Below are 144,179 nucleotides of genomic sequence, written 5' to 3'. Positions count from 1 at the left end.
ATAATGTGACCGCAGAAATGCCATCACTTGGGCACCTGGATGGCTCAGTGGGTTGAGCCTCTGCCTTCTGCTCAGGTCGTGATCCTGGAGTCCTGGGATCGAGCCCCGCATCGGGATCTCTGCTCAGCAGGAGCCTGCTTTCCCTTCTCTCTCTGCCTGCCTCTCTGCCTACTTGTGATCTCTCTCTCTTTCAAATAAATAAATAAAATCTTTAAAAAAAAAAAAAAAGAAATGCCATCACCTTTGCCATATTCTCTTGGTTGGAAACAAGTCACAGACCCCATCCTCACTCAAAGGGAAGGCGGTTTCATGAGGGTCTGAATACCAGGGGGAAGGGCTTATTGGGAGCCATTCCAGAGTCTATTTGCGATAAGGAGAAATGGATGAAGTGTATTTTTGAGTACAAGGAAGGGAAACTGAGGAGGCTAAAACAAAAGAGAGGGTCCCCCTCCTAGTGAAAAAAAGAGGTGATGCCACCCCTCGACAGAAAAAAGGACAAAAATGGGGAAAAAAGGAGGGGGATGTATGTGACAAGCAAGCGAAGGGAGTCTGTAGGTTGAGTAGGTGAATCCCGAACAGAGCCGTGGGGCCAGCTGGATTAGAAAGTGTGGATTTGCTGTGGGGCCCATTGGCTGTTAAGTGATTTGCTCTAGCGATAGATGGTGCCCTGTTTTCAGCCTGAAAACTAATGGATTGACCCAGGGCTGGGTGTGTCAGAAAGTCAGGGTCAAGAGTCTCTTTGGTGCTGGTGAGGAAAAAGCTCAAGTCACTCAGAGTCATTTTTCTATTTCCGACTTCCACATTTCTACTTCACCAACTGTTCCAAAGTAAGTCTGGAGGTGCCCAGGCTGGCCTGGCTCTGTGAAGGCCAGTAGTCCGCCATGATGCAGCAGTTTACCATGATGCACGGTCAGGTTGCCACAGGGCTTCCCAGCAGCCTCACTGGGGTCACTGCAGTGTGGAAGGTTCTCTGTGGAGCCAGGATCTCCCTTGGAGGCCCTGAAGTCCCTGCCCTACCTCCAAGAACCTCCCGCTGCTTCATCAGATGCACCAAGGTCTCCATCAGCCCTTCCTCAGGAGCCAAGACCTCGCCCACCTGCACTCTCCGCTTCCTCATCCTCTACCTCAGCCAGGGTTCGTCATGCTTCTTTTGGTGGTTAGCCCCATTCCGGGCAGTGTAAAGTGAGTTCTTGCCTGTCAATGCCCTGACCTTAAATTCACGACTATCCAAGAGGTTAAAACGCTGAAGTAAGGAAAAGATATTCTGATTAGTTTGGTAAGAAATTTCATTCTCCATTCCCTGAGTTGACTTTGAACAAGGATGGTAGCAGAAAGAATAATTCTGTGTGGGAAGGCTCCAGGAGGAGAACATAAGCCTTGGCTCCATGTAACTGATGATTGAGAAGTGTTTTATTTAAGGCTTGGACTCAGCGTAAAAGTTTTCTTGCTTTAGAAAAGTCTTAGAGAAAAGATAACCACTTCCCACATGAAAAGAGCTATGTTGGGTCTCATTCATCCTGGTACCCCCAACACCCAGCCCATCGCAAGCCCTAAATACTCCCTCAAGAAGCATCTGTTGAGCTGAAATGAGTGCTCTATGTGTGAGACAGTAGCAAATCTGAGTTATTCCTGAATGATGTCAAATAAGTGAAAACGAAAAGAAATTCTGGGGCTTCTTATATTTAATATTAGTGCTTGGTGAGTTGCTGCTATGTGGTTTCCTTTACTGTCTTCTGGCTTTAAAAAGACACTGCATTTAGTTATTTATATATTTATCATCTATTTGCTTATTTATTTATAAATTTATTTTGAAGTGGGCTACATGCCCAGCGGGGAGCCCAATACGGGGCTTGAACTCTTGATAATGACATCAAGACCTGCGCTGAAATCTAGAGTCAGATACCTAACAACCGAGCCATGCAGGTGCCTCCCCAAAGACCTGGCTTTTTAAAGACACAGAGGCAGGCTCTATTTTTAAGAGAAAACCCTGGAATGAAATTTTTTAAGGGCATGCAGATATAGAGAAGAAAATCACAAGGACCTACCTCCTTGCCAGGCAAAATTAAGTACTATTAACATTTGGGCATATTTGCTTCCAGCCTTTACACCCAGTACTCTGTTTTTAAAACCAATGTTAGTGCACTGATGCGCTGAAAAATATGAAGTGTGTCAGTTGTGTGCCCATGTGTGTGCGCACGCACGGGCACAGTGTGAACTCACAAATTTGTTCTCGCACATTTGTGGCATTTTGCTTGCTCCTTCCCAGAGTTTCTGAGCTGGAAAGGGCTCTGCCACCAACTACTGTGGCAATCATGGAACGATGAAGCCATGATTTAACACGCCAATGTAGGGCGCACTGTCCAAACAACATATTTTTAAAGCATGAAAACTCTAAGTAATCTGTACACGCTAGAAAAAAAAAATGTAACGTGACCCTTTTGGCCTTTAGTTTTTCAGTTTTTCTTTTCAGAGGCAACCGGGATTACCAGTTCCTGGTGAATGTCTCCAGCGAGATAATTTGCGTATACAAACATATATTTCCTAGTTCTCTATGCAGCTGGTAGCGTCCCATGTATAGTGTTTTATGCAGAAGCATAGTATTTTGAAATTTGGGGAAGTATTTCTTAACAGTAAGGCGTTTTATCTTTTATTTTTTCTTTCTTTAAAGATTTTATTTATTTTAGAAAGCGAGTGCACGTGCGCATGAGCAGGGGGAGGGGCAGAGGGAGAGGCTCGCAAGCAGATTCCCTGCATCTGCGGTGCAGGGAGCCCTACGTGGTGCTGCTTCCCAGCAGCCCAAGATCAAGACCGGAGCCGAAACCAAGAGAGGGACGTTCCACCGAGTGAGCCATCCAGGTGCCCTTACAGTAAGCGTTTGTTTTTGTCTTTTTTTTTTTTTAATTCAGTTTATTGAGGTGTTTAAAAAATTTCACTTTATTGTATTGACATACAAAAAGTAAGTTTTGGGGCTGTGTAAATTTGACACCCTGGCCTTCCTGCGTCCTTAGTCTTACCTCGGGGGTTCAGAGAAGGTCCTCCGCGGGCTGGACAGGCCCCCCAAAACCACAGATTCCCATGTCAGCCCTAGACAGTTTGCTCTTACTCTCTCTGGTTGAACTCACAGGCCCACAAGGAAACCCTTTGTAATTCTGGTAACTAAACCTAAATCCTGTAGAACACAACAAAGCCAAACAGAGGGAAATTTGGGGCTCAGCTTAAAATACAGCTGGCCAAGCCCACACTCAGTTGCTGGAATAACAGCCAGCTGGGAAGGCTAAATTTAGCTTGGAGCCTTAAATATGGTCAGCTCTAGAGTGGCCACGGCCCCTCTGCAGACGACTGGTCCCCCTCTCTAGAGCCGGTCGTCAGAAAGGAACAACGTTTGTCCAAAGCGCTGACTTTGTGAAACCTGCCTAGTCGATCTGGTGTGATTTAATAGGCTATAAAATATTTGATTTACAGCCAATCAATAGGCAAACAGTATGATTTGTTGTTGGGGGAATACAGAGCACCGGGACCAGGAAGATGCCAAACAGTAGGAAAGGTTAATTAACATCGTAGAGTTCATTTTAAAGTCTGATTTTAAAAAAGAAGACTAGACTGGAACAGGAAGCGGGTCCTCTGGCCTGGAGGGAACTAGAAGGTGAGCAGAATGGGCTCCTCTACGTGGTCCTCCTGGGAGGCCCCCCGACTCACGCTCTGTCCCAAAGGACAGGGAGCCCCCAAACAGGGCCTCAAGTCTTGACATTACAACTTGGTTAGCCTCAGTTTCCCCCTTTTTCCATGCTAGAGGGCTGGAGATGAACCCTGAGCCTCCAAACCTCGAGGTTTGGGATTCTTGGTGCTTTTGCCTGCTACGACTAACTGCCTCCCCACCTCAAGTTGCTCTATACCTTCTACCCTCGCCCTCTGGAATCCCAAGTGTAGTAAGCACAGGGGCCTCAGTGCCTCAAGGTGAGACCTTGTTTTGCAAATCTAACTTGGTAAGGAGGGAACACAAGGACCCTGAGAGAGCCGGGCATCCACCCCGATCCTGCAGACGGCTCCAAAGAAGGCCTGACAACTCACGGCACACCCCAGATGTCGGCTGGGCCTCCTCTAGGAGAGGAATGTGACACAGTTTATGGAAGATAAACAGGACGAGGTTGCCAAGTATGGCCTGAGTGGTACCCAGGGAACAATTGCAAAGACTTGTGATTTACTTCCTACACTCAACACGTGCAGAGAAGACGTCTGTCTTGGTCCTCCCGAGGCCCCTACCCACAGGATGGTGGTAAAGAGAAGGCAGATGGAGCCTGACTGGCTGAAGACCAAGATGCAGTGATTTAAATATTGTCTTTAGGGTTACTTCACCTCCGTGGTTCAGTGGCTCAGTTTTCTAGGCTTCTCTGACGCTGCCACCCCCTTCTGCTCCTCTCTTAGAGGGTGTCTAGTGGAGGGAGTGGCAGAAAAGGCTCTGCAGGCTGTCATGGCCATTGAGGGGTGGAGAGGGTGCTCTGGTCTCATGCCGTTCTGCATGTGCGAACATTCTCCATGGCCCCCAAGCTATGGCTGGGTTGGGTTGGCGTCCTCTTGGTCTCAGTGGCCTATGAGCTCCTGGTGCATTCTTTCTCAGCCTATTTGGGGGCCCACTTTCCCTCCCCATGGATCTGGGCTCCCCTCGCCTCTTTTTGTCATCACAGACCACCTCTGAGACCCTATCAGCTCCTCCTTCTGGACCCTGGCCAGGCTGCCCTCCAGGGCCTTGGCAGCAGAGTGACTTTGCCTCCAGCCCTCTCAGGGCCCTGATGCAAATTACTCTTCTCCACCTGTGAGCTAAACATCTTGGGAGGGGTGGGGTGCAGGGGGTGGGTGTCCTCCCAAAGGTGGCGGTGCTGCTTCAGCACCTGGGGGAACAGCAGAAGTCCTGGGGGCGAGCACTGTGGCCAGGAGCCTGAGTTCCACAGTCTCACGGGCCCGGCTTCCTCTCCATTGTACTTGGCACTGGTATAGCTTCAGACCAGGGCCTTGACCACTGGCTAACCGGAACAATACACGAGGTCATGGTCAAGGAGACTTGTGTTCAAGCAAGCAGCTCCCCTGCTGGGTGAGGCAGGACAGCTGGGGTGGAGAGGAAAGAGGCATCCGTTGCTGGTGAAGCCAGGGGAGGCCACGGGCTCCCTAAGAGTCTCATCCCAACCCTGCCTGTCCCCACGCAGCACCCTGAATTGCCATGTGCCCGACTTCTGCTTTCTGTTACCTGTTTATTAAGGACTCAGTGACTGAAATGCCACTCTCTGATTGGCCAATAAGCCATTTTTTAAAATAGCAAATTTTATGCTACCTCAATTACCACATCTCCTGGGGACGAAGTCAATTTATACAGCGACTGGTCGATATTGCAATAAAAAGGGGCCACTTCCTCTCAAGGGCCCAGAGGCAGCTTGCAGAGATGCGGCTGACCGCACCAAGAAGCTTCGAGACGCCCACAGGCACGGGATTGGTTAGGGTGCCTCTCTCAGGAAAATCATCAAGAAAATGGAAGTCAGTTTGTGCCCCAAGGACACTTGCTCCTTCTGATTTTGATTTTGGCAAAATCAAAAATGAAGAGACGAGGTTCCTGCATGAAACAGCGGCCAGGGGTGCCCTGACCTATGTCCCCCATTCTGCCAACCCAGTGAAGCCTGCCATCAGGGGGCTGATGAGTGAATGGGAACCAGACAACTCCCCCATTGGGGACATGGCTATCACAAATGGGTGAATTTATGGAACCAAGGGAAGGGAGGTCATGTGATCCGGCATTGCCTTCCTTGGGCCAATCCCAGGCACAGCGTGTTCTGTGTTGGGTCCACTGAAGGTCACAGGGTGACTCCCCAGAGTCTGGATGCCTTCCAGGTCCCTCTTTGGAAGTAGACTCTTCCCTTTCCAAATGCTCCCTCCTCTCTGTAGGTAGTCCAAGCCCAGGCGAGTCTCCAGTCCCCTACTGCCACCTTTGGCTAGAGGGGAGGATAAGGTACCCACTTACTCATCAGAAGTTTTAACCCTGGGCCGCCTGGGTGGCTCATTTGGTTAAGCATCAGCCTTCTGCTCAGGTCTTGATCCCAGGGTCCTGGGGTCGAGCCCTGCATTGGGCTCCTAGCTCAGCAGGAAGCCTGCCTCTCCCTCTGCCTCTGTCCCTTCCCCTGTTCATGCTCTGTCTCTCTCTCTCGCTCGCTCTCAAGCAAATAAAATCTTAAAAACAAACAAAATAAGAAGTGTTAACCCGGTAGGATTTTCATTTTTAGCCTTCTAGCAATTGAAATGAAAGGCTTTTTCTCTCCTGAATGGGGTTTTAGGTCTTGGTAGGGGAGGAGATGTTCCATTTTATGGGCAATGGCCCCGGGTCAGTAAGTGCTCCTGGAATTGGCCCAGGCCTGGGTGGTGATTGGTTGACCCTTTGGGAACCCAGCGTAGGGAGCCAGAGCCTAACGGTCCTCTGCTTCCTCCAACCAGGGTGGCCCAGGCAGCGTCAGGCTTGGTCCCAAAGGAGCCAATGAGAGGAGAACACTCACACTCACTTCTCGGCCTAAAGGCAGACCCACCTCTTTCCTGTGTCCTCACACAGGTCCCTGCCTTGATTCCAGGGCTTCCATCTTTGATTCCAAGGTTTCGAGATACAGACATTATCATACAAGGAACAGCATTTTATTTTATTTTATTTTATTTTGAAAGATTTTATTTATTTATAAATAAATAAAGAGAGGCAGGCAGAGAGAGAGGAGGAAGCAGGCTCCCTGCTGAGCAGAGAGCCCGATGTGATGCGAGGCTTGATCCCAGGACCCTGAGATCATGACCTGAGCTGAAGACAGCGGCTTAACCCACTGAGCCACCCAGGCGCCCCAAGTGACAGCATTTTAGATCACATTTAATGATTTCTTTGTACCAAACCTCCTAGCCTTATTCCCTCTCCTCTACCTCTATGTTAATGTTCCCTCTACTAATAAAATGCCTGTGAGGGGAATGTCCCTGAAATCATCCTTTTTGTTAGTAGAGGTATTATTTTATAGAAAAGCCATGGAGGCATTCAGGGGACCTGCAATGCCACATCAATCATATAACTAGAGCAGAAGGGCTGACTAGAGAATGAGAACCCATAAGAGAAATTAGAAACATACTGTCCGCTCAACTTTAGGGGCTGGAGAAAGGAAGGTGGCAATTTAATTTAAGAGCTACTCCTGACAGGGAATTCAGTCATGTCAAGAGAGCTGCAAGTCAGAGGAAGAATTCTGTAAAATCAAAGGAGGCTTGTCGGGTAACAATGCTGAAAATGTCAGCCCTCCTCTTGGAGGTGAACGGACGCGGTCCAGAGGAAGGCGGGTGGGTTAAAATGTCACGCTGCTTCGCTAAGGGGACCTGCCCTCCCAAACACGCTATTTGACTTCTGGATCCTTCTGTCCATGATTCAGGTTATTTATATACCGTGTACAATGAAAACAAGGCCATGACGGCTCAAGAATAAATTGGTTCATTATCGGTTTGTAGAAGCGTCCATTGGGACTTACGCTTTCCATTCCTCTTCTTTTCTTTCCTTTTTTTTTTTTTTTAAATAGTTTTATGGTTTTGACATAAGCTACCACAAAACCTAATCTGGAAGTGTGTGGTGCAAATAAAATTAAATAAAAATTTCTTTGCTGTCAAACACACAGTTCTCCCATTGCAAATTCTTTTGTGTCCGTTCCCCCCAGCACTGACTGCAAAATTGAGAGTGAATGCCTCCACCGTACATTCAGGAATCACTACGGCAGGCCTCAGTGGGCCTCGCTGCTTCGTCCTCTGTGTTCCCCAAGTGGAAATATCAAATCTTCTTCCATGAAGCCAGTGCTTGTGCCAGCTCCCAAACCAGAACCTCTCTTCCAAGTTCACAAATGCTTGTCCTCCTTCTTCGTATGCTCATTCTGAGTTTATCTTGTAATATACGTATTTACTTATTTTTATGTCTCTCTCTCCACCTCTACCATCTTGCAATCCCTACGTTGTAGGCTCTTGGAGGGCAAGAACTGAAGTAACCTATCTGCAATTCCTTGGAAGCAGAGAATAATATCGTGAACATAGCTCCCTCCTGATAAGTGTATGTTGACTGACGGTGGGTCAAATTTTTTATAAGGACATTATCAAGAAAGGGACACCTCAGCCATTCATGGAAATGGTCTGTGCTCACTGTAAGGCATAAGGGATAGGAATTCCACAAACCTACCAGAGAAGACCACTTTTTAATCACTTTTCAAGAAAGCTTTTATTATTTTGGCAACTGGAGTACAATGTTTCTGCAGTTTTTCTTATTTTCTCTAATTTTAACTTTCATAAAGTTAGAGAGAAGCTAGTTGACCCTTTATAAACTTGGAGCATGATATTAAATCAGACTTTTCCAAAAGCTAGTAGAGCAATTTGGTCTGAATAGGAAGGAATCAAAAAACCCAAAGGTGACTGGGCTCTGAGGTGGGCAGGAGGCCACAGGGCACATTGAAAAATTGTTTTCTTATTTAAAAGCAAGGCTTACTCCGTAACTCATTTGACAAAGCATACCAAAATCTCCAGTTCTTTGTGCCAAATAGCAATGCATACTCGGGCTATTAAACAATCTAAAGAGACCTTATTTATTTCCCCTACCTTACTCCCCAAAGGATCAGAGTTGGCTTTATATAAATATACACAATACAGCAAACAAAAATGAACAAACAGAGATAGGTCAAAAGAAAAATAAAGAAAGAATAGTAAAATAAAGGTGAGGATAAAGTTAGCATGCTGACACACATGTTAAAAATTCTTGACTTTCTCAGGGTGCCTGGGTGGCTCAGTTGATTAAACATCACACTCTTGTTGATCTCCACTCAAGTCTTGATTTCAGGGTTGTGAGTTCAAGCCCGGTGTTGGGCTCCACACTTACATGGAGCCTGCTTACAAAGGGCTGGGGTTCTCAGTTGGTTAAGCAACCCATTCTTGGTTTGGGTTCAGGTCATGATCTCAGGGTCATGGGGTTGAGCGCCATGTTGGCCTTGGTGTGAGTCTGCCTGTCCTTCTCCTTCTGCCCCTCCTCCTGCTCTCTCTTTCTCCTAAATAAATAAAATCTTCAAAAAAGAAATTCTTGAACTTCCCAGTTTGGATCTGAGTTTCCTGGGGACCAAAGCAAGGAAGGGACAGAATTTCACAGTGTGTTTAAAAATCAAACCTAGTTCTTTGTGTTTGCATGCTGGACACTGCACCCCACTTCTCAGTGGTTTTCTGCATTTAGGACTGGTTAATCTGGTGCCTGCCATGGTGAATAAATGTGTCTGGAACTGTAGGATAGAGGGGAGCCCTCGGTGTCACCTGTGGCGCCGCTCTGTCAAGCATAACGCCCGTTGTTGTCATGAGTTGACCCAATGATGCCCGTTTTGTAAGAAAGGTCAGAAAGAGAAGTGACTCCTTCTCCGTGGCAGTGCCACAGGGAGGACTGTCAGCCGTGGTCCTAGCAGTGAGGGTTACCCCCCAGAGAAACCCTAGAAAAGTCAAAAGGGGCAAAAGAGTCTTTAACATATTCTTGACAGTTGACAACTCTCCTCTTTCTGTCTTCCAGAAACAAGGAGATTCTCTGGCGCTGAAAACCCCGGTCTGCTTCTCTCAAGTTCCTCCACCAGGTGCCCCCTTCTCCAGAGGAGGAAAAAGATGACACATTCTCCCTCAGAGAGCTGTGAGGAGGAAAGCCATGTACGCAAAATAATGAATATAATGATGTGCTGGACGGACAGCTACGCCTCCCAGGAATAGATTTTATTTTTTAAGAGTGGCTTTTGAACCCACTTAAAACTCTCATTACCTCACTTGAGGGTTGGTTGATGACTAGATGGTGAGTTTGTAGAGCAGAGTTAGAGATTTTACAACAATGACACCTTCTCTGTATCTCTTGCACATTTTAGTGACCGCTTTGTCACCCATCAAAGACAAAGGATGCCGCGACTTGACCTCCGGCTTCTAAAACTTCACAACTGTGGCCCTAGTGGTACAGGAGACGTACTGGAGTCACTTGAGTCGGTTACCTCACTCAGATCTGATGTTAGTTTATAAAGAGGAATAACCATAGAAGTCATTTTAGGAAATTTGGACATGAAAGCAATAGGAATACTTCCTCTTCCCTCTTTTCCTGTCACTCGTCCCGCTCCCTCTTCCCTTTGTCAGAGGCAAACCTGATTAACGACTGGGTTGATGCTTGAAATTGGATGTCCTTAAAAGCACTTTTCTTTCCACCATTCCCAACGCTGCTTTGCTTCTGGACAGTCTACAGTGTCTGCTCATGTATCACTCCGCTGTCCTATTTCCACAGAAATCGTTCCGTTTGCTACTGTATCATAGTTAAGGCCAAGTCCCAAGGTCAGTTTACTCAAGCCAAGGGCTTAGATGTGGGGTACTCACTGCTCACCACTCAAGGGGGCCCATACCCCTTTCCCCAGTCTCCTTTGTTCTATTGCACCTGCAATGGAATTGTCAGCAGCAATTATCGAGGGACAGCATCTTGGGATACATATATCCCGTGCAATTTTTTCTTTTTGGTATCAAGGCTCCAATTTTGTTTTAGTTTGTCCTATAGATAGCTGGGTTCCAAATATGAGCATCTGGCTAACTTCAGACTTCTCAATACACAATTCCCAGTGTTTTGAACATATTTTATTTATGTATTATTTTTAAATTCCAGTATAATCAAGGTGCAAAGTTATATTTCTTTTAGGTTTCGCTACAGTGATTTGACAATTCTATCCATGACTCAGAGCTCATCATAGTAAGTTTACTCTTAATCCTCTTCACCTATTTCACCCATTTCCCCCCACCCCCAGCTGCCCCCTAGTAACCACCAGTTTGTTCTCTATGTTTAAGTGTCTGGTTTTTTGTTCGTCTCTTTTTTCTTTTGTTCATTTGTTTTATTTCTTAAATTCCACAAAGAAGTGAGATCATATGATATTTGTCTTTCTCTGACTTATTCCACTTAGCACTAAACCCTCTATGTCCATCCATGTTCTTGCAAATAACAAGATGTCATTCTTTTTTATGGTGAGTAATATTCCATTGTATCTACATATGGTGTATGTACAAACCATATCTTCTTTATCCATTCATCTGTTGATGGACACTTGGGGGGTTTCCATAATTTGGCTATTGTAAATAATGCTGCTATAAACATAGGAGTGCATGTATCCTTTCAAATTAGGATTTTCATATACTTTGGGTTAAATACCCAATAGTGGAATTACTAGATCATATGATAATTCTATTTTTAATTATTTGAAGAACCTCCATACTGTCTTCCACAGTAGCTGTACCATTTTGTATTCCCACCAACAGTGCACAAGTGTTCCTTTTTCTCCACATCCTTGCCAATACTGGTTGTTTCTTTTTTTTTTTTCTTTTTTTTTTTTTTTTTTGCCATTCTGACAGGTATGAGGTATATCTCATGGTGGTTTTGATTTACATTTCCTTGATGGTTAGTGATATGGAGTATCTTTTCATGTGTGTATTGGCCATCTGGATGTCTTCTTTGTGGAATTGTCTGTTCATGTCTTCTGCTAATTTTTAATTGGATTATTTGTTTTGTAGTGTGCTGAGTTATATAAGCTCTTTATATATTTTGGATACTAGCCACTTATTGGATATGTCATTTCCAAATATCTTCTCTCATTTACTAGGTTGTCTAAATTTTAGTTTTGTTGATTGTTTCCTTTGCTATGCAGAAAAAGCTTTTAATTTTGATGTAGTCTTTATGATTTATTTTTGTTTTTGTTTCCCTTGCCTTAGGAGACATATGTAGAAATGCTCTGGCTGGTGTCAGAAAAATAACATCCTGTGCACTCTTCTAGGATTTTTATAGCTTCGGTTCTAACAAATTTGATCTCTAATCCATTTTTTAGCTGATCTTTGTGTCTGGTGTAAGAAAGTGGTCCAGTTTCATCTTTTGCATGTAGCTGTCCAGTTTTCCCAGTGCAGTTTGCTGAAGAGAGTGTCTTTTTTCCACTGCATATTCTTGCCTTCTTTGTTGAAGATTGACTATATAAGTGTGAATTTAGTTCTGGGCTCTCTATTCTGTTTCATTGATCTATGCATCTATTTTTGTGCCAGTGCCATACTGTTTTAATTACTACAGCTTTGTAGTATATCTTGAGTCTGGGATTGTGATACCTCCATTTTGTTCTTTTTATTTTGAACATATTTTTAAAAGATTTTATTTAATTATTTGAGAGAGAGCGAGCACAGAGGGAGAGTGAGGCCGTGAAGCAGATTCCCTACTGAACAGAGAGTCTAACTGGGGGGGGAGGGAGGACTCAATCCCAACACCCCGAGATCATGACCAGTGCTGAAGGCATATAGTTAACTAACTAAGCCACCCAGGCACCTCTTATTTTGAACATATTTAAAAATAATAGCCATTAGTGACAGAGTACATTGGTTAGACAAGACTTCCCAAATACTAGTGAGATCTGGGAGAAATTTTTTAATATTAATGACTATTAGAAAGCACTGAAGAACCAAAGCTGAGAGAAACTAGACAAGAATCTATCCTCATGAGATTCTCTCTTTGCAGCAGCTTTTTTTTTTTTTAAGACTATTTATTTGAGAGAATGAGAGAGAGAGAGAGCATGAGCAAGAGAGGAAGGGCAGAGGGAGAGAGAGAAGCAGGCTCCCCACTGAGCAGGGAGGCCCACTACAGGGTTCAATCCCAGGACCCTGGGATCATGACCCAAGCCAAAGTTTGATGCTTAACCAACAGTCATCCAGGCACCCCATCAGCAGTTTTTTGTTTTGAGATAACTTTTCAATCTGTATATAGCTTTCTTCCAGGGACAGCAGAAATCTAGTCTCACTGGGTTGTGGAGTCACATGGCAGGGTTTAGAGGAGAAGAAAGATTTAGGAAGGGAAGGAGACCCAGAGACAGTGAATACAAAATCTGTTAAAAAAAAAAAAAAAAAAAAAAAAAAAGAGGAGTCGGGACGCCTGGGTTGGCTCAGTTGGTTAAGCAGCTGCCTTCAGCTCAGGTCATGATCCCAGCGTCCTGGGATCGAGTCCCACATCGGGCTCCTTGCTCCGCAGGGAGCCTGCTTCTCCCTCTGCCTCTGCCTGCCATTCTGTCTGCCTGTGCTCGCTCTCTCCCCCCCCCCTCTCTGATAAATAAATAAAATCTTAAAAAAAAAAAAAAAGAGGAAAATCTTGGGCTGACCAATAGATGATCCACTTGTGAAGAGATCCCAGGCCCTTAATGGAAAACAGTAGCTAGAAACAAAATTAGCAAGCTATGTTTCAGCCACTTCCCATTATAGGGAACGTAAAGTTTGAAGTTTGAGTTCAATAATGTTAACTATTTGCTAAGACAAAAATTACTCTTTAGAGTAACATAACAGAATCCAGAGTTCTCACACCGAATCATTTACAATGTCCCTATGCATTTTTAAAAAGTCACTAGATAAGACAGAAACAGGAAAATATGACCCATACTCAAGAAGAAAAGTTAGTGAATTCTAATGCTGAGAAGTTGCAATAGTGGACAAGGGTGCTATTGTAACTTTGTTCAAGGAGTGAAAGAAAACAGTACATGATAAATGAACAGATGGGGGAAACTCAGCAGAGAAATAAGCTGCACAAATAAAACACATGGAAATTCTAAAGCAGAAATGTGTACAATTAAAATAATAAATTCACTCAAAGTTTTTAATACTGGATTGGAATTGGCAGAAAAATGAGTCAATGACTTGAGGCAATTCAATAACAATTCCCTCAAAAGATGAGAGAGTAAAAGCTGAAGAAAAATAAGAGTCCTAGACTTGTAGGATAATATCAAATGGTTAACATACCATTAGAGTCCAAGAAGGAAAAGAGAGAGGATGAAGAAGAAAGTACCTGAAGAAGTAAAAGTCAAACACTTCCCAATTTAGTTAAAGATATGAATTTACAGATCCAGGAAGCTTAATAAAGCCTTAGGGGAATAAATATATACTTAGTGGGATAGACAACCATATCTAGGCACATTATTCAAAAACTCATGCAATCCAAAGATAACGTTTTAAAAGTTTCCAGAGTAAAACAACACATTTCATTCAGGGAAACAATAATACGAATTACATTCTCCTGTACTAAGAAATAAGAGAAGCTAAAAGACAGTGGAATACAATCTTTAAAGAACTGGTGGAAGAAATAAGATAATCCACTGGTGAATTCTATCAAATATTTAGTGAAGTAATAATATCAGCTTCATACAAAATCCTTTAGAAAATAAGGGCAAAAAATACTTTTTTATAAGGCCAGCATAATGCTGATACCAAAAATCTGACAAAGGCATCAATAGAAAAGAAAATTAAAGATCAATATATCTCATAAATTTTAAACACAAGAATTTTTTTTTTTTTTTTGAGAGAGAGAGAGAGGAAGGGAAAGGAGGGCAGAGGGAGAGAGAGGGTCTTGAGTAGGCTCCACACCTCGCGTAGAGCCCAGTGCGGGGCCTGATCTTACACCCTTTAGATCATGCCCTGACTTGAAAACAAGCCTTGGACTCTTAACTAACTGAGCCACCCAGGTGCCCCAAGACACACAAAAAATTTTCTTAAAGATTTTATTTGACAGAGAGAGAGAGAGAGAGAGAGAGAGAGCACATGAGTGGGGGAAGGGGTAGAAAGAAAAAGAGAGGGAGAGGCAGACTCCCCAGTGAACATGGAGCCAAATGAGGAGCTTGATCCTAGACCCAAGGATCATGACTTGAGCTAGAGGCAGATGCTTAACTGACTGATCTACCCAGAAATGTGAGATTAAATTTGTGTTTTAAGCCACTAAATTTGTGGTAATCTGTGACAGCAACCTTAGAAACCAACATAGCTGCTATAAAAGACATACATTATAAAGCTACTGTAATAAAGACAGTGTGATACTAGTGTAGAGATAATCATAACAAGTAATGAAACAAAACAGAATCTAGAAATAGAGCCCCACATATACAGTCTATTGATTTTTTTTCAGAAAGGTGCCAAAGTCATTTAATGGGAACAGGATAGTGTTTTCAAAATGGTGCTAGAACAACTGGATATGCACATTTGAAAAGTGAACCTTTATCTCACATAATACACAATAATTATCTTGAGATGGACTAGAGATATAAATATAAAAGCTAAAACCAAAAAGCGTGTGCAGGAAAACCCAAGGTAATATTTTTATATCCTTGGATTTGGCAAAAATTGCTCAGATAAGACACAGAAAGTAATAACCATAAAAGAAAATAATTTAACAAATTAGTCTTCCTCAAAATTAAAATATTCTGCTTATCAAAGACATTTTTTTTTAAAGATTTATTTATTTGACAGAGAGAAATCACAAGTAGACAGAGAGGCAGCCAGAGAGAGAGAGAGAGGGAAGCAAGCTCCCTGCCGAGCAGAGAGCTCGATGCGGGACCCGATCCCAGGACCCTGAGATCATGACCTGAGCCGAAGGCAGCGGCTTAATCCACTGAGCCACCCAGGCGCCCCTCAAAGACATTTTTAATAAAGTGAATTGACAAAGCACAGACTAGAAAATATTCATAAACATGTTGTGACAAAGGTCTTGCATCAGAATATATAAAAGAATCTCTAGGGGTGCCTGGGTGGCTCAGTGGGTTAAAGTCTCTGCCTTCAGCTCCGATCATGATCTCAGGGTCCTGGGATCGAGCCCTGCATTGGGCTTTCTGCTCAGTAGGGAGCCTGCTTCCTCCTCTCTCTCTCTCTCTCTCTGCCTGCCTCTCTGCCTACTTGTGATCTCTGTCTGTCAAATAAATAAATAAAATCTTTAAAAGAATCTCTACAACTCCATAATTTAAAAAATGAGCAACCCAATTTATTAAAAAAGGAAAAAACTACTTGAACAGACATTTCACAAATGAAGACACACAACTAACCAATAGCATATGAAAAAGTGCTTAACCTCATTAGTCATCAGGGAAATGGAAATTAAAACCACAATGAGGTACTACCCTATATCCATGAGAATGGCTAAAATTTAAAAGATGGATATAGCTAAATGTTAGCAAGGCTGTGGAGTAACTGAAATTTTCACATGGCTGACCTAGAAGGTTGGATGTATGTGTTGGACTATAAAATGGTACAACCACTTGCAAAATGGCTTGGCAGGGTCGTACAATTAACACAGAACTGCACTTTTACTCAGGAGTTCCATTCCTGGGTATTTATTTATTCGAGAGAAATGAAAACTTACATACATGTACACACACACACATGCACACACACACACAATTTGTACAAGAATGTTCATAGCAGCCTTCTTCACAATAGCCAAAAGCTAGAAGCAAGTCAGTGTCCTCCATCAGATAGTAGGAACCTTCCTACAAGGGTTCTTCCACCATAAAAACCAGTGTTCTCACAGTGGACTACTGCTCAACAATAATAAAAAAGGAATGAGTCAAAAATATGGATGAACCTCACAAAAATTATGTTGAACGAAAGAAGGCAGAGTCACAGGAGTATGGTTTCATTTATGTGAAGTTCTAGACCAGACAAAAATAACCAAAAGTGAAAAATCAGACTGGTGGCTGTCTCTGAATAACTCGGAGGAGACATGAGGGAACTTTCTGGGGAGATGAAAGTGTTCTACATTGTGACAGGCGTGTGGGTTATGTGAGAGTATCCATTTGTCAAAATTACACTGTTGACATTCGTGTACATTAGTGTAGAGGTTACCTAAAAGAACCAACAGCAAAAATTATAATAACTTGGTGTCTTTGGCAGGGCGGGATGGGGGGTTGTTTGAAGAAACAGATGAAACCATAATGGCAGAATATTAGCAATTGTTGAAGCTGGGGCTTGGGTGCATGGGGGTTCATGATACTGTTCTGTTTGCTTTGTATACATTGGACATTTACCATAATAAAGTTTTAAAAATATAATAATTGATATATAATTCCTTTCAAGTATAGCAAGATCCACTGAACATGATCTAGTATATTTGATTAGCTGGAGGTTAAAAATGAGAAATTAAGTGGCTTTCATCAGGAATGTTTTTCTTTATTTCTTGGATCATCTTCATTTTTTCAATGTTCAGAAATAGAAACAAGGCTGTCACTTGAGGGCCAGAACCCTGAAAGAAAATGTATTGAGCTTATAACTAACATTGTGTCAGAGAACAGATTCAAGAATCTGATTTTATTAGAAAATTCACAGGTCTTCAAACTATACGAGAATATATTTTATAAACCCCAAACATTAAATTGTCTAATTTTTACCAAAAAAAATGCCACTAAACTGTACAATGAAAAATGACTAGGATGTTAAATTTTATGTTAAGTGTATTTTACCACTATTTAAAAATGATTATGTAGGGCGCCTGGGTGGCTCAGTGGGTTAAAGCCTCTGCCTTTGGCTCAGGTCATGACCCCAGGGTCCTGAGATTGAGGCCTGCATTGGGCTCTCTGCTTGGCAGGGAGCCTGCTTCCCCCTCTCTCTCTGCCTGCCTCTCTGCCTACTTGTGATCTCTGTCTGTCAAATAAGTGAAATCTTAAAAAAAAAAAAAAAAAAAAAAAAAGATTATGTAAGTAAAAAGTTCCAAATGAAGAAATGAAATGTTTTTTTTTCTTTTTCCTCCACATACTCAATATTTATTCTGTTGCCCTCATGTGTCCCATGGTACTCATTAGAGTTCCTGGAATTAAATACTTTTAAAAATATTCAAGTAATTGTCAAGTCCCCAACAAGCAAAAATCTGGGATGCCAATATTCTCTGAAATTTGTAAACATAAATGTTTCATGAACAGTTGATTCGTCTACAAAAACTTCTAGATGAATTTAAGTTTAGCAGCCTGTTTTGTACCAGCCTTTTAATGTCATAATTTAAAAACCCTCAATTTGGGGGTGAGGGTAAGAAGAAGAAATGGATAGATTCCATGTATAAAGAATATTTCCATAAAAATTCACTGAAGCAATCCTTAGAGAAAGAGGTGCAGTTGTAGGACTGACTTTTCACAAGGTTCTAATTTAGATTTTCTTCAAGTGTGGGAGCTTTCGCACTGGAATGTCTCTGGCCAGGCTACCGGGAGTTTTGAAATCTCTGTTCCCTGGGAACATGGTGGTTTTAGAAACAGAACAGATCTTCCTCCAGGGCAACTTCGGGCAACCAGGCGTCCAGAACAACTCAGCTGACCTGGCCAGGTAGTAGGGCTAAAGTGGGAGTTTTCTGGAATACATGAACACTCACTGCTATCTTCTGTCCTCAAGTCACTTGGTTGGAGATGTAAAGTCTTGAGGGAAAGAGTGTAATGGACTGAGCTTAGGTTTTGAGCTTGCTGCTGGCTGTACGGGGGGAGCGGGGAGTGACGGGAAGTTTCTGCCAGAAAGAACTCCCAAAAACTCCTTCAGCCTTCTCAGTGGTAAGGCAGGTTGTTTTCAATTACTGAACATGATGGAGGAAATGAAATGCCACAAGAGGAAATAGAGTGCTGTTGCAGAAGGGGTGTAGAGACTGGGTCCACTTCTGAGAGGGCAAGCTGTTTAGAAGGGACTCTGAATATGGCCCCATGTTACCCATCCACTTCATTTTCACTAATTTAACTCAGGCTCCTTCAGCCCCCAAAGATGGTCATGCCTGTGTTCCTGTTTATCTCAGTCATCCTTGCAACACCAGACTGAGTGGGTAGATCAGGGCCCTGTGGGCTGCAAAGAAAACTTCAATTCCATTGACTTAAATAATCCAGAAAAGTATTATTTTCACGTAACAAGATAAGATGGGTGGGTTGAGTCAGTAGCTAAGTAATGCTGTCAAGAATTTAGATTAATTCCATCTTCCTGCCTTGCCATTTTAATCGTGTCGGTTGCTAGATGCCTACGGCAGCTCCAGGCTTCAAACCCCCACACACCACTATCCAGAGGCAGAACAAGGGGATTATTGTGCCCTTGCGTCTCTTTTTAAGAGCTGAGAAATGTTGCTCAGAAGTCCCTCAGCAGATGTCTCTTCATGCCTTGTTGGTCAGAATTGGGTCACATGCCTTTTTTGCATCAAGGAAAATGGAATTTCCATTAACTGGCGTAATCAAATTTTTTTTTTTTTTGGTCCACCTGGTCAAAGTTGGGTAATGTTTTGTGGGCATTTGTCATATTTGAGGTTCCCTGTATTCGAGAAATTTCCCACATTATGAGTCCTGGAGAGCCAGGATGGAAGCAAAACTCAGCAGTCAGCGGGTATGTTTGGGTGCAGGTGTGATGCCTGGACGCCACAAATTAGACATACCTGTGCAAGACTTCAATTTAGAAGAGAGGGAAGAAAGGAGTTAGATGGCAGGCAGAATCCCTTTTCCAGGGAAAGTGGAGGATCACCACAGAAAGACAGTGTGGTTTTCGGAGACAACTGTGTGGTGACATTCTGCGCCCGGCAGCCATGGTACAGGTGGCAATGGCCCCGCATCTCCACTGGAGCAGTCTGGTGGTGTAATTTGGGTACTGTCCCAGATTATGTAACTTTCAAGCTTGATATTCTAGTCCTCCTTGGGATCCTGTGAGCATCATCTGTCCCTGATCAACTCCTTTCTGGCTTAAACTAGCTCGAGTTGGATCTGTTATTTATTACCGGGAACTCTGCAAGGAAGAAGTAGAGAATGCTGATGGCAGGTGAAAGCCCCTCTCCTCCATGAGGGGTTCAGCAGGTACTGGGTGTTATAAAGTACCACTGGACTGTATTCTGTTGGGTGCACCCCACTTACAGAGAAGACAATGTGAATGATGCCCCAGAAGTGGTACCAAGAATTCCTTGAATTGTTGCCCAGCCCGGCTTCCTTCAGGATGAATCTATTCTTCCTAGTGCTCTCCTTAAGCATTTTCCAATGAATGCCTTCATGCCCTAAGAATTTTTCCCCTTGGCCTCATGGTTAGGTGTCACTCAGTAGTGTGTGGAAGACATCACAGACCAGTCTAGCCAAGTCAAGCTATGCATAGATAAAAAGGTTGAAAAAAATGAGATACTATATACCCTTCGTTTTGTGTCCTCTTACAAATAACTAAAAGGAAATGAACCTTGCCTGCAATTTTTTATAAACAATTATTTTATAATTTATTTTTAGAAATAAGAATAAAAATTTTTATTAAGCAAAAAAAAAAAAAAAAAAAGAAAAGCATGGAGACATTAATGCAACTTCCAATAACAAGGAACTGGGTTTACAATTCTGTCCCTCCCCCCATGACAGATCTGCTTGTGCCTCATAACACTGCATTATTTGCATATCTCAGCTGGGCCTGTATATTCATTAAGTCGGTATGATATATTTTCCCTAACCACCAATCACCCCTCCTAGATATTAGGAGCCTGCCAGCTTATAAACACTCTTATATTAGTTTTGTATTAAACAATTGTAAAACATTGTCCTCCTTTTGGAAGATGCAAATCATTGAATCCTCTGAAAATTTGGAATAGATTTGCCTGGAATTGCTGTTTTGCATTGCCAACAGCAATGTATGTGTGGACCAGATTTACCACACCACCTCTAGCAATGAGTGTGTTTTAAGTATTTTATTAATTTAATAGAAGCAAATGGAACCTTATTACTCTTTTATTTTGTCTATTTCAACTGCTAGTGAGATTTTCCTATGATTCTGAAGGTAAACACTCCCTCAATTAGTATTGTCATAGAATGTTCCCAGAGTCAACACCCGGCTCATGGATTGCAAATGTAATAAAGACGTGCACATTATCAAGAATGTTTCAGACAGTGCCATGTGGTTTTTTTCAGGAGCTGGTTTTAGGCAGAATTAATCCTTTTAGAGGGTTATTATATTGGATTGTCCCAGTTATGTCAAGGGATGGCCTGGGGGAGGGGTTTTCTTCATTTGTCGGAACATTGCTGTACATTTAATTCCAAATTTTCTGCTTCGTGCATAATGAAAAACATTCACCAAAGTTGCAGCAGCAAATGTAAACTGTATTTTTGACGTTTGAAAAATTTAAAATAGATTCATATTACAGAACTACATAGGTTCTCTCTGAAATCCCTTCCCCAAAATAAAACCGCTATTTTTCAGATAAATTACTCCTCCCTTTTCCTTTTTTCTCTGCTAGAGACATAAGCAGTCACTTAAAAAAAAAAAAAAATAGCCATTGAAAGAAATTTACATTCTGGCAAATGTGGCTTAATTTTGAATGCTGGTATAGAATTTCTCACAGAAAGCCGGGGTCCTGGAAACAGAATGTTCTTTTTTGAACCACATTTTGAAAAGGGAAATTAATTGTAACTCTTGCTTTTTTCAAGCTGTGCCATCCTGGGGGAGGACAGGCAAAAAGTAACTAAAATAGTTTTTGGCTCCAAGGGCCCACCAATGGAAATATTGAAATTCCTGTCCTCAAAATCCTTTCTTCTCACAGAGGCCCCTCTGGATAAAAACTGCACAGAGCGGAGGCTCTTTCACGGGCTCCGCTATGCTACCCTCCCGGGCTCCGAGCCCACCCCTCCTCCCCCCCACCCTGCCCCACCCCGCTGCCACCTTGCACAACCTTCCACGCCTTTGACCTTGTTGCCGCCCCAAAGCCACCTGTTCCCTGTGGCTACCCCCACCCTCAGCTGCAGGTGTCCGCCCAGCTGTTCTGACTGAGTGACGAGCAGGCTTTGTTTCCGCCTGTGCATTATGGCAAGCACCCTGGGGGCACTCTCTCATAAGCTCACACCCTGAGGATCTTATCCTGAAACACTCTATTCTGGTTCTCCCCTCCCAGCTGGGAGGACAGGAACACTGCAGACAGAAGGACAGAAGGACGTGTTCCCATTACCAGCACTCTGTCTAAGAATTAACTCCAAACGGCTTGAAGCCCGTAAGAGCTAAAACTATAAAACTCCTAAAAGAAAACAGGAGAATAGCTTCATGACCTTGGATTTGGCAATGGATTCTTAGATACGACAACCCAAAGCATAAACAATAAAAGGAAAAAAATCTGCAGTGTGGCCAGCCATCCTGTATGACCACAAAAAGAGCCACATCTGCTCTCCCACCTGCCGAGCTCCTGGAACCTGAGGGGTGAACCTACCTTACGAGGCGTCTATTACCTCTGCACTTGCTGCATGAGTCGCCCCTAGAGCTTCTGGGTGGGCTGTTTCCTCCCTATGCCCACCCAGAGGAACACTCCCTCCCATGCCTTTCCTGGCTAACGGCTCATTTCCCACCACTAGGTTTCCTTCCTGTGCTTCTTGTACTTGTCTTCCCTTCTCTCTCATAAATCTTGTGGCACCATAGACTGCTAAAACCTATTTTATTTTGCAGACCCAGAAACGGAGGCCATGGAGCTCCCGTGATTTCGCTCACATTACAAAGCTGTTGAGAGAAAGGTGTGAGGCTTGACCTTGGACCCCAGGCCCTGAGCCCAGGGCTTTTTTGATAGGACTGTGAGATCTGGGAAGCTGGTGACCCCCACAGGTATCCATTTGCGGAGGTTGATTTGCAGGAGCACCTTTGGCTCTGGCTGATGGGAAAGGAAGGCATTTGTTGGCGTGGAGAGGGAAAATATAGAGTGACAGGGAGTGAGAGAGATGCAGGAGACTGACCCTTAGCCAGGCCATGTGACAGGTTTTGAGCCTCAGGGCACTGAGACAGGTGTCACAGAATCGGGGAGCCTGCCTCACCTCAGAGTGGCACCAGTGGGGAGGATGGCCAAACCATACTCTCCCGAAGGAAGGGCTCCCGCAGCTGAGGCAGCAAGGGTCTTTTGAGACGGTGGGAGCGGGGGAGCATGAGTGGGCCCCGTCCTAAGCACAGGGGGATGGCAGAGCCGGGGCGGGGGGCACACCCAGAAATAACGGGCAGGAGCCTGGGGCTGACTGTCTATGGAAAGGCCTCCTGGATCCTAAGCGTTCCACACTGTGATCTCGGGACTGCAAGTATCACGTTCTCAAGCCTACATTCCTCTGTTTACTTATTCAACAAATACTTCTTGGGCATCTCCATGTTCCAGCTACCGTGCTGGTATTGAAGACACCCAAAGGTGAGCAAGAGGGACAAGAGCTCTGTTCTCAGGGGCTTATCATTCCATTGAGCTGAGCATTCCCATTCTCTTCCCCGGGTTCTCCTCTCTGTGACCCAAATAAACAAAAAGTATAATACATGGTGGAAAAAAAAAGTGATCAGGGCGCCTGGGTGGCTCAGTGAGTTAAGCCTCTGCCTTCGGCTCAGGTCATGATCTTGGGGTCCCGGGGATCGAGCCCCACATCCGGCTCTCTGCTCAGCAGGGAGCCTGCTTCCTCCTCTCTGCTTGCCTCTCTGCCTGCTTGTGATCTCTGTCTGTCAAATAAATAAATAAAATCTTTAGGAAAAAAGAAAAATAAAAAAAGGAGACACTTTGGAGCATCTTCTAGATCTTCCCATAGAGCAATAACCTTTCTTGTAAAGTCATTGAAAGTAAGGACTGCGTGTTGGTGTAGGACTCCTGTACCAAGTGCTTGGGGACATGAAATGATGCTCTTCCCTTTGGGATGAGCTTTCCTTGAAACTCCTCAGGGTGGGTTCTGGCTGGGGACCTGCCAGGCCCTCTGTCAGGAGCTGTTCTGGGAGACCAGCTGGTACAGGCTGCGGTCACGTGGCTTCTTAAGCCCTTAAGCCACTTAGTGCAAAGCCTGGCAGAGCCTTAATGTGGGAGCTAGGCAGAAATAGGAGGTGGTGCGTGGTGTGGTCAGTCACAGTTGGCTGGGGACTTGGTCCCTGCAGCTTAAAGGGCGCGGGAGACAGGAACAGTGTGCAGCCTCGAGCAGCAGCAGGAGGTGGGGGAGGGGGCGGGCGGGAGTCAGGGGGTCTCCAATCCTGATGGAAAACGAGCTGCTTCGAACACCGCTGTCTATGCCAAAAATTCCTCCTCTTAATTTGAGTTTAAACTCCCATCATCAAACATAGTTTAAAAATGGAAAAGTTTCAGGGTGCCTGGGTGGCTCAGTTGTTTAAGCATCTGCTTTTGACTCAGGTCCTGATCTGGAGTCCCAGGATCAAATCCTGCATCCGGCTCCCTGCCTAGTCTGCTTCTCCCTCTGCCCCTTCCCCTGCTTGTGCGCTCTCTCTCTCCCTCTCTCTCTAATAAATAAGGAAAATCCTTTAAAAAATTGAAAGGTTTCAATATAAACTGTGGCACTGAAATGTTTAAAAAAATTATAAGTCATTTGTACCTCAAGGAAGCTGAAATTTTTAAGAATAAAATGTTAAGAAAACTGTGATTGACACATTGTTCATTTTAACAGTCTCTGGCTGTGAATTTAGAAAACGCCAGGAAAGAATGATTTCACCGAGACTTTCAGGGCTGAAATCCACTTTTTTTGGTCAGTTAAGGCCGGTCCACTGGTTCCCGGGTCTAAACAGAAATTGTTTTCTCCAGAGTGCAACGTGAAATAATCATCCTGTTTATTTCTCGTCTCATATTTCTTCTATGTTTGCATTGAGGAGCTGTGCAGAAATGAAATAGGAAATGAGAGAGTGAAGTGGTTTATTTTAAACTTTTTATTTTGAGAGCACTGTAGATTCATATGCAGTTGTAAGAAATAATATAGAGAGTGGGGCCCCTGGGTGGCTCAGTTGGTTAAGCGGCTGCCTTTGGCTCAGGTCACCATCCCAGAGTCCTGGGATTGAGCCCTGAGTGGACTCCCTGCTCTGTGGGGAGCCTGTTTCTCCCTCTGCCTACTCCTCCTACTTCTTGTGCTCTCAATCTCTCTCTCTCTTTCTCACTGTCAAATAAGTAAATAAATAAAATCTTGAAAATAAAAAAGAAATAATATAGAGAGGTTCTGAGAAGTCCCACTCACCCTTTGCCCTGATCCCCCAATGGTGACATCGTGCAGAACTAGAACACGATTCCACAGCCGTGATAATGACATTGATAGTCCCTTGCTATATTTGGATTTCCTCGGTTTCACATGTACATGTGCATGTGTGTGTGTTGGTGTGTGTTTAGTGCTGTGAAACATGTTTTGAGCTCTGATGAAGGAAAGTGCTTTGCGAGTGCACAAGTGATTATCATGAGGCTTTAATTTTTTGTGTGGTTATTACTTTTGCATCATTGGTAAATAATATGGTGTATACCCTGTTTATGTAATCCCTTTTGTCTGAATAGCATTAAGAATTCTATGACCATTTTCCCATCCCAATGAGATATGTTTAACATCTTTAGCTCTTAAAGATATTGCTATTAGAAGCCCAAATACATTCAGTTAGATTTGGGACCTGCTAGGATTCCTTCTGTCTGAATATTTAAACCTGAAGCTAGATGGTATTTCCTGGATCATCTGAATTCCAACAGTTAAATGACACTCTTCTCTATTTACATTTCCTTCTTGTTTATATTGCCAAGATAATATATTTTTGGGCTGATAATTCAATAGTGCATAAGTAGATTGTTTAAAAAAAATAAGCTGAATTTAAGAACCCCAAGAAGTGGCCAAGTCAGTATCCTGGGTGACCCTCTCTAAGCCCACAGGTTCTCTAACTAGTTAGGGGGTTCCTTTTCTAACTGACAGTTGCCCTGACAGCAACTGAGAAGCAGGAGGCCTAGCTCTCCTAGAGCCTCAGGCCCTGGGGACTGGTAGCTTTTTCTGGGGCTGCAGGTTCTGTGGGGGAGGGTTGAACTAGTCAGCAGGTGTTAACACAGTATAAGGTCTTGAGGAACAAACTACTGACAGGTGGGGTTCTTCTGTCTGTTCACGCTCTGTCGGTGCCCCCCCCCATCACCCTGACCTTCTCCAGGACAGCAGTCTGCCAGGCCACACCTTGGACCCCATTATCTGGCTGTTACAACTGAGTCACCCCTAAAATCTCTTAACTCTCAGCCCCCTCTGATCAACCCACCTCATCTGCTCTGGGAGGGTGTGACCTCCTTTCTCTCCCAGGCCTCCCACACCAGCACTCTCTCCTCTCCCTCTACTTCCCCATGCAGCCCAGGCCTGCAGCCTGCCCCTTCCGACTGTACTCCCCCTGCTCTCGCCAGTCCTAGGCACTGCTCTTCTTCCTGGGCTGTGGGGCACTGTAGAGAAAGCCATAGAAGCATCTCAACTAGATCCACCATGAACTTGACCAGTGGAAAACGGGAGGCAAGAGGGAACAGGCAGATATATTCCAACTTCTTTGTCTCTCCTGTGGACGACCCCAAGGCAAGTGACTCCTTGCAATTCTTCCAGGGTTCCAGAAACATCGTTGCCGAGTGCCCAGGCTTTCTGAGGGAGAGGCACCAACCAAAGGGAAGGCACAGAGGTGGGGAGATGCAAGGAGAGTCCTGGCAATTGCAGTAGTTGGTTTGGCTGAGCACATGGTACATGTAAGTCTGTGGCCTCCGCAGACTAGCTGGGCTTACCTCCTAGAGCCGCCATTTTTACCACCTGTGTGACTTGAGGATCTGAAGCCTCAATTTCCTTGCACATAAAGGGAGGATAATAGTTGTGCTTTATTGTTGAAAGATTTACTGATTTAAAGTCATCAAAACACTTAACCCTGGGGTCTGTTGGAACCCTCGAATAAATCCTGGTTATTATAATGAGGGAGCAGTACAGGCAGTGGGACAGACAGCGAAGGATCTAGGATTTAATTTGGTCAACAGGCAGACTTCGTGAGCAGAGACAGGCATGTCTGGGAATGTGGTCTAGGACAGTTCCTTTGGTTGAGTGTAGCGTGGCCTCGGAGCAGGGGAGAATGGAGTGGGATCTGAGGGGCCAGTTGGAGAGTAAATATAAAAAGTCCCCAAGATGGCATGAGAACAGTTGGGTGGCATGTCAAGGACAGCACAAGAGTCTGTGAGACCCTTTTTTCCCATCTCTGGGTCATGCAGAGTTCTATTCCTTCTGCTCTGAAAGCCAAGGATTCTTTGTATTGCTCTGCTTCCTGTTGGGTCCTGGCTGAGGCCCTCTGGCAGGAGATCCTGGCCTTCACTAGGGCTGCTCTATATACTGGCTGCTGCCCAGCACAGGGCCCCCCACAGCTCTAGAAACCACGAAACCCATTTCCCTGCTCGCTCCTCCCCTGCAAGGGAATCAGAACACCTGGGCACTGGGCAGAGATGGCTCCCTGTGTGAGATGAAATCCTCCGCCCAAGCCCCAGGGAATGAGCCCTGATTGATATAAGTCGATCATAGTAATAGTAATCCATTCATCTCCGGCTGGGGCTGGCATGTGGGCACGTGACACAGTTCTGAACAGTGATGTGTGGCTTCTGGGAAATTTCCCCTTTCCCCGTAAAGAGGTATACGTGGAGAGGGTTCAGCCCCTCCTCTCTCTTCCCTGCTTTGAGACATCTCATGTGCCCGTGCAAACGTCTTGTGACCATCACTGACACTTCCTAACGCCAGCCCTGAGTTGCAGGACCAACCCTGAAGCAGCCCGCTTTGAGGCTGCTTGTTAAAATAATCAATGTCCTTGGTATTGAAGCTACTGTCGATGGGGCATTCTGTCATTTGCAGCCCCAAGCTCCCAGACTAGCTCTCTTAGTAAGGTGTCACAGGTGAGGCTGGCAAAAAAGGAAAAAAAAAAAAAAAGCCGGTTTCTGATCGTCTTAGCAGGCTCTTCCAACATAGAAGAGGGACTTTGTAGTTGTTGAAATGAAGCAATTCAGAGTTAAGACTGCTATTGACTCAGTCCCTGAAAACTAGAACCCTCTCCCCTCTGATGAAATACCAAGTAGAGACTCTATAATAAACTGGTAATTAAATGAACCCTCATTTATTAGCATCCCTAGCAACAATTTGACTTGACTGCTCTTAACAGTGTGCCCTGGGGTCCTGGAACTTCTGTGCTGGGGATAATGTGCTTAAAGGCAAAGTAATACTTCAGATGCACAGGTGAAGCCTGAGCCCCATTAAATAGAGAATCTTCATGTAATTCTTTTCAGCTGATAAGTTTTAGGACTATTCTACAGTCTCGTATCTATGCAGTTCCATGAAGTTAGTTAATTTTCATTGCATTGTAAATTTCCACCAAGTTGCATTTTAATGTATTTGTACCTTGAAATTTGTATGCAGATACTGCATAGGCTATCAATTTGATGAACTCCTCACAGACATTATGTGATAAATATAATTAAAGCACCGAGATTCCATATTGACAAAAGCAGAAAGTGTCTTGAAGCGAATGTTAGAATTCTAAATTGGTGATTTTTATTCCATGCCAGAAGCAATTTTTTTTTCCCCTCTGTGAGTCCATCTCTGTTAATGTTGTAAAAATCATTGAGGGAATTGTGAGCATTATTTATTCAACATACATCTTTTCAAAAATATATCTAATATATAAACCCAGATAAGCTTATAGATATTAAACATGAGATGTATGTGATGTGCACTGTAATATAAACTATAAAATCCACTGGTAGTAGGTGAATAAAATTATCTAGGAGTTCAACATTTTATTGCATTTTTCCACCTTAGAGTGTGTAATTCTCATCTTAATTCAAAATCCAAAAGTCCAGCAGGCACTTTCAAGTTGAATGTAAAGATTCCCAAGTTCCCCCGATCTCTGTAGCCCCACACAGGAAGTACTCTGAGATAAGTGAAAAGAGAAAATGCAGGGCATATTGTAACAGTTTCAGCAGCCTAGGAAGTGCCTCTCAATGCTGTGAATGAGAGGCTTCAGCCTAAAAAAATTGTATTTACCCCCTGCACAATGGCAAGTGGCACTTGGGACTTGGGCATTGAAAACACCAGGTCTCACATCGCTTTACCAGCTCTGTGACTGTGTGGCAGATCACTTACCCTCCGTGAACCTCAATTTTGTCCACTTTCAAATTGGGATAATAATCCCTGAACTAGTCACCTCTCAGGCTAGCTGTAAACTCCAAATAAAACAATGAAAATGAAATGCTCCATATGGAAGCAAATTGGAAATTATAAAGTGCTTTATAAATGTCAGATGCTTACAATTAATATTTTATTTTCCTCTTTAATCTTTCTAAGGTATAAAAAAGATAGCAATTTTGTTTCTAAAATAATTTCACTTACAAATTTCATTATATCAAATTCTGTTAAATAGCCATCAGGTAGGCGTGGAGGAATAGCCAGGTCAGTATAACAGGCCATTGCTATGATAGCCTCAATGTTTTCTTGTGTCGTGTCATTCATTGAGGTAAGCTGGGCAGCTTTATTTCTTTAAATAATTGCGTCCTATAATTCTGCCCTTGTCACTCTTCCCTAATTGTTCTAATTTGCCTGGCAGGCATTTTCTGGCCAACTGAGTTGGCTAGCTTCTCGTTCCAGTAGTGAGCTTTCTTGTCAATTTTAGACCAAGACCCTAGGTGCAAGACGATAGTTGGTAATTGGCTCCACAACAGCTTTTTAAACTGTGGTTTCAGCTGAGATGATAAGTGAATAATCACCAGTTCCAAAGTGAAGGCGAGGCAAAGTCTCCTTAGGGCAAGTTATAAAGAAATATATAGACTCCCTGGACCAAAGGGTCTGGGCTGAGGCTAGAAATGAGAAATCAGAGAATACAGGGGCAGGATGGGTGAGGAAGTTTCTTTGGAGATGAGTGGGGGGGCACCCCCTTCATCTCAAACCCAGTGAGAAGCCTTCCCAGAGGAGCCTGCCAGGGACTGAAGTTAGGTAGATCAGAGGACTGGAGTCTGACTCACTCCGGGAAAGCTAAAGCTCCATCCCGAGATAGCATGGGGGTGGGGGGAGCGGGAAGGGGGTGACAGGTGGGGAGTGCTGCCCTGGGATGGGCCTGCATTCTCAGAGTTATGAAAGAAAGAGATGTATGTGGTTGGTTTTTGTTTTGTTTTGTTTTTTGTTTTTTTTGGACTAGGTATGGTACCATCTTGGGACCCATCTAAAGGGGTTGGGGTAAAATCTGGATTTCTAGGGTCAGAGAATGGGTTGTAAACAAGCAGTGGGATAGCTCAGCAACCACCTGAAGAGTTCCCTGGAACGATGTCTTCATTAATAAGAAATGCTGATGAACCCAGGAGGGCTCCACATGGGGTGCTTTAACTCTAGCCCAGATACAGCAACCTCCAAGCTATTCAAATGGGGGTGGGGGGAAGTGCTCCCTCTCTTGGCTTCTTTTCTCCCTACTTCCTGCCCACCTCCACCCAGGTTGCGTCCTAAAGTGGCCTCTAATGAATGGGGGAGTGCTGAGCCTAAGCCCACTGCATCTCTGCTGGGAAAGGCATCTGGAGACCTGAGACAGGAGAGGGGGATGAAGTCTTATTTTCAAGTAAAGTTTGATGCATTTGTTTATGTCTTGTATCCAACATTATAATTTTGGAATGAAGCTGTGATTGAGATTTAGTTACAGTAGGACCATCGGTTATCTCCAAATGAGCAAAAAATACATGAGCATTACCCACTTTCCATCTAGGGGCAGGGGAAGACAACCAACACTGAATGTATCTTAAAACAGCTGTGAGAGATAAAAAGAAAGTTGCATTTTAAAAGACTTTTTTTTTTAAGATTTTATTTATTTATTTGACAGACAGAGATCACAAGTAGGCAGAGAAGCAGGCAGAGAGAGAGGAGGAAGCAGGCTCTCCGCCAAGCAGAGAGCCTGATGTGGGGCTCCATCCCAGGACCCTGAAATCATGACTTGAGCTGAAGGCAGAGACTTAATCCACTGAGCCACCCAGGCGCCCCAGAAAGTTGCATTTTAGTCACATCTCCCAAGTTGTGAATTCAAAATATTAGTTATGTTTTTATATTAAATGGCAAAGTTCCCTTGGTATAATGGAGTCCAGTGGCCAGTGGGACTTGATGATGTGATGACATGTTGACTCACTTGGAAAATTAAAACCTGGAAGACACAAATACTTTGTTTCAGGCCTTAAAATTACCCAACCCACTAATAAGTTTTTCTCTTGGATCCTTTGAAGAATACTTACATTCCTTTAGTTTAGGCTAGTATCATTTCCTACCTAGCATGATGGCTTACACATAATATGTGCTCAAAAATATTTTCAATTTAATTATTCTTTACAAGATACTTAGCACCAAGGCATGTGGCATTTTTTAAGTTGACAACAACACTTCAGCTGAAAAATCCCCATATTTATAAAACGTGGTGTCAACTTGAATGGAGTGTGATTATGGTCTCACTTGTATTTCACACTGTAAAGTGTTGCTGAATGGTCTAATAGGAGAGAACGGAATTTAAACCGGAAACATATAAACGGGATTCTTTTTGCCAATCAGCTGTGATGGTGCAGTAAGTACAGAAAAAATGTTTGCTCACAGGGAGGCTAGATTTGAATCTACCACTGTCATTCGCTACACTTCGGACTGATGTTTTGTCCCCTGTGAATGGGGATGCCAGGCTTGCTTGCTACCTCAGAGTGGTAGGGACACTCAAAAAGAAAATATACAATAAAATATGCTTTGCAAACTCTAAAGTGCTTCCCCCATGCAATTGCTTAAAAACAGCCAAACGTTTAACTTTCATTCATTGCCGTATGCATAGCGCTTTATATCTATTTTCTCATTCAGTCTTCGCCACAACCACAACCAGTAGTACCTAGTAGCTAGGTACTACTAATTCTCTCCATTTTACAAATGAGGAAACTGAGAGAGGAAACCAACTAGTTCGAGGCTATACGGGGCTGTAACTTCAATCCAGTAAAGCCTGACTTTGAACCCTAAGCACTAAGCTGTCGTGCTGCTTTTTGTTGTTATTAATATAAGTGCTGAGATCTCATAGGGTCTCAACAAATTTGGTTCGGTAAGCTGTTAATTTATAAGGAACTCCTCCCCACACCTGTCTTCCAAGCGGTTCCCTCGCACTCCCCCTCTCCAGCCCTGGGCGAGACCTTCCCTTCGCTCCGCCAGCTTCCCCCCACCACCACCCGCCCGTGGCCTTAGCCTTCCTACGCATGCGCCGGGGGACCGCGCAGGCCCAGTGGCCAGGCGGCGCCGGGAAACCTCCCAGTCTCCTCTCCCGGCCCCGCCCCACTCCGCCCCGCCCCGCCCCGCCCTGCTGCTCCTTCGCCGCTGCTGGCTGCCTCTGGAAACCTAAAGGATGAGCTGAAGCTCCGCAGCTGTTACTGTTACCAGCGCTAATCACAGGGGCTTTACGTTTGGCCGGAAGCCCCTTTCCCTGCGCCGGGTCCCACTCATTTCCTGTCCGGCTCCGCACGTCCAGCAGCGACCTGGCTCTGCAGGCAGGCGGCCCAGGCGCCCGGGGTAGGTAGTTTGTATACGGTTACCATGGAGACGCCGGCCGGCCTGGCAGAGCGGGCGAGCTAGGGGGCTGGCAGGAGGGTGGGCTGGCAGGCAGTGACCGCGCTGCTGTGTTGTGTCCTGGCCTGAACCCGGGGAGGAGGGGACATTGCCGGGAACGGGGAAGCCTCTGTCCGTACGGGAGGTGAGGCGTCTCCCGCCTAGTCACCCGGGACCTTTCCTGCTGTCGCCTGCCTTTCTGCCCCCAGAAGGGTGTATGCTCTCCGCGTCGGTTCGGGGCTGTCCTTATTTCTGTACACCGACTGTGTAGTCCACTGTGTGGAGCTTCACAGAAGCTTGGAGATATTTACTGAATGAAAGTGGTAAACCAAGGGGTTTTGTCTAGGTAGACAGCGACCTCGCCACGGTCACACAAATTGTACCTGGGCTCTTAGGCAACAGATAGGGAGGCGCCCAATAAAAAAATAATGTAACAGTATACATTAAAATACGTCATGTGTACATATAATGCCTTTGATCGTCCGTTCCCATGACTGTCACAGCGGCTCTTCCATCTCACTCTAATTTAGAATTATTTTAAATTGGTAGAAAAGCAAGAAGCACTCGATTTGCATCCTATTTTGTGAGCCTATAAAATTCTGATTAGCTATTGATTTGGCATACCTGATATTCAATAAAATACTTCATAAAAATTCTTTTTCACAATGAAACCCTGCATTTAAATTTTAATTTACAAAAATGTATGGAAACACTTAACAAACCTCATTCCCTTTCATTTGCAATTTCTTTCATTAAATGCAGTTTTTATTCATGGGAGAATTTTTATTATATCCGCCTGGGTCGTAGTTAACTTTTTCTTAAGGGCTAGGCACCACGCTAAAGCACTTTACAAGAATTAGGTTGTTTAATTATCAGAACAATCCTATAAGGCAATTATGGACATCCCTGTTTTACAGATGAGGAAACTGAAGCTTAGAGGCATTACCGTCTTTGCCAATGTCACATAGCTGTGAATTGCCAAGAGAATATTTGAACCCCTTATCCAGCAATGCACTTAACCACTGCCTCTTTGGGTGCTCATGTTAACAGAAAGGTATTTCAGAATCATGGAAAGGGTCTTGAGTGCAGATGGCCTCGACTCACCATGGTTCAGCTGAAAATTTTCAACTTTACTGTTGGTGTGGCAACAATTTTTAATGCAGTAGAAACCATACTTTGAATTTTTATCTTTTCCCGCTCTGGGGATGGGCTCTGTCATACTCTCTGGGGATGCTGGGTAGTTGCAGCCACTCACTGTTACACACTCGCAACCATACTGTATCTATACAGCCATCTGGTTTTTTAAAATTTCTTTTTAATTTAAAGATTTTATTCATTTATTTGAGACCCTGCAAGCAGGTGCTGAGTGGAGGAAGGGCAGAGGGGGAAGCTGACTCCCTGCTGAGCAGAGATTTTTTTTTTCCCCAGGGTAAGGGGGCTCCATCCCAGGACCCCAGCATCAGGACAACAGAAAGCAGCCACTTAACCAACTGAGCCACCCAGGACCCCCACCCCCCGAACCTCCCGCAAGCCATTCTGGTTTTTATTTTAGGCACAGTATTCCATAAATGACGTGAGCTACTCAACACTCATTATAAAATAGGCTTTGTGTTAGCTGATTTTGCCCAACTGTGGGCTAATGTAAGTATTCTGGGTATGTTTAAGTTAGGCTGTGTTATACTATGATGTTCAGTAGGTTGGATGTATTGAATGCATTTTCGACTTAATATTTTCAGTTTAGGATGGGTTTTTCAGGGTGTAACCCTATCACAAATTGAAGATCTGTATTTGATTTGCAGGGAACAGAGAGTGGAGGGGATCAGCCTTTCTCTGGTTGCAGAATATCTTGATAGAGTAATGCTGCACTTAGCAAGGTGACTGGTTTAGGTAACTCTTAGTGGCAGAGAGAAAGATGGGTCCTGATAATTAGGTACGAATTTTCACAAATGAGGACTCCGAAATTTTCCCCCAATGAGTAAGAAATATTTTGTTAAAAATGAAGATCCCAGTTTCAGATTTCCTACCACTGGCTGTGGTCATCTCCTAGAGGTCCTGCGGACATCATCAACTCAGGACAGTGATGTAAGGCAGCTCATAGCCTTTTCCTTCTTTCCCTTCAAAGTCTACTTCTCTTGTTTTCTTTTAAAAGGCCTCTTGGTCCTCTGACCTCAGTGCCCCTCCAGGTTTGCATAAAGTGTCACGTCTGGCTTCTTCCTGTCCTCTCAGCTGCTAAATCCTGTTGGTTCTTCTGCTCTTGTTTTCCCTCACTTGTTCTCATCTCTCTTCTTACCTCTGTTTCACCTTTTCTCCTTCATCTCAGGCTTTCAGTACCTCATTCACGGATCACACTGTTTATCAGGTCTTACTCCCTGCCAGGCAACTTGCAGTAAAGGCAAGAAAGGAAAAGGGGGCTGAATTTGCTCTCATATTACCACTTGGCATCAAGAATCAAATGCCATTTGACAGGGTGCCCTGCTGGCTCAGTCAGTAGAGCATGAGATGCTTGATCTCAGAGTCATGAGTTCAAGCCCCACTCTGGGCATGGAGCCTACTTAAAAAAAAAAAAAAAGAATCAGATGTCAGATGCCATTGAAATCAAGTCCCATATGCCTTCCTAATCCACTGTAACAGATGTCTCCAATGAAAGAAGCCATATTGCCTTCAGCTTGATATTGCTTGACTCAGATCTGTATTGGAAAATGGAGTTCAGGGACGCCTGGGTGACTCTTGATTTCAGCTTAGGTCATGATCTCAGGGCTGTGAGATGGAGCTCCAAGTAATCTCTGAGCTCAGCGGGGAGTCTGCTTGAGATTCTCTCTCTCCCTCTCCCTCTGCCCCTTCCCCTTCTCAGGGGTGCTCTCTCTCGCTCGAAAAATAAGTAAGTCTTAAAAAGAGAGAGAGAAGAGAAAATGGAGTTCGGCGATTCAACAAATGTTGACCTTCAACCGTGCCTCACAAAAGGAACTGTGGCTCAGAGTCTGGTGAGACAGCATAGGGACACAGTGGGAAGGTGTACTGACAGAGGCCAGCTGCTGACTTGTAGAGTATGGAGGAGAAACACCTAACAGGCTAGAGGACAGGGAAAGCCATATCCAAGGATGCTTCCTTGAAGACCTCTAAGAATTAGTTGGCTCATTACATCAGAACTACCTTCTTCTCATCCTGCCCTCTCCTGCCAGATCACATCATGTCTCCAAATCTATTAATTTACTCACCAGCTTTTTTTTTTTTTTAATTTCTTGACCTGCTATTCAGTTCTCTCTCTGGTCCAACTCCAATCTGTATTTCCAGAGCTCATTCTTCTCCAACACACATCCCATATGTTCTTGGCACTCTGCCTTGGCTCACTCATTGACTTTGCTGGAAATTCCTTCTCTACTCTAGACCTAATGTCTGCCATTGCCACATGCTTCAAATTCAGCCCATTTTCCAGAACCGAGCTCAAGCATCACCTCCTCCGGGAAGCCTCCCTGACACTTCCTCCCAATCAGAAATCCTTTTTTTTTTTTTTTTTTTTTTTTTGCAATCACATGGGAGTTATTTCAGTTTTTTTCATTGCCCCTACAAGTTTCCACCTTGTATTAAAATCATTTGGGTACAAGCAGAGTTGACATTGTGCTGGTACACTCCAAGAAAGCTGCTCCAGTTCTGGAATATCAGCCTGTCTCTATATTGGTACAGACATAGCCGCAGCCCCAAGGCCTCCGGTGGCCCTGCCTCTTTCCACCCCATCTCATGAGTATAGTTTCAGTATCATCTCTGGACATATATCGTAGCTTCTGTGCTTTGTCTAAAACCTCATCCTTCACAAAACTGTTGTAGGGATTCAGTGAGATGATGTCCTCGAGACTGATTAGCACAATGCTTGGTAGTAAGGCAAATATTTAACTAGCATTAGTGGCCTTCTTGGCTGAGAGTTGAGACAGTATTCATTCCTGTGTTCCCAGAGATCCGAGCAGAGGGCTTTGTACATAGGAAACAGTTAATCCATACTAGCCGAATGGATTTGTTCCAGTTGTCAAGAGAATTTTTGTAGAGTGAAAATTTCTGTGATACTATTGTTTTATGGTTCAGGTGTCCTTTACTATAACAGACAAGCTTTCAAACTCTGAGTGATTGTTTAAGTTGGCAAAAATCCTCTATAATAAGAATTTATAATCTAACAAAAAAATCCTTCCCTCTCCCCTAAAAACATGCTTCTAACTCAGTTCATTTCGTGTCCCTGAAAATTCAGTCTCGAGGACATCATCTCAATGAATCCTTACAACAGTTTTGTGAAGGATGAGGTTTTAGACAAAGCACAGAAGCTAAGCTATGTCCAAATATGGACATATGTCCATATTTGATTTAGTTCATAATATATAACACGAATAATAATAGTAGATTAACTGTGCAGATCTTACATTATTGAAACTGCTTCTCACAATGTAACCATTAAGGTTTGGGAGAAAGAGAAAGGAAGAGGGAGAGAGAAAGTTGTTTTAGAATTTGTGGTAAAAAAATTTCTGAACAAAATGATTTTTTTTTTAAAGATTTTATTTATTTATTTGTCAGAGAGAGAGAGAGGGAGAGAGAGCGAGTACAGGCAGACAGAATGGTAGGCAGAGGGAGAAGTAGGCTCCCTGCCGAGCAAGGAGCCCGATGCGGGACTCGATCCCAGGACGCTGGGATCATGACCTGAGCCGAAGGCAGCTGCTTAACCAACTGAGCCACCCAGGCGTCCCGAACAAAATGATTTTTAAGCCCACTGTTCTACATTATTTCCACCAATATTTGATCAATCTAAATTCCTGTATGCCCAAATAAAGTACAGGACTGTTAGCACTCATCCTGAGTGAATGTCCCTGCTTCATGACTTTATGGAAGAGTGTAGTTTTCCACAAACTGAAATACAGGGTCTCGATCAGGAGCGCTACGCCATAGTGTTCATCCAGAGCACTTCCTCTAATATTTATTAGGTTTGCCAGATCACCTTCGACATTGCTAGACTTATTAGAGCTATGCGGGGCCAAAGGAATCACAAACCTGATTTGGGCTCAGGGAGAAACCTGTTCATTGCACAGGAACTTCCTCTCTCTACGTGGTGTACTTTCCTACTGCACTCGGCCTTTTATTTTTTATTTTTTTTAATTTTTTTAAAGATTTTATTTATTTATTTGACAGAGATCACAAGTAGGCAGAGAGGCAGGCAGATGAGGGGCAGGGGGAGCAGGCTCCCCGCTGAGCAGAGAGCCCGATGTGGGGCTCGATCCTAGAACCCTGGGATCATGACCTGAGCCAAAGGCAGAGGCTTAACCTACTGAGCCACCCAGGTGCCCCCATGGGCCTTTTAAAAACAAACAAGCAAAGGAAACTGGTATGGCCGCTTGAGTTAGATGTAATGGGACTGAATTTACATTACCATGCATCCAAAAATAATACAGGTATCCCCTGCTTTCTGACGCTTCCTGCTATGTCACTTTGCTTTTATGCAAGACTTACAATAACACCGTCTTACAAAAGCGAATATCCTCTTCAGATTTCTTCTGGTGAGTGAAAACAGGTGTTAATGCAGGTATTTTGTAAAAACAAAGTGACAGAAAGCAGTGGCACGGTCTTCTTCACACTGTTTTGGCTAACCAGAGTTTTCATAGGAATGCACTCTTTTAGATGGCAGGGGAAACATGTATATATGGCTATACAAAAAATACTATACATATTTTTAATAATCAGCCTTGAATATTTTAAAAATAAATAGCTAATCACATCAGAAGAATTAGAAGTAAAATGTATTTGGCCTGTCGTAGTTTTTTGTTTGTTGTATTAATGTGCATGATTTTTGGAGACCTTGCTTAAATTCCAAATCCTATAACAGAAATTCCTAGAAAGAAAACACCTAGAATAGGACGGCTTATCTAGGATTTTTTTTTTTACTGTTTTACCTCACCTGGCCTTTCCATATGAAAGGAATAGCATAAAAATCTGCAAGTGTTTTTGGTTTTAACACTGAAAAAATGTTGAATTAAAAAATAAAAAATGTCCCCAAAGGCTAGTTTTTTTAAAGTGTTAGTGTTTCTCTGTAAATATTTATCTGTGCTGGCCAATCAGGTATTATGGCTGACTAAAAATAATCATGTATGTGACCAGTTTTCAAAAGTAATAAAGTACATTTAATATTTAAAAAAGAAAAGAAAGGAATGGCATATTGTTTGTAGTTTTCATCATGCTCTTTACCTCAAAAACTCTTAGGGTAGGGTCTGGATAGAACTAAACAAATGTTCTTGTTGTCTGTTGTTACATAACAACTTAATGTATAGAATCACAATATAGTAAATCCTCTTTACTTGTCTAAGGAATCATCTGTTGATTCCACTTATGGAAATGAAGTCTTTTTAGTTTCCATGGGCATATGTCACCAAAAAATGTTTCTTTTTTGCAAAAGTTATTCTAAAATTGGGCACTGAAATATAGGAAAAAATTTCCAGGCCTCTTTCTCCTTAGAGATTTTCAGGGATCTGGGTTGTTGTTGTTGTTTTAATGAACACCTAATACCAAATAGTAATTAGAATTATGTTTTTTAAATCTCGGCTGTTCCCAAGTTTAGAGCTCCATAGGTGTCCTGCCAAGTTATCCAGGCCTCCCTGGGGACATGCCAACATTTAAGAAGGATCTACATTCTCATGGACCTTGTGCATGACTTTAACTGAGAAAACTAGCCTGGGAAAGAATATTTGATGTTGATAATTTGATATTTATTCCTCTAGGACACTATCTCACATGGACGGTGATTTGAATCCGTTCATTCAAATACATCATGGTAAATGTGGGGCTGAACCTTTCCCTGAATTTACAAACTACATTTATAAAAGCAAATAGAGCTTGGAAATAGGCCCCATCTGTCTAAATCTAACCTTATACTTGCAGTTTGCGTGGAGGACAGCAGAGGGAAAAAAGGAAAATTTAGTTAAAATTTTAACAGAACCCCCCAGTGTTGTTTTTTTTATAGATTGGAGAATACGAGATAATTTTTTCTTGCTCGTCTGTCCTCTTTCACGATTTCTCCTCTTTGTCTCCAGGTTTAGCTTTCATCCTGGCTCTCTTCCCTGCACACCATTTTCCCGGAGTGCATATATTCCCATAGACATAACTATGCACATCAACCTATATTTTTGAAAGCTTTTCTTCCACCTTGATCTTCTAACTGTAACTGCCTGGTAGCTTTTTAATTAAAAATTGTTTGTGACGGCATACCGGGGTGGCTCAGTCAGTTAAGCCATAGGCTCTTGATTTTGGCTCAGGTCATGAGCTCAGTATCTTGAGGTCGAGCCCCACATTGGGTCCCACACTCAGTGCAGAGTTTGCTTGGGATTCTCTCTCTTTTCCTTTCCCTCTGCTCCTCCCCACTCCCCTCCCCCATCACAGGCTCTTTCTCTGTCAATAATAAATTAAAAATCTTCTTAAAAAATTGTTTGTGACTTTTTCTAGTTTAATATCGAGGAATGGTTTAAACATATGGGTTTAAGCACTCTTTTCTAAACACCTGGATGAAAACAGTTCATATATTGTATCATATATTTGCAGCCTGTGGTGTCTACCTGAAGAACATTTTACTTTAAAAGGAAAAGATGCTATCTCCAAATGATAAAAAGTTAGAAAAGCTGGATCCATTTTATCGACCTTCTATGTCCAAGCAGAAGACCAGCGCAGAAATCATAAGTGAAGCACGAAATGCATTAAGAACAGTTGGGACACAAAGACCATTTACACCACGGGAAGACCAAAGAAAACTCTTTGGTCCTGCATCTTCCAGAACACCAGAAAACAGACCTCCTTCTTCCTTCAGGTAATGACGTTTCTCTTGCTTATACACTTGGCTCTGTAAGCCACCAGAAACGTTTTCCCTTAATTCTAGGTATGAATAGTTGCTTTTTAAGTTTGATGTCTGCTAATTACACCTCTTGTATCTATTCAGAGATTCCTAAAGGGAAGTCCAGACCTTGGGTCCAACAAGTTGCTTTGGTTTGAAATGGTGAATGGTGGTTGTCATACCAACTCTATAAAATGATATGAACAAAACTTTTTTTAAAAAAATCACCATATGCATTTCTTCTTTTCATTATTCAGTATTTTTTTAATTCCCCTACAAGCAATGAACAACCTTATTAATAAAATGTTCTAAGAACTATGATTTTTTAAAAGATTTTATTTATTTATTTGACAGAGAGAGATCACAAGTAGGCAGAAAGAGAGAGGAGGAAGCAGGCTCCCTGCTGAGCAGAGAGCCTGATGCGGGACTCGATCCCAGCACCCTGAGATCAAGACCTGAGCCGAAGGCAGTGGCTTAACCCACTGAGCCACCCAGGCGCCCCAAAGAACTATGATTTTTTAAAAATTGCTTCTTCCTCAAGGCTTATGCATTAAATGCTTTTACTTGTTTGGGGACTAGAGTTAACTAACATACACTAGAAATAAATGATTCTTCACAAACTAATATTTCTGTTCCATCTCCTGTGCTAGCCTTCATGCATCCAGTTTTGAGTCATCTGAGTCCAGGCCCATCTCTGGTGCTCGTCTCAGTCCACTAGATTTTGTGAGTACCTTATATTACCATCAGTGCTGTGAAATGGAATTGGCCCAAAATACTTGAATCAGTACTTGTATATGCTAAGAAAAGGACCACATAGACTTAAGTATACTAATAATTTAATATGAAAACAATTTCATTTATATTTTTTCAAATGTTTCGAATCTTGATGACATACTTCTGTTATTTTCCTATAATTTATTTATTTTTATTTTATTTTATTTTTAAAATATATTTTATTTATTTATTTGACAGAGAGCAATGATGTGAGAGAGAACCACCCCCCCCCAGGGGAGGGGCAGAGGGAGAAGCAGGCTTCCTGCAGAGCAGGGAGCCCAACATGGGGCTGGATCCCAGGACCTTGGGGCCATGACCTGAGCTGAGCCACCCAGGAGCCCCTGTTTTCCTATAATTTAATAATAAGAACATCAGAAATACATAGTAACTTGACAAACAGAATGTTTTACAATATTTTTTGTTTTTCACAATTTGTTTTGTTTTTTTCTTAAAGTTATACGTATTTTATTTTTTAATTGAAACATATACAAATAAATTATATATATATGTCTACATAAAGGGTCAAAGGTTTGTTACCCAAAACACTCCAGGGGCCTCCTGTCCCCTTATTCTTCATTCTACTCTTAACCAGTGACTCTCACTTTAAACTCTTTTGGCATGTTCTTTTGGTATTTACATCCAGAATTTTAAATAACAGTGTCTTGTTCCTCTCTGACTTGTGAGTTTGAAGAATTATCTAATGACTTCTCACTAAGGAAGGTGAAAATTTAACTCTTGTCTGTCCGCCCACACATCCACACAACAGTCATCCTTTTTGGCCCCAGTGCTATTCCCAGTATAGATATATCATCACTTTGGTTAGATCCCTTTTTCTATGATTATATAAATCCTGTTTACAACTGAGTCTGGAACTAATGATGATTACTTTCCCTTCCCCGTACCACTTTTTGTTTTCCCTGGTGTTAATTGTTGCCTTGCTTTTTTGTTCTGTATTACTGCCATCTCAACCCCAAACTCTTCTCCAGGGTTCTAAATCTACTTCACGTATTCAGGCACATGAAGTATTCTATTGATTCATCTTTTTGGAGAACTTTCCCCACTTTCTCCCAGACCATTTACCCTTGGTACCTGGCACACAGCTTGCTTCTCCTTCTTGTGATGGCTTACCTATCTCCTGTATCCCAGGATTTACTTTTGGAGTACTTCATCTGGTAGATTCTAGAGAAAGGGTTTATGGGAAGTACATTATTTGAGACCTTGATTGCTGTTTTTTCTCTCTAGAAGTTTGTAGGATATTTCTCTTTGTTTCCAGTGTTCTAAAATTTCATGATAATGGACCTTTGTGTTAGTTTATTTTCATCCATTGTGCTGGGCACCTCATGCCCTTCAATTCTGGGAAATGTCCTTGAATTATTTTGGTGTATCTTCCCCTCTTTTTTGTTCTGTTTGCTCTTTCTGGAATTTATTATCCCAATATGTAGGAGTCGCTGGACTGGTACTTCAGTTTTCTTTCCTTTTTTAAATTTTTATTTCCCATATTTTTTTTGGAAGAAACTTTATCTTCTAATCCTTTTATTGAGTTCATTTCTGCCATCGTTTTTTTTTTTTTTAAGATTTTATTTATTTATTTGACACAGAGAGAGAGATCACAAGTAGGCAGAGAGGCAGGCAGAGAGAGAGGGGGAGCAGGCTCCCTGCTCAGAAGAGAGCCCGATGTGGGGCTCAATCCCAGGACCCTGAGATCATGACCTGAGCCGAGGGCAGAGGCCTAACCCACTGAGCCACCCAGGCGCTTCTCTGCCGTCGTATTTTTAAATTATTTAATTATTTTTAATTTCCTAAAAGCTTTTTCCCTGCTCTAAGTCATCTTTTCTTATGTATAGTATTCTTGTGTTTCATGGTTGTGACATATTGAATGAGTATATTAATGATAATTTTGATTTTTGAATTATTTCCTTTTTCCTTTAAAATCTCTGTTGTGCCGTGTGTGTGTATGTGTGTGTGTGTGTGTGTGTGTGTGTGTTTGTGTGTGTGTGTCTTAAACAACAGAAATTTATTTTCTCACAGTTCTGAAGTAGAAGTCGAAGATCAAGAGGGCAATAGGGTTTGTTTCTACTGAGGCCTTTCTCCTTGGCTTGTAGATGGCCATCTTCTCCCTGTGTCTTTACATGGTCCTCCCTCTGTGTCTGTTGCATTTTAATGTTTGCTTTGGTTTCTCTTCTTCATGTCAGAGGCTCTCCTCTGATAGCTCATGCTGCTTGTTTGGCTGCTCTTATTTGAAAGTAGAAGCATGTGGAATAGACAGGTCGACCCATAGGTAATACCTAACCCCATCAGGGAGGACTGGCTGGGCTGTGTTGCTTATGAAACCCCCAGCAGCAGTATCTTCACGGATTAGCAGTATCTTTAGGGATTTCCTTGTGGCAAGGTAATTCTCTGTCGAAGTAGATTCTAAGCTCTTGCCTAGAGGATAAAGGCTGGTTGCTATCTTCCAAGAACCAGCTGGAGGAAGAAGGTAGGAATACCTAGCATTCAGTAGGTAAATATTCAGTTAATTTCTATTTTTTAATAAGTACCCTGACACTTAACTCTGTATAGTTAGCCTGATTCAGACACCTCTGTTTTACCCTCTCTATGGAGCAAATCTCCTGATGCTGTAGCGTAGCTACATGGAGCTGGGAGGGAAGGAGTTACACAGACTTTCAGCCAATCCTCCTTATTTAGGTCTTTTCCCCTTTTAGCTCTGCTGCCATAAGTACCTAGTGATACTAGTTCCTTAGACTGTCATGGAATCGGGGTGGTATTCAAGCTGCTTCTTGATTTTTTTTTTTTTAAGATTTTATCTGTTGATTTGACATAGACAGAGATCACAAGTAGGCAGAAAGGCAGGCAGAGAGAGGGGAGGGGGAGAAGCAGGCTCCATGCTGAGCAGAGAGCCCAATGTGGGGCCTCGATCCCAGGACCCTGGGATCATGACCTGAACCGAAGGCAGAGGCTTTAACCCACTGAGCCATGCAGGCACCCCTGCTTCTTGATTTTTATTACCGCATATATGTGTGCTTATTTGCATGTGTATATGTGTTTGTTTTTGATGAACTATTTGTAAGTAAGTTGCAGATCTTTTAAGACTTCATCCATAAAAATTTAAGTGTGCATCTCATATGAACAAGGAGACTCTCCTACATCACTACAGTATTATCATCAGATCTCAGAAAATTAACATTATTCAGTAATATCATCTAATGTACAGTCCATGTTCAGATGACCCCAGTTATCTCCAAATGTATCTCATATTCTTGAACTACTCATCAAAATGCTTCCATGAGGAAGATTATGCTTGTTCTTACATTGTAGATGGTAAAAATAAGGTTCTAATATAGTAAGCATGAACCAATGTGCAATAAACACTTTGTTAGCCATTGTTGACATGTAGTTTCTTACACTTACAGTCTTGGAAACCTCTTGGATTTTGAGCCAGCCACAAGAAGCCCCCTGGTTTGGAAGCCCAATGTGTTTACCTTGTTGTAGAGTCATTCTCTGTGTTCTGATTCTGTGATTTGACTCCCATGAATTGTTTTTAGTATTCTATAGTTTTTGGAGGTTCACTCAGTTTGGGCCTATTCTATCCTAAGAATCTCTAGTTCTAGAGTTAACCTAGTCCAATCCAGCCCTTGTCAAACTGGTACAGTCTTTGGACTGCAGGATTAGGTAGTAGGCAAGGATAATATTGGCCTTTGCTTCTGTTTAGGATCATTATAATTATATTTCTTTACTGCAGAATGGTTAGGTGCTATGTGCAAAGTAACAATAGACTCAGAAATCCCCATGTTGAGTAAAATAACTCCTTTAGTTTGAACTCTTTTTGTTATAGTAGATTATGTAAGGGTCTTAAGTATATATTTCATTTTAAACTGTAATATATATATAATATTAATTAATTAATTAAATATACTGTTATATATATTACATATATATTATATATATTAAATATACTGTTATATATATATAATATATATAATATTAATTAATTAATTAAATATACTGTTATATATATTACATATATATATTATATATATATTAAATATATAAATATATATTATATATATTAAATATACTGTTATATATATATTACAGTTTAAAATGAAATATATACTTAAGACCCTTACATAATCTACTATAACAAAAGGAGTTCAAACTAAAGGAGTTATTTTACTCAACATGGGGAAAGTTTGGAGCCCCCAGTCCAAACATTCTGAAAGTGAACTTATCCTAACCTGCCGTTCCACCTTCTGTCCTTTTCCTTTCCCCTCTGAGAGAACTGTGTGACTCCGAGAACCTCTTTCCTGCCAGAGGAGGGAGATGAGGGGAGGAGGAGTGCGGGAGGAGGGCGCGGGAACAAGGAGACCGCTGGGGAGGCCGGGACAGGGCGGTCTCCTAGTTCCCCGGCCCACTAGCTGAAAGGATTTGCGAAGACCTAAGTGACCGACCTTCAGCCCTTTCTGGCTCTAGGTGACTTTCTTAGGCTAATTTGCCTTTTAATAATTCCTCAGCTAGCAGTCAATCAAGGAAGAGGGACCAAGAAAGCACCCCATTCCAGCTGCTACGTTGAACAAATCAGCCTGTAGGTTTTCCCCGTATCCCTGTTTTGACTCCCGCCACCACCCCACCCCGGGGTCTGGCCCGTGCTCCTCCCCAACCCCCACACCCTCTAGCAAGTGGTGGGCTGCCTCCACTCAGCGGTGCCCTGGCCCCTGACCACTCGGGCCTTGGCTGCCTGGCCTGACTGGGTGAAGTTCCCATTAGGATCTGTAATCAGATCAGACAGGAGGGAAACATGTATACCTATTTGCTGTATCAGTATGAGCGGTACCTCTGTTTTCTTCTGTAGCAGCCCCCCACCTTCCCTTGACAGCTCTGAGGCATGGAGCTGTTGGGTAGTAGCAGTTATTTCTGTTTTCATTCTGCTACCCTGGTTAACTGGTGTTCAGATTTATATACACAGGAACTGCTGTAGGAAAAGAGATGTGACCCTGTGAATGAATAGGAGATTTTTGTCTTTCATTGTGTGTATATGTGTGTGTTTTTTTTTTTAAGAAACAGATTTATTGGCTCTGTGAGATTCTTTTTTTTTTAATTTCTTATTTTTTTAATTAACATATAATGTATTACTAGTCCCAGGGGTACAGGTCTGTGGATTGCCAGGTTTTTTCATCATTATTTTTGTCAAAACAACTCTTCCTGTGTTTCCTAAACCTACAAAGTCTAGTTGGTTTAAGCCTCATATATTTTTATTAAACTTTTTATTGACATGCAGAAAAGACACAGATCGTAAGAGTGCAGCTTCGTAAATTCACACAGACTCACCCCACTCTGTGATCAGCGTTCAAAAAGAAAAAAAATAGGTCATTACCAGCACCCCAGAAACTGCCTCCCCAGGGCAACTACTGTCTTGATTCCTCACAGCATAGATTAGGAGTTTTTTAAATTGTATTTATTTATTTTAGAGATCATGAGTGAGCAGGGGGAGGAGCCTCCCGAGGGAGAGGGACAAGCAGACTCCATGCTGAGTTCAGAGCCTGACAGAGCATTTGATCCCAGGACCCTGAGATCCTGACCTGAGGTGAAATTAAGAGTCAGAGGCTTAACCAACTGAATCACCCAGGCGCCCCAAGCATAGATTAGTTTGAGTCCTTTTTTTCCCCACGTTTTACAGGAACCAAGTTCCAAGTATTTGACAAGTTAGATAATATAATATATTTTTAAAAGAAAGGGATTTGGAATTCCCTATGTACCTTGGGGATAGGGGAAATCCAGGTTAAGAGAAAGCAGAATGCGAATGTCAAAGCAGTGTTTTTCTCTGTCACTTTTTCTGAATGGGAACATTACAGCAGCGAGTCACATGCTGGGAGTGACAGAGGAGCCCAGCACACCTGTGGACAAAAATCATAGTGATAGAGGCGCACATACAATTGCCACATCCAAAGGTTATGTGCTGGTAGGAAAAAAAATTTTTTTTTTTTTAAAGATTTTATTTATTTATTTGACAGAGAGAAATCACAAGTAGATGGAGAGGCAGGCAGAGAGAGAGGAAGGGAAGCAGGCTCCCCACTGAGCAGAGAGCCCAATGCGGGGCTCGATCCCATGGCCCTGAGATCACGACCTGAGCCGAAGGCAGCGGCTTAACCCACTGAGCCACCCAGGTGCCCCTAGGAAAAAATTTTTTAACAGCTTTACTAAGGTGTAATTGATATACAATTGTATGACTCAGCATTTCCAGAAAATAAGAACCAGTAGTCAGATAGATAGATAGACAGAAAATAAGAACCAGTAGTCAGATAGATAGGTAGACGCATACATACATACAAACATACAGATACATAGAGATTTGTTTTGAAGGATTGCCTCACGTAGTTGGGGGGTTGTTGAGAAGTCCCTCGGTCTACTGGCTGCAAGCTGGAGGCCCAAGCAAGCCAGTGGTATCTTTCCAGTCCAGGCCTGAAAGCCTGAAAAGCTGTGGGGGACAAGGTAGCCGGTGGCTGGTGGTGTGATTCCCCGTCTGAATGTGAAGGCTCGAGAACCGGAAGCACCAGTGTTCAAGGGGGAAAGATGGATGTTCTGGCTGAAGCAGAGAGGACAAAAATACCCTTCCTCACTTGCAAGAGTTTTTGATATTTGCTTTCTAACTTCCAGGAGGTCTTTTAGTGTGTGTGTGAGTGTTTGTGTGTGTGTGTGTGTGTGTGTGTGTGTGTGTGTGTTCTGTTGCTCTACAAATTAAATCCTAGCAACTTTCTGAGGTGGGATGTGGCAGACCCCCCTTCCTGTATAGTAGGGAGGACCCTGCCTTTCCATCTGGTGATCCAGAGAGGCCATGTCCAAAACTGGTCAAGGCCCGCCATGCTTGGGTGAGAGTCAAGACCAGGCACATTCTTTAAATGTTCTAGGAATTTTGTCTCATTTGATTGGGTTGTTCTATGAGAACAGTCTCATTCTTCAATAGACATTTTATCAGCAGGAACAAATCCTACCATCTGACTTTCCCAGTGTCCTTGATTATACTCGAGTCACTGGAGTGTCATGGTACACAGCAGCAGGGAGGTGAGGTCCTCAAGTTCTCTGTGTTCGCAAATGAAGTGAATCTTCTAACGAAACAGTTTTTACTGTTTTGCTCCATAAAAGCCAATTTGCTCCACAAAGGGGAAGGGTGTGTTGTAGAAGCTGGCAGGATGGAAATTGATAGCCTGTTTAGTAGTTTTCCCTCAAAGAACTAAAAATGCTTACATGTATTACTTTATACTTTACGTAGTCAAGTGAGATACACGTTTAAATGGAATAAATAATTTTCATTGAGGACAGGAGTCACATGGGACTAATTTTTCATTCTACAAACAGTGACGGATTTTGCACTAGGAAAATAATGTCTTTTATCAAGAAGCAGTTAAAGGGTTTTATCTTGCCATCCAGAGATCATGGAGTTATTTTCTTTTGGGTAAAAATTAGCTTTGTACATGTTCCCTTTATATAAGACCTTTTACTTTGTACCCAAAACATTTAAAACAGGGCATCTGTAAAAGAAACCATTTACTTTATTCACATTATTATTATTTGGCAGACTTTTCAATCTTTGTTTCAAGATTCAAGGTACCTGCAGAGTACAGGCTTTCTGAAATAAGAAAATCTCACATCTACATTTAATACTGACATTATCCATATATATTTAATCTTTCTTAACTATAACTAAAGCACTTATTTTCCTGTTTATACTCTTAACATTTTTGTTACTATTAGCTTCATGGGCCAAATCACATTCTTTTGAATATTTTGCAACAAGTTAGGGAGACTAGAAGTAAAGGGACTATTAAGTAAATATAGCATAATTTATGCAGACAGGTGAGTGTTGTCTCCCTTGGAAGGGACCCCTCTGAATTCAAAATCTTTTCCACAGCAAGGTTGTGTCAGAGGCTAGGGTCTTGGCTTTTTTTTTTTCTTCCCTTTTTTGAGATTTTATTTATTTATTTGAGAGAGAGGAAGCAGGAGTGGTGGGGGGTGGGGCACGAAGGGGCAGAGGGAGAGCAGGAAGCAGGCTCCCTGCTGAGCAAGGAGCCAATGCAGGACTCCATCCCAGAGCCCTGGGAACATAACCTGAGCTGAAGGCAGAGGTTCAACTGACTGAGCCACCCAGACGCCTTTAAAGGGCTTGGCCTTTTTGAAGCTTGGAAGAAAATCTGGCAAATATAGTGTTCAGGGGAGCTAGCCTTTCTCCAGCCTCTGTAACTGAAGTTGTTGGTATGTCAATGTCCCTGCTAGATGGTGCCAGTCTCCACTTGAGAGCAGGGCAAGTTCAGAGAAGTAAATGGCCTGGCCACAGTCACATAACTAGGAAATGGATTATACTCCAGTGTGGTTTGATCTCAGGGTGATTTACTCTTTCCCTGTATTAGACTGATTATTTTATTTTCCCTTTTTCTGTGTTTAGAAAAAAATGTGTCTCTAAAGTCATGAAGCTAATTTTTTTCCTGCCTGGTTGATGGATTGATTCTGGATGTAAATGAACAAGAGGATACAAAAAATATTTTGAAAACTATTATCATTATTGAAGTAAACAACTTCTTGGAAGGAGAACTCTAATATGTTCTAAGTTCTATTAATGTATTGAGAAATTGAGTGTTTGAAATTGAGTGTCATATACAATACATAACCTCACCCATTTTTCCAGAGCATCTGGCTTCAGTTTCAATCAGATTTCTAAAAAGTACACTGATTCACCTATTAGAATGACAGTCACTCTGTTCATATATTACATAAGTAACTTTAGGAACTTCAAGTCGATTGTTTTGGGCTAGAGAGCTAAAAGCACCTGCTGCCATAACACTACTCTTTCATAAACAGATAATCATGTTAAAGTTAGAGGGTGGAAGGGTGGATCACTAAGCAACCTCCAAAGTGGGAGTTTAGGTCCCTGCGAGGTTCTGGCCCTGGGTTAGAGGCTACCGCCATCTGGAAGTGAGACTACTAGATGCTCTGGTGGCAAAATGCCCAGTGTTTTGGTGCGGTATTTTTTAAAGTCTTTAAGGAATTGGAATATTTGCCAGTAATGTTCCTTTTCTAAGGGTATCAGCCTGGAATTCTTGAGATGTGGAAAATAAAACGTTTTTAAAAAGGTTTTATTTATTTGAGAGAGAGAAAGAGAGCACAAACAGGGTTGAGGGGCACAGGGAGAGGGAGAGGGAGAAGCAGATTCCCTGCTGAGCAGGGGGCCCGACGTGGGACTTGATCCCAGGACCCTGGGATCTTGACCTGAGCTGAAGGCAGACACTCAACCAACTAAGCCACCCAGGTGCCCCAAAACATTTTTTAAAGATTTTATTTATTCATTTGAGAGAGTGAGAGAGAGCACATGCACATGAGTGGGGGAAGGGGCAGAGAGAGTGGGAGAGAGACAGGCAGACTGGGCACGGAGTAGAACATAGGGCTTCACACAGGGCTCCACACGGGGTTCAATCCCAGGACCCTGGGATCAAGACCTGAGCTGAAGTCAGGCCCTTAACCAACTGAGCCACCCAGGTGCCCCGAAAATAAAACATTTTTGTATTGTAAGTCCAAAACATCTTCTTGTTCTTTTTTTTTATTATTAAGATTTTATTTATTTATTTGAGGGAGAATAAGTGAGAGAGAGCATGCAAGAGAAGGTCAGAGGGAGAAGCAGACTCCCCAAAGAGCTGGGAGCCTGATGTGGGACTCCATCCTGGAAGTCTGGGATCATTACCTGAGCCGAAGGCCCTTGTTCAACCAACTGAGCCACCCAGGCACCCCGGCTTCTTGTTCTTATGTTTTAGACTTTATAATCTAAATTATTCAAGAATTTTTATATTCTTGAAAAAGTAGTTTTGCAGAGTACAAAATATGTAACGATAGTACTTGGTATACATAGGTGTTCAGTAACTGCTTTCTGAGCTGGCAAGAACACAAAAATTTACAAACCATTTTGATCATATTGTATCAAATGTTACAGTCTCGTACAGATATCTGTTTCCGAGCATGGGTAAGTTGTTTTTTCAAACATCCTAAGCATGGTAATAGAGTATTTAAAATAGAATATTTAAAATAATGTTTTTATATTTGACAAAAACTATATATACTATATTAAATACGAATATGACAGAAACTATATATAATATATAACATATACATAATGTGATATATATGTGTGTGTGTATATATGTATACCACATGTCACATTAAGTCAAATGGGCCAGGGAGGTGTAGAATTGGGTGGCCAGAACGAGGCCAAGCGAAGCAGTGAGCCCTGTGCTCATCCAGAAGTATCAACACCAGCGCCGGGGGGGGGGGGGGGGGGGTGAGTCTTCTTTGAGACACGGAAATGCTCGCCAATCATTTGAAAAATCTCTTTCCAGAAACCGAAAGCTCCGGCATCTCCCACCACGGAGGAGGATCCTTGCCTTGCCTTTCCCAAGCCCCCAGTGGACCCAGCGAAGATCAGAAGACTAAGCAGTGCCCGAGCTCGCTTATTCAGGGCGGCCTCCCAGGGGGCCCTGCTACCCGACAGAACCCTGCCTCCTGCTGAGTGTAAGGCTGGGTCACTTCCTTTGAAATCTGGAGGGCGGGCATGTTTTTTTGAATGGGCACACAAAAGCTATTTTTACATGATTTTTTTTTTTTCAAACCCTACAGGATTTTTACATTAATGAACCCTTAGAGAATATTGTTATTCACCAGGTTATTCACCAATATTGTTATTCACCAGGTTATTCACCAATATTGTTATTCACCAGGTTATTGTTATAACCTGGTTAAGAAACAGGGTTCATATATTTTTCCGGGCATTTAAGAAGAATACCTAAATGGCCAGTTTTGTTTTGTTTTAAAAAGTTACTTGGTAGGAAAAGAATATTAGGGTAAGTGTTTAATAACGAGGAGGTTCACCTGAGTTGGAAATAAATGATTTTTAAATCAGAGTTCAAACAGTTGTTAATTTCATTAGGCACATTTAAGATTCATTCGATGTGCACTGAGCTGAGGTCTTTGAAAATACCTTTCCAATCCCATGGGACGGTGAAGCTAAAGTTGGATGGGGCCTGCCTAGTTCTTTTCCACAGAATGGCTAGTAGATTTCTAAACCTGGAAACAAAGAAGCTACAAACCTCAAGTTCTAAGGTGTGCCCCAACCTTTGGAATCACCCCTGCCAGAGTATACTAAGAGTTTTTCAAATTCTGCGGGAAATGACCCATTAGTGAGATGGCAATCAATTTAGTGGCTCACCAGCATTTAAAAAAAAATGAAGTAGAATAGAATGGAGAACATCAGGGCAAATCGCAGACCATAAGCTAAGTATTGCTTCAAGGAGGCCTACTGTAGTCGTGTACTTGCGTACTCAGGGTCGCATTACAAATTTGTTACATATTTATATTTAACTATATTGTGACTTTATTATTATTCTATGTAGTCATAACGTTGGAAAACCGCTTTACCAGGGGCTGACCACCCCTGCTCTCCTTCACTCAATAAGGCTTGAGGAAGAAGGCTAGGTTTACAGATGTAGAGAGGAGATTATCTGAAGACGGATCCCAAGAGTTCCAAGTCACTGCCCAAGGATCCTACTTGCTTGACATAAAAGCATTTTCCTTTAATTAGTCACTAACGTTTAAATGTAGAAGACCTCATGGAAGAATCCAGATTCACAACCTCTTCTGGGAAACTGGAAGACCTGGCAACACTGGGCCCCCGTTCCGGGGAGCACCCACCCCCGTTAGCCCAGAGTACAAGCCGCGGCTCCCCATGTCTCCTCAGCCCGCTTTCCTCATTTCCTGACCCCTCCGATCCCTCGTGAACCCTGACATCGCCGAGGATGTAGAATCAAGAAGGAAGGAAGAGACAAAGAGGCAAGACAGGGTGTGCAGATCACGCCATTACGGTGCTGTCGGTGCTGTCGCAGGATGTGTGATCAGGCAACTTGCTTTACCCCAGGTGTCCCGGTGTGTTTCTTTTCTGTCAGGCAATCAGATATTAACTGAGCCCCTTCTAAGTGCCAGACGGCACCCTCGGCCCCCAGGGCCCTGCTCTCAAACAGCTTGTGAGGTTTGTAAACAGTAAGTAGGAAAACAAGGAAATAAGATAATTTGGGTTCCGATAAGGCCGGTGAAGAAGATAAGTGAGATAATGCGCTGGAGAATGTCCCCGCAGGAGTACTGCACGTGAGATCCCGTGGCACTAGAATGTGTCCTTGAGGAGGTGGCCCTGAGTTGAAATGTGACCAGTGAGAAGAAGGCGGTCATGGTGAAAGCTGAGGACAACGAGCCCAGGCTGGAGGGACCTGGAGGCTCAGAGACAGGAGGAGGGTCACTCAGGTGGTGGAGGACCCGAGGCCATTGTGGCTGGAAGATGGTTTACCCTGGGGACATGGAGGGAGCCACCGCCCCAATGGGCCAGGCAGGGGCAAATGGCCCACACTCTGTGCTGCTTGCCCTGAAAAGCCAGCGCAGGGTTTAAGGAAGGGACAGACCTCCTCTACTTTAGTTTCTCAGCTCTAGCTGCACTTAGAATCCCCTGAGGAGCTTTTCAAATGGGCCCTCCCTGGGGACCCGTCAGACTGAAGACATCAGAGAGGAGTGGGGATTACAGGACCAAAGTCCTTGTCATTATGAGGGGCACAGGATCTGGAGCCCGGGGTTGGGAGTGAGGTCAGACCTCGCTAGGAACGCCTTAGAAACGGGGTTGGCAGGGCTGGTGTGAGGGTAGTGTCGCTCACTAGATGTTTTGCTTCTGAGCCTGGATGCCGCCTAGGCATTTTGTGCATTTAACTCTTGGTAGCTCTCAGGTGAGCGCCCTGAGGCTCACTGAGCTGTTCAGGTGTCTGTGCGGGTGACTGAGGGATTGAGGCTTCCCCCACCATCCTCACCGTCTCTGCTTCCCTCGGGGCTTTGCGCCTCCCCTTCTGTGCCCCCACTCCCTGGCTGTTGTCTGCACACCCACTGTGGCTGCCATTTCCCAGCGCTGAGACCGTCCTCTTGCTCCCTGAAGGGCCAGAAGCATGTCTTTGTTGCCATTCTTGTTGCCCTGTTCGCAGGTGTCCAGGGCTCCTCATCCCCGAGGTCCAGGTCGAAGTTGGGGTCAGCACTCATGGGACAATGACAGTAAAAAGTCATTGTCATTTTAAAAGCACACATTGCCCCATTAAAAACAATATACTCAGGGTGCCTGGGGGTGGCTCCCTGGGTTAAGCCTCTGCCTTCGGCTCAGGTCATGATCTCAGGGTCCTTGGATCGAGCCCCACATCGGGCTCTCTGCTCAGCAGGGAGCCTGCTTCCTCCTCTCTCTGCCTGCCTCTCTGCCTACTTGTGATCTCAGTCTGTCAAATAAATAAATAAAATCTTAAAATATGTATATATATATATTCTAAGACTCCAGCCTCAGCACCATTGTCATTCGTGCAGGGGCCTCCTGGGCTTGGTATTGGAGTCTGTGCTGTCTAGCAAAGACGCCTTTCGGTGGGGGACTGAGGCTCTCAAGGCAGGTGAGCGGGGAGACAGAGGGTGTGTGCCTGCCTTTCGCATGAAGTCATTTGTAGCTGACTCTGGCACAGGCAGGGAGAGGGGTGTGGTGGCAGGTTGGGAATTTCTGACTGAAGAAAAGGAAAGGGAAAGGGACGCGTGTGGCCGCCTTCGTAGGCCCCGCAGTGTAATTGCTGTGTGTTCACATGGGCCTCTTGGCTGGAGGTGGCAGTGTGACTAACCCCGCCCAGTTGCTCGAGCCGGACAGAGGCCACAGGGCCGTCTCCCCCTTCTCACCATCCCTGTCCTCTTGGCCTTCGCCAAGCCCTCAACAGGCTCCCGAAATGGGCTTCCGAAGTGTCTCCTGGCTCTGCACGTTCTTTGGCCACCATTGCCGCACCGCTGTCAGCCCCCCTCACCGTGCCTGGTCTCCTGGCGTCCCTGTCTTGCTCCGCCCTCCGCGCACCGAGGACCATGCTCCCTTGGAGCAGCCAGAAGAGCCTGGAGAAACCAAGCTGCCAACCGCACACGGCTGTGAGCAGCAGCCTCATCCCTTCTTCCCAGTGGACCGTGAAAAACGATTATTGCGCGCCATATGGGACAAGGGGGCAGGAGGCAAATAAAAATCAGATTGCATCATCCTCTTGCTGAAAACCCTTTGGAGGGCTCCCTGTGTCTGAAGGAGTGTTTGCCGAACTGAGTCCCAGCTGTCCCTTGGACGAGGGGTCCAGTGCTCAGATCGGTCTGCCTGCTTCCTCCCTCTCGTGGAGAGCCCCAGAGCACATGGGCCTAGCTGAGGGTTGGTAAAGATGCCCATTTCATCTTACTTCAACCCAGCATTTTATTTATTCATTCATTCATTTATTCATTTATTTATTTCCATGTAAATATTTACTATGCAGTGGCTAAGGGTGGGCAATGTGGTCAGTATTTTTTTTAATTTAAATTTATTTTTTCAGTGTTCCAAGATTCACTGTTTATGCACCACACCCAGGGCTCCACGCAATATGTGCCCTCCTTAATACCCACCACCAGGCTCACCCAACCCCTCACTTCCCTCCCCTTGAAAACCCTCATTTGTTTCTGAGAGTCCACAGTCTCTCCTGGTTCGTCTCCCCCTCCGATTTCCTCCAATGCACTTTTCCTTTCCTTCTCCTAATGTCCTCCATGTTATTCCTTACGCTCCACAAGTAAGTGAAGCCATATGATAATTGACTCTCTCTGCTTGACTTATTTCACTCAGCATAATCTCCTCCAGTCCTGTCCACGTGGATACAAAAGTCGGGTATTCATCCTTTCTGATGGAGGTATACCATTGCATTGTATATATGGACCATATCTTCTTTATCCAGGAAAAAAGACAGTCTTTTTAATATATGGTGCTGGGAAAATTGGACAGCTATGTATGGAAGAATGAAACTCGACCATTCTCTTACACCATACACAAAGAGAAAGTCGAAATGGATAAAAGACCTCAACATGAGGCAGGAATCTGTCAAAGTCTAGAGGAGAACATAAGCAGTAACCTCTTCGACATCGGCCACAGCAACTTTTTTCAAAACATGTCTCCAAAGGCAAAGGAAACCAAAGCAAAAATGAACTTTTGGGACTTCATCAAGATCAAAAGCTTCTGCACAGCAAAAAGAATAGTCAACAAAACAAAGAGGCAACCCACGGAATGGGAGAAGATATTCGCACATGACACTCCAGACAAAAGGCTGATATCCAAGATCTATAAAGAACTCAAGCTCAACACACAAAAAATAGATAATCACATCAAAAAATGGTCAGAAGACTTGAAAAGACACTTCTCTAAAGAAGACATACAAATGGCTAATAGACAATGAAAAAATGTTCATCATCATTAGCCATCAGGGAGATTCAAATCAAAACCACATTATACCTGTTAGAATGGCCAAAATGAACAAGACAGTAAACAACAAGTGTTGGAGAGGATGTGGAGAAAGGGGAACCCTCTTACACTGTTGGTGGGAATGCAAGTTGGTGCAGCCACTTTGGAAAACAGTGGGAAATTCCTCAAAAAGTTAAAAATAGAGCTTCCCTATGACTCTGCAATTGCGCTACTGGGTATTTACCCCCAAGATACAGATGTAGTGAAAAGAAGGGCCATCTGTACCCCAATGTTAATAGCAGCAATGGCCATAGTCGCCAAACTGTGGAAAGAGCCACGATACCCTTCAAACCTAGCATTTTACAAATGTACTTGATGGGGGAATCTGTGTTTTGAAGAATGCAGTTTGGGAAATACTAACCTAGCAGAAGAGCTGGCACACTTTTTCTGTGAAGAGCCAAAGAGTAAATATTTCAGACCAAATGGGCCAGATAGTCTCTGTTCAACCTATTCAACTGTCCTACAACTCTGTTGTAGTGGGAAAGCAAGATAGACCGATTGATAGGCCCCAAAACTTGAAGTTCTTCTCAGTTTCACATGTTTTAGAATAGTGTTCTCCTTTGAGTTCTTCCCAGCCATTGAAATATGTAAAAACCATTCCTAACTCGCAGGCTATACAAAAACAAGGGGCAGGCTAGATTCAGTGGATGGTTTGCTGACTCCTGCTGGAGGGGATGAAGTCCCTACTCCTCTGCATGCACAGCTCTCTGGCAATCTGGCCCCAGACTAACATTCCAGGCCCTTCTCTTGACTCTCCTTTGCCTCCCGCCCACAGCCTGTGCACCAGCAGTATGGACCTCCTTGCAGTTCCCCGGACCTATCCTGCTACTTCAAGCCTCTTGCAAAATCGGCTCTATCATTTGCTGGACCCAGTGCAAAATGAGAATACAGAGCTCTTTGTTCAAAAATTATTGAGAATTCCAAGATGGCAACAGCAAAGCATTCAACCAAATGCAGGGCCCTTCTAAGTAAGGGACCCAGCTTGACTGTACAGCTTATATACACACGAAGCTAGCTCTGACTCCAGACTTTTGTTCCTTTTTCTCAGAACTCCTTTTGGCCTCCTGTTAATCCTTCAGAATACTTCTCAGGCTCTGCCTCCTCTATGAATCCTTCCCTGACCAGTCCCAACCCTTCGGGCTCTCTTGTTCTCTCTACTGCCCTTACCTGGCCCTGGGCCATACTGTACGACATTTCTCTCTTTAACACTTCTGCCTCTCTGTCTCCCCTATTAGACTCAGCAACTTCAATAGGAAAAAAGGATTTCTTTTACTGGTAGCCTGAGAACCTAAAACGGGGACTGATATATGGTCGGTGCCAAAGCAGTATCTGTGAAATGGAACTGTTTCCGCATGGTAGCCCTGCTTGTTGTAGACTTTTGAAGTTTAACCCATGATCCATTATGAAATTAGTACAGTGTGCTACGGACATTTACCAGGAACACAAAGGGCATTGGTACTCATGCTCAGTTTTATTGTGGACCTCCATCGGGGGAGTCAGAGGGAGCCCAGGGCAGCTCCTCACTGCAGTAATAACTGACAAGCTCCCTCCAGTAGACTGTGAAGTCAGAGGGGCAGCAGCAACTCCGCCCCTGAGTATGGGTCCACTTACCCCCTACAGCAGCAGCTCTGCATGGCTGGGATTCCCTGCTTCTCCCCCACTGTTAGACTGCTAGCCCCCAGAACAGCACCCAACACAGGGCAGCGAGTACCTAATAACTATTCCTGGAGTAAACGAATGAAGGAAAACACTGCTAAAATGTAGGAATAGGCTAAAACTGCATTACTTAAGACAAAATCTGGGCTTTGTAATTCAGTAGTCAAGGTATTTAAGGCAGCGTGGTGCCACAGAGAGAGCCCTGAACCAGAATTTGGGATTCTTGGGTTTCCTTAGTAATACTGACAATAACTTCTATGTTTGTAATAAATCACTTTACTAGACCATATCAGTTCATTCTTAGCACATCCCTAAGAGGTGGGAACCACTGAGGAAGGTGAGAGAAAAGTTGAGTGACCTGCCCGCTTCACTCAGCCAGAACTTGACCCTAAATCTGATGGAATGCAAAGCCCATGCTCTTCAAGCTGTACGGTCCCAGCCCGCCCTGAACTTGCTCTGTGAACTTAGACTGGTCACGTAACACTCAGGTTTTCAGTTTTCTCATCTGAAAAATTAAGTTTAGACTAGGCCATCTTGAAGGTTCCTTTCAGCTTTAAAACTCATTGTTTCGAAAGCAGGGAGCTTAGTCGGAGTGGACTAAGTGGTTTTGTTGGTTTTTATTGGTTTGTTCAAGTGCAAAAAAGGAAACTTTGAGTTGCTCTGGAGAAGCTTGCAAAGCAGTATTTTCTATATGAACCTCATCCCTACATTCCCCCTTGAAAAAAAATTTTTTTTAAAAGATTTTATTTATTCATTTGAGAGAGAGAGAACAAGCAGAGGGAGGGACAGTGGCAGAAGGAGAAGCAAGCTCTCTGCTGAGCGGGGAGCCCGAGGTGGGGCTTCATCCCAGGACCCCAGGATCATGACCTGAGCGGAAGGCAGATGCATAACTGACTGTGCCACTCAGGCACCCCTGAAAAAAAAACATTTTATCAGAGACTCAAGTGTGCTAGCAGCATCACAAATGAGCTATTCCTAATGGCCACTGGCTGATAAAGAAAGAGTGTTGTATCATAGGTCTAAGAATCTGCAGTCATACACACAATAGTTGTTTAGTTTAGAGACTGGACTTCTGTTTGCAACTATTATCCTCTTCGTCCTCTTCAGAAAGACTTCAAAGCCAATGCCTTCCTCTTCCTACCAGCTGGCAGTGGTGTCTAGGTCCTCCCCGATCTGGGTGCTGTCTCTCTGATCAGCTCTCTTCCTCTTCTCCCTCACGTACTCCGCTCCTGTTGCGTCTTGAGCTTGCCAGGCGCACTCCTGCCTTAAGAGTGCCCTTCCCTCTGCAGGGAATTCTGTCCCTTGTCAACCAGTGGCTAGATGCCTCACCTCCACTGCTTACCATGTCCAGCCTCTTCAAAACTGCTGTCTACCCCCATCCCCAACCCTCTTTAATTTTCTCCATTTTTCTACTTTTGCTTTATTTCCATAGTACTTATTATATTATATCTTGGACCTCATTTATTGTGGTATATTATTTATTATCTGTTTATGCCTATTAGGATATAAGCCTACAAAGTCAGGGATCTTTGTTTCATCAATGATACCTCCTAAGTATCTAGACCAGTGTCTAGTCACTCAGTACTTTTTTTTTTTTTAAGATTTTATTTATTTATTTTAGAGAGGTGGAGGGAGGGAGAGAGAGACAATCCCAAGCAGGCTCTACACCCAGCATGGAACCCCCGATGTGGAACTTGAGCCCATGACCCACCACCTGAGCCGAAAGCAAGCGTCAGACACTTAACCGACTGAGTCACCAGATGCCGTAGCACTCAGTATTTTTTGAATGAAAAGTTGTTAACATGATCAAATTCAGGAAAAGGAGTCATTGTTCTGGGACGCAGAAGTATTTCTGTGGACTGGGTTAGTCATAAACCTCCATTCAAGTTCATGTAGACTCTGAGAGAGCAGAGAGAAGATCCCATTCATCTTAATGAATCGATGCTGCCAAGCCTGAAGTAGTGGGAAGGTCTTGTAGATTTTGGCAACACAATTCCAGACTAGATTATAAGTAATATAAAAAATTTTAAATTGTATAAATTCTTAGATTGAGAAAAATATTGAAAGAATGATTCCAAAAATCAGAAACACTTTGACCAAACATCTCCTTGATTCTACAGCAAAGACGGCGGTGGAACCCGAGGAAACAGGTGTGATGGGGGACCCTATGGTGAAAATAAACGGGATTTATTTAACAGAATCAAGAGCTGTTGGCCGCTTAAAGAGTCACCCACTTCAGCTAACTTATGATGGAGGCTTCAGTGAAATCGAGAAGCAAGAAATGCGCAAAGGGACAACCACCTTGCCATCTCATCTCAGAAGTGGAGGGTCAGTATTCTTTTGATTTAGTTTTCTGTTTAGGATAAACTGTGTCCTATACTAGTTTGTTTCCTAATCTTATGTAGATGACTGATTTGCATTTTCCCTCTTATACAAATACATTTTTAAGTTAATGACGCATGAATAGGAAAGATTTTTTTTCTCATGGCCAAATGGAGTTGGTGTTACATCATTCCCTATTTACTCCTCAGGAAAACATTTATTCATACCCACCGAACGCCGCGTTGATGGGCCCATCAGAGTAGTCTTTGCTTTAGTTAGGCTGTTTGGCCAGCCCTCGAGTGATGAGTGATTGTTCTGTTTGTGGGTTATTTGGGATTCCTGGCTGGCCTGGAATCTCACATTCCCTCCCTTGGATTAGTTCAAGCTGTTAATTCCACCAAAGAGTAGACACTTTTCTTTTTCCCATGTAGAAACTTGGATTCAAATACTTATTTGGCAAACAGGTAAATAGTTAAAACAGGAGAATCCTGTACCTTTCTCTTGTCCGTGATATCCCTCTCCTAATCCCTCACAAAATTAATTATTGGGAATTACTTTATTTCATACCATGTTCCTAGACAGGGCTTTCTAGGGCTTCCCCTAGAAAATCGAGGAACAATTTTCTTACCATAGTAAGATTTGTGGAGAAATGTTCACTGTACGGACCATATGAATTCTCCGGTCCCCTCTCTCGCCCTCCACCACCCCCGCCCTGTGTTTTCCTAAAGAAGTCTCTCGAATGAAGGGGAACTGGGGTGGAGGATGGGAGTAGAGAGGGCAGCCTCTGTTCTCTAGCCCCAGGCCAATAACGAGGCTAAGATATGCAGAAGGTCTTGGACTCGCCTGGGTCATTCAGTTAAAGTTATTTTTCTAGGACTTTCCATTGGGTCATTGTGGACAACTGCCCGGTTCAGCTTTGCCTAATAAGATTAAATTCCATGAGCCATTTTAAGACCGAGGACTTGTTGCCCTCACTTTAGATTTTGGGTCTGACTTTGGCTCGGAACACACGCCGTGTGCTTAAAACTTTTCCCGGAACCGGCTGCTTGGCAGCTGGTTAGCTTAGCTGAACTGACCTTGTCTGCAGACGCAGCCCGAAGAGTGTCACACACACGGAATTCATATCAGGCAACCTAGTTGTCCTGGTCATGTTGCTTTGCATTCAGAACATTTTTTAAATTAAAGGAAAAATGAAATAACTCCTTAAGTGGAAGAGAATGACTTCAAATTGGGACTCTGGGAGCTAAGCACAAAACATCAGACTGGCCATTGCAACCGATCTTTTCCAGTTGGTGACTAAGAATGGGCTGCAGGCCTCAGAGCTTAAACATAAAAGACCACTGGAGAGCTTGAGTTTCTTCAGCGCTGAAGTGAAAAGGAAACATTTATCTTGCTGCACCCATCCTTACAGTAATTAAAGTTGACTAGGAAAAAACCAGACAAGAGCCGTTTTATTTTGTTTTATTTTATTTTTTTCTTGCAAACCTTCAGATGTTGCAGAATTATCTGGCAAGGCAGAGGTCATTCTGTCTTCCTCTGCTGGGATCGGGGAGGGCATTTTCAGTTGCATATTTTACCCCACCAACAGCAAAGGAGAAATCAGTTAGGGACTGGAAGCCCTTCTTCCTGACTGCCCAAGTCGGGGGCCCTAATTGTTTTCCTTCTGTTCGGTGAGGATGGCTTTTGCGTCGTGTAATGACTGTGTCTGAGTCGAGTTTGCAAGGCACCCTGGCGAGTTTAACTTCCAATTACATGTCTGCTTTATGAGTCTTTACCTCCTTGAATCACGGATGGAGTTTGGTTGACGGGGTGCCAAAAAAACAGTTTATACAGTAGGATTAAAACAAACCAGAAAATGGAAACTATTAGCAATTCTGTCATTAATTACATTTGTGAATCAATCTGGGACACTTGATAATTGTTTCTCGTAAACATTTAAGTGAAGAATTCCAAGAAATGATCTTTGCTATGCAGTGGAGTAGTCCCAGTTTTGATGCCAAAGCCTTACTCAATTAACATTTTTCCGTCTTTAATCCCTAATGTGGTAAATGACAACTCTTGTCAGTGAGCCCCGCTGGCGGGGGGAGGAGGGGTAGGGAATGCAAGAACTAGAAAAGGAGGAGGCTTGAGAAGACACTGGCTGGAGGAGGAGCACAAGCGGGTCTTGGAAAGAGGAAAGAGGAAGTGAGGACCAGCGCCCCGCCCCCCTCGTGCAGGGGAAAGAGGAAGTGAGGACCAGCGCCCCGCCCCGCTGGTGCAGGGTCCTTACCCACTTGCTTAATGTGGGGGATGTGACCACCTTCACGCTGCCTGCTTCTGGGCTGGGTAGAGAAGGGAGCGGTCTATTCCGGCGAAGTACCTTTGATTTGTACCCCCTTAATTTAAGAGTATGGATAGCTCAGACCCAGGATGGACTGGAGTTTCACTTTATGCTGGTCGTGATGGAAAAAGGATTTGCTAAGCAAGCTAGCATCATAAAAGAGATCTTGGAGGACTATGTAACTTTCCCAAAGAGAATATACTCTGAAGAACTTACCCCGCTGTCATCCTCAAACAGTCTTGCAACTCCGACACTCTCGCTGTGTCCGGTTAAGGGCCCATCTAAGCTTTGGCCGGCTTGCTCCTTAGGGACACTCCATTTTCTCTTACTTTGTGTTGCCATGTGGATTGAAAACAATAAAGCTTCCATTAGAATATGAATGTGTATATATGTTTATCCACCTAGCCATTCATCCATCCAGTGGTTCAATCTGATGAACCCCTTGGTATTCCTGCTTCAAAACCTTCTAAGGCTTTCAGTGTAAAAACAGTTTGAACTATTGTGGTTTGGAAATGTGATCTTCAGGAGAAAAGCCCAAGAACTCTTCATTTGATCTTAACCAAAAGGCCCAGAAGCGATAGTCCAAGAACTCTTTGCTGGAAACCATGATCCTTGGATTTAGGCTTGGTTCACTCTCAGCCACTTAACTTACCTGTATGCTCTTTGGCAAGTCCCTTACCTCTTTCAGGGGCTCAGTTTTCTAATCTGTAAAATGGAAATAACTGGGCATCTTCACTCCCATCTCCCCCCAGCCTTCGCCAAGGATTGTGGGATGATTAATAAGGCCTGAAAGCCTTATCTGTAAACTATCAAGGGCCAATAGTATTTTTGGAATCAAAAAGGAGAAAAGAGGGCTTCTGGTAAAGGTGATAAAAGAAAGGCATTCTGCAGAAACTGCACACGAGCAGCAAAGAATGAAAAACACAAAAATAAATGCCATCAATGAAGCAGAAAACCTGTTCCATCCAAAATGGCAAAACATGGAGCGAACTTTATACTGCAGCGTGGGCTTGATTTTTTTTTTTTTTTTTTTTTTTTGTCTACCCGGCATTCTTGCCTTTGGAGAGCAAGCTGTCTTGCATCATGCTCACTCCAGGTTTAGAGAAGGGCTGATCTTATCTTCCCTGCCCACCTTCCCTGGGGGCCCCGGGTAATTATGTGGCCCCAGACTGGCCTTCCGAGTTCTCCAATCCACCAACCACAGCAGTTGGTTCAGAGGTGGGCACATGATCCAAAACAGGCCAGCTGAATTCCTCTCTGGGCCTTTTGCCAAAGCCTTTGAGGAAAGTGCTCTTTTAAGTTCATAAGCTGTAAAGATGATGTGGTCTTAGAGCCAACAGTAGCTATTTCATTGCCTTGTAGAGGGTGATTTTGAGGGGGGATGTGATGTATAAACAGAGCTAAAGAAATGGAGATAGTGACCAAGTTCAAGGACGATCCATAGATACCCCTAGATCCAGCAGTACCTGAGGCCACCATGTCCACATCACAGACTGCTCTGTTTTGTGAACCACTATGTTCCTTGTTTTCTTTCTTTCTCCCTCTTCTTTCCTTCCTTTCCTTATTTTGACAGGGACAGCATGTAGTAATTTCAGATTAGGTTTTTGTCATTTGAAATAGTGCACGCAGGTGTTTTGTTAACCTGCTGGACTCTACAAAGTATAGATGAAAACAAGGGGTCATTTGAGAGCAGACACTGACCTCCTCAGATCTAGAGCAAGAGACAGATTTCACTAAGAGTAAGTCTCTCGGTTCAGACAGGTGGACGCCAGTAGTCTTTAATTCAAGAAAAGAGACTTGAGGGTGTGGGCCAGCCACGGGAAATGTGGTGATGCCCCTGTTTAGACCTCATTCAGGATCTAGATGGTGAAAGGGTAGGGGGGTGGAGCTGAGAGTGATGATCTCCTCATTTCCTGGAGGCCAGCTGGTGCCTGCGTGCATACCTGCGTGTGTGCCTGCGTGCGTGTGTTGGCAGGGGAGGGAGTTTGCTAGGTTAGAACTCTAGGAGCCTATCACGGAACAGATTTTTCCTGTGAGTCACAGTAGTACGCCACACACAGACCCAGCGGCCACATGCTTCAGGTCAAGAAAAATGACAGACTTGGTGAATGGATGTTCAAGGAAGCTGACTCAAGTTGAAGCTGTAGAACACCTGATTCTCCCCCTCTGTGTCTCCTGTTTATTCTTCAGCAAATAAATGGCTCGGTTTTAAAGATAAATAAAGATAAATAAATAGGACAAGAGTTAACATAGAACTTGAGCACAGATAAATAAAACACATAACAAAAGACAGATGAAGAAAATGGATCACAAAAGGAATTGCCCTCTAAAACAAGAATTAAAACAATTTTCCATAGTGTCAAAAAAATTTTTTTTTAAGATTTTATTTATTTATTTGTCAGAGAGAGAGAGCGAGCGAGAGCGAGCACAGGCAGACAGAGTGGAAGGCAGAGTCAGAGGGAGAAGCAGGCTCCCTGCGGAGCAAGGAGCCCGATGTGGGACTCGATCCCAGGACGCTGGGATCATGACCTGAGCCGGAGGCAGCTGCTTAACCAACTGAGCCACCCAGGCGTCCCCATAGTGTCAAAAAATTTTTTTAAGAAAAAAGGAAAAAGGAGCTCTTCTTTGGGTTATAAGAATTCAAATTCGAGATTCTAAGCCCCCTAAAGAGATGAAAAATATGTTTGCAGTTCTCAAGAAGTGAAAGAAAAATGTATAAACATGGAGAGGAAAGTCGTATTAGAAATAAAGTGAGAATAAACACAGTTGAAAATGCAATGAGACGTGGTGTACAGGCTGGAAGCAATCCGACAAAAAAGAAATGAATGCGGAGATGGGAACATGATTAAAGCAACTGGGATAGATACAGGAGGCATGGTGGCACTTGTAGTCTCGTAGTCTTCCTCCTTTCCCCACAGCCCGTCCTAGTACTAGCTCACTTTCAACAACTACCTGCCACGCACTCTTCCAAGCAATTTACATGTGTTGACTCATTTGATATTCACAAGAACCAACTGACAATGGAAGAGACAAGTTTCTGAAATAGCAGTTTGAATCTGAAGCTCAGTGGACATATCAACTAAATTTTACACGGAATGCTCCACACCAAGTACTCACAGCCATGTTCAGCAGGAGAACACTACCCGGGACAGTACACCCTCAATTAGTAACTGTTGATTGAGTGGATGCATGGAAGAAGGTATCCTATGGCCAACCAGGCTGAATAAGCAAGTCACATCAAAGGAGAAAACAGCAGGCTGCCTCTGGCTTTATTAGAGCACTTCTCGGGGTCAGAAGACAGTGGAGTAAGGACTATGAAGTCCTAAGAAGAGTAATCCAAGATTGCATTGCCAGCCATGGTGTTGCTCAGTAAAAAGGCAACAGAGAGATGTTTCCAAATGTGATTAAACTTGGGAACTATATCATACATGCACTTTCTAGAAAAAAATTAAAAAAAAAAAAAAGATTGTATGTGTGTATTTGAGAGAAAGAGAAAGAGAGGAGGGGGAGAAGCAGAGAAGGAGACTCTGTGCTGAGCGTAGAGCCCACTGGAAGCTCATCTCTTGAACCTGAGACCAAGACCTGAGCCAAAACCAAGAGTCAGATGCTTAACTGACTGTGCCACCATCCAGATGACCCTAGAAAACTCTTTTTCATCAAAATGATGTGTCAAAATTCAGAAATGAGGAGGCATTCCTGGTGAGTATCGACCTTATTTTCATAGTGAACTAAAACTCTGAAAATGATGGTTATGGAACAGAAACCTTAATGATGTAATAGTAATATAAATAACCCAGACTGGTACTTGGGAGGCAGTGCAATTAGTTCACTTGATAAGAGGGAATAGATTTGTCAATAGCTACAGTCTGAAATTGAAATATAAATTTTAAAAAGAATATTTCAGCATTCTAATGTTTTTCATTATTTTTTTTTCTTAACTTCAGAGAGATCTTTTAGAAACTAATATCTCTTGGAAAGACCCATTCATCTGAAGTTCTGCAATTCCTTCAGTTTCATCTTAATTTCTGTTTCTCTGTCAAATTCAAGTAAAATTTATATTTAATACTTTAAAATTACAGTGACATGTATGGTATGATTCTGTTTTTATGTATCCTTTACCTGCCCTCCCTCCAAATCACTCCTCTGTTCTTTTCTTTTCTCTTTTCATCTGAATATGTGCAAAATATGTCTGGAATGATGTTTACCATATATTAGTATTTATTTCTGGGTGGTGGGATCCTGGATGATTTTTTTTAAAAAATATCTTCTTTGTACTTTCTTATATTGTCTGGCCTTAAAAATTAATAAATACATCATTTTTTCAAAAAAAAATGAAGTCATTATTATTTGAAACAATTAAGGGTAATGTGGCTGAGAAACCGTTTTCCGTTCAGAAAAGAGAAGCACTGGCCAGAATGGTTTTGCAGAATCCCATCTTGTTCGGCCGTTTCCATTTAACAAGCATTTCTTGGGAATCAAGCAGAGCCCTATGAGGGCTCAGGGAGTGGGAGACAGAGAAATGGATCCCGCCCATGAGGCGCTTTGACCGCAGCTGCCTCCCAGCCAGCTAGCTTGCTGCTTCGGCGTGGTGGCCTCTAGAACAGCTGCGACACCCATCATGTGGGAGCTTGCTACAAATGCAGAATCTCGGGCCCCATCCTGGACCTAGGGGATCGAATCTGCTTTTTTATAAGACAGCCAGGTGATATGAATGCACAGGAAAGTTGGGAAAGCATTGTTCTGTGATTAACTCTGAAGCTGGCGTATGAAAGCGCATGCCCTGGGAGTTTCAGTGGGAGAGCACCTCATTCTTGGGAGAGCACCTCATTCTGACCTGAAGATCAGGGGAGGTTTCCTGAGGTCCATGGGTTTGAGATGCCTCCGGACGCGATTTTCAGCAGGGTGGGACATGGTGTTCTTTGCTGAAGGAGCTGCAGAGGTCGAGGGGTATCTGATCTGACTTGGTGGTGGCAGTTTGACAGAAAGGCAGATGGGCTGGTGTGGCCGGATCCTGGGTCCTGAGGCTGGAGGCTGCAGGGAGCCACTGGGAAGTTTCCAGGGGGAGACTGAGTCTGGTAGCAGAGTGAAGGGCCAGGGGAGGGGAGAGCCCAGGCCAGAGGAGCCGGTTGGGAAGCAGAGTTTGCAGCTGTTCTGGTGGAAGATGGTGAGTGTGTGAGCGCCCCATTGGGAAGGTAGGGAGGAAAGCAGAGGTGCCGGCCCACACTAACGTGCTGGGGAAGAGGGCAGTCTCAGCCACTCTCCCCATGAGGAAGGCTGCAGCAGTGGGAAGTTCCGGGGCTTTTCACACCAAGTGCCTTGAGGCTGTGGGGCTGTGAAGGTTAAGGGAAGCATGAACCCATGGGCTTGTACTGGAAGCCAAGGGAACTGGAGCTTAACTAAGTGAAGCAAACATGGTTAGCTACAAAGTCATGTCGAATCAGGTCTCTGCAAGTAGAGTTGAAGAATAACCACCTCATGACAACTGAAAAAGATACTAAGGCTATAGGTGTAATTTTTAACTATGGAATTTTTAAATCTTGGGCTGCAACCCAATGCTATAGATACCTTGGAGGACTTAAAATTTTGACCTTATGAACCTTATTTTGAAGTCATATTCTTTCATTTCACTGGGCTTATATGTAACTGTTTAAGTAGAATTCTATTTTTTAACACTTGTTATTAAGACAGAATGCCAATGTTCTTAATATGTCTAGAAACTATGTATCTGGTGCTTCGGGCCACAAAGACATGATGAAGGGACCTCCCCTTCCCCCCACCCCAGCACCATTCCTTGGTGTGGCCTTCTCAAATCACCCGCAAAGAATCTTAAGAGGCGATGAAGGGGGGAGGGGTAAGCAGCCTAAAACCCATGGGCCAAATCCAGCCTAGTACCTTTTTTTGTTAATAAAGTTTTATTGGAACACAGACATGTTCATTCAGCTCTCGTCTGTGGCTGTGTGCACCCTACCAGTGGAGCTGAATTGCTCTAGAGACTGTACAGCTGCAAAGCCCTCAATATTTACTTCCTGACTTGAATCTATTTAACTTGAGTCTAATTCTAAAAATGAAGTGTCTTTTTCTTAGAGAAAGGGAAAGTTTGGCTCAAATCTGCTAAATTTTTCTTTTTATCCTATGCTTACAATAACGAATCCATTTAAAATTTAAATGTGCTTTAAAATTTTTAAATATACCTTTAAGATTTCCTTTCCCATTTTCATACATGAAATTTTTTTCCAAATGGAAATAAATTTATTGCTTTTTTTCCCCCTTAATTCCAAATTCTTCTTAATGTCTTTTATAGTTACTGCTTTAAAGCAGGAGTCAACAAAGTCAGGCCGGCGAGCCACATCTGGCTGGCCACCTGCCTTGTTTCATTTTACAGCCCTTGTGCCAAGAACGATTTATACATTTTTAAGTCATTACATTTATTTCTTTTTAAAGGTTTTATTTATTTATTTGACAGAGAGAGACACAGTGAGAGAGGGAACACAAGCAGGGGCAGTGGGAGAGGGACAGGAAGGCTTCCTACTGAGCAGGAAGCTCCATGTGGGGCTCGATGTCAGGACCCTGGGATCATGACCCGTTCTGAAGGTAGACACTTAACGACTGAGCCACCCAGGTGCCCCAAGTCATAACATTTAAATGGTTACAGAAATACCTACGTGGTAGCCTCCATTTTGCCATCCGGCTGGTGAAGTATAAAACATATATTGTCTGGCTTTTTAAGAAAAAGTTTGCTGACCTCTGACTTAATCATTATAATTGGAAAAACTGTCTAAATAGCAAAATCTGAGTTTTTGAATGTTTTAAAAGAAATATACTTTTTTTCTTTCGTGTATATATGGTCCAGAATTAGACGTTGCCTTTAGGACTGAGTGGTGGATGAGCACTAGTGACTCAGTCAGTCTGTGTATGGCATTGCCTTGGCTAGAGAGCTTGGTTCTGGTTATTCAGTGAAATGTGGGACTCCTGTAAGTAATTGGGAAGAGAAGACGTTGCTTTTGCTCTGAAACATGTTGGCAATAGATCAGGGACCTGGGAATGCCATAGCCATCTTGCCATCTTCAGTGATCCCACCTGCACTGAAGGAAGGGCAGAACTGAGAGAACTGCAGAAGGATGGAGCCAACGCCCTGATCACACTATACCTAAAATCCAGCCTAGTGTTCGACTTTTAGGTTATATGAGCCAATACATTTCATTTACTGGTTAAGTCTGTTAGAATTTTTTTGTTGTTGTTATTTGTAGATGAAGATACCCTAACTAATTAAATGGTGTTATTCTGCCTCTAAGAAGAAGTTCACAAAGGAGCTTTAAAGAATAATTTCTGGAATTATTTTATTGTTGGACATCAAAAATCATTGCACAAAAATTAATTATGGTCTGACAATTTGGAACAGGAAGCTGGGAAGAAGAATTATATTGGATGACTGAATCCAGATCTAGACATGTCTGATAGACAGGAACCCTTTGCCAAATATAACACTGTGAAATTTAATGAGTCCACTATGGATGGGAGAAATCTGCCTTAGTTGCATATGAAAGAAAAAACAAGAATTGACTAATGTTGTGATGTGACCACCAAAACCACTAACCTATTCTTAGGCTGCGTTATTCAGAATCTCTCTTCACTATTCCTCAGCCGTATCTTTAGCTTGGTGCTGGGTTCCAGACTTTAAAAGGGATCCAGACAGAGTGATACTCGCTCAGAGTGACTGAACAGGCTGACAAAGAGATCTGAAACCACATCCTAGGAGGAGGAGTAGAAGTTTGTCAGTGACATCAGTGATGACACTGGCAATGATAAACCCTTACTGAGTACTTACTAGGCACCTGGAATTCTGCTAGCAATTCAATTCCACATTTTATCGTTTGATCCTCACAACAACCGTATAGAGTGGGTTACTAGAATTTACCACTCCCTCAGATGTAAGTGAGGAAACCAAAGCTTAGGTGAAAAACAGGCATGAAGTCACACAGCTAATAAATGCGATCATAATTAGCTGATAACGTAGCTAATAAAACCATGGGATTTAAACCCTAGGAGAGGACGTTAAGTGGTGAACACCATGTTTTTAAGTATGTGGAGAATTATTGAGAAGAAGGAGGATAAATCTTTGTTTCCTGTGGCTTCAATTAGTACAGAGAACTGAGAAGGTTCTTGGGAGAACAGATTTCCATTAACTGTAAGTGCATCTGTTCTCTTCTTTGGCTGAGAGGATTTTCTTTTCTTGATGCCTCTCTCCCCACCTCACTCTGGCTGTGGGACTTCAGCTGTCCTGCTTCCCAAACACCCTTGTGGGGCTTACTCTGGTCAGGCGGTAGTTCTTCCTCAGTGTTCTTAGCAGTGTTTGACCTGTTAATCATGCTTGCCTTCCCAGCATGCTTGGGCTCTGTGAGAATATATTTTATTTCTCCTCTTCCTTTGGACTTCTTTTCCCCTTTTCTATCCTTTACATGAACATCTAACAAGGCTTGGACCAGAGATTCTGGTCTTTTCAGCCACAAACCTGATGACTCCAGCCCCTGTGTACCACTTGGACCTCTAACAGTGCTCTTTCCCTGATTTCCACAGCTCCTTTGCCGATCCTCCATTTTTCATCCGAAACTCAATATGGCAGACATCGCACGTGCTTCACTCCTCAAACTGTTCTACTCCCTAACCTTCCCATTTCTGTTGATGGCAACCCCGCTCTCCTGTTCCTCCAGACCTACCTTCTGCTCTTTCTTCTGCCTGAAATCAACCACTAGTCCTGTCAACTGTTCATTTGCAAGATCTCTTCAACTTTATCTCTAGTCCTATTGGCAACCCCCCAAGAATTAGTTCTTGCTACGTGCTTCCAAGTCTCCTAAATTCTCTTGTCACAACTCCAGAGCCCAGATGGGCTCCTCATTGCCCATCTGATGGGGCCATCGCCTCCCCGGAGTTGCGGGCAACAGTTCCCACGTGTCCCAGCAGAAATCTCCTATTCCTACCTTGCTGGCCCTGTGAAGTTATCCCCTGCCCCGAGTCTTAGGCTGCTCACATTCCTCTTTGCCTTCACTCATGATCCTCCCCTCCTGAGGGTTGTGCTGTCACTTGCTGGTCCCGCTTTACTCTTTTAAGACCTGCTCTATGGCCTGTTTCTCCCTCTCACTCATCACTTCCTTCTCGGCATCCCTCTAGTTCCTGTAACCTGCTGGCTTTCACAATCTAGCCCTTGATTAGAGACTTCCTTGGAACTTTCCATTTTAAAAAGTTGCTGAGCTCCTCAAAGTAGCTTTTAGACTCCTTCAGGGCAATGCTTTGTACATTCTTTATCACAACAGCATCCAGCCCTGGACTATTCAGACAGGTTCTTGTTGATTCAGAACAAAAGAGAAAACCAATATTGACTATGAACTTTTTCAGAGGTACCAGTCACTATACTAAGGAGAGGCATTGCCCTCATGTCAACATAAGAAGACCAAGGCCAAAAGCTTAAGTAAGTTGCCCAAATCTACCCAGCTGATAAATGTTGGCCCAGGACCCGGTAGTTTGGGTTCAGAGCTTACAAGTTCAACAACTGTACAAAGATGATCATAGCGAGTGTTCGTAGATCCCAATCCTGTGCTCTTCTTGAGAACCAGCAGGATCCAGCACTGCTGAGCTTTGGTATATACTAAGAAGGACCCTTCGTCTTGCTTCCTTTTTTTTTTTTTTTTTTTTTTACCCCTTCCCATAATTGGGATACACAATGTGTTAAATAGGGAGGCAACCTCATCAACATCCCTGACTCTGAAAGAGTGGCCCAGTGACTTTGGAAAGCCATGAGTTGAAAACTAGCTTGCTGGTGTTCAGTAGTTATTTAGGACAATAATGAAAAGAAGGCCTTGCCTCTATTGTTCTGACTTTCTTATTATATCTAGGAGTGAGAAGTGCAAGAACTTCCTTGGCTTCACATCCTGTCAAACTTGGTATTTTACCTTCTCATGGGGTAGATTAGATCTGTTCCATTTGAATCTCAACTCTGAGAGCATTGATGCACTAGATCCCATCCACATACTCTTCCTTTGATTGGCCTGGGACCCCTTGGTACCAGATCTATGTTTTTACATTGTGTAAAAATAAGGCAATTGTTTCATAGTATGAAATAATTGCACATTTTGGGAAAGATTAACTTGATCTTTTCTCTACTAAATGATATGAAGTGTTAAATCAAGTGTTTAAAAAGGGGGCATGTTTATGGGAAAAAATGGTGTTTGAAGAAGTTAGTCCTTGGGCAGCAGTACAAGCCAAGGGCCAAGACACAGCACTAGGTCTATCCCCAGGCTCTTACTGCATTGGCGCAAGTGTGGGGGCCACACATGTGGGTGTTTGTGAGTGACCCTGGTCCCATGTATATGCATTCTTTATGATTTTGTTAGAGCAAATCTTTTATTTGATGACAAAAATTTGTTGTAAAACTTGCACTCAGTGTTTTTTACTTTGGAATTGTGTATAGGTATTTATTTATTTTTTAAAAAAGATTTTATTTATTTATTTGTTAAGAGAGAGAGCGCACGTGGGAGCCTGCTTCTCCCCCTGCCTCCCCTGCAGGGGGAGAAGCAGGCTCCCTGCCGAGCAAGGAGCCCGATGTGGGACTTGATCCCAGGACCCTGGGTTCATGACCTGAGCTGAAGGCAGCTGTTTAACCAACTGAGCCACCCAGGCGTCCCGAGTGTATAGGTATTTAAATGTAAGTACTTTTAAGTGTCAGCTGTAGTTAAAGGAAAGTTGTATCCTTCTTGGGCAGTCTCTACATTAAATAAAACCTTAAAAACAAAACAAAACAAAAATCCAAACCAACCTGGCAATATAATCCTACTATTGGCCAACCGCTACTCTTTTATTTGGAACACAAAGTATTTGTCATCTGGAGGCTGCGTGAATTTACCTTCAATTTTTCACATTTCAATTATTTGGAAAAATAAGGAATTTTTCAAAGAATATTAACTGAACGCATTTTTAAAAGTGGAAACAGGGCACTCTGTGACAAAGTAGAAAGAGCTGTGAGTTGGAAATCGTGAGATCGGGGCTCCAGATCTGACGCTGGTTTGTGACTTGGGGCACATCCAACCAATTTGGGACCAACTTCCTTGTGCACAGGGAGACAGAGAGAAAGGGTCCCTTCCAGCTCTTAAATGCTAGTCTTTTGTGGGTCCGGCAGACCTGAGTTCTTTCTTATTGTAACAGTGACCTCTTGTGGTATATATCCTTCATCAGTTTGTTTGGGTTTTTTTTTTCTTTCTTTCTTTTTTTTTTTTTTTGGATTTACGAAGTAAATTTGGGATTTGTTCGTTGTTGTTGTTTCTAGTAACTGTATTTAATACTATGAAGCTGCCCTGTCTTTTTTTTTTTTAAAGATTTTATTTATTTGACAGACAGAAATCACAAGTAGGCAGAGAGGCAGGAAGAGAGAGAGGAGGAAGCAGGCTCCCTGCTGAGAAGAGAGCCCGATGCGGGGCTCGATCCTAGGACCCTGAGATCAGGACCAAAGCCGAAGGCAGAAGCTTAACCCACTGAGCCACCCAGGCACCCCTCTGTCTTGTTTTTTGATAGATAAATCTAAGCTGGAAATCAGACCTTGATTAAAGGACTGTAGAGTGTGAAACTCCATCTTCTAAGTAATCCTCTGTGCTTTCTTCCCAATCGGCCAATAGCTGATTCTACTCGCAGAAAGAGAAATGCTCTGGTTTTTATGCTGAGCATTGTTGTATTCCTCTTCCTCCTAGGGACCAGGGGAAGAGGCGTTCAAGAGCCTCATCTTGTTTCAACAGCTCAGACCTGAGCCGACTGGAAACCAGAGCAGGTGAGGTGCACATACACTGCGAGGCCCCAGAACTTCACCTTCCGCATCTCCACTTGTAAGAAAAACATTTGCACCCAAGATGTCTCATGTTGACTCACTGTTTGAAAACTCCAGTCACTTCTTCCAACTTGGCCACGCATCAACATTTATTTTTAGAAATCTTTATTGTTTTCACAACAGTCTTAAAATTCTTACCATTATCCAGCTCTGGGGCCTCAGACATTTATAGATCATGGTCTTAGTGAGCATGAAAGAAACGATTTTGTAAAAGCATTCAGAAAGTTGCAAAAGTTGACATTAACATAATTCTTGAGTTAACTGGAAGTTCAAAATCATTGCTCACTTAAGTGAAGGTATATTAATTGTGTGAAGACAGCCTGTGAGGTCTTTAATCTGTTTGAGAAAAAATATATATAACAATATTAGTCACAGTCTAGAAATGAGGCAACAAGTATTCATGCAATGAAATATAGCAGTCACGCTTATAATATCGACTGAAATGAGTACAAACAATATTACGTGAAAATGTTAAGTTGCAAAAACAGTGACATATGTTGTTTATGGATACAGATCTATGTGGTGACATGTAAAATCCAACATGATAAAAATAACCACCTGATTTAGAATGGTGGTAATCCTTGGAAGGAGAGGGAGGAGGAGAAGTGGATAGGGGGAGGCAACTGTATCTGTAAGGTTTATTTCTTCGAAATAAAGGGGAGGATAAAAATACCATTAGTATTTGACCAAACTATTTGTGGACACACAGGTGTTTGTTAGTTTTTCACACTTTTTTTTTTTTTTTTTTTTTTACAGACATGACATTCTATAAAACCAGACTAAAATCAGATTGAAAAAATGTTTTATTACTTTCAAAACTAATTTCTTATCACTAAAATGACTTATGTGGCCAATAGGAGTTTCTGTAACACTCAGGAAAATCTTAGACTGATTTCCGCATCAGCATTGTTGCTAAGGATTTTACATGCACTTGCTAAAAACATCAGCCAATAAACATTGTGTCAAGTTTTTGTGTCCAGAACTCAAAGCTGTGGTTAAAAACTATAACCACTGAGACAGCAAAATCGTCGAAAACATGCTGAAATTTCTGCTTGACTTACCCAATTTCCTGTTGAATCATAATTTTTATATTTAGCAAACTGTGAACCTAGATGAAAGTGCTTTCTAAAATATTAGGTTGTTGCCCAAGACTGAGGCAAACTTTATTTAGTTTTTGTAGATTTTCAGGAGTAATCACAGGATTCCATGCTCCAGTTGCTGGAGTGGAGAGTGGCTTAGTTATATAAAATGGGATTTCTGCAGAAAGCAGCGTTGGAGGGGGTGCCTGAGTGGGTGGAGGCGTGGAAAGGTCATGGCTGGACACAACCACTTGCCATGCAGTTCTTGGCGGAGGGTTGAAAGGGAACCCTTACGCCACAGTGTCTAGCTGACTTCTGCTCTGAGAAGGAACAATCTTAGAACCATTCAGAAGGCCCTGTAAGGGCCTTTCCTTTGCCAAGGTTAAATAAGTGCTCTATGATTTCTGGCTCACCCCTGTAATTTCACTTTTCCCGGGGTGAGCGCATTATTGATTTTGTTTGCCTTAAGAAACAGATTGATAATCATTGTTCCTCATAGAGCTGTTCTATTAAAGTGCATACTGCTTAGAAGGTAAAAATGCTGACTTGAACTTATTGGACTTGGAGTCTGTATTTCTAGTAAATTTTAAGCGTGCTGTAAATATTTGGTGATTAAGTTATTTATCTGACTTATTATCTTCTGGCTTTTCACTTACCTTGATATATGCTGACCGTATTCACATGTTCTAGATTTGGTCATGTACCTGGGACTATGACTAGCCATGGGTTAGGGTTGCTTGAATATTCAGGTTTATTTTTTGAGTCCATACCTATAATTTATCAAAATTAGGGTAGACTCATAAAAGTAATGACCCAAAAGATTGAGATGATGGTCTTCCATCCATTATCTGCAGTTCTGAAATCCCCAAACTGAAGCTTGGGAAGGCTTGGAAAGCTGAAGTGTTTTTCGGACTCATGTAGTGGCAATGCTTGAGCCTAGCTGATGGGAAGCCAAGAGTCATCTTTGTTTCATTCGTGTGAATTTCCATGAACCCTGCCACAGGGTGCCGCCCCAGAAGACCCTACTCAGGGTGCTGTGTGTGTTACCTGCTGTGTGTGTCACACACCATGTGCACCCTATTGCCTCATTAAAATCCAAAATTTTTGGATTCCCTAGCCACATCTTGTCCAAAGGCTTTGGCTAAGGGATTGTGAACCTGTACTGATATGGATCGACATTGTCCTAAAGACAAAGCACCCATGCATTTCATGAATTCTTCCTTATGGGTTAGACCAATGATGGGAAACTTTGCTATTAAAACTACAGACAGCACACCTATACTACTGAATTACAGCTTTGTTGATACCCTCTGGCTACTTTTTCTGCTCAAGGGCTCCTTACGCCTAGTGTGCCTGGACCCCTTTTGGTGCCAGGGAGGTTTGAGAAAAGGCAAACCTGGACTCACTGCCCCTTGGTTCTGGTGGGGTGGTATTTCTAGTGTGCAGGGTGAGAGGGGGGCCCATGCACTGGAGGGGATGGATAAATCGCATAGCTTTCCTGCTTCTCCTGGGTGATATCATCACCGTATGCTTGCGAAGTTTAATACGTATTGTATGTTTTTTTTCCTTCTCAAGAGTAGCACAAATGAATGAGAGGTTTTGGAAAATGTGGAGCGCATAAAATAAATGACCCATAATCCCAGTACTCGGAGATGACCTTCGTTACCCCATTTTATAGAGGGAAAGTGATGCAACTTGCCCACAGTCGACCAGCAGAGCGAGGATTCAAACCCACACAGTGACTCTAGAACCTTAGAACTTAGGACTCTAGAACTCTCTCTCTCTCTCTTTTTTAGGACTCTAGAACTCTTTTTTTTTTTTTTTAAGATTTTATTTATTTTTTTGACAGAGAGAGGTCACAAGTAGGCAGAGGGGCAGGCAGAGAGAGAGAGAGGAGGAAGCAGGCTCCCTGCCGAGCAGAGAGCCCGATGCGGGACTCGATCCTAGGACGCTGGGATCATGACCTGAGCCGAAGGCAGCGGCTTAACCCACTGAGCCACCCAGGCGCCTTGGACTCTAGAACTCTTAATGGGCCTCCCTAGTCAGCTGGTTTCCACCCCGACCCCCGCCCTCAGTTAAAATAACCTAAAAATATGTAGGCCATATGCCTTTTCATTGTTCTCACTCTCTTCCCCTCTTTCTATGAAACCCTGATTTTCTCTATTATTTCTAACTCTTTGGGGGACATTTTGGGATCTAGGCACCCATGGTGGGCATTTGATTGATTGGTACCAGGTCCACTCTGAGCAGGTACAGACTCTGAACCAGTATAGACTGGGCACCATGAGAGGGTCTTATGGGGAGGGAGAGAGGGAGCGGGAGAGAGAAGGGAAACTGAGGAATGTGTCTTTAGCTGCTCCTGAGAGTCCGCACTGGGGTGGGGGTAGGAGGGACTCTCCGGCTACACAGTCTGTGCTTTAGATAGTGGGGTATTTCCTGTGTGAAATGTAATCATGATTTGTAGTTTCTAATACGATTCACACTGCCTTCCAAAGTCGCCTCTAAGTTTACTGATTTTGCTGTGGGGTGGAGTAGCATAGAGGTCAAGAGCAAGGGCTATGGCTCTGTATGACCTTGGGCAGGTAGCTTAATGCCCCTGAACCCCACTTTCTTCATCTGGAAAATGGAGACAATTTGAGGACCTCCTCATTATGCTATAAAACTTAAGTAGAGGCACATGGCCTCATACGGCGCCCAGCCAGTGGCAACCATTCCTCTTCTAGGACCTACGACGTTCCAGGGCAGCATCTAATCTCATTGATTCAGTGGTATCGTGCCGCCGGATGAACGTCAGACAGCGGTGGCCTGTTGTTTTTTAATCAGGAAAATGAAATTCACATTTATTGTTACAAGAAGCCAGACGCTGGGAACTGAGCTTTACCTATATCATGTCTTTTAATTCTTGGAGCCCCACAGGCAAAGATTTTCATCTCTGTTTCACTGATGAGGCTCAGAAAGGGTAAGAAGCCAGACCCCCGGGCAACCAAGGCATCTATACCAAGGTTGCGATTCGGACTGAGATTCACAAATTCACTTGGCGCTGATGACAATGGCCTTGAAGTCATGTGTCCATTTCATTTCCTATAGGAAAGAAAGCCTCTCTGCAGGCCTTCCTTTGAGAAAAGTTTTCATTGAATGTTTTCAGAATCCTTATTCTTTACATATCTATAGTTTCCTATTAATTCCACGTTACAGAGTAGTAAGCTTAAATAAAAAATAACTCCAACTCTTTGCCTTATGGGGGCACCTGGCTGGTTCAGTCAGTGGAGCATGCGACCCTTGATCTTGGGGTCGTGGGTTCATGGCCCGCATTGGGTGTAGAGCCTACTTAAAAAAACAAAAACAATCATTTGCCTTATGACAAAAATTCCAACACTTACAAAGCTTAAGACATCATGCAGTGTCCTAACGAGAGTTTCAAGTTCTGATTTCTTTACATGACCTTACCTGATTTTGATGGGGGGTGATTTGATTAAAAGACAGTGGTTCTAATTGGAATTAGCTGGGCTTGGGGGGCAAGGTATAATTTAATTCCAGAGCTGATTAATTTTGGTGATGAATAACAAAGACTTGAGGTACTCCTGGTGTACCTCCTTGTTCATTGCTTTCTCCTGGTCCGGATTTCTTTTGCAGCCTCAAAAGCTGATGTGCAAGAAAAGGAGACAGAAATAGAAGTAGATGAAGTCTTTTGGAATACCAGGATCGCACCAATTTTGCACCAATTAGAAAAGGGTAACACAAAAAGTTTTTGTTTTAAATTGAGAATACCTGTGCTTATTTCTATATTCCCCATTGCCCTGATATTTTTAGTACACTTTGACTACCATTTCTGCAAACGTGTTCAGAAACAAACGAAGTTATCTCTATATTCACCCACTAATGTACATAAGAAATACAGGTAAACAAGATGTTTAGTGAGTAAAAATTACACTTTAAATTCAGGAGGAGAGCCTGCTTCTAAAACTCCCCATGGAATACAAATTAACTATCACCTTCTGTCCGCCCAAGAAAATGTTGGTTTGAGCTCTCTGGCGTGGCAGTTAATACATGAAAGTGAAAGATTAAAACAGATTTCAGGCCCCTGAAACTTTGACTAAGTCTCATGGACTGGCATGCTTGGGCAGTGGGTTTTCTAGATCTACATGCATGTGTCCTACTCTCCTAAGGTTACCACAGCTCAAGACCCCAGTGGATGACTTTTCTCCTTCTGGAGTTCCTGATTTCCACCCTCAGCTTCACTTGGGGCCCTTTATTTTAGGAGACGTGTGCAAAAACTAGTGAGGAGAGCAGTCAGTCTGAACAAAGGTTCAAAAGAAGAACATGCTAGCGGAGGAAGGCCTGCAACACGGAGGCCTGGGCCAGAGGAAGTCTTCAGTCTGAAGGACTTTAAGAGAGCTCTGAGGACACCAGCAGAGAAAAGGGAACCAGAGTTTGGGATCCAGAAAGTGGATGAATCTCCCTTCTCAGAGGATTGGGGGCCCTGAAGCATGGCTTCTCTCCCATCAACTTATGAACAGTGAATGGTGGCAGGACTGGGTTTACTTGAGCTTTTGAGGCTCTTTCTTTCTTGTTTTCCTTTTTATTTTGACATAATTTCAGACTTAGAGGAAAGTGTCAAGGGTAGTACAAAGAAACCCTGTATGCCCTTCCCTCAGATTCCCCAAATATTATTTTACCACATTTGCTTCATTACTCCCTCTTGCTCTCATTTTCTCTGTAGCCCCCACCACACACACACGCGCGAGCACACACACACACACACACACACACACTCCATACATTAACATTGTTTTTTTTTTTCCTTTTAAAGGAAACCATTTAAGAACAAATTGCCAAGTGATGTCCCATACCCCTAGTACTCTAACATATATTTCAAGACACAAGGACATTCTGTCACGTATCTGGATACTACCATATCTTACTACACAAATCTTATTGAGTTTTGCCAGTTATCCTTATAATTCCTTTTATATAAAAAGAAAATCCTGGATCACAAATTCAAATTATTTGTCCTCTTTTCATGATCTTGACACAGTTGAGGAATACAGGCCAGTTCTTTTATATACTGCCCCCACAAAGGAGTTTGGCCTGGTGTTTTCTCACACTTAGACCGGGATGAGGCATTCGGGGCAGGTACGCGGCAGGCGTGGTGCCGGGTCCTTCTCAGTGCGTCCTAGCGGTAGGCTCGTGATGCTCATCTGGTCTCTTACTGGGGGTGGGAATTTCCATCACTTGGGGAAGGTGGTGTCCAGGTTTTTCCACTCTAAAGTTACTATTTTCCTCTTTGTAATTAATAAGTATCTTATAGGGAGCCACGACTTTGTGGCTACATTGCTTTCTATGACTTCTCCAACTTTTACCTACTAGCTTTAGCCCCCTGAGAATCTTGAAAGCTCTTAAGTTCAAGTTGTCTTTCAAGGCTCTATAGCCTTTACAACAAGCCGACTGACATAAAGAGTTAATTTGATCAACAGTTTAAAATCTGACCCATGAAACTTCCTTTTTCAGTTTCTTTTAAACTAAGGCAGCTACTCCTCATTGAACCCACCAGGCTGAAGAGTTTGCAGAGGGAAGTGTTAGAAAAATGCCTTGAGATCTCCCCATGGCCAGAGAGTGGCCCACGGCCTGAACTTGGGGTTTGTGAAGAAACTGCCAGGAACAGAAGAATAAAACAACAAAACAAAAGTGTTCTTACAATAGAGCTCAGGTTTTTCCTTTTATTTAAAGTGAGTCTAAGTCATTTCCCAAAAATTCATTTATTTAAGTGCATAACCGAAAGCCATTGAAGGTTACCAAGCTATTGAGGTTTAACATTTTTTCTTAGATGTTATTGTTGAAAAGAGCTAAAAATGGCCTGAGTCATTTCCTTCTTCAGGCGCACACTTCCTCTATGTGGGCTTTTAAGAGCACATTATGGTATTTATTTAAGATTGGTTTCCTAATTTTAAGTTTTGTGATGGGATCTATCAGATAATATTTTTCAACTGAATATCTCAGACTTGGATTCTTAGATTTCCCCTCAGGTTCCGCTTTGTGTGCTTGTTTTCTTCTTCATATGCCTACTGGGATGGATACCACATTCAAAGACGGCTGTCCTCAGAATTCTCACCGTAAAATAAAATAAATGTTCTAGGATTCTCCCATTTCCCAACTACAGTCTTCTTATCCTTCTCTCTTGTAATAACCACCTGCAAGTAATAGTGGCTGAGGTGACACTGGTGAGATTTCTGTCCCCTTGGAGCCCTCTTTTCCTAGATAATGAGGGTTGTTCTCACAGAAAAATATGGATCATTGTTTTTGTCACCAGATACATTAGAAAACAAGTATTTATTAAACTATGTTATAGGTTGTCAGTACAGTATTCTCACTGAACCATGTTCTGGTGATACAAAGATACAAAGACAAGATTCCTCCTCACTTAGCGTGACATCTGGGCGAGGGCACTGGACATGGAACACGGCATCCATAGATACGTAAGGAAAAACACAGTACGAAGTAATGTTCATGGAATGTGGAAAGGTACATCTTTTCTGGAGGAGCCAGAATGTAAACAAAGCCTTGATGGACCCAAGTCAGTAGGAATGAAGGAGAGGAGAACATTCTGGGCCAATGGAACTATGCCCCAGAGGGCTGGAGGTGGAGACACTGTGGTGTGCTTCCCCGAGACTGAAGGGAACACCATGAGGTAGAGGGTGTTTGGGGAGTAAAGCAGGTCACCTGGGATCGGTACAGTTCTATTCTTTAACACACTCTTTGAAAGACTGTGTGTTCTAGATAAGCCGACTGATGAGTAAATAAGTCAACATGTAGGAGGTAGATGGAAAAAAAAAAAAAAACAGGTAGATGGAAACTGCAAGAGAAGGGGAAAAACATAGTTCAGGAATTTGAAGATGTTTGGGGAAAGAATTAGGGGGTTTTACTTACGCTGTGTTTGACACACTTGAAGACTTGACCTTAATTAGTAAGTGCCGCTTTACTCTCTTTGCTCTGACAGAAGAAAACATTGAAACGATTTGTGCTGCTTGCACACAACTTCATCACGCTTTAGAGGAAGGAAACATGCTTGGAAATAAATTTAAGAGAAGAAGTGTTCTCCTGAAGACCCTGTATAAACTAGTTGATATTGGTTCAGACTTGCTCAGCCTTAAACTTGCAAAAATTATTCTAGCAGTAAGTTTTTCTTTCCTCTGGTCTAGTAGACTATAGCACATAAAAGTTCTATCTAATGCTTTATTTGTAAGTCTTACAGAGATCAGAAATGTATTGTGTTCATTTAGAATCTTGAAAAAAAAATCAGGGTAATAAATTGCCATCTCCGAATTTGACTAGGAACACTGTCTGAGGCTGAGATCGTGGAAAATGTTCAAATAAGCTCTTATATTTGGACTGTGGGTAGGTTTAAAAAAAAAAAAAGGTGACAATAGGCAAACACATTCAAAACAGTTTCTCAAGTAACTTGACTGGAGATCGGTATCAGGGAACCCAAGCTTGTGGTTTCTGCCCTACAGTTTCTGCCGGGTCCTTGATTCTGCTCCATGATTTAATAAATAACCGAGGATACCCTGGACCGTGGGCACACTGGCCAGGTGCCTTATGAACCAGTGTGAAACAGAGAAGCAGCTGCTTGTGGTCATGGGAAGGCGGTAACAGAAGGCTCCCGGGACGTGTTAGAAGAAAAAGCCAGACACCAAATAAAAGTTTGGATAAGCTCTGTCTCGGACAAAATGATACCATTGTTTGAGGGGAACACTTTGTTGTCACAGCCATAAGCGGTTGGAAACAAAAGATAAGACAGAGTTATTAGAGAACCTTCTAAAAGAGCCGCTAAAACAAATGAATGAAGCTTTGTTTACCTGGTTTCATAAAAGTAAAAGCTATTATGTTAACACCCATAATTCATATAATTTAAAATCCAAAAGTACACAGGGAAGGTAAGTGTTGGCATACTTACTAAGAACTCAGTAAGAATGCCCAGTGTTCCTTATTTTGATGTCTTTCATGAAAGCAAAATATCCTGACTACATACTCCATGTAATTTGGGGGGAGAAGCTACACCTTTACTGAGCTGTCATCACAATCTGTTCACCCTCTTCTAAAACACTGTGATATGATATATGACTCAGAAAGCAATACTTCTTTGAAATGGTGATTTGAGATGTATTTTGATCCCCTCACTGGGGGTAACTGATCGGTTAGCTTTAATGAAACAAAAAAGAGCAGAAGCCACAGAGATCGCTGAAGTTAAAAGCTGTAGGTAGACTTACGTTAACTAACTGGAATTTAAATAATACTTAAAAAAGAATTAAAAAGCTGACGGGTAAAGGTGAAAAGGTATCTGCATGCTTGCCCCATTTCCTCTCTGGCCCTGGATTTGGGGTGCCCCCTAGGCCCAGGAGAGCCCCTGTGAGAGGCTGGAAGTTTCTACCAGCATAGCTACCCTGGGGAGACCGAAGCTCTTAGCTGCTGAGCAATCCATTATTTTTGGTTTTTCATCTGGATCCCAGACATTTTGCTCCCTACCAAGCCAAAAAATAGATAAATGAGACAGAGAAGGAAAATGTCATGAATTCATCAGTGCTTTCCCGAGAGAATATAATTTTGGCTATTAAAGGTGCCATTCAAATTAATTAGATATATGATACTATTTAACTATTTTAGGGTAAAAGGCTAGGTCATCTCCCAAGCAGTGATCCCATCCTGAACTCAGTTTGATTAGATAAAGCTCTCTGTGTGGCGTTGACTGCCTTGTAGAATCAGGGGTGATTTTGAGCAGGCTACACTCCAGAGTGCAGACATGGGCAGGCTGTCCGTTCTGATTAGCTACAGAATCAGGTCAGGAAGGATCTTCAAGGCCATCCAGCCCAACTTCCCACCTGCTACCTGAATCTCTCCTTAATGTTCCAAACAAGACATTGTTTTGCATAGGCCTTGGTGATGGAATTCTATATAAGTTTTAGAAAGACCATATCATAAAAAGTTAAAAGAAAAGCTAACTAACAAAATATATATTTTTATATATTTTTATATTATATATTATAATATATAGTTATATGGAACTAAGGTGTTTTTAATATCTTCTCTAGTTTCTGCTAATACTACCAGTTTAGTATTAAAGTTCAGACATTTAAAATTATTTATAGTTAAGGGGCACCTGGGTGGCCCAGTAAGTTGACCCTCACGATCATGGTCACGATCCCAGAATCCTGGGATCGAATCCCACATCAGGCTCTCTGCTCAGTGGGGAGTCTGCTTCTCCCTCTCCCTCTGTAGCTCCCCCTGCTTGTGCTCTCTCTCTCTCTCTCTCTCTGTGTCAAATAAATAGATTAAATCTTTAAAAAAAATTTTTATAGTCAAAAACATTCAGGGAGTATAATATCAGTTCTTCTGCTTTCTTGCATTTTTTTGGTTAAGTTAGTTGGAGGTTTTGCCAGACAGTCATATAATTTTAAACTTTGTGTCAAAGGATCTTACAAAAATGTATCAGTCTGTATTAAGAATTTTTTTAAGTATAAACATATATGCAATGAATGCAACTATATATTCAGGAGGGGGGAAAAATCTGGTACTCTAGGTAGGGGGTAAAAAGAAAACAGAAAAGAAACCCCACCAGTCTGTCAAGAGTGATTATATATAGTAGTAGTAGTAGTGTAAGTGTTCTTAAACTTCTCTTTAATTTTCCAAATTTTCTTGGAATAGAAAAGACTGCTATTTTTAATGTAAGAAGTAAACTACCCCAGTACAAGAACATACTCTGTGCCAGGGACTCTTGATGCTGGGAATACAAGTGAATAAAATTCCCTGTCTTCCCTCCTGGCGCTGTATGTAGCAGGAGAGGCTATGAAAATGCAGAGAAATAACAAGGGTAGGGGTGGGGTGGGGAGGGATGAGGGGTGGGGAGTTGGGGCCAGCACGTTGCTGAGAGCAGAACGTGAAGCACAGGGCAGGGACTGGTCTGGGTGCGAGGAAGGGCTCTTCTATGTAAGGTTGTCCATGTTCCTTGCATGTGACTTAGTATCTTACTATATATTCATGTCTCAGAGTCATAATTTTATAGTTACCAAAAGAGAAGGTGTAGGAATGTGCTTTGGATGTAAACTGACCTTATAGCAGGCTTGGAAATCGTCGGGTTTTTGTTTGTTTGATCTTTAATGAAAACCCGGACGTGAGTTGTTGTCATTTTCCCTTCGTCACTTTTTACTAAAAATAGAAGACTTGGGCAGAGATTGAGGTTAGTTGTCATCATTCATTTCTTCAGCACGTTTTATTAAGCACAGAACACGTGCTACATTTCTCACACACACACACACACACACACACACACACGGAGGTTCACAGTATAGCAGAAGATGGTTAACTGATTAAATATATTCTCAAGTATTAAGAACAACATCTATTTCCACTGATAGAGAATTTATTTCCACTCTCTTTAGTCAGCTCATCTTCTGGGTTTTTATTTTATTTTATTTTTAAGATTTTATTTATTTGACAGAGAGAGCCACAGCAAGAGAGGGAACACAAGCAGGGGGAGTGGGAGAGGGAGAAGGAGACTCCCCACTGAGCAGGGAAATGGAGCTCGATCCCAGGACCTGAGCTGAAGGCAGACGCTTAAGGAATGAGCCACCCAGGTGCCCCTATCTTCTGGGTTTTTAAATAATTTTTTTGAAACCCTTGAGCATTCCATTTTTTTTCCCCCCCTAATTCCCATTTCCTTTTCCCTCCTGAGAACAGAAGGAGTGGCCATCCTGCCACATGTAACAGTTTCCGATGCTTCCCCAACAGTCTCAGACTTGCACAAGCCCTGATCTCCAGGGAGTTTGCTAAAATGCAGATTCTGATCCAGCAGAGCTATCTGGGGCCCGAGAGTCTGCATTTCTAATACTTACAGAGACTCCCCAGGTGCAAAACGGAAAGAACTACTTTTTTGAGGTTGCTCTGAGATAACCTGTCCAGGGCCCAAAGCAGGGAGGCAGATGGACACTGCTGTGTGGAAAAAGCTTCCCCCCTCTGCCCCTTGGCACCAGGCTGACGGTGCTCATCCTCGAATCTCCTACAGCGAACAGCCCTGTGCCTGGTCCACAGCAGGAGTGCAGTAATATTTGTGGATCAAACACACAATGAATCTTTTTTTGTTTTTTAAGATTTTATTTATTTATTTGACAGACAAAGTTCACAAGTAGGCAGAGAGGCAGGCAGAGAGAGAGGAGGAAGTAGGGTCCCTGCTGAGCAGAGAGCCCAACGAGGGGCTCAATCCCAGGACCCTGGGACCATGACCCCAGCTGAAGGCAGAGGCTTTAACCCACTGAGCCCCCCAGACGCCCCCACAATGAAACTTTAAGAACAAATTCCATTCTTTTTTTTTAAAACTAACTAGAAAGTCATTAATAAACAATATTGAAGGTAATTTTTAAGATGCTTTTTAATGATAAAATAATGACCCATAAGATATACTTATTTGTTCAGATGACCTCATTCCTATAAACATATTTTACATTCTTGCGATGAGGGCTTCTAATATTTCCATCTTACAATAAGTTATAAATGTCTTTTTAAATTTATTATTTATTTATTTATTTTAAAGATTTTATTTATTTATTTGACAGACAAAGATCACAAGTAGGCAGAGAAGCAGGCAGAGAGAGGAGGAAGCAGGCTCCCCGCTTGAACAGAGATCCCGATGCGGGGCTCGATGCCAGGAAGCTGGGATCACGACCTGAGCCGAAGGCAGGGGCTTTAACCCACTGAGCCACTCAGGTGCCCCTAAATGTCTTTTTTTAAAACATGGTATTCATAGTTACACTTTCTGGGACTGCTGGATACAAATGGTATTGTTCCACAATTTATTAAATTATTCCCTAATGATGAACACTGAGGATATTTTTTCATTTTTACTACTTTAGATAAATAATACAGCGAATTGAGACTCTTTGATGTAGCTAATCCCCCTCTACTGTGTCTTTTTTTTAGAAGTATGCTTCCTTATTGTCCCTGTGTTTAATGTACTTGACTATTTTTGTCTGATTTAGAAGGTAATTTTAAATTTTGAACACTATTTGCCATTATCTCACAGCATTCCAGATATAGTCTGAAAAATGAGTATATATGTATTATCTAATAAAAAATTACTTTTTGGGGTTCTTTTTATACAAATAATAAGGAGAATCAGAGCTTCCCCCTTTCTTTACTTTCCTTCAGCCCTACTAGGTTCTTTTCTAAGTTAGTCTAATCTAAAATTTTGGTATCTGTCTTCCTTTACTCTTGTGTGTTAGAGCAATTACTCTGCTTAATTAAACTTGTCAACATCCTCCCCCCTTTTATCCTCATATACACTTTAGAAAGTAACTAATAATCTCATGTATAAGGATAAGACTTTATGAAGCAAGAAATAAATGCTTATCAGTGAATGTGCATACCTCAAAGATCATTTATACTGTATTTACCATGATTTAATGAAATATTATAGATGGCAAATGCTGAGCCTAATCTTAGATTTGTTCTTTATGGTGTGTTTGTTTGTTTTTTAAAGATTTTATTTATTTATTTGACAGAGATCACAAGTAGGCAGAGAGGCAGGCAAAGAGAAAGGAGGAAGCAGGCTCCCCACCAAGCAGAGAGCCCAATGCAGGACTCGATTCCAAGACACAGGGATCATGACCCGAGCCAAAGGCAGAGGCTTTAACCCACTGAGCCACCCAGGCGCCCCTTCTTTATGTTTTAAAAAATACCCTGGAGCACTTTTAAAATAGGTATTTGTGATTTTAAAAAAAAATGATGGCACGTCTTTATTTCCCTCTGCAATAAAAACGTGTTTTCTTTCTCTGCAGCTTAAAGTGAGTAGAAAGAATCTTCTTAATGTCTGCAAACTTATATTTAAAATCAGCAGGAGTGAGAAGAATGACTCTCTGTTTGAGAATGACAGCGTTCTCGGTGAGTATCATTCAGCGCATGGGGCCCTTGCGTATGAGTGAGAAGTTTTGGGAGTGAAGTTGTCATTAATGGTGGCTAGAATATTTAATTTTCTCCTAATATCCAGAAGTTATGTGATGCCTAGTTTTGCTCTGTCCTTCTCTGTGTTTTCCACATTCTGTTTAATGTGTATCTTTGGAGCCAAGCATTGTTGGCTGTTTGTTTTACTTTTTTATTTTTTTTTAATATTTTATTTATTTATTTGACAGGGATCACAAGTAGGCAGAGAGGCAGGCAGAGAGAGAGGGAAGCAGGCTCCCTGCTGAGCAGAGAGCCCGACTCGGGGCTCCATCCCAGGACCCTGGGATCATGACCTGAGCTGAAGGCAGAGGCTTTAATCCAACTGAGCCACCCAGGTGCCCCTGGCTGTTTGTTTTAAATGCCTGTAGTAACATTATGTGACTTTAGCAAGTGTTCCCTACTTAAAAATCCATTTCCTGGTCTCAGATCGATTATCGGACGAAATACATATAATGGTATTTGACGTAATTGAAATTTGGGGGCTTTTGATGGAGTAGGAATGACTCAAACTTGGAAGACAAACTGGAAGATGGCTGTTGTAGACGTTTGACATCAGAGTGTCTCAAATGTATTTCAGATCTATAGAGAAATTTGATTACATGCTGCCTTCCTAACTAATACTGTTTGAGTCTTGGTACACCCTTAAATAATTAAGATGCTCAAATAGTTACCTCAATAGAAATCTTTTATGAATTCGCATTGCTGATCTAAGGCAAGGCAGCAACGAGGAAAATGCCCTGAGTTCTTTTTTTTTTCTTTTTTTTTTTTTGTGACCTAGGATGAATGATCTCTTTTTTTGATGCCAGCAGACAGGGACAAAGAAAGATTCTGACAAATGATCACACTGACATTAATAAAATTAAATGGGAAAGAGGCATGATCCACCTTATCAGAATTGCCTGGGTTACCCCTAAAATCTAGTAGTTGTAGCTATTCAGATGGATGTTTTTTAAGTTGTCTCCGGAACCAGGTGGATGTTATCTTAGAAGTATCGTTTTCTGTGGTGATTGAGATTTCTTAAAAGACCCTGTCTTGATTAATTTCCCATTCACACAGCAACCAGTATGTCCTCAAAAGTTTGCTGGAATTTAACTCTTGGGTGGCTCAGTTGGTTAAGCATCTGCCTTCGGCTCAGGTCATGAGCCCAGGGTCCCAGGATCAAGTCCCACCTTGGGCTTCCCGCTCAGCAGGGAAACTGCTTCTGCCACTGCTTTTCACCCTGCTCGTTCTCGCTCTTGTTTGGTCCCTCTCTCAAGTAAATAAATAAAATGTTTTAAAAAGAAAAAGGAAAAAAAAAAAAGAAATTTCACTCCTAAATTGTTTCAACTATCAATTATTCTATAATAACGCAACTTTTTTATAACTAAAAAGAAAGGTTGGTAAATATTAGTAAGAGGCAAGAAATGGCATTTTGATTAAAAGAAGGTGTTCTTATTTATAAATTAATATTCCCAACCTTTTGCTGTCATTATGATTACAGAGATTTGTCTCTGCTGCAGATAAGCTTCCCTCTTCATCCCACAAGAATAACACTTAACAAGCATTTGAATGTAATATTGACCAACATTTTACAAATTGTGTTTGACGGTCACACACAAGTGCTTTAAAATAATCTCTCTCCAGTCGTTAACACATTTGTAATAATTCATCTTTTTGGCAGAATCTTTATTGGAGGTCCTGAGAAGTGAGGAGCTACAGACTAACATGGAAGCTTTCCTATACTGCATGGGGGCTATCAAGTTCATTTCTGGAAATCCACGATTTCTCAATGAAATGATCAGCAAGGGTGCTGTGGAAATATTGATGAATTTGATCAAGCAGATAAACGATGACACCAAGAAATGTGGCACCTGCTTGCCTAACTCAGGCCACTTACTAGTCCAAGTAAGTATTTTAATTGAAAAGGTTGAATGTGTCAAATGGGTTTTCATGTTCCCGCGTACCCATTACCTGCCAGGTGGCTGTAACAGGGAACAGGTGGGCTGTTACCTACAGCCAGGTGGGGGGTACCTGGCATTAGGGATCAAGAGAAGCAGCCATTGCCCCCCAACACCCCACGTGTGTGTCCCCTGGAAAGGCTATTTCATGGCTGTTCACCAAGCATCTCTCTGCACAGCTTCGACATCCATTTCTGCTACTCTGCAGGGGAAGCAGGCCTAGGAGAATAAAAGGAGAGCATCTCTCTGCAAAATGATTTCATGCTATCATCAGAATTTTAACAGGCAGAGTTTTAATCTTTAGAGTTTCAAAGACTGGGTATCATTCATGAGGATGGGCAGCCAATGTCATGAATCTTGTATCTGCCATAAAACGTAGAAGTTAATGTCGTTGAGTGGCCGTTGGGGGCTGCATAGATGACCTTCAGGCCTGAGACTACAGTAATGAAGGTAGCAAAACTAGATACATTTAATATGACCAGGGGCAAGATGAACAAAATGTGTTCTGTGTTACTTTTATTACTTCTTTTGTGGCAGATTAAATTTCATAGTTAAACTGTTTTCACTGGAGCTGCCTCAGCTCTCATATTCATTTTTAGATGAGATTTTACTTTTTAATAGCATTTGTATGTCAGATAATATCATCTTTGATGTAATAATTCATGAGATTTGAAATGTGCTTGTCAATTAATGAGGATTGATTGAGCACTCAGAGTGCTTGGAGCCTTTGGGAGAGTGTGTTAAAAATTAGATTTAAGACCTGCCTTAAAGATGCTTAAAGTGTTTATGGTGATCATTAATTTTGGACTTTGTGGTCTGTCTCTGTTTTGAAAAAAAAGATTGGGAAACCCCTTTTAGTTGTGAATGATTCAGAATTCTACTGGATATGCCATCTTTTGTCTATGAAGACTTAGAAACCTCATTTTCATGCTACCAGTGATAGTGAGTTATTCAAAATTTTTCCTCAATGAATATTGTTACTTTGGTTATATAATTATTATATTTACTTGCTAAAATGTAAAAAAGTACAAGGAAGAATGTAAAATCCCCTGAAATATTTTTACCCTGAGATAACACACCTCCAACATTTTTATAACCAGTCTTCCATTGCATTTTCATGCAAATATATATTCACATATGCATAATTTTATATAATTCTTGATTTTTATCAAGGACTGTCTTATTTTTAATAGTTGCTTTGCTTATTTTCCATTATTCTCTTCCTTCCTCATTTCTTCTGTTCTAACCCACATTGTTCGCGCTGATGTGCTCAGCACCTTTTAGTGCAATCATAGGTTTTCAAAAATGGGATATTCTATGCACTTCTGTGTTCTCTTGTAACAATACACAGTAAGAACCCCTTGCAGATTCATTTTACGTTTTTTAATGACTGCCTAATATTCTACGTTAAGATTATACCTCAGATTCTGAACTGTTCTCCCATTGGGGTGTTCATTCTTTTTCATTTTTATGCAGCAGCTTTTAATTAAAAAAACTGTTTCCAGGGCTGCCTGGGTGGCTCAGTTGGTTAAGCAGCTGTCTTCAGCTCAGGTCATGGTCGCAGGGTCCTGGAATTGAGTCCCGCATCAGGATTCTGGCTCAGCCTGCTTCTCCCTCTGCCTGCTGCTCCCCCTGCTTGTGCTCTCTCTCTCTCTTTCTGAAAAATAAATAAAATCTTAAAAAAGCTCTTTCCAACCCATTTATATACATATATAAAAATATATATGCAAACATTTGCATACATGCAAATATATATTTGCATATAATATATATATTGCATTATATATAAAATATATAATATTTTATATTATATATTGCATATAAAATATATATATTTCTGAAAAATAAATAAAATCTTAAAAAAGCTCTTTCCAACCCATTTATATACATACATAAAATATATATGCAAATATATTTGCATATATGCAAATATACTTGCATATATGCAAATATACTTGCATATAAAATATATTATATTTTATACATGTATAAAAATGTATGCAAATTATAATATATATTTGCAAATATATATTATAATTTGCATATATATTTTTATACATGTATAAAATATAATAAAATACATAATATATAATAAATAATATATAATAAAATACATATAAAAATAAATATAACTTTATTTTTATACATGTATTTTATTTATTTTTATATTTACATTTATTTATATATTTATAATAAAACATACCATATGTAGAAGTAAGGTCATTTGGTATAAAGAAACATTGAGTATTATTGTGACCTAAAATACATCCGGTCCAGAGCTAGGACCTCTGGTATAGCCGTAAGTACAGTCCTATTCCCCGTGCTCCTCTCTTTCCTCCCATTTTCCCCCATTCAACATCTTTAAGTGCAAACTGACTCACTGGGTTAAATACTCCTCTCCTTTCCTGACATCCACATACCCCTCTAGGGGGTGTGACAAGGGACACTGCAGTAACTTCTTCCTCCCTGCCCGACACCACTCACCAGGCACTGTCCTGGTCTCCAGGCTTCCTCTGAAGCTGCCAAGGATCTGGCTTGGGCAGCCTGTACATGCCTGAGGTTTCTCCCTGGGGCACAGTCCAGCAGGAGGAAGGGCCACTGCCTGAGAACGGGCTCCCACCATGGTCACCAAGCCCCATTTGCATCAGCTGTACAGTGTCACTTTGTGTGTGGGGTGTGTGTGTGTGTGTGTGTTTACAGACCTGGGGGAGATATCGTTGGAGGGCCCCCTGACTTGGACATTCCCTCCTCTTTCATGAAATTGAAGAAAAGTTGTTTCGTGTCACATGATGGATGAGACGTAAGCCACATGTGTTCACGAGAAGAGCAGGTGAAAATCTGCTCCTGTAAATGTGTGAGGCTGACTGGCTCATCACTAGCCCGCTTGTGTGCACGTGTGACCAAACAGGTCTGGCCACGTGCGGGATTGTTTGTTCACACCAGTTTGTGGAACTCAGTAACTCTAGTTCGTGAGACATTTTTTTAAAGCAACTTTGTTCAGTAGAAAAAAATCAGTTAATTATTGTGGCTATACCAATAAAATATCTATGAGCCAGAGAGCACGTAGCAGGGCCAAAAAGACAAAGACAGGCAACACTGGCCAGTTGTGAGAGCCTCTCTTTCATGACTTTCATCCTGGAGAACCTCAGTAACTTTAGCATACTTTCTGGGGACCTCCTCTTACAAAACTGTACACTCCAGCATCTGGGGCAAATGCTAGAGTCACTGTGTTTCCCTAAAGCTGCCCTTTTGGACGTCTGGAAGCTGGAGCCTGAAAGTTGTATAGGGTTTGGGAAACCGGCACAAAGGGAAAGAGATAAGGTGTGTTTGGGGCATACTGAGGAGGTAGGTCAGTCCAGAACAGAGGGGTTCCGTGAGAATCCGTGAGATTCATAGGCCACAGCCCTGAGTCTCAAACACCGAGCCGTACAGTGTGGACTTGGAGAAGTCGCTGGAAGTGGGTGTGGGGGGAGGAGGAGGTGAGATCAGAGCGGCAGAAGGATGACTGTGCATGAGACAGGAAACTGATCACGACCAAAATGCTGAAAAGTGATGGGAAGAGAATGTATCAGGGGTGGGAACAGATTGGAAGGCTAAGATCTCACACACAGTAGCCTCAGTTAAGAAGTATTGCTAAGTTATTAGATTTGAGGCAGATTATCATAGAGCTAAAGGAATGAGGTCCAGGAATGGGTGTGGAAGAAAAGCTCCTCCACAGCACCTGAGCTAACGCGACCTACAGGAAAAAATACTGAAGTTTTGAGATTTCTTTCTTTATGTTGTTTCTATGTTAAAGGCTCTCTTTATCACACACACACACACACGTGACCTGTAGGGGGCCTTGAGTTTTACACACCACACACACACACACACACACACACACACACACACACACAATTGTGTATTCGTGTTTGTGTTTATCACTGTATGGCCGAAATCAAGAGACATTCATTTCACGGATGATGGGAGAGGGGCTCCTCTGTGCCAAGCGTATCCTGGGTAGTGGGGAAGATAGTGGAGGACAAGAGAGCTGCCAGTAGGGGCCTACTCTTTGGAGATTCTTGTGTCCAGATTATGGTATTCTGATGCCTTGTTCTTCTACAAAAGCATGGCATTTCCACAGGTGCATTGCTGCCTTAAGTTCTGCCAATCAGATGCATAATAGCATTTTAAGAGGCTGAGTGTTGCTGCTTGGGGGGTGTGAGGGCCACCACCTGCACCCCAAGTGGAAGTATTAATACTTCCAGTCTGGAGATATGACTGTCTGTAAAATTGCAAGAGTGAAGAAAGTTAAACCGTGCACATTTACTGAATTCTGGAATACTAGAATTTCAGGAGAGCTCCCCAAAACTGGGAGAAAAAGAAAGGCCAAGTAAAACTCAAGGCCCCCTACAGGACAGTAACGGATTGCATCACCCCAGGAGGTGACCGACAGAAGCAGGGATTTGTCAGTGTCCTGGAATGGATTATCAGGAGGTGTCAGGGCTCCTCTCTGATTTCTGAGGCTAACATTGGGGAGGTTGTAACACAGGAAAACGGCTGGAGTTGCCTCCATCAGAAAGTCTGCTGTCGCCTCCTTCGTGCCCCGTTCCAGGGGAATGGAGAAGACCCTCTGGATAATTCATCATCACAACCAACCCCTGATTCCTCTGGTGTCTCGTTTGTCCTCTGGTGTTCCGAGAACACCGCGCAGGAAGCTGCTTTACTGTTATTGAAGAAAATCTCAAGGTATCACATTTGCAGTTAGGTCATTTATAGATATATAATGTAACTGGTAAGACCCAGATGGTCTTGAACTAACATTCCTATGTTTTTATTCCTTTGTATTCCCAGCCTTTCTTCTTTACAGCCTGCCTCATTTGATTTTGAGTTCAATCCTTAGAGAAGTATATTCTTACCCTGCTTCAGATACATCTTTGAAGTTAGACTGTTTTGCAACACCCGGATACCATGGTTTTATTTCCCTCCCTACCTCTCCTGCCGGGCTCACTTCTTGAGGTCTGCAACCGTCCCCCAGAGGGTCCTTCTGATCCTAATCTTTCCCCCTCCTTTGCTCAGTACATCTCCCATGTCATCTTCTTCCTTTTTCTAAGAGGACATTTCTCGGTGATGTCGGTCACCCTGGCCCTCGTCACTCCCTGCTCCATTCCTTCACCTTGGCTTGAGTTTGGGGAAAAGGAAAGTGAATTAAGCAAAGAGAGATGAGTCAGACATTATGAGCCTAGATGGTTCAGAAAATGATATTATTACCATGAGAAATTAGAGAGTTATACAAGGAACTGATTTGGTGAGAGGAGGAAATTACATAACTAATCTTCATTGGAAACTTGAAGATGCCGGCAGAAGAGCCAAGTGGGGCGGTCCGGTAAGTGACTGGAATTAGAGACTAGTGCTTAGCAGAGACAGTAAAGCTAAGAAAACAGATGTAGGGTCATCTGCATGGAGGCAATAGTTGAAGTCAAGAAAGCAATGCAGCTACTCAAGGGGAGAATATAGAAAGATTCTAGAGGAGCGCTGAGAACAGATTCTATGAAATGGCCAAATTTGTGGAATGTGAAAAAAACAAGTAGCCAGAAAATGAAGAAAGGACAATGTATAGGAGAGCAGAGATCTTAAAAGCATGGATTGGATTGGTCAGCTTTGGCTAATGCTGTGGATGGTACCCATGGGAAGAGGACTTCTGCTCCTTTGTGTGGAGAAGTTTGAGCAGGCGGGCGGGATGGAGTCATGCTGCTAGTGGTCCATGTTCTCTTTGAAGCTTGCCTGAGTTTTTATCTCTGCATCTTTAAATTAAAAGGTGTTCTGGTACAGTTGATTTTTAAAAAGCATAAGCCTAGCATAAAGTTCCTGCTTTGACTGATCTGAATTTGCTGCTGTATTCTGTGTCCCACTCCTCCTCTACCGCATCTTTGAGAGCCCGATGGTCCATTTGGTTTCTTACCTGCTATTGAGACAGGGCTCCCTAGTGAAGAGGGGAAAGGCCTGAGCTGGCCTTTCAGCTCTGCCCCCGGCAGTGCTTCTCAGTCTCTGAACCTTCCTTCCTTCATCTTTCAACGACCAGCTGAGGGGTGCCTGGGTGGCTCAGTCGGTTGAGCATCTGGTTGATTTTGGCTCAGGTCATGAGATCAAGCCCCAAGTTGGGTTCTGGGCTCAGTTTGGAGTCTGCTTGAGATTCTCTCCCTCTCCCTGTGCCCCTCCCCCAGCTTGTGCACAGGTACTCTCTCTCTCTACCCCTCAAGTAAGTAAATAAATAAAATCTCTTTAAAAAAAAAAAAAAAAAAGAGGACCCATCTTTTTTTTTTTTTTTTTTAAGATTTTAGTTATTTATTTAACAGAGATAGAGAGCACACACAGGGAGCAGGGGCAGAGGTAGACTTGATTCCAGGACCCTGGATCATGACCTGACCTGAGGTAGACTTGATTCCAGGACCCTGGGATCATGACCTGAGCTGAGGTAGACTTGATTCCAGGACCCTGGGATCATGACCTGAGCTGAGGTAGACTTGATTCCAGGACCCTGGGATCATGACCTGAGCTGAGGTAGACTTGATTCCAGGACCCTGGGATCATGACCTGAGCTGAGGTAGACTTGATTCCAGGACCCTGGGATCATGACCTGAGCTGAGGTAGACTTGATTCCAGGACCCTGGGATCATGACCTGAGCTGAGGTAGACTTGATTCCAGGACCCTGGGATCATGACCTGAGCTGAGGTAGACTTGATTCCAGGACCCTGGGATCATGACCTGACCTGAGGTAGACTTGATTCCAGGACCCTGGGATCATGACCTGAGCTGAGGTAGACTTGATTCCAGGACCCTGGGATCATGACCTGACCTGAGGTAGACTTGATTCCAGGACCCTGGGATCATGACCTGACCTGAGGTAGACTTGATTCCAGGACCCTGGGATCATGACCTGAGCTGACTTTACTGAGTCACCCAGATGAAGGACCATCTTCATGAGTAGTTGGGAAAATTAAATGAACTGACCTATGAAAGCACTACAGAATAGGACATGGCCCACAGCTGGTACAAGCTGGCATTCAGCAGAAATTTGTATTAAACAAAGTAAGATCAGAGTTACCAAAACCTGAAGCTTCAAAGAGCCATTTCTTCTGAGGAGAAAAAAAGTTAAGCACAAGAAATTAAGGTGACAGAGTTAGAGGTGAATCTCAAATGTAGGATCTTTTTCATTTTTCTGTCTTTGAGAATGTATGTGGAGAACCATACTGAATAGAAACTAAAATTGGAAGGGGGTATTGTATCAGCAGCTTGGGATTCTGGGTACTTAATGGAGCCCAAGTCTCAGAGCCAACTGTTCCCGCTTCAAGATTCTGGGAAAAAAAATTTTTTAAAGATTTTATTTATTTATTTGACAGACAGAGATCACAAGCATGCAAAGAGGCAGGCAGAGAGAGAGAGAGGGAAGCAGGCTTCCCGCTGAGCAGAGAGCCTGATGCGGGGCTCAATCCGAGGACCCTGAGATCATGACCCGAGCTGAAGGCAGAGGCTTTAGCCCACTGAGCCACCCAGGTGCCCCAAGATTCTGGGAAATTTAAGAGATGCCTTTGACTAAAGTCTGGAGATTCAATGAAGCAGTGATTTACCTTATGTTAGTAATTAACAACTGTACAGTTTAAATCTTTCTTTAGTTACATTTTATAGTTTTAAAATGTAGAGATTAATACATATTTAGGTAGTTAATTATTATTATGAGTGTGCAGACTTAAGTAGGAAAGTATGTTAACTCCCTTTCTCTGGCTTACCCTTGCCTATGGGAAGCCTACCTCTCAGACCATAAAATCAGAACCAAGGCAATAACTTCTACCTGATGGAAACTTTCTCTGGCTGTTGAAGGAAATAAATTGCATACCTATGAAAGCAAATATTCCCATAGTTATATTTCTTAAATTCTTTTTTAAAAATATTTCTTAAATTCTTCTAATTTTATTGGAGATTTGATGATTAAGCAGAAAAAAAATTAGGGGCACCTGGCTGGCTCAGTTGGTTAAGCATCTGCCTTCAGCTCAGGTCATGATCCCAGGGTCCCAGAATTGAGCCCTGCATCAGCAGAGAGCCTGCTTCTCCATCTTCCCCTCCCCCTGCTTGTTTTTTTTTTTTTCCTCTCTCTCTCACAAATTAAAAAAAAAAAAATCTTTAAAAAATAAATAAAAAATATTTTTAAAGCATCTTTTTTGAAGATTTTGTTTGAATAGGAAATGAGGTCATTTATTTTCTTGTTGTTTTAATTGCATATACTTTCTAATACAGTGAAATGCCCAGATCTTATATGTTTGATGAGTTTTGACAAAAACATCCAGCTATGTAATCCACACCCCTATCAAAATGCAGAAGAGTTCTGTCACTCCAGAAATTTCCTTCCTCCTCTTTCCAATTAATTCCCACTCTCCTTCCCCACAAAGGGAAACTTTTTTTTTTTTTTTTTTTTTGATCCCTTTTACCATAGATAAGCGCTGCCTGTTCTGGAATTTAAAATAAATGGAACATACAGTGTGTGCTTTTTTGTGTCTGGCTTTTTTTTTTTTTTTTGTAACTTTTATTTTGAACTAAGTATAGGTTCACAAGATGTTGCAAAAATAGTACAGAAAGGTCCTGTGTCCCCATCATCCAGTTTCTCCCAATGGTGACATCTTACATAACTACAGCACATTATTAAAACCAGCAAATTGTACAATGTTGCTGACTAGAGTACTATTTCTGGCTCATTTTGCTTATGGTATATTGTTTTTGAGACAGGATACAACTTTCTTGGTCCCAATCTTTGGTATTGGTTCTTAGGCTTGCTAATTTTGTAATGATACACTTGCTAGTGGGCAGGGGACCGCTATTTGCTACGTAGGAAGCTTGTTTTCTGGAAGGAATAGCGGTATCGTTCTTTAGCTAAGAACTTCCTCACCCAGCTCGCAGGAGAGAGTAGGCAGTCAGAGCTCTGGCCCTTCCTCTCCACGTCTCCTCCCCTTCCTGGGAAGGGCCTGTGAACAGGTAACTCGTGTTCCCCTCAAACTTTCTAGGGATGGCATATCTAAAGATCTGGGGAGACTCAGACACCCCAGACCTACAATGTAATGCCTTGGGTTTTGAACTTGGAAATAAGAGAGAAACAAAGGCAAATGGGTCGGGGAGAAGATGATCACCACATTGAAAGCTGTAATTTATAGAGGAAGCAGGCTGCCATTCTCATCCTGAACCCCTGGATTAGACATGCCCCCCCCCATCACAAGATGCTTCTGCCCCAGGAGGAGCAAGGGAGAGAACCTCATACTCCGCAGTCAGGAAGTGAGGAACGATGGTGGCCAGGAGTATCATGATTAAGAATATCTCTTCACAAGGAGCCTCAAGCATTGGGAAGTAAATTTTCCTATGCCTGTGGTTTCCAGGGAGAGACATTTTCTTCTTAATTGCTGTCATGACCGTTCAACCTCGTCTCTTCGTTGTAGACGAATTAGTTGTGGCAATAAAGAAATGTCAGTGACTTTAACGTGGAATCGGGGAAAATCGGTGTTAGTACTTGGTAGTTCTCGGTATTATGTTATCTTTCTCAGACTCATTTCCCTCCAGCAGGAGCTGGAGAGTAACGAACAGAGGCAAGTATGGAAGAGAGTCCCAGAATAGGGCTCTGGGGGTCTGAGGAGGACAGAACCATTTCCTGCGGAAGTAGGACCCCATAGTAGGAAGGTGCCAAATGGGCTCCACGGCCAGGCGCCAAGCATTATAAAGGATTATGAGTTAATATTAATTTCATATGCATAGATCTTAACTCCAATAAATTGCTTAGGAATTTAGGGTGCTAGCTTAGGAATTTCCTGGGTACAGTGGCATCTTGTCGTTGCTGCCTCTCGTCTCAGCCAGAACTGTATGAACCAGCCATGAGACAATACGAAACTCCTCCGGTTACCACAGAGGCTCTGGTTTGGGCATATATGTGGTCGCACATGGGCACAGATCCAGAAAATGAATGCACTTTTATTAATAGAGGGAGATGGTTTTGCTGAGGTTGGAAAATGGTGTGGCTTTGGTTCTTAAATCATTTGACACTGTTTGCGGTCTCTGGTGGCTGTATTCATTCTTTCACATCATCAGTGGGAAGGGAAGCATTTTGCAGTTGGCAGTGAGGTTGGGATAAAGCTCGAGGGATTTTGGTTATGCATGTTCCAGATGATTGAGAAATAAAGTGAATGCTTCTAGAGACAGCCAAGTGGAACGGAGGAGACGAGACAAGGAATCAGAGCTTAGAATGCCCACCTACCTGGTGGCTGGTGGACTTCCTGAGACTTGGTTTCCTCATCTGAAAAGTGGGACTCATAATACCTTTCTTGTCTGCCTCATGGGCCTGATTTAGGGAGCAAATGAGATCAAGTTTACAGGGTAGCTCTATAAACCATAAAGCGGCTCAAATTCTTTCCATAATCACAGTCAATGTATAAAAGTAAATAAAACTGAATCCTCATGCTGATTTTGGGAAAGGAAAACATAATAACTTGCAGACTATTGATGGTGTGGTTTTTAATTGCACTATGTTCCAGACGTTTCTTTGAAAGCTGGTTTTCTGACATTGGGAAAATGTTCCTCCAAGGAACAATATCATGATTGATGGTGACGTTCTTAGGCTAGCCAAAAAAGACTGCTTAACTTGTAATGCACTGAACTAGGAGTTCTAAGGTGAGCTGTGAGCTCCAAGCCCTTAGTGCTCTGGGGCAGCTCTGGTGGCTGAATGCCTTCTAGGGCAGAAGCTGGTGGGCTCCCTGGAGACTGAGGATTCTGATAGAGGAAAAATGCAAAGGGAAGAGAGAGGGCCAGCCACTCTGGAAATGAGCAGTGTGCAGAGGCTCAAATCAACCACTTTGCGCCCATCCTGCCTTGCACCCATCCCACTGCAGTAGAACATGCCGGAATGGGGCCCCAGCTGCCGGGCTTGTTTTGCCATCCTTAAGTCTCATGATATCGATCAGGAGGGTCTCATATTTTAAGACAACGATTTCTTGCATCTGCTAAGGTTTTTCTTTTCTTTTTCTTTTTCTTTTTTTTTTTAAGGATTTATTTGCTTATTTGGCAGAGAGAGACAGCAAGAGAGGGAACACAAGCAGGGAGAGTAGGAAAGGGAGAAACAGGCAGGGAGCCCGACTCAGGGCTGGATCCCAGGACCCTGGGATCATAACCTGAGCCAAAGGCAGACGCTTAATGACTGAGCCGCCCAGACACCCCAGGTTTTTTAATTGATAGTTGAAAACACAATCAGAGATCAATAACTAAATGCCTATAATCAATCTGAAAAAAAAAAAAACAGATGCTTTTTAATTCTAATTTTGCTATACTAAAATGATGTTTATAAATTATAAACGCCTTGATGAATTATCTAATCACTTCTCAGTATAATTCTTCCCTTTATAATGCATCTCCCAGTGTTGAGGATGCAGTGAGAACTTTCAACGCTAGGGTTTTTGTCAAACTCTTCGGACATTTTTGCTTAGAAATTCTGATTGAAGGTGGGGCCCAGTACCTCTTGTGACCAAGGAAATTTGGGGACCCAGAAAGAAGAAGCTGCCTCAGCAAAAAGATGAGCACCATAAAGTTCTACAGTGTAGCTTGGTCTGTTTTCAGGAGCAGATTAATAACCAGAATCCCACCACAATGCTTCTTTCTTGGCTTATACCGAAAATGAAGGGTGATGCCTCAGACATCCTCTAACAGCTGCTAAGAAGCAAGGACACCAAAATTCCCATCAGCCATCTTTGTAAATGATCAGTTCGGTATTTTCTTTTCTCTTCTTCCCTCTACTCGCCTCGCTGCCCCACGCAGTCACGCATTAGGAGATGGGAAAAAAAAAAGAGACATGCTTTTTCTTTTTCTTTTTTTTTTTTTAAAGATTTTTATTTATTTATTTGACAGACAGAGATCACAATCAGGCAGAGAGGCAGGCAGCGAGAGAGAGGAGAAAGCAGGCTCCCCACTGAGCAGAGGGGAGCTCAACCCCAGGACCCTGGGATCACTATCTGAGCCAAAGGCAGAGGCTTTAACCCACTGAGCCACCCAGGCGCCCCAGAAACATGCTTTTCTGTTTTTTCTTTCTTGGTGGGATGACACGTGGAAACTGCTCCAGAGAGCCCTTTGGAAGCTCAACAGACATCGATAAAATCATCTAACCCGCATTTCTTCTTCGGTCCTAAAGGATTTGAGATGATTTAAAAGTTTATAGACAGTAAAACAGAAAAGTACATAACTAAGCAGAGTTAGAAACCATATAAATTCGAATGGAAAGTTAAGAGCCCTGTCCACTTCTGCAAGCTTAAAGCTTGGACTTTGGTGAACTCCTGCTTTGGGGGCAGGCCCAGTGGGTGGGCTTTCCTGGCGGGGAGGGGGAGGGCAGGAAAACTCATTTGTGATTTCCGCAAATATATCTCTGTTAAAAGTGGGAGCAAGGTTGCAAGTTAAGTGGGTTGACTAGAAATTCGTCTTTACTGTTACCACAGTATTTAACGAGACTCTCCTCCTACCGATCTTTATACATTTTTCCCAGAAACAGCCCCTTGTCTGTGCTTGGCAGTCAGAACCCCCCTCCCGTCCACCCCCGCAGTGAGATTCCTGGCTCTCAGCCTGCCTCTCAAAATGGGGAGCCTGCTAGGCTGCCTCAGCCTGGTGACCTCCTCCCGATCCCCAGCCCTCAGGGCTTTAAGCTCAGGCCTCTTCTAACCAACACCCGCCCCCACCCCCCACCCCCCCACGCCCGCCCTTTCTTGCCAGAGGCTTCTTAAAGGAGAAAGTCCTTTTCTGCTCCCTTGTCCCTTCCTTTCCTCCTCCTCCTCTTTTTCTTCTTCTTCTTTATTTTTTTTTTAAGATTTTATTTATTTATTTGACAGAGAGAACACAAGCGGAGAAGGGCAGTTGGAGAGAGAGAAGCAAACACCCCACAGAGCAGGGAGCCGGAAGCAGGACTTGATCCCAGGACCCTGGGATCATGACCTGAGCCAAAGGCAGGTGCTTAACCGACTGAGCCACCCAGGCGCCCTGTTTTAACTTTTTGTAATGAGATGAGAAAAATAGTAGAAAGAGAGGAAAAAACTGAGGTCGAAACAAGAAAATAAAACCTCCTGAGAGCACTACCATCCCTTTTGCTGAGATGGTGCCTTGCCAGACGTTGGATGTGGGGAGCGAAAGGATGGTTGTAGATTGAAGTCCCCAATCCGTGAAGCCGAGGGAAGAGGGCGGGTTTCTGTGTGTGATGGTTCAAATGGGTATTGCACGGCCTCCGGCTGCCTGACTTCAGGTCAGGATTCACACGGGCATCTGGGCTCTTTGGACTCCTGGTGCGGACACTTGTGAGTCATTCCTGGGATTGATGTAATCCAGTTGCACTTGACCACCAGGCTACCTCTAGAGAAGGAGAACAGGTAGAGCCAGGGTCAGATGATGAGAATTTTCCACGTTATGGTGGCGATGGCCTGAAAAGCCTAAAATGACGTATTAGCCTTCCCAGAAGACCATTCCTTAGCTGGGAAACCGTGCTTTAGACCCACAGTTAAGTAGAATGCTCGAGAAGTTTGTTTTCCCCTCCGATATTTTGGATGCTGAAGCTTTCAGGGAGTAATTTACTGAATTGCTATATAATGGAATTGACTTCAAAAGACCTGAACACGTTTACTTGAAGCATTATTTTTATTTTCTCTGCTTTTAAGGGAGTCAGTTATATTTATCTTGCTGTGGTGACAAAGGAAAAGTAATCAAACATATGTATCTTAATTGTTTTTAAAGTTGATTAACGATGGCCATAATGAAGCTTTATATTTACATAAGGCTTTACAGTACACAGAGACATTGTTACATGTTTCCATTGTCTACTTACAACCACACCAGGAGGGGAGCAGAGACTGTAGCTGCTTTTCACAGGTGAGAAAGTGGGAGAAGAGGAACGCTGAGTGGGGGCCGCAGTCACGTCACCAGAGAGAGATTCAAGACTCGAATCTCTGTCATCTGACTCGAAGGCCCGTGATCCCTCTTCTGCATTTTGGGTGTAAAGTCACACAACACCAAGAGGGGAGCCTTGATGATGTTTGACTCCTGTTAGGTGATGGGGATTGGCAATGCCCTTCCCACATCTCGTCGAATCCTCACAACTCCAGGGAGCTGGCACCATGCCCACTTTTCTGAGGAGGAAACGGTTCCCTGGGAGGTTCACTTGCTAATCGAGGCTAGTAGGTGGTGGGGCTGGGGTTTGACCAGGTGTCCAGCTCCTGAGCTGACTCTTTTTTATTTTTTATTTTTTTAGATTTTATTTATTTATTTGACAGGGCTCATAAGTAGGCAGAGAGGCAGGCAGAGAGAGAGAGAGGAGGATGTAGGCTCCCTGCTGAGCAGAGAGCCCCATGCAGGCTCGATCCCAGGACCCTGGGAACATGACCTGAGCTGAAGGCAGAGGCTTTAACCCACTGAGCCACCCAGGTGCCCCTGAGCGGACTCTTTTTCACCAAAAGCCTGCCTCATCCTGTTCCATGAGGAAAGAGCACACTAAGTGTCGAAAGTATTAGAGAACGGAAACATTGGTTTTTCTGACCTTTACCTTTAGTAAATTGGATTTATGGGATTGTTCTCTACTTTTTTTTTGCAGATTTGTTTACTTATTTTTAAAGATGTATTTATTTATTTATTTATTTATTTGACAGACAGAGAGAGAGAGAGAGAGAGAGAAAGAGATCACACAAGCAGGGGGAGAGACAGGCAGAGGGAGAGGGAGAATAGGGAACCCAATGCAGGGCTTAATCCCAGAACCCTGGGGTCATGACCTGAGCCAAAGACAGATGCTTACGGACTGAGCCACCCAGGCAACCTGTTTACTTATTTCAGAGAGAGAGGGAGAAAGCAGGGGGATGGGCAGAGAGAGAAAATCTCCAGCAGGCTCCCCACTGAGCTGAGTGTGGAACCCCACATGGGGCTTGATCTCATGACTCTGAGGTCATTACCTGAAACAAAACCAAGAGGCAGATGCTTAACTGACTGAACCTCCCAGGTGCCCCATTCTCTTCTCCACTTTCAGACAAAGATAGCTTTCCTGAGCATTTTTTACAAAATAAGACAAATTTGGGGGTGCCTGGGTGGTTCAGTTTGTTAATCGTCTGCCTTTGGCTCGGATCATAATCCTGGGGTCCTGGCATCTAGTCCATGTCGGGCTCCTGGCCCAGTGGGGAATCTGCTTCTGCTTCTCCTTTTCCCTCTGTCCCCCTCCCTGTTCATTCTCTTTCTCTCAAATAAATAAATAAATAATTTTTTTTTAAAAAAAAGACAAAATTTCAAGAAATCAGTACTTGTCTCTTGGAAGAGAATGAAACTAACAGTCTTAAATCTCCTTTGGCCAGGGATGCCTGGGTGGCTCTGTCCGTTAAGCATCTGCCTCCAGCTCAGGTCATGATCCCAGGGTCCTCGGATAGAGTCCCACGCCGGGCTCCCTGCTAGGCGGGGATCCTGCTTCTCCTTCTGCCTGCTGCTCCCCCTGTTTGCGCTCTCTCTCTCTCTCTGACAAATAAAATAAATAAAATCTTTAAAAAAATATCCTTTGGCCAGAACATTATTTGATGCTACTCTTAAGCCTATAGAATGAGAGGTTTCTAATCTGTGGAACTGATGTGTCATGTCTCAGGGTCAAGTGAAAGTCTTATGAGAGACAGCTAACACACCCAGATGATGATTACTTAACCCTAGGGTTTTGGTGTACTAATTGCTTATTAATATGAACTTCTCATTCTTTGCCTTAGAACCAAAGTAGGCTTTCTTTGCATTCTTTTTTTTTTTTTTTTTTTTTTATTCATGCCATTTGTCCTCAGGCCCATGTTGTCTGGTAGGAGAGGCCTAACAGGGGCTTACTTGGTTTTACTACTGATTTAATGAAGCTTGTAGGATGAATTTTGTGGTACGGATTCGTGTTACTGTATTTTCCAATTAAAAAACCAAAATGGCACAAACACGCTTTTGTCCTAGATGACGGCTACACTGAGAAACTTGGTTGATTCACCACCAGCAAGAAGTAAGTTGCTGAGCATCGGGGCCCTTCCCCAGCTCTGCTCGGTGATGGGACAGTACATGGCTGACAAGGATGTCTGCACCAATATTGCCAGAATATTCAGGTAGGTGGACTAGGAAAATGAAGTAACCTTAAACAAATGCTAAGGCTTAAATTTGGGGTTATCTTTAATATTTGTGTGTGTGCAGCTTGCAAGGAATCCTATTTTTGCTTCTTACCCCAGCAAAAAAAAAAAAAAAAAAATCTAGTGGCCCATGTTCAAAATAAATGATGTAAAACTAATGACCCCATTTCCCGTTTATTCCTAATGTGATTCTAAACTCATCCATTGTAAGTCACCTTAGTTCTTTGGTGAGTTGTGAGTTATCCTGGGGTTTTTACAGGATAAACAAAAATTCCTCTTAGCTTATTGGAGATCAAGAACTATATTACAAAACATGATGAATTTTCTAGTATACTTGGAAATAGCACTTAAGGACTATAATTCAGAAAGGGCAGCATTGCTTAGAAAGTCTGATCTGACCTGATTATTTGATTTCACTTGTGCGACTGAATTTGGGCTCATATACTCACTTGTCATGTTTACACAAAGCAAGATGTTAAATTTCAGAACTGTCTTTAAATTATGCATTTGCCCATGTTTTTACATAATAATCATTCTCAAGAGACCTGGGCCTTTTTAAACTTCACTGTAGTTGTTTAGTAAAATAGAACATTCTCTGAAGACCCATCGGTAACTGACCCTGGGATGAGGATGGGAGTCCAGATTTGATTTTTTTAGCCCTGTGCTTTCCCTTCTGGGTACTTAGCACTCCCATTTTGAAACACTATAAAATCCTACATTTTGGTTTTATATCTGGTGGCGTGCAGGGATTCAATTTAATTTTTTTCCCATATGGCTAGTCAGTTGTCCCAGCACCTTTTATCAAATATACCATTCTCCCCAACTCCTCCCCCACCCCACCGGTGATTCTAAGAGCTTAGTTATTCAAACACAAGATTCCATATACTTGTAGGCCTGTTTATGGGCATTCTGGCCCATCCTCAGATCAGTACTGCACTGTCTCTACTGTTATAGATTGAAGTCTTGCTATAAGACTTGCTTGCTATAAGATAAGATGAATCCTGGGGTGCCTGGATGGCTCAGTGGGTTAAAGCCTCTGCCTTCGGCTCAGGTCATGATCCCAGGGTTCTGGAATCAGGCCCCGCATCAGGCTCTCTGCTCAGCAGGGAGCCTGCTTCCTCCTTTCTCTCCGCCTGATTCTCTGTGATCTCAGTCTGTCAAATAAATAAATAAAATCTTAAAAAAAAAAAAAAAGATAAGATGAATCCCTCACCCCTTTTCTCCTTTAAGATCCAATTCTTCCTTCTTTCTCAAGAGTTGGAGAATCAGCTAAGGTTTGTGGTAGGAACTTACAGTTTTTCTTGGAATAACACTGGGTATGTAGAGCAACTGGGATGCAAGTGAAGAGAACGGACACATTTATGATACAGAGTCTTCTACCAATAAACATTTATGATGTTTTCTTTTATATCTTCCCATAAAATTTTATAATTTTCTCCAAAAAGATTTTGTACATCTTTTATTAGATTTATCCCTTCCTGGCTTTTGCTACAACTACGAATACAGTCTTTTAAACATATATATATATATATATTTTAAGATTTTGTTTATTTATTTATTTATTTGACAGACAGAGATCACAAGTAGGCAGAGAGAGAGAGAGAGAGAGAGGAGCAGAGAGCCCGATGCAGGGCTCGATCCCAGGACCCTGGGATCATGACCTGAGCCGAAGGCAGAGGCTTTAACGCACTGAGCCACCCAGTGGCTTCTTAATCCCCTTTATTTTTAAAGGGGATTAAGAAGTACAAATTTCTATTTATAAAATAAGTCACATGGAAGAAAAGTACAGCACAGGGAATATAGTCAATAATTTCATAATAACTTTGTATGGAGACAGGTAATGACTACACTTATGGTCAACATGTTATAAATGTATAGAATGTTGAATGACTATGTCATATACCTGAAATTAACATAGTAGCACATGCGGACTATATAATACGTGTATAAAATACTTCCTAATAGGTTGTTGCGGGTTTATATAAATAGTATTGATGTTTGCTTATTAATCTTTACCAAGGAATCTTGAAATTTAGGGCCAAGAGTTAGTCTGTAGATTTTCTTGGATTTTCTAGACAATTTGTCTGCAAATAAAAATAATTTGTTATTTTTTCCCCCAATTATTACAACTCTTTCCTGCTGTCCCACCTCTTCCTTACCACCTTGCTCAGGATGTCCCATTGAAAGCTGTAAGAGTGTTGGCCCTGCTGCCTTGCCCCTGACTTCAAAGGAAATATTTTTGTGGTTTTACCAATTAAAAGTAATATTTATTGTAGGTTTTTGTCTATACCCTTCAGAAGGCTAGGGAAGAATTTTCTCACACTAATGGATGTTAAATTTTCTAGAATGCTTGCCCTGAATCTATTTTGATTATGTGGATTTTCTTTTTTTAGTTCATTAATATAGTAGATTACAGATTAATAGATTTTCTCATGTTAAGCCACTATATACGTGCTAAGTTTAACTGGCTAATATTTTATTCAAGATTTTTCATCTGTGAGTTAGATTAGCCTGTACTTTTCCTTTTTCATATTGTCCTTGTCTGGTTTTAGTATCAAAGTTTATTCCAGCCTCATAAAATGAGTTGTGAAATATTCCCACTTTTTTTCTTTCCTAAAAGAATTTGTGAAAATGAAACATACCTATTTCTTGAAAAATTTGTAGAACTTGTTTGAAAATCTATTTTGTCCTGGTAGGTGTGTCTGCACATTCATGTGTGATCGTCACTGACTACTGATTCACTTTCTTTAATGGTTATATATTTGTTGTATTCTCTATTTGTACTGGGGTTAGTTTCAGAAAGTTATATTTTTATAGGAATCTGTCCATTTTATCTAAGTTTTCACACAACATGAAGTCATTCCAAATATTATCTTATTATCCTTATAATCTCTGTTGCATTTTGAATCATGTCCCCTTTTATTCTTTAACTAATAATATTTACTACTACTATTATTTTTTTTAAGATTTTATTTGTTTATTTGACAGAGAGGGAGATCACAAGTAGGCAGAGAGGCAAGCAGACAGAAGGGGGGAAACAGGCTCCCTGCCGAGCAGCGAGCCTGATGTGGCGCTCGATCCCAGGACCCTGAGATCATGACCCAAGCTGAAGGCAGATGCTTAACCCACTAAGCCACATAGGCACCCCTACTACTAATATTATTTAAGAAATACTTAGATAACGGCTATCAAGTGCCGGGCAGTGTTCTGAGCACTTTCCAAATATGAAATTATTTATTCCTTATAACAACTTTAAAGGTGGGTACTATCCTTATTGTCTTCATTTCATATATAAGGAAACTGAGTCATGCAGAGGCTTAGTACTGTTCTCACTATCACACAGTTGGAAATCAAACCAGGCCATCTGTCTGGCTCTGGAAGCCGTATATTTAAGCATTAGATCACGCTGACTCTGCATTGTTTATACTGATTTTCACTCCTTTTGATTGCATATGATGTTTCTCCTTTTTTTCTGGGTCAGTCTTGCCAAAGGTTTGCTAATGTTAATAATTTTGGTAAACTATCAGCAGATTTCTTGATCCAATCCATTCATTGTATGTTTGTTTTCTATTATATTCCTTCTGTCCTCATCTATATCGACACTTTTCTTCTACTGCCTTTGGGTATATTATATTTTTCTTCTATTTTAGTTAGAAATTTCATTCCTTTTTTAAAATCCTTCTGAAGACTAGAAATTTTCTTTTAAATGGTGCCAAAAAGCATTTCCTTTAAATGCTTTAAATGGTGTATCTCACAAAGTTTGATTTGTGGGTTGTTTTTTTTTTTTTTTCAGTTATTTGGATCTCCGTGTTTTATTTTTAAACCTTTTATTTTTAAATGTGTTTATTTTAAACATGTTTCTTCGTCCCATAAGTTATGTTTTTAAGTTTTCAAAAGTAAGTTTTCTAAGATATGTATTCTTTTTTAAAAATTCTTTTTATTAACATATAATGTATTATTAGCCCCAGGGGTACAGGTCTGTGAATTGCCAGACTTACACACTTCACAGCATTCACCGTAGCCCATACCCTCCCCAATGTCCCTAACCCAACCACCCTTTCCATAACTCCCCCTCCCCCCAGCAACCCTCAGTTTGTTTTGTGAGATTAAGACTCTCTTATGGTTTGTCTCCCTCCCAATGTCATCTTGTTTCATTTTTTCCTTCCCTGCCCCCCAAATCCCCAACCCTGCCTCTCAAATTCCTCATGTCAGAGAGATCATATAATAATTGTCTTTCTCATGTCAGAGAGATCATATAATAATTGTCTTTCTCTGACTGACTTATTTTGCTCAGCTTAATACCCTCTAGTTCCATCCACATTGTTGCAAATGGCAACATTTCATTTCTTTTGATGGCTGCATAGTATTCCATTGTATATATGTACCACATCTTCTTTATCCATTCATAAGATATGTATTCTTACGTTGATTTCCTAACTTAATTGTTCTTTGACCAGAGAATATAAGCTCGAAGACACTTCTCTGAAAATTTACTGAGACTTGTTAATGGCCTTGTACAAGGTCACGTTTTTACAATATTGATGATGTTTTACCTATTAATCTATCACTTAATGAGAGATTTAGGAACATCTCCCAAGTTGATATAGGTTTGTCAGTACTGCCTTGTGGGTTTTGGTTGGTTGCTTGTTTGCATGCCTTCAAAATTTTGAAGCTGTTTTCAAGGCTTTTAACTTTTAGGACATTTTGCCTCTTATCGCTGTATCACTATTGAACAGTTCAACATTTGTTTCTTATGGCTCCCAGGGGATTCAGTGGTTGGTATCTAAACAGAATTTGTGTAAATTTCTTAGCTTGTGTTTTCTGAACCACATGTATGGTGTAAATTCACACTGAATACATGTATCAGAGATTTTGGGTTTCTCTTTTTCGAAGGATCCCCCTGGCCCCCACCTCCATGCCCCCAGAGACTAGAGCAGACAGCAAGCCTCCTTGTGTCTTCTCTGGACTGGCGTGCAGAGTATTTCTAGCCTCTTTTTCAGGCACGAGCAACCCTTTGAACATCTGCATTTGGAGTAACCATATGTATATTTGAACTTAATGAGAAAAAAAAGTTTATTTTTATTTTCCCATTTGGCATTTCTGCAGCAAACTTACTTCTTACCATGACTGCTGTGTAGCCTTGGCCAACTACTCCAGATGTTACGCCTTGTTTTTGAAACTGATAAACAAATACCAGAAGAAACAGGTCAGTTCTTCATGCATATCATTCTTCAGAATGTCTTTGTATTGGTGTGTTCTTGTGAGCTCATGTTGGGTAGTTTTATGTTTTGAAGGTACCAGTTTCTTTGAGAAACTTCCATCTGATGTGTTCATGGGCAGACCAAGGAGACTATTACTTGTAGGAGCTGAAGAGGGAGTAGTTTGAGGCAGAAAGGTCTACAACAGGATGGTTGATATAGTAAGATTCCTGGTTTAGGAAAGAGGGTCGGTGCACAGTGTCGTTCCTCCCAGTGATTTATAGACCCTTACTTGAGAATCCTCTTGGGGTGGGATGGGCGTCATTTCCAGGCCCCATCCTCAGCCTGCTGAGTCAGATGGGTGGGGAGAGGCCTGGCCATCTGCCCTTCAATGAGCACCGCTGGAACCTCTGATACAAAGTACAGTTTGGGAACCCTGACAATGCGTAGACTCTAAAGATTCTCCTAGCCCTGAAATTCTTCAGTTCTTTGACACTTTAGTATTTAGAAGATGAAATTCTTCCAAAGTAAGGTAAATATCAGAAAGAAAACAATTTGGGGTTAATGGATCAGGTAAAAGTGTATATATAGTTGTTTAAAAGAAGGAAGAAGTCACAAATGACCCCACCTTCATAAAATCATAATAGTACAAACATTAAGGTTTATTATAAGTTCTTGAATATTCATTAAATGCAGTTTATTTTTATTCAGCTTTATAAATGCTTAAGGTGACATCAGCTCTTTAGTGAGACTTTTTTTTTTTTAAGATTTTATTTATTTATTTGACAGAGAGAGATCACAAGTAGGCAGAGAGGCAGGCAGAGAGAGAGAGAGAGAGAGGAGGAAGCAGGCTCCCCGCTAAGCAGAGAGCCCGATGCGGGACTCGATCCCAGGACCCTGAGATCATGACCTGAGCCGAAGGCAGCGGCTTAACCCACTGAGCCACCCAGGTGCCCCTAGTGAGACATTTTATACATGAACACAATATATATTCATTTCAAATATGGTAAAATTTCAGAATCACTAAGTTTAAAACCAAATAATTTATGTGTATACTAAGAACATTTTAATATAAAGCTTTGTGTTTGTTTATATTGGACATCTCAAAACCACCTCCGAATATAATCCCTGTTTGCCACAAATAGCATGTAACTTATTTTTACCCAGCCCAGTACTTCTGCTGAGAATGACTAAATTTGTCAGATTTGATGCTATTATTAGCGGATTTATTAAAAGGTTACTAGTCTCTTTTTGGTTATACAGATGACAGAGAAGTTTCTATGCTCATATTATACCATGACTACATCTTGAAGATGATAAAACCTTGCTTAAAGTGTTAAGTTTTCATTTAGCTTTTAAGCAGTGATTTACAAATATGCACTTGAGTTTCTGATTCCAAGTATTTGGGCTGCAAATGCTTTCCCCTACATATTTAGTGTTTTCTCTAAATTATATACTTTGTACGATTTCAGGGTATAAGAATTTGCTATGTTAGTGGAAGAATCAATTTGATTAATCTACCCAAAAGTATTCCTGATCTGCTATTAATTAAAGAGTCCATTAAACATTTATTAATCTAGAATTTGGTACAATATATTATCTGAACTGTAATCTTTGGACAAGTGACTTACTCCAGCAGAAAACTTAGGCACTCCTATTCTGGGTTGTCTTTTTTAAGGAAAAAAATAAAATGGCAGAAAAGATACTTTACTATAGCATTAAAAGAATTCTTTTAGAACCTGTACTTAAAAAGTTAAGTTATAGATTTTGTTTGAAGTGTTATTTTATGGACTTTCTTTGTAATTTTATTATTCTCTTTTCCTTTGGTGTTTTGATCAGGGATGATTCAGATAACTAGAACTGGAGAGGACACCTTTGCTTGCACTAGAATTTTCAAAAGTGCGTGAAAGAAAACATTTCTGTTTAACAGTTTAATTTTAAGTTATGTCAGAACCTGTAATTTTTTAAAAAGGAAGAAAACCTATCAGTTCAGTGCTAACAAATAGCCCTGTTGTTTTGTAGCATTACTAGTAATAGCTGTTTGTTTTTCTAACTGTAGCTTGGATGATGGCCATGTTTAGTAAACAGACAGATCCCCTGGTATCTTGCCAATATGAGACACTTGTGATGTCAACATAGTTAGGAGTATGCTTTTTCTGATTCAAGGGATGAACCGTCTTAAAGTTTAATTGCCACAAACTTACCATGCCTCTTAGTGAACTATTTTTTCACTTTGGACCAATAGTTATCTGTAAAGCAAAATTGTTGTTTCAGAGCCATATTTTTCCTCTGTTGATCTATATGATAATTTTGTGTTTCTATTAAAATTATTTTGGTTCAGAAGAATGAAGAACTCCTTGCAAACTATGTGCGGTACATATTGTTTCCAGAACCATCAAAGAAATGCATAACTTATTAAATTATTTTTATCACTGTAGTAAAAATAATATTTAGGGGTGCCTGGGTGGCTTAGTCAGTTAAGCATCTGCCTTTGGCTCAGGTCATGATCCTGGGGTCTTGGGATTGAGTCCCACATCGGTCTCCCTGCTCAGTGGGGAGTCTGCTTCTCCTTCTGCCTCTCTCCCTGCTCATCTTCTCTCTCTCTCTCTCTCACTTTCTCTCACTCTTTCTGTCTCTCATATAAATAAATAAAAACTTAAAAAAATCATATTCAGATATATTGTATATTTCCTTGTCTTCTTAAAGGTACTAAAAATAATTTAACCTCTTCTTTTTTAAAAATAATTTTTATTAACACATAATGCATTATTTGCCCCAGGGGTATAGGTCTGTGAATCATCAAGCTTACATATCTTACAGCACTCACCATAGCCCATACGCTCCCCAATGTCCAAACCCAGCCACCATATCCCTACCTAATTTAACGTCTTCTTTTTTAAGATTTCATTTATTTATTTATTTGACAGACAGAGATCACAAGTGGGCAGAGAGGCAGGCAGAGAGACAGAGGGGGAAGCAGGCTCCCCACTGAGCAGAGAGCCCCGATACAATGTGGGGCTCAATCCCAGGACCCTGAGATCATGACCCAAGCCGAAGGCAGAGGCTTAACCCACTGAGCCACCCAGGCGCCCCTAATTTAACCTCTTCTTGATGCCCAAGGTCAATATCCCATCCTGGGAGCATGAATCTGTTGATGAGATTCTTTAAATGTCTGTGCCTTCTTTTTGTAGATTTCTCTCTCTTCCCTTTCTACTGATTGTTAACTCTGCCTTTGGTAATCTTTACTTACATTTTGTGATTATTTCCCTGCAGTTAGGAGAGGAAACTCACAATAAAACTTGTTAAAAGTATCACTTAAAGAAGCCTTAAATACAATTGAATATGAATGGGCTCTTAATGAGGGGACCTGAGGGGACTCTTAGATGCAATAGCCCTTGTCATTTCTCATCTTCAAGGGCCAATTAGTAGTATAAGATGTAGCGCTAGTGTCCCTTCCCTTATGAAGCTTTTGAAGACCCTCAGTTGCTCCCACACCTGTGCATCATTTTAAAGATTCAAACATAGCCAGTACACCCAGCTAGCACACCCAGAGCTAAGGATGTCCCAAGCAGAATGTCCCTAGTCTTAACCACTTCATGGTAATGAAGAAAAATTATTCAAAACTTAGAAATAAGATGCTGGGCTGGGAGGCTACATGTCCTGACAAAGCCATGCTGGGGAACTGTTTAATTCTTCAGAAGAATGTATCTGTGTTTAAACTTGCTATTTACTATTTGATTAGAACCCAGGCCCTGTAAAGTACACATTAATTTGTAGATTTTTCTCTGGTAGACGAGATAACCTCAAAAGTTATGATTGTATGACCCTGGGGACTATTAGCCAGGTGCGTATCTAACCTAGTAATCGAACATTCTTTTTAATGCTTGTAAGCACCCAATTCTTTAATTGTTCTTGGAGCCAACTTAACCATTGTATTGGCTCCCTCATTAATGAGATAAGTAATTTTTTTAATGTGTTAATTTTATATCTGTATGAGAGTCATGTTGTTAACTCTTCAAAAATTCTACATTGACTCTGTGCCGTGTTTTACTTATCCTAAAGAATGAAATGTTTACAGTTTTGATCTCTGATTTTTTTTTTTTAGTAAGAAAAACAGACACATAATTTATATTATATTTAGAAGAGCAGGGTAATTGTTCAGGCCATAAGGAAGTAGTTATGTGTCCCAACTACTTCCTAAAATCATTAACCCAAAGCTCCATACTCCATAGGTCTTTATAAATATTTCTTTTGTGATTCTCCAAATGGTTGTTTTTTGTGTAGCTGCCTCGCCCACTACTGGGAAAATTCCTGAAGGACACAAGCCTTGTTTTGATAAACCTGAGATGATGCTTGGCATACTAGACGCATGACAAAATGCTGAAAGAATGAATTTTGAGTATTTGAAATGCTTTGGAATCCGTAAAGCATGAAAAAATATTTCTTCTAGTATTATAGTACTTCTTCCTTAAATATTTACTTTCCTTTCCTGCTTTGGAGGAGGAAATAATAATAATTTTTTCCCACATTTTCCACATTGGTGAACTGTCATACAGAGGACTAAAAGAGAAGTAACGGATTTTAAATTACTTCAGACCAGGATAGCATCTTAGGTTCATGTTCCCAAATGATCAGGGGAATATGATTTGTATTTCCTCTCTTTTAGAAATAAAAGTAAATCTAGAAAACCCACACCAGGCATGTTCTGCTGAGAATGTATTAATCTGCAGTGGCTAAAAACTGCTACACCTGAGATTTATTTGGATGTTGAGGCTTTGAACTAATCTTTGGAAAACCCACCAGGCTTCCAGCAACTTACAGAATTGTTAGTTCCTACAATTTTTATTTTATTTTATTTTTTTTCAGTGTTCCAGAATTCATTGTTTATGTTTACAAAAATCCTAGACTAAGTTAGGTTGTAGATGTATACTTTGGAAGACTGGTAGTCTCTTAATAGACATAGCTATCACCAAGCGATTAAAGAAGCAGGAGGAGTCTATATACCTTATCTTTCTTCTGAGGGATCAGTATTAACTTTATTTTAAAAGTCTGAAGGCTACATTGGGAATCAGCAGAGACTTCATTTTTCTGAGACTAATTTTTGAAGCAAAGAGTGTTCATGTCTAAGCATTTTTTTTCCAAGAATACAGAATAAAAATTTAAAAAAAGAAAAGGAAGGAAAAAGAAAGAGCCCTCTGCATACCTCCTTGAGTGATTTTATCAATCTGGTGAGGAGCTCTGCAGAAAACTGTGTCGGCCACTTCCATGGTCCAGCAAGGGGGAAATTCTGTTTTGACTCAGGTAGTGCCAGAGCTGATGGCTGCAGGGAAAAGTAGAATATTTCCTCCCCGTATCTGCTGATTTTCCCACTGAAGGAAAAAAAAAAAGAAAGGAAGGAAGGAAGGAACAAATTTTGCACGAGAAAATGTCAAAGGTTAAAAAAAAAAAGAATTTTCTTTTATTTTTTTTAAACATTATTCATATTCATCTCTTATCAAGGTAAAGTCTGACTTCTGCAAATAAGACCGGGTCTTTTTAAAATGTACTTGATCTATGTTATCAGGTCAGTGATAATGAAGGGTTGAGGTTTCACGTTTATATTCTACACATCTGTGTTGTGAAAATCTGTTACGAGGAACATGGATTTTTATTTTTTAAAGTGATATTATAAAAACAGGCAGTAGGTCTTAAGATGGAGAGATTTCTAATTCTTTCTTGATAATAGCTCCTAAATGATCATCAGAATCACCCAGGGAGCTTTAAAAATACACATTCTCAGGGCCCCACCTGTGGAGATTCTGGTTCTGGGCCAGAATGGGGCCCAAAGGCCTATTTTTAGAGGTCGTCAAGTGATTGAAATGCATAGCAGCTTTGGGAACCCTGTGGTATAACTTATTAAAACAATTTCTCCAACATCAACAGCGGAGAGTTTCTATAAAATCTCAAGAGATTTTAACGTGATGAATCCGATCAGCCACACAGGGTCAGTCTTTCTCTGAGGGGCCTGCGACTGACAGTGCATCTCCCTTGCAAAATCGGAGCCAGACTCGCAAGACAAAGCAGGTGCTGGCGGGAAAGGTTTCCCCAGCAAGCAGGGGTAACCGGCCCTTTCGCTTTTTGCACCAAGAGCTGAAGGCTTTCTTAGCTAGAGAAAATGAGATGGTTTATTAGATGCTTCCATGAATTACCCCCACCGCCCTGCCTCGCTGGACTTGTGTCAAAACGTCTAGTCCTGGATAAAAGAAAACAAACAAAAAAGGAATCGCAGGACCACTCCCAGAGTTAGACTGACAGTGCTTGACAGCACGGCATCGTGTTGGTGAGTTTTCAGACGTGGGTCGGGAACCACTCAGGAGAGGCAAGTTCAAGCTTCCTCCTGCAGGACCCTCGGAATGGCCTCAACCTCAGGTAACTAGACAGACTCTGAGTTGCGGATTTGCATTGAGCGAAGTCACCCCCAGATTTTATTGGCAAAGGAATCACCAAACGTTCCTGCTGGTGTCCTGCTCTGAGAAAGTTCAGTGTAGACCCATATCTAAACTTCGTAAGTTTGCAGCAGATACATCTGAGGAAGACTTGTTTGTGTACAAAACATGGCCAAGTTGGCTCCAGCCCTCTTTGCACACAGCCCTCCAGCAAGGTGGGCCTGTCTGTGGCGGATGGTTGTGGTACCAGCCAGGGTTTCTGGTTTTTCAACAGTCTCAGAGAAAAGGAATCCACTCCTCCCAGCTCTTACAAAGGACTTCCTCAGGGAGAACAAGAGAAATGTCTTTGGCTCCTGTCTGAGGAGGTTAATTGCTCCAAGATCCATGGTACGACTCATAACTCCGGTTCCCACACACACACGGAGACCAAAGCACAACATTTCAGTCAGCTTGATGCCACCCGAAAGCTAAACGGTAACACGAGGTAGAGCAGCTATTACAAATGCCAACCAAAACTCAATTAAATGACACGTCTCATTTCAGAAATGTGCACATATTGTATGCTTTATGGTGTAAACTGCATTTGGTAGAAACCAAATGTACCAACAGATGGTTCTCGAAACACAGGAATGAGCAGGGTCGGCAGCATCCTTGCAAACTGGGGCCTACCTCGGAAGGTGCCTCTGACGTCAGCGTCACCACAGTTAGCGTCTCCACAAAGTATGCTTGGGTTTGTTTTCTGGAAGAACATGAAGGGATTTTCCCCACTTCTTCTGGAAATATCTATTGGGCAGGAGATCCGGTAAAATGCCTCCAAGAAGCTTTGTGAGATGGGCAATATTTCACAGAGGTCATGGTCCAGAAACAATAACCTTTATCTGCATTCCCATCACTTGCACCCATCGAGCAGCTGCCTGTCTAACCCTCTCCATTTTTAGATGGGGTCAGTTTCTTGTTGTTGTTGTTTTTAAAACCAGAACTTCCAGAGGCAGGCCAGTCATCAGAGTGCTCGCAAACACTGTCTGGGAATCGCCCGGCGTGTCCTTGCTTGTGCCGCTTTCAAAGTCAGGCCTCCCTCATTCCCTGTGGTCTTCTTTCCGGCGAAGCGGTCATGTTCAGCCTCGCACGCACAGTGAGCCCCGTCTGATCTGGAATGCTTGGACATGGCCGTGTTGATCGCAGACCTGGAATGTCTACACGGGTGCCGTCTTTCTAGCTGTTTCCTCCTTAACTCAACCACAGGGTGCAGCCGTCCAGAGATAGCGTGCCCTCTCTCTCCGCTCCACCTTGTGCGGGGTCGGTGAGGATCAGCCGGGAAGGCACCTCCACCCCTTCCCCTGGAGCCTTTATATGGCAACTTGGCTCCCAGCTCACCCTCGGCCTCCCGCCTGGTAGGAGCGGGCCCGTGGCTCTCTTCCCAGCCCCTCTGCAGGCACATTCCCAGTGGGTACTGCTAGCATTTGGCTGCGCTCGCTCCTTTTCTCAGCCTTGGCCTTGGTCTGCACTCCTGACCGGGCACGCAGCACAATAAGCCCTCAGCGTGTTCATTCTTTCCAGCTCCTGCTGCTTTGCCCTTGTGGAACTGGCTCTTCCCCCACACAGCACGGATCCCGGACGCCTGATTGATGTCTGCGGACTTTAAAAAGAACAGAGCCCAGTGAAATTCTAGCCCTGCCTGGCACTTTGGAGTGATCCAGGAGCACGTAGCTGGGGCTTGATGAATGACTGCCGACGGGATGGATAATTGAGGCATCCCGTGTGGTGTCTTCTGGTTTGATCGTCCACTTAGACCCTGGGTTTCGAGTCTCCAGCATCTCGGATTCTTCCGTCTTGTACGGGTCGGCACTTCTGCAAACCGCTGACCCACCTTCAGGACCCCAGGGTTAATTAGCATTTTTGCGGGAACGCAGTCTGCCTGCCACGTGGGTAAAACTGATCTGTTCTTCAAGCCACCTGTAAGTTTGATTCACATGGACGATTCATGTGGACCTTTCATTTGAGGCTGGGAATTTGGGTAAAGGTGGCAAATTGCAAATCCCAATTAGCTCTCAGATCCACGTTGCATGAGAAACTCCTAACCCAGTTTTAAATGGGGCACCATGAAGATCTTTGTAAAATGTTTTCCTTTACTCACTAGACATGGTTCTCTCTTAAGTAAGTGGCATCTGCTGACCATGATTTATTCGTTCTGGGATAGTTTGATACAGTTCCTTCCCTGGGGTTGGCGTGATGCACACCAGTTATTTTAAGGCTGGGTAGGAAGGGTGTGGACCTCGAGGAGGAACATGTTCGCTTTGGCTGCCCGTGGCCAGGGCTAATAACGTGAGGTCATTGTGGAACTGGTCGCACGGGGCCAGATGGTGCATCAGACGCTAGCTTCGACATTTACTAGGCAGTGCATGTTTTTGAGCGAGGCGATGATGTAGGAGCCTTAGGAAGCGGTGTTAATGTTGATCCCAGAGGGAGGACCCCATCAAGGGTCTGTGGCAGGTGTCTATTGATAGGGACCTCTCCCTGGGGGGAGGCAGGCATAGGAAGGAGAGGCCGGGAGATTCTGAGATGGCAGAGCAAAGGGACCTCGGCGACTGGTTGATGAGGGGAGTGAGGAACCACAGATGTCCGTGGGGCCAGGTCTGGGGGACTGGACAGGTCAGGGTGATGGGGAAGGACGAGAAGGGCTAATGGAGTTTGGGAATCTGTCCGTAAGCACAGGTGCTCCGAGTCCTGCCCCTTCTCACCGGGCTTGGACCTGGGGCTCGGTGAGTGCCGGGAAGCCTGAGTGCCCACGTCTCTGAGAAGGAAAGTCCCCTTCGCTGACTTGAGGCCAGTCTCTCCCATGTGGAAAGCAACATCAACATGCCTGCCCCTTGCTTTTTTCCAGTTAAAGCAATTTCATTTATAGCAGCACGGGGCCCACTGAGACTGAGTACTGTGCTTGCTCGTGAGGAAGAATTTCCAAGACTAAGGAGAATATCCCACACCACGACTGGAAGGCACGTTGGAGGTCAGGGCTCTTGAGAGAGATGGACCTGTTTGTCCGAGCTCTGGTTGGCCACCGCTGTGGCTGCGCCGAGTCCATTTTTATGCACAACGAGAAAGTGCGTATGAACTGGTGATACTAGACTGCTTTCTTTGAGCAAAATTTTATCTCTCCTGATTCATCTTCACTTTGCTGTTTCAAAATTCATGGCTGGGGGTATAAATCTGCAACCTGGTATTAAATTTATTAAAAATGTTCCAGAAGTTCAGGGTTGATTTGGAGGGGGCTCTCCGAGACAATCTGAGAATAAAGGAACAAATCTGTACCTCAAAGGAGACCTGTCTTCTGCTGAAATGATTTTCTGCTGTGGATTCAAGCCGTGGTCTCCACACGTGGTTACTTTGGGCCTTTGTCTAATTCTTCAAATCTTTATAGAATATTTAATCAAGGGGTACTCTGTGGACTCGAGAGGGATTGGGCTGTGGGACAATAAATGACCTCTCTGTGCTGTAGTCTGAGGCAGTCCTCCGTGCAGGGCCAACCACCCAGGGCCGGCCACGGCCCGCCGGGGCCTCTCAGGGATTCCAGATGAGTCAAGACAAGCACCACCTCTGCCAGCCTCCTGGGAGACGGCTTCGTCTTCGGCCTCGTCCATGTTCCCTAGCTCTGTAGAGAATAGAGTCGAGGAAGGTGGTGGAGGGGGACTGAAAAGCTGCCTGAGCCAACCCCGAGGAAGAGGACAGACCCAGTGAGCATAGCAGTTGCTGGAAGCTTGGTGCCGCAAGCCGTGCAATCTGCCATCCCCGTTTGTTGATCTTGCATGCCATCCTTCAGTTGGCACCACGGCTGCCAGGAACCACCCCCTCCTTTTTCCATGCGAAGGCAGGGAAAGAGGCATTGTGGCAGAGTTAACTCTTCCTGCCCCGAAGTCTAGAGTTCCTCCTTCCCCAGGCCCCCTGCCCCAGGTGGGGGGTTGGGACGTTGGTAATCTGTGCCATGTTAGGATCCACATAGATATTAGAATTGAAGGATTTCAGAAGTCAAAGGGGCCGAGGGAATTTTTCCGAAGAAGAAAAGCAGCACTTTGTTGCCCCCAGATTGGACCGCACGCGGCAGGGGCTGGAGGTCACCTGAATTTGGAAGGACAGTGATCGTTAAGGAAAGCTGCCTTTTTCTCCAGCCTGGGATGATCTGGGCCAAATACTCCTGACAAGTCAGCAAGGACGGGTAGAGACGGCACAGGCCAGAGACACCTGCTGCGGTCTACGAAGGAGGAAAACACACACAGGGAGGCAGAGGTGAAGCAGCTAGTCCTGGGAAGGGGGTGTGGCGGGGAGGGGAGAGAAGAAATAATCCTTCCAAAGACAGCTGTGACACTTTACAGGGTAAACTGAATAGCCTGATGTGATTTAGCAGAAAGAATACCACTCCTTTCTACATTTTTTTAAAAGAAGTCATTGAAAAATCACATAGAAGGCCTTTCCTGTGTTGCTTACCATGCTTCTGAGGAGATGGGAGAGGGGTGCAACCTGGGACCCGGTGTGAAGTTCGGGACCCGGCTGTCCTGGGGGGTGTGCGGGAGGGACTACCTCGAGCGTGGGACAGGACTGTTCAGAGGAAAGGGCTACAAGCTATCACTGTTATTGTTATTGAACTAATTTGTATATCTGAATGCTTGGCACAGTGCCCGGCCCATCATACACGCCCGGGGTTCACTACTGCCGCTGTTACCACCATGACAGCTGACCACTGTTAAGTTTTCGGAGGCAGAACTCACGTGGCGGGTCTTTACTCAGACACCGTACCTCAAAGTTGATGCACAAAGCTCCTCTTCCTCAGCTTAGGAAGCATAAAACGGAATAGCCTGGAGGAACCTAATTCTCAGAAATACCCTCTGTCCTGTTGGGAAAACGTCCTGCTTTTCTGTTGGGTGTGGCCAGAGCGCAGGGGCGCTTTCCTTCCAGAACCCAGGGAGGAGCCTCTGCTCCTAGGAACGATGTGAAGTAGCCACTAGTTGTACGCGCGGAGACGGATGTTATAAGGGAACTGCGTGTGCTTGTGTGAGATGTAAGACCCACAGACTTCATCAGATTTTTCAGGGAACCATCTGGTGATCAGACACTGACAAAGGGACCTCAGTTCCCAGCGAGGGGACTGTCCCAGGTCCTCTTTCTCAAGACCTGCTCCTTTCCACTGGCCAGCCTGCCCTGGCCTCCCCTCCAGAGAGCCGTATTTTGAAATTACCTCCAACGGATCTGAATTCAGCCTTACCCCATAGATGTTAGCCTCATCCTCGCAAATGGATTAGAAGCTCTTCAGAGCCCCTTGTCCCATTTCTTTTCCTGGGAGTGTATGCTTCCAGGCCCTCAGCATGGAGAGTTATCTACGGACTGGCATTCGGGTCCTGGTGGCCCGGGGAGCGGGTTCTCCCCACCGGATGACTGGCTGCTGTGGGTTGCCTGCCCAGCAGAGGTTTTTCCCAGTGTGAACTCTCCTGGACCAGCTCCAGTTCTCGCTGGTGAGTTAGCCTTCGACTTTCTTCATGTTGACAGATGGTTCCCAGCTGCACAAGCCGCGGCCTCGCCTCTCCTCGGCCAGTGCCAGGGGAAACTTTTTTCTTTCAAGAACAAGCAGGAACAAGTTGGTGTTGGCCAAGTCACCCCAGGCAATTCCAGAAGTCTTGTCCTTTGTCTGGGACCCTCCGCTCTCTGCCACACGTGGTCCCTGCGCTGCCCACCCCCCAACCCCCAGGTCCCACCTAGACCTGGCTCCCCGAATAAAACAGGTCTAGGCCTCTGCCCTTTGTCCCTCATGGTTGAGGCTGCTAATTACTACAGATTCGATAAGCAAAGCTGCGTTTACTGGGAATCCCTCCTGGTGACGTATTTGCATTTTATTTTTATTTTACTTTTTTTAAAAAATTGTATTTATTTATTTGAGAGACAGAGAGCACACACAAGTGAGGAAGGAGCAGAGGGAGAGGGACAAGTTGACTCCAAGCTGAGTGCAGAGCCCCGCTTAGGGCTAGAACTCACAACCCTGAGGTCATGACCTAAGCCAAAAGCAAGAGGAGTCTTAAGGGTCGGAGCTACCCAGGCACCCCTCATATTTGCTTTTTTTTTTTTTTTCCAAGATTTTTTTGTGTATTTGACTGAGACACAGTAAGAGAGGGAACACAAGCAGGGGGACTGGGAGAGGGAGAAGCAGGCTTCCCACTGAGTGGGGAGCCAAACGTGGGGCTCGATCCCAGGACCCTGGGACCATGACCTGACAGAAGGCAGAGGCTTAATGACTGAGCCACCCAGGCACCCCACATTTGCATTTTATAAGGAGATAATTTCTTAACTGCTCTGCAAAAGGCTAGGCAAAGGAGGTCCTTACAGGATAGACTTTGTGGGAGTCAGGGCTTGGTTGTAGAAAGGCCAGGGGAATCCTGGGTTCAAATCCTAACTCACTCCTCACTAGCTGTGTGACCAGGCAGCTTCTACAAACCCCAGTTTCTGTCAGATTGCACAGCGCCTCGCACTCTGATAGCATCCAAATCGGTGAGAGCCCCTCCATGAGTGTCTCTTCAAAGTCCTGGGGTCCCTGCATGGCTCTGTTCGTTAAGCATCTGCCTTCAGTTCAGGTTGTGATCCCAGGGTCCTGGGATCGAGCCCTGAGCCCCACATCAGGCTCCCTGCTCAGTAGGGCTTCTGCTTCTCTCTCATCCTCTCCCTCCCCCTAGCTTGTGCACTCTCTCTGTCTCAAGTAAATAAATATAATCTTAAAAAAAAAAATAAAGTCTCTTCCTCCCAGAGGAATTCCTTTACCATCCACGGGTAACGGGGAGGCCAACTGTATTCCGTCATCTGTCTGTTGTTGTAGAATTAAGAACATAATTGTTTTTGTACCCTGTTCAGTTATAATTGCTCTCAGCTTGGGATTTTTAGAAACATTTATTGTGAAATATAGCTGACTTGCAGAAAAGTGCATGAAACACACATGTACCGTTTAGCAAATCGTGATAAAGGGGTTGCCCACGTCACCACTACCCTGGTCAAAGACGAGAAGTACTGCTTTAAAGCGTAACATTTATGACACAGTGATTCTCAGCTGAGGGTCACTTTGCCCCAAGCGGACGTTTAAACCTTTTTGGTTGTGGGGGCGCCTGGCTGGCACAGTTCATAGAGTGTGCAGTTCTTGATCTTGCTGTTGTGAGTTCAAGCCCCACGTTGGGCGTGAAGCCTACTTAAAACAACGGTTAACCCTTCTTGGTTGTGATGTCAAGGGAGGCACTACTGGCTTCTCTAGTAGGGGCGAGGGTTGCCGCCTGCTAAACACAGCCCCCACAGCAAAGATTCTCCTGCCCTCCGAAGTCTGCTGAGCCTGGGTTGGGGAAGCCTGATGCAACACAGTCTGATGAACCGTTGTGCAAAACACCTGGTTTCTGGAAACACAGTGCTTCCCTAGGAGGTGACCTCTTAGTGAAAGACGTAGGTGCTCAAGAAAGCTGTTAGTGTCAATACTTATACGTAACGTGTTATTAGTGATGCCGTCCTACTCAACTAACTGTTCTCTGGGGGATTAAAAAAAAAAAAAAAAAGGCCAACCAGAATTTCAGATGAAGGATCTGAAGTTAATAGCCCCTGCTAAGTACATCCCTCAGTTTGTAGTCGCTCTCTGTGGCCAGATGCTTTTAATCTCCCCTGTCGATTTGCACAGATCTTGGGAATCAAATACTAGACACGTTAGGAGAAGCCAGATGTGTTCCATCCTACTATTAATTAACTCGGGAATAAATTAAATACTGTACTCTTTCCAACGACTGGTCCTACCCTTGGTTTTGTTTTTGTTTTTGTTTTTTTATTTACTTGAAGGAGAGAAAGAGAGAGCGAGCACAGGCAGGCAGAGAGGCAGTCAGAGGGGGAGGGGAAGTGGCTCCCCGCTGAGCAGAGAGCCCAATGCGAGGGCTCGATTCCAGGACCCTGAGATCATGACCTGAGCCGAAGGCAGCCACCCAACCGGCTGAGCCACCCAGGCGCCCCGGTCCTGCCCTTTGTAACCCGCTTCTCTCTACTGCAGGATTTGATCGTCCGCATTGTCTTTATTCTCGGCAACTTGACCGCGAAAAATAACCAGGCTCGCGAACAGTTTTCCAAAGAGAGAGGGAGCATCCCGACCCTGCTGGCATTGTTCCATGCATTCTACAAACTGGACCTGTGTGCGGAGAAGCCGGCGGCGGGAGCGGAGCAGCCCCAGACGCCCAGGCCGCGGGCCCAGGCGGAGGACGTGCTCATCAAGCTGACCCGGGTGCTCGCCAACTTAGCCATCCACCCTGGCATCGGCCCTGTGCTGGCCGCCAACCCGCAGGCCGTGGGCCTGCTGCTTACCACGCTGGGTAAGGCCCGCGCCGCCGGCCGCTGCCTGCAGGGGACTCAGGAGGCCTCAGGTGGCCTCCCGGGCGCGGGGACGGTTTCAGTGGTGAGATAGGCTCGCTTGAATGAGCCGTCTCAGCTGCGGGTGGGAAAATCCCTCTTCTGCTCAGAACTGCCTCCAAAGTAAACCAGGTTAAAAAAAAAAAAAAAAATATATATATATATATATATATATAAATACACACACATATGTATATATGTATGTGTATGTATATCTATGTATTAAATATGTTTTAAATATATATATTTAAAATTTAAATTCCACATTAAAGATACATAAAAATATATTTTTCTCATACATATATATCTGAAAAGAAAAGAAAAAAAAGTTACTAAAATCCACTGAAGTGTACACCTTGAAAAGGGTTTATTTTTAGAAACACTTTTTCTTTTTTAAAGATTTTATTTATTTATTTGACAAACAGAGATCACAAGTAGGCAGAGAGGCAGGCAGAGAGGAGGAAGCAGGCTCCCCGCAGAGCAGAGAGCCTGATGTGGGGCTCGATCCCAGGACCCTGAGATCATGACCTGAGCTGAAGGCAGCGGCTTAACCCACTGAGCCACCCAGGCGCCCCGAAAAGGGTTTATTTTATGGTATGTGAATTTTGTCACAATTTAAAAAAAGAAGGTACCAATCAAATTGCCAACAATTGGCCAAACTAAGCGCAAACAGTTTAAAATCCTTCATTTTTCCTGCGTTATTCCACGGGATGAGAGTGTATCTTTTTCTTAGATTTTTACAGTACCTGTAATTATGGCCCCAGTCTCCCATTTCTCCCCATTATTCGCCACTGCACTCTTCCATAATAAACTACCGCAGGCTGGGTATCTTGACCCAGAGAAATTTGTTTCTTGTGATTCTGGAGCCTGGAAGCCCAAGGTGGAGGGGCCTGCGGTGGGGTCTGGGTTGAGAGCTGGGTAGAGGCTGACTTCTCAACGGGTCATCACGTGTGGTTCCTCGGAGTGTAGCCCCAGGGAGAGAGTGGATGATCTCTCTGATCTCTCTCTCTTTCTCTTCTTCTAAGACCTCCAATCTGGTCCATCAGATAAGGACTCCACCATTAAGACCTCTTCTCACTTTACCTCCTAAAACCCCTACCCCAGTTACAATGGCATTGGAGGTTAGGGCTTCCACATATGAATTTGGGAGAGAGGACACAATTCAGTCAATAATATTCTGCTCCTCCTACCCACCCCACCCCCCCGAATTCATGTCCTTTTCACACACAAGACACATTTATTCCATTTCAATAACTTCAAAAGTTTTAATTCATTCCAGCATCAACTCTAAAATCTAAGAATCGACATCTCATTTAAATATCATCTAAATCAGATATTGTGAGACTCAGGATATGGTACATCCTGAGGAACAATGCTTCTCCTGTGAACCTGTGAAACCAGACATGTTACATGCTTCCGAAATACAGAGTTGGGCAGGTCTAGGATAAACATTCCCATTCCAAAGGGAGAAACAGGGGAAAAGGAAAAGATTGCAGTTCCCAGGCAAGTCTGCAAGCTAGCCAGGTGAATGCCATCGTAGTTTAAGACCTGAAAGCCATCCGCTTTGGTTCAGTGCTCTGCCTTCCAGAACCCCTCGGCGGGGGCTGACTTCCACATCTGTCTGTTCAGGTACCGGGGCTCTGCAGGCTGGTCTTGTTCTCAAGGCTTCAGGGTGAGGGTGTCTGGCCTGTTGAACCCGAGGGAGGGGCCCTGGTTGTGATCTCTCACCTTTGGGGTCATTTCCATTCTTCTAGAAGAATAATGCTCACTCACAGCCCAATAGCTCCCTCATCCTGACCTGTCCCATGCAAGGATAGCCTTCCTGTCTCAGAGCCTTAACGTTCCAACTGGCAGTGTTTCTGCCCACAGAACCCCAATCTGTATTGATTGATATTCCAAACGCACATTTGGTTCACTCTCGCACATGCTTTTACACTTTTTGCCATAGGGATAGACTGAAAATCTTCCAGATCTTCAGGTTCTACTTCTTTTTTGCTTAACAATTCTTTCTTCATCTCTCTTTCCTCACATTTTACTGTAATGTCAGGAGAAGCCAAGCCAATCCTCAAACACTTTTGCTTTGAGATCTCAGCTCAATATCCAGTATCGTTGCTTGCAAGTTCTACCTTTCACAAAACACTAGAATGAAAACATAGTTCAGCCAGTTTTTCGCCACCTTACAGCAACCTTTCCAGCAGTTTCCAGGAACCTGTTCCTCCTTTCCTCAGAATGACCTTTTATGTCCATATGTCTACCAACACTCTGTTCATGATTACTGTTGTGTTCCTTAAGAAGACGGAAGCTCTCTCTCCCGCTCTCCTCTTTTCCTTCTGAACCCTCACCCGAATTGCCTCTAACATTTCTCATTTCTACCACGCACCTCAGACTCCTCCAGCCTCCCGTTATCCCCCAGCTCCAAAGCCGCTCCCACGCTTTTAGGTACTTGGTACAGGCCGCAGCCCACTTCGTGGTTCCAACCCCCATCCCAGTCTGCTACGATGGCCGTAACAAAAGAGCGCAGACTGGGTGACTTCAACAACAGATTTATTTCCTCACACTCTGGAGACCGGAAGTCTGAGATCAGGTGGCCATCATGGCTGGGTTCTGGTGCAGTCTGTCTTCCTGGCTTGAGGAGGGCAGCCTTCTGTCTGTGGCCTCACACAGCCTCTGCTGACATGTGCCCTTGGAGAGCATGTGCTCTCTCTCTCTCTCTTCCTCTTCCTTTTTTATTTGATTTTATTTATTTATTTGACAGAGATCACAAGTAGGCAGAGAGGCAGGCAGAGAGAGAGGAAGGGAAGCAGCTCCCTGCTGAGCAGAGAGCTGGATGTGGAGCTCCATCCCAGGACCCTGGGATCATGACCTGAGCCGAAGGCAGAGGCTTTAGCCCACTGACCCACTTAGACACCCCTTTATTTTTATTTATTTATTTATTTATTTATTTATTTATTTATTTGTCAGAGAGCACATGCTATGATTAGGGGGAGCGGCAGGCAAAAGGAGAAGCAGGCTCCTCACTGAGCAGGGAGCCTGATGCTGGGCTTGATCCCAGGACCCTTAGATCATGATCTGAGCTGAAGGCAGATGCTTAAGTGACTGAGCCATGCAGATGTCTCTCTTCCTCCTCTTATAAAAGCCACTAGGCTAATTGGATAAGGATTCCACCCTTATGACCTCATTTAATCTTCATTAATCTTCATGTAATCTTGTATTTCCAAATACAGTTACGTTAGGGCTTCACCATATGAACATAATTCAGTCTATAGACCCTTCCACTTTTTAGGCCTTGTCATTTCCCACAGTCACACCTGCACGCCCGTGTGCAGGGAAATTAACTACTACACAGAGGGATCAACTCAGCTACTACTTACCAGGCTCTGACAGATGTTTTCACTGCAGAAGAAACATTAATACCTGATGAAAATGATGTTTGGGGGTAACCTTTGAACTTGGCCCCCAGCTATTCATTAAGATCCATTATTGAGTACTTAGTGCCTAAAGAATCCTATGCTAAAAGAGGTTTATCTTAGTCTGCTCAGGCTCCCGTGTAACAGACCACCACAGACAGGGTGGCTTAAACCACAGACATGTTTTCTCACATCACAGTTCTGGAGGCTGGAAGCCCAAGGTCAAGGTGCCAGCAGGGTTGGCGTCTGGCAAGGATGCTGTTTCTGGCTTGTAGATGCTCCTTTCCTCCTCTTCTAAGGGCAGCAGCCCTATTGGATGACGGCCCCATTCTGATGACTCATTTGGCCGTTCACCACCTCCTCGCGGGCCCTCGCCCCAGATTCAACCACGTTGGGGGTGACTTCACACTGGAGCTCCTCCATATGAACTTGGAGAGGAATACCAACCTTCAGGGCATAGCAAGGCTTAAAAACACATAGTGTCTGCTCTTCAGGAGCTCTGGGTCTACAGTGGAGACATGGCAGGCATGCGGGCAGGAAGCCGATGGAAGCACCGGCCTCCAGGCCGACACAGGATATGTCGAGGACTTGGAGCCCCAGCATTTGTCTCTAGAAGCCAGTCTCTTCGCAGAAGTCTTTGAAAATTAAAACAAAACAAAACAAAATGTTTCTAATAAGGACTGGCCCTTTCAGCAAGCTCCCAGATTTAGAGATTTGCTGCCTTAGTGGCCAGCTCCAAATTCTAGACTTTGTTATATCCAAGAGCCAGCTACACAAGCCCTCTAGCAGCAAATGCTGGCCCCAGGCAGCTCTACTGGGCACCCAGGAAGAGAGGTAATGGGAAAAACACATGGTTGAGTCAGGTATACCCAGATTCAGATGTGGGTTCTGTGAAGTCAGGCAAGGTATGGAACACCTCTCAGCCTCAGTGGTCTCATATGTAAAATGGGCATATTAGGAGGTTGATATGGACTGAATTGCACCCACCACTCCCCAGCTCCAAATATTGAAGCCCTAATCTTCAGTGTGATGGTATTTGGAGATGGAGCCTTTGGGAGATAGTCAGGTGTGGACAGGGTCATGAAGCCAGGGTGCTTGTGGTGGGATTAGCATCTTTCTAAGAAGAGATGCCAGAGAGCTTGCTCTGGCTTTCTCATTACCATGTGAGGATATGGCAAGAGGGTAGCCATCTGCAAGCCAGGAAGGGCTCTCACCGGAACCCAACCACATTGGCAACCACATTGGCGTCCTTCCAACCTCCAGAACTCTGAGAAAAAGAAATTTCTGTTAATTAAGCCTCAAATCTGTGGTATTTTGTTATGGTGGCTGAGCTGAGACAGATGCACCTTTGGAGTATGAATTATTATGGGCTCAAATGCTTATAAGTGCATGTAAGGCATTGTTTTTGTGGCGCTAGGTGCCGGTACAGCCCTTGGTGCTGTTGTGATGGATACCTTGTAGCAAGTTCCTCTTGCCTAGATGCCAGACCCTATACAGAAGGCGGTGACACAGAAGAGCTACCCTTTCTTTTCCTGGACGAGCTAATGAATTCTCCCAAGGCAAGAGAAAAAAATCAGATTCCCGAGGTCTAGTGCCATCAGTCTGGGGGTGGAGGGAACAAGGACTCCTCAATGGCATTTCTACCTCTGCCGGGAGATGAGTGTGGAGGCTGAGTGGAAGGCAGGGACGGAATGACCAAGAGTCTCCTGTGCGGAGTAAGGGTTCAGTCCTCCACTTGTTGTTGCATTCAGCAACTATTTATTGAGCTCTCCTGTGTGCCAGAGTCTGCTCTCGCTGCTGGGAAGACAACAATGAAGAAAACAGACAAATCCCTAGTTTCACATAGCTTCCATCTTAGGACTAGAAGACAAACATCAAACACATAACAGGTCAGATGATTATGTGTGCAATGGAATAGATAAAAGGAGGGGAAGGGAAAAAGAGGAATGGATGCCATGTTATAGAGGCAGGTTAAGGAAACTGTGTTCTGTAAGATGACAGCTAAACAACCACCTGAAGAATGAGGGGAGTGAACCAAGTGGGCACTGGAAACACAGTATATTCTAGACAGAAGGAACAGCGGTGCATGGGTTCAGGCAGGATCATGCTGATAGGTTTTAAAAAAGAAGAGGGCACCTGGGTGGCTCAGTGGGCTAAAGCCTCTGCCTTCGGCTCAGGTCATGATCCCAGGGTCCTGGGATGGAGCCCCATATCAGGCTCTCAGCAGGGAGTCTGTTTCCTCGTCTCTCTCTGCCTGCCTCTCTGCCTACTTGTGATCTATGTCAAATAAATAAATAAAACCTTTTTTAAAAGGGGGGTGGGTGGGCAAGAAGACCAGTGTGGTGAGGGTTGGAATAGCAAATGAGGAGTTCGATGTCAGAACTGGGGCTGCCTAGGGACGCCTGGGTGGCTCAGTCTGTTAAGCATCCAACTCTTGATGTCAGCTCAGGTCATGATCTCAGGATTGTGAGATCAAGCCCCACATTGGGCTCTGCACTGAGCATGGAGCCTGCTCCATATCTTTTCTCTTCTTTTCCCTCTGTGCTACGCCTTCCACAAAAGAAGGATCTTGGGGCTGCCCAGGTAGGGCCTGAGGCTCAGGTAGGAGAAGTGATGTTAGTTGACTATTAAAGGATCGTGATAAGGATAGACTCCGGCAGGAAGGTGGGAGAGGAGAAGCCAGGTAAGAGGTGAGGGATGGGCTAGGTGGTAGCAGAGGAGGTGAGAAGCGATCAGATTCTGTGTGTTTGGAGGGCAGCACGGTTAGGAGTTATGAACAGATTATGCCCTAAGGGTCATTCTGCTGAGAGGTGGAGGTGTGAGGAACAGACTCGCAGGGTAGAGCCCTCAGGAAAGCTCAGAACAGCGCAGGTTGGTGGGGGTAAGACGCAGATCAGTGGGGGTGAGACACAGCTCAGCTTGTTCATGCATTGGCACGTGCACTTGACTATAACTACAGAGCCTAGGTCAGCCTAATTTTTCCAGACGCCCTGACTGGAGGGATTGAGCTTAGAGTGTTCTAGAACTTGGTCAGGAGTGGTCCCCTGTGTTTGGTGCATTTCCCTGCAAGAAGAGTCCTGGGAAGTAAAGCAGTAAGCAAAGCCCCTGCACAGACCTTATATGGGACAACAACTTGACCCTGGCATGCTGGGGCAGCTAGGAGGTCATGTTTCTACCTCCACAGTGAATCTTTCATACCCTTTTCCTAACTTTCTTCCAGAACACAAGTCAATTGAGGATTGTGAGGAACTGGTGATCAATACTACGGCCACAATCAACAACTTATCTTACTACCAAGTGAAGAATTCTGTCATTCGGGACAAAAAGCTATATATTGCTGAATGTAAGGTTTAGAATTGGGTTTGGGCAGATGCATGGTTGGTTAAGATTTTGACTTTTTTAATGAAACACAGAACTGGTGTCCTTCCTATTTTCTGAGTTCTTGTACAAATATCAAAGAACCTGATTTGTTTCTAAGAATTCAGAATATGGGGGAATGTTAAGGTCTTGGTTCTCACTGAAGTCCCTTATAGTTTGTATTTTATTGTCACTTGAAAATTTTGAGTTATCGGTATTTAGTATGATGCTGATGGCTAATAGTCTTTAAATGAAAAGTTAAATTCAGTGATTTATATCTCTGGTTCCCAAACCCAGTGCTCATAAAGCTTCTTGTGAGTAATAACATGGATGGAATCCTAGAGGCTGTGCGTGTTTTTGGAAACCTCTCCCAGGACCATGACATCTGCGATTTCATTGTGCAGAAAAATGGTGAGTTAATGACACTTCAGGTTCATAAACATGTTCTTCTTGCCAATAAACAGCTAAGCAGTGTTCGAGCTTGGGTCATGACGATGTGATACTTGTCTCTGCTCTGGGACAAGTAATGCTTTACATTCTATTCCATCCGTCCTTAAGGCCTTCAGCTCAGTGTGCCAAGATAGATCTGGGAGGGGTTCTCCCTGTTCCTCTCTCCCTTGTGAGTGCTCCGAGATGGTGTGTGGACGTGTGTGTGTTTAAGGGAAACAGGTAATCCATAGACATCATTATTGTCCCTGAGAATGGACTCAAGAGACTTTCTCCTTCATGTACTAGAACATCCCTAACAGTACGGCTTGTAATTGCAAAAAAAATGGAAAGAACTTAAATGTAAATACATCATGAGATTCAGACAACATAAAGTTCTATATTGGGATACCTGAGTAGCTCAGTCGGTTAAGCATCCAAATCTTGATCTCAGCTCAGGTCTTGATCTCAGGGATGTGAGTTCAAGCCCTGTGTTGAGCTTTACCCTAGGCAGGGGAGTCTACTTAAAAAAAGAAAGAAAGAAAGTACTACATCAATTAAAATAAATGAACTAGAGATTCACTCAACACGAATTAGCCTCAAACATGTAATACAAGAGCGAAAAAGCCGATGATAAGAGGGTATATAAAGAATAATATCATTAAATATGTTCTAGAACATACATAACAATCATGAGTATTGTTTATGTAACGAACTTAGTAATGGTATAAGGTACAAATGGCATTTGAAAATAGTAAGACAGAAGTCACCTTTGAAGCGGAAGGGATGCCCAAAAATATCAATTGGATCTATAATGTACTGTTTCTTAAACTGAGTGGCAGGTATCCAAGATAACCAGCCTCTGTATGTCTCAAATTTTTCATGTATGAATAATAACTAAAAATTCCCAATTATCCATGATAGCAAATTTAGATAACACAGATATTAGGGGGGAGAAAAAGCAGCAGCAGTAAACTGTCACCCATCATCTCACTCCCCCAGAGAGTATAAACTGTTAATGTTTTGATGTACATTATTTAGACTTTTTTTTTTAAAAAAAAGATCATTTATTTATTTGAGAGAGAGAGAGGCAAGAGCTCGCATGTGCTCGAGTTGGGGGAGGGGCAGAGGGAGAGAGAGAAGCAGAACGCCCCACTGAGCAGGGAGGCCTAAGAGGGGCTTGATTCCTGGATACCTCCTCCCCCCCCAATCATGACCGAGCCAAAGACTGGGACTCTGAGGATCATGACCTGAGCCGAAGGCAGATGCTTCACCAGCTGAGCCACCCAGGTGCCCCCATTCTTCAGACTCTTAAACACAGGCATAGATGTGTCTGATGATCCCTGGGACCAAAGTCAGAGCAGGATGGCCACCTGTCAGGTGGGGGCAAACAGGAGGCAGCAGAACACACACTTTATCCAACCTTGCCCAACCCTTTGCCCGACCTCTGTGGGGGCTGTTAAGACAACAGGACGAGGAGTTCCATTTCCTGGAAGTAAAGGAAAGTGGTTCTCGAAGTTAGGGGGCCTGTCTTGATCTGAGCAGCCCCCCACCCTGGCAGTCCTGCTTTGCTACAGGCCGGTTTCCAGCCCCTGAGCAAGTTCTCTCTTACAAACCCTGGAAGACTTTAGAGAGGATCTCAACAGGAGCCCCCCCCTCCTCCCCTGAAGTTGTGTATTTCAAGAAAATTGCTGATGACCGTTCAAAAGGGCCCTTGAGAAGAATCAGATGTTAGAGATGAATGTCACCTGTGTGGTTGGACCCAAGATTTTTTTTTTTTTTTCCCCTTTTTCTACCAGAAGGGACAGTATCACTGCCCTGGAGAGGGAGCTGCTGTCTAGGTCAGAGACAGAACTACATGGGCACCAAGGACTTGGGGGTTGGGGAGCAAGTTCTAGATGCAGTGGATGTTGGTAAATCTGCAGCTGGGCATGGCGAGAAAGCTTTAGGAAGAATGGATTAAACCTCCTAGCAGAGTTTCCAGTTTTGTGAGCCACTCCCCATCTTCTCCTATTCCCCTTCCCAAAATAAGGCACAGCTGGGAACCCTAAGCTTTATTGGTCTGCATTTGTGCTCTGCCCTCCCAGTGCACAAGTTCATGATTGCCCTGCTGGATGCCAAGCATCAGGATATATGCTTTTCTGCCTGTGGCGTTCTTCTAAATCTCACTGTGGATAAAGAAAAGCGTGTCATCCTAAAAGAAGGAGGTGGCATTAAAAAGTAAGTTTCAAGGCATGGAGTCCTGACTCACAGTTTCCCCAGGGGGTCTGGGCCCTTCTTGTGCTTCTCCTGGCGTGGAGGTATTTCAACGTTTGGAACTGCCAAGCTACTACTTAAGAGGGAATTTAGGTTCTCCTGGACCCTTAAAATAATTCAGAAGTTGGTTGTTGCTATTTTGTAGCTGCTTAAATTTGTAGACGTGGAATTTTTAAAACTAACCACTGAATTACATATACCTATTAAATAATACAGAAGGAGTATTGCCGTTATGCTGAAAAAATAAGAGAGATTCTGACCTAATGACTTCTCAATTTGACTTTTCTTAAACTCAGGTTGGTGAATTGTTTAAGACATTTTGGTCCTACTGATTGGCAGCTGGCCTGCTTGGTTTGCAAAACTTTATGGAACTTCAGTGAAAATATCACCAGTGCTTCATCGTGTTTTGGAGATGAGAACACCAACACGCTCTTAGTCCTGCTGCCATCATTTTTAGGTAAGACTGTGAGTCTGTGAGTTTTATCAGAGTAAGAAGTTTTTTTTTTCTGTGACCTGCATGAATAAAGATTGGTATGTGTTTGAGTAGCTGTGTAAATTTGGAGATATCTGGAAGAGGTTGAGTGTTATTTACAGTGGGGACCCAAAGACTTTAACTCCTTGGACACTGTCATGATTTCTGCAGCATTTTCCCTTTTTTTTTTTTTTTTTTTGCATTTTTTATAGACTGCCTAAATCCAAGATTTCAGCCTAAAGTATTGCTGCTGCTTAAAAATATATAGATGTTTTAACTGAGAAAATAAGGCCAAAAGCTACTCTGAATTGTCATGATTTTTATGTACCTATGCATTTTATTTATTTTTAAACATTTATTTATTTATTTTGAGAGAGAGAGAGTGAGCACTGGGGGTCAGGAGGGACAGAGGGAGAAAGAGAATCTTAAGCAGACTCCCCGCTGAGCAGGGAGCCCTCGCAAAGGGCTTGATCTCAACACCCTGAGATCATGACCTGAGCTGAAACCAAGAGTCTGAAGCTTAACCAACTGAACCACCCAGGTGCCTCGGGATCCATACATTTTAATTAGCAACTATATTCATTATAATGCGGAGGAGCGTCTGTGAAACTATTTTGACATTGCAGTGGGGTTCAGACCACTGAAAGGCAGGAAATCCCTGATACAAACTAAATGAAAGAGGATAGTTTCTTAAATTAAAAAAAAAAAAAAAAGTTCTTTAGGAGATTTTTTTTCGTCCTGGGTTACCTCTGAAAACAATGATTTGAGTAAGTAAATGAGCATTTTCAATAACCCTTTCTCCCAAATGGAGGCAATGTCCCTACCACTGCCCAGCCACTGTGTGGGATCAGCAAAGCCACGTGGAAAGGCTCAGTGTGACTTAGCAGTCATGGATTCAAATCCTCGTGCTCTCTTTTTTTTTTTTTAATTTTTTTAATTTTTTATTTTTTATAAACATATATTTTTATCCCCAGGGGTACAGGTCTGTGAATCACCAGGTTTACACACTTCACAGCACTCACCAAAGCACATACCCTCCCCAATGTCCATAATCCCACCCCCTTCTCCCAAACCCCCTCCCCCCAGCAACCCTCAGTTTGTTTTGTGAGATTAAGAGTCACTTATGGTTTGTCTTCCTCGTGCTCTCTTACGGTGTGATTTGACAAGAGAATTTTAGGACCTGTCTTTTCATCCCCATGATGGGGACACAGTAATCCCTGCCGCGCTCCAGCCAATAGCGAGCCTCCATGAGCCTCTGTGTGCATCCTGAAAAGACCAGACAACCACAGCTGGACAGTTTTGAGTTTAAAACCTTGCTTTTGGGGGCTCCTGGGTGGCTCAGTGAGTTAAAGCCTCTGTCTTCAGCTCAGGTCATGATCCCAGGGTCCTGGATCGAGCCCCGCATCGGGCTCTCTGCTCAGCGGGGAGCCTGCTTCCTCCTCTCTCTCTGCCTGCCTCTCTGCCTACTTGTGATCTCTATCTGTCAAATAAATAAATTAAAAAAAAAAAACAACCCTTGTTTTTGGCCCTTCTAAGTTGTTGGTGTTGGGCTTAACCTCCCTACATGTATCTTTTCTCATCACTAAGCTAGGGACAGTCGATGGGCACTTTGCAGTTGTTAGAATGGTGAGAGGAGCCGTGTGCTGAGAGCCTGGTACAGTCCGGGCTCAGGGGTTTATAAATTCTTCGTGTTGTAACAAAGTTACTAAACAGGAACTCAGAACCAGAAGTTACCTGAAAGACTAGGGACCGCTGAGCTGATGTGAAATTTGCTTTTTTGCGGTAAAAATAATCTTGCATGTGTAGGAGTCAGGAAAAAATGAGCATGGTTTTAAATGATTGAGGTTCACAGGGTGCTCTGAGAACGTGGGGCTTCCCCAGGCTGCCGGGAGCAGAGGGCTGTGCTCGACTTGCCTGAATTCGGTTCTCAGGTGTGGTAGAACATTGGAATCAAGCGTGGAATTTTAAAAACACACACTTGTCCTGACCCCATCCCCAGAAATTCTGACTTAGGAACTCTGGGGTGAGGCTCGTTATCTGCATTTTTTGCAAAGTTCCGCAGGTGAATTTGCTCCGAGGCCAAGCTTGAGAACCCTTACTCTGGTTAATGAAGGACTTTACGGGAAGGGTGCACCTTGGCCAAAGCCTGCTGGAGAGGCACCGGAAGGGTGTTCTGGATGAAGCCAGAGTCCCTGACTGACCCCTTCAGTAGCCGGCCATCATTTCTCCACCAAGCTGGAGATGTCACTCTGCTCTGTCTCGGCTGTTATGCAAAAAGTTCCCGTGGGCTCCCGCTTGGTCCCGGCTTCAACTAGGTCAAGGCTGCTGCTTGCTGCCCTCAGCGTGAGTCTCCTCTGCTCTTGGCTCACTCTTTGTCTCCCACTTGGGGGAAGAGGTGTGATTGGTTCCGTGCATCATTCCCTTGGGCTGTAGGCCCTTCCGGGTTTAGCCGCCTCTCTCAGAGACTCTCTCCGGCTTGGTCTGGCACTTAGGTCGGGGCTGTTGACTGTAAATAGCAAAATCGCTAGGCCATGGGACACAAAGGCCCCTTTGAAGAGGTATGGGCATGGCCAGGTCTTCAGAAGGTACGGAACCTGGCAAGTGCTGCTTTCTAGAAGGCCTAGTGCCTGTCCCCCCCCTCCCACCCTGCCCCCCAACCTTCCCTTAGAACCAGGTTGGGCCTCTCCTTCTGCTTCCCCAGCCCCTGAGACTTTGTGGGTGCCGTACCCCTTATCTGCCTAGCCATGTGCTGTCTGTCCAGGCAGACCCTTCCCGAATCCCTTTTCAAGCCCATGGCCTGGTCCTAGGAAATCCATACTTCTTCAGTAGCAATATGAACCCATGTAACTTCTCCTGTATTATTATTTTGTAACTTTTATCTTGTTTCCTCAATCCATCCGAGCAACTCTGGGGAAAGGATATTGCCTCCTACGAAAGAGGTCCTTGATAGATGTCTGTGGACTGGCTAACTTTCTAAATCCCCTCCTGCCAGCCACCCCTCCCCCAGCCTCTGGGAGGGGACAGTGGCTGGATAACAGAAAGAAAGCCGGTTGATCAGGGAGCGCAGTAACCGGCACCATGTGTCAGCGAATCCTCACCTGATCGCCAGGCCCTCCTTATAAAGCCTAAGGACTGGGCTCCTTCCTGGTTTCTCCCTCCCCAGACCCTCACTTCCGAAAGGGCTGTAGCTGTGTCCGATCAGTGGGCAGCAGCAAGTCCTGCGGATGGGGGGTGAGAGTGGGCTGGAGTTTTAGTTCCTTCCCAAAGATGGCTGAAAAGCCGGCCATTTGGAAAATAGGACGAGCCGTTAGATCACTGAGCCCCGTGCCAAAGTGTGAGCGCTATTTTTAGAAATGATGACAAGGTAATCAATATAGAAATGTAAGTCATTGGTTTTTTCTTGATGGGTGACTGAGGGGGGAAAAAGGAGAAACTGATGGTCCTCAGCATGGTTGGGGCATGGGGATGTTGACATTGTTTTTGGAAAGTGGCTTAAAAAGTATGTTGTCTAGAACTTTCTGATGGATTGCAGCCACTTCTTACGAACTCATCAGCAGTGTCTTTATCTTGAAGTTCTTAAGTGGCGTACCCTGGCGTGCTGCTCTACCCTGGGCTGTTTTCCCGGGAGCTGGTGATTGGGGTGTGCAGTTTATTGTGAATGTAAAGGACACAGGTTGCATTTTGTTCATTATGAGGTATATACCACTTAGCACCTAGATTATGGGACAAGAGGTAGAGTGGGGCCCGGTGTTCAAGTTGAAGGATCACCTTAAAGGGGCTCCTGGCTGGCTCAGTCGAGTGGAGCATCCAACTCTTGATCTTGGGGTTGTGAATTCGAGCCCCACACTGGGTATAGAGATTACTTAAAAAAATAAATTTCTAAAAATACAAGAAAAAAGAAAAAAAGGATTACATTAACAAGCCCACACTGAACAGCATGCACCATAAGGGTTGTGCCTTATAATAGGGCAATAATTAACCCTCAGTAGCTCCCTCATGCTGAACCCCAGCTAGAAGATAGTGCAGTGAGTAGGAGAAGCTTTTATTGGTGGTGCAGGATACTTAAGTGATAATCGGGACTGTGCTATAACGATCACTGAGAAACTTACTGTTTTGACTTCCTTACCCCTTTGTAAACCTTTCTAACACCTTCACTCAAATCCTAGTATTAAAAGTATGCGGTACACGAAGCAAGCTTAAGAATGATTGGTTATCTAAACCCGTGCTCTTCACACTGTGTCCAGCATCTTTAAAAAAATGAGGTCGCAAAGAAAGAAAATACCAGAATCTATCCCATGTAGCAAAGCATTCTATGGTGAAATGGTTCTTATTTTTACATAAGTTGGTAAGTCACCAAGTACAGTCATGACCTGTGTACTTTTTAGGTCCCAGGCCAAAGTTTGAGAATCACAGATCTCAACTGTTCTTGAATCCACCTCTGCCGTTCTTGGTGGTAAAGTTCCAAAATTTAATACCAAGCGTCATAAGGCGCTGGGTTTTTGTTGTTGTTGTTGTTTAAAGATTTATTTATTTATCTATTCAAGAGAGTGAGCATGAGAGGGGGAAGGTTAGAGAGAGAAGCAGACTCCCTGCTGGTCCCCCATGCAGGACTCAATCTTGGAACTCCAGGACCATGACCTGAGCCAAAGGTAGCTGCCTTACCAACTGAGCCACCCAGGGGTTGCGTCATAGGGCACTTTTTTTTAGGTATTTGCTGTATCTACTTTTGAACTGCAGACTGCCTTCCTCTTACCCGTAGTTCTTTAGCCCCTTTTGTTATCCTGTTTTAACTCATTTTACAAATTAATAGGGTCTGAGTGTGGATAAACGAATCCGAGGCCAAACCTCAAGAAAAATAGCAGTCTTGACCTAAGATTGAAAAAAGCCCCAAAACAACCAAATCGAGATTTACTAAACCTACTAATCCTAACCAAAGCCCCAGCAGAGAAGGGAACTGCCTGGTGCTTGGGCAGCCGCTGGCCCTGAGCCTCTTGAATAAGAGATTTCATGGTCTAATAGCAGTGTGCTCAGAAAGCCTGGAAAAGAGCGAGCGATGTTCTAGAAGTCCGAAACTGCCATATCTCGCTGGCTCCTCTTGGCTGGAAGGAGCCCGGTGGGAAGGGCTTCAAAGGCATCAAACACTGGTTGCTTTCTCCTTTCCGGGCCCTGGTTGGCGTGTGGCTGGGGCGATCCGGGCCTCTGTGGAGCACCTTGTGTGACTGTTTATGTCTCTGCAGAACTTATCTCAGTGCCGCAGAGCTGGCCTCTCGTTCGGAGGACAGGAGGGGAGGGGAAAAATGGGGATTCAGGTCCCCTTATCTTACTCTGCGGGCTGATGCTAACACCAACCACACCACAGGACGCGGGGTCCAGGAAAACATCCAGTGCAGAAAATTTGATGTCAACAGTAATGAAGCATTTTATAATGGGATTTTCATTGGCCCCGTGGAAAAAAAGTTTGCTGGTTATGTAAGAAGCACTAATTGTGGTCACTTTCGGGCTTAGTGGTTCTCATTCGCAAAGTCGGCTGCGGCCACAGACTTCGGAAGTAGAAGCGTCAATCTTCTGACCTGCAGGCCAGGGCATTTTCCTAAAATCCTTCCCATGGGGTGTGAAGCCTCATAAAAACAAGTAAACATGCGGTGGCTGGTTGGCACGGAAACCTTTGTGGCCACTTATCTTCCTATTTGGGTTGGATATACTTCCAGGTTGGCAGAACTCAGGGTGCCCTTGGACTAAGAAGCAAATTAAGGTTGTAATTTTCCTTTTTTTTTTTTTTTAAACTAATGCTTTTTGCATTATACATAGAGTGACTTGGGATTCTAATACTCCCTGGGATTCTCAAAGTCTTCTACTCTTCGCTGTTACTGGCAAGGGCATGGGGGATTCCCTTTCAGTACAACACACTGGGGCTCCTTCGAAGCCGCAACCTTGATTTTCAAGTCAAGTTTACAGCATCAAATTCAACTGTGCTACTTTCCCAAAAGATTTCCTGACTCCTTTTATATCTGTGGATTGCTAAAGTAATTAACTTTTCTAATGCCCAGAATAAGGAAGGAACTATTAATATTTTGCCTCTTCTGAGAAATTGTGATCTGACTTTTGGATATGCCCTTACATCGAAACACTTAGGGATTAGTTAAAATAAGAGCTCAATTCAATCTAGGCTTTTTTTCTTTTGAGAAGATTATTGTCCTTTTTATTAAGAGATTATGAATATTTTAAAATAAGTATAGTTCAAAGTGCCAAAGAGAGTAAAGAACTCCTTCTTTTAAAAAAAATTTTTTTGGGGGGTGGGGGAACACCCGGGTGGCTCAGTTTGTGAAGTGGCTGCCTTCTGCTCAAGTTATGATCCCAAGGTTCTGGGATCGAGTCCCGCATCCAGCTCCGGGCTCACCAAAGAGCCCGCCTCTCCCTCTCACTCTGCCTGCTGCTCTCCCTGCTTGTACTCTCTCTCTCTCTCTCTCTGGGTCAAATGAATAAATAAAATCTTTAAAACAAAACAAAACCATTTTAACCCCCCAAATCATATCTGGGTCGTCTTGGAATCAGAGATGACCCAGGATGAGTTTAACGTAGGCCAACAAAAATTAAACATTCCCCAGCAGGGTGACACTTTCAAATAATCGCTGTAATTTTAATTTTTCCGATACAGATGAAGAACTAGCATTGGACGGCAGTTTTGACCAAGACCTAAAAAACTATCACAAACTCCAGTGGGAAACAGAATTCAAACCTGTGGCACAGCAGCTTCTAAACCGAATTCAGAGTCATCACACCTTCCTGGAACCCCTGTCTATTCCTTCTTTCTAACACGACGCAGCTTCACAGAAACAGGAAGTCAGGTCTCCTTCATTCTTAAGCAGTGGTAACAAGCACAAACATTTGTTTCTTGGTATTGACAAATACTGAAAGTTTTTCAGATACTGACTAGGGAGTAGTCTAAGGTTTTTAGAAGAAAGAAGCAATTTTTTTTTCTCATTAGGTATTATGGAAAAATGAATATAAATGTACTTTCTGTTATGAGAAATGTAAGATGAAAATATATCCATGGGTTTTCTAAGTAAATGACTTTTTCTTCTGTTCTCTAGTCAGTACTTCAGTTCTAATCTTAAAATCCCAACTGAACAATTCTTGAAGTGTTTATCTGTTCTGTAGGTAAGTGAGCTGTGCGGTGAAATTAGATTTTTGTATATAGGAGGAATGGTGGTCAACGCTATGAGGAACACATTTCTACATAAATATTCATACTAATTCGTCTATCCTCTAAGAATAACTTTCTGGTTATGACTAGTATTTTTCTGGTTCTCCAATTAAGAGCAAGAATAAGCCAGAACATTTAGAAAAGACTTCTTTGGGCAATAAATAAATAAGTAAATAAATAAGTAAAATAGGTGGAAAAGGGAGTATTTTATCTTTCTTCTCACTGTAAATAAAATGACTAGACCAGACAGTCCTTCTAATTGTAAATTTCTGGGACTAAGAGGTGATGTAATGTCCTATAAAAGGGACTAGGCTCAGGCATATGGCAGAGCTCAGTTTGAATCCTAGCTATCTCCTGCTTTGGCCTTGGGCAAGCAGCTTAATTTCTTTTTTTTTTTTTTTTTTTTTTTTTTAATATTTTATTTATTTATTTGACAGAGAGAAATCACAAGTAGGCAGAGAGGCAGGCAGAGAGAGAGAGGAGGAAGCAGGCTCTCTGCTGAGCAGAGAGCCCGATGCGGGACTCGATCCCGGGACCCCGAGACCACGACCCGAGCCGAAGGCAGCGGCCTAACCCACTGAGCCACCCAG

The 144,179-nt window shown here is 43.2% G+C and overlaps 1 protein-coding gene and 2 long non-coding RNA genes across 4 annotated transcripts; 2 read left to right on the top strand and 1 right to left on the bottom strand.

Annotated features, from left to right (window-relative positions):
• Positions 1-30,364: 30,364 nt before the first annotated feature.
• On the bottom strand, positions 30,365-32,096 carry LOC309865565. The gene is made up of 2 exons (XR_014312172.1): positions 31,965-32,096; positions 30,365-30,714 (listed from the first exon to the last, which is right to left on the bottom strand). It is a non-coding gene; the product is annotated as an uncharacterized lncRNA (long non-coding RNA).
• ARMC2 (armadillo repeat containing 2) lies at positions 31,825-143,836 on the top strand. 2 transcript variants are annotated; one of them, XM_082732051.1, is made up of 19 exons: positions 31,825-32,096; positions 33,561-33,773; positions 39,693-39,954; positions 40,629-40,701; positions 51,126-51,297; positions 59,908-60,115; positions 74,162-74,238; positions 79,008-79,106; positions 82,369-82,544; positions 88,196-88,298; positions 90,019-90,242; positions 106,281-106,426; positions 111,554-111,653; positions 126,115-126,430; positions 133,095-133,217; positions 133,529-133,642; positions 135,745-135,877; positions 136,210-136,370; positions 143,041-143,836. In XM_082732051.1, exons 3-19 carry the CDS (start codon positions 39,737-39,739, stop codon positions 143,196-143,198), a joined length of 2,601 nt encoding a protein of 866 aa, XP_082588177.1. In that variant the 5' UTR covers positions 31,825-32,096; positions 33,561-33,773; positions 39,693-39,736; the 3' UTR covers positions 143,199-143,836. The 2 variants fall into 2 exon arrangements, with proteins under 2 accessions (XP_082588177.1, XP_082588176.1); XM_082732050.1 differs by lacking the exon at positions 33,561-33,773.
• Positions 64,805-66,761, top strand: LOC309865567. The gene is made up of 2 exons (XR_014312174.1): positions 64,805-66,128; positions 66,374-66,761. It is a non-coding gene; the product is annotated as an uncharacterized lncRNA (long non-coding RNA).
• Positions 143,837-144,179: the final 343 nt, after the last annotated feature.

Source organism: Mustela nivalis, assembly GCF_964662115.1.
Source record: "Mustela nivalis genome assembly, chromosome: 5".
Taxonomy (NCBI): Eukaryota; Metazoa; Chordata; class Mammalia; order Carnivora; family Mustelidae; genus Mustela; species Mustela nivalis.
The sequence above is the reverse complement of the archived record's forward strand: the minus strand, read 5'-3'. Positions and strand labels throughout refer to the sequence as shown.

Excerpts from the sequence above, each read along its gene's own strand:
- ARMC2 (XM_082732050.1), top strand. The coding sequence starts at position 39,737 with ATGCTATCTCCAAATGATAAAAAGTTAGAAAAGCTGGATCCATTTTAT. Across the intron at positions 40,702-51,125 it reads GTCTCAGTCCACTAGATTTT|AAACCGAAAGCTCCGGCATC; the intron begins GTGAGTACCTTA and ends ATCTCTTTCCAG. Across the intron at positions 79,107-82,368 it reads TTTGCACCAATTAGAAAAGG|AAGAAAACATTGAAACGATT; the intron begins GTAACACAAAAA and ends TTGCTCTGACAG.